The sequence below is a fragment of the Macaca nemestrina genome, chromosome 16 (assembly GCF_043159975.1).
Source record: "Macaca nemestrina isolate mMacNem1 chromosome 16, mMacNem.hap1, whole genome shotgun sequence".
NCBI classification, from domain to species: domain Eukaryota; kingdom Metazoa; phylum Chordata; class Mammalia; order Primates; family Cercopithecidae; genus Macaca; species Macaca nemestrina.
The window spans coordinates 8,056,253-8,200,431 of NC_092140.1; the positions used below are offsets into that span (position 1 = coordinate 8,056,253).

Below are 144,179 nucleotides of genomic sequence, written 5' to 3' on the forward strand. Positions count from 1 at the left end.
ATGCTGTGATAATAATTCTTGAAACTATTGCTCCAGGAGTGTTCCTTTGAGTGATCTCACTCATCAAGATGAAGACCATAAATTTTGAGGAATGTTAAACAATTAAATTCCTGACCTGTCTGTGACTATGGGAACTAAGTGCTGTTTACAGGTAGGGCCCTGAAGTTCAAAGAAAATCAGCCCTGCAGCTTTTGTTTTTCATCTGCATGAGTTAAAGCTGAGCCAACCTACTGTGCTTAGTGAGGTGCAAAATGAGGTCTGAAGAGTCTTTCCAATCTCAGGCTGCCTGCTTGCCCAGTGACACCTATTTATTTCAGCTTGGGTCAGTACCAGAAGCCAAATTGTCATAATCCATGAGGGAAGGTTTGCAGTTCTTGTGGAACTCAGAAGGACATAGGAAGTGGAGGGGACTCCAAAAGGGATCATGATCCAAGTAAGAAAAGAGAACAAGACAATTGAAAAAATAGTTGAGAGAGAAGGAAAGAGAGACACAGAGAGATGAACACCCTGATTTGACCTCCTCTCCAGCTATCTCACAGTCACACAAATTTACTTAATATCCAAGGAGCTGAGTGTGCTCTAGAATAAACACTAAGGGTCGAGTGGCATGTGTGTGATTTCACCTGTTTGTCTTTCTCTAATCCCCATATCAATTCCTAATTGCCTTAAATTCAGGAATCACGAGAAAATATATTCTCTATGTTAAAAAAATCCTTCAGACTTACCATGTGCCCTTGATGTAGAAGAGTTACTTTCTAACTAATTATTTGGGAAAGCTATATTTTGTGTCAGTGCATAAATGAAGAATAAAAAACATGGCGAAGAAGTGTAAGTTTAAATTCAATGTAATTGAATCATTTTACATAATTTTATTGTTACAAATGTACATTACAAATTCCATGATTCCACACTACAGTTTACTGAGCATATACTGTAAGTCACTGATTGCACCAGCGAATTGCTACAGGAATATTAAAACAAAAACAAAAATGGTAAAGATGCGGCGCTGGCATGAACAAGTTTACCAGCTCATCAAAAGGCATGATGAGAAAGGAGTTAACTGTCAATCAAGGCCAAGCATGATAATGTACCCGAGAAAGGCTTCAAGATCAGAGGGGGAAATACCTTTGTGTCCCACCAGTTGCAAAATCTGGGCTCCCCATGGTCAGTGTGTGGGTAGTGCTTACTGAGCTTCTGCTGTGGGCTGGTGCTTTATGTAGCTGTTTCATGTCTACCCTCATGTACAGGTGAGAACACTTAAGCCCAGGAAGATTTTATGAAATCTTGCAAAATCTCTAGAAGCTCACCAGTCTATGCAAGTCTAAAAACTCTCCGGTCCATGTCTCCCTGTAGACCTACACCCAGCTCGGGCCCTCTCCCCTCCCCTGACCATACCGTAAAATTGGCTTTTGTCCAGGTAACTGGGAAAACAGTAGCACAGAAGTTATGTATTTATCTCCTGGTGTTAATTATATCTTTAAATTGACTCTATTTCTTGAAAATCATTTAATTGCTTCAAATAACTTACCCAAAGATATATTCAGTCTTGATGATTTGCTGTCTCAATTCCACCCCATTTATCTGGCTCAGTGTAGGTTATCTAGAGTGCAATACTAAAATTTATTTATCTATTTTTCTCTATCCATTTTTTTCATTTTGTTTAATACAGAATTTTGAGAACTGAAGCAATTTTTCAATAACAATTCAAACCAAATAAATGTTATTAAATATTTATATAATTTAACTTTTGTTCAACTCTCTAGATAATTTGAATGTTACTAAAATATCTAGATAACCTGTTTTATTAAAATATTTAGATAATCAAGGCAACGTATTTCCACATGAAACTAAAGTATCTGTATATTACCTTACAGGTGAAGTACGTGTTATCTAAACAAGTTTAGAAAGTTTAAGATATCTGAATCATGGGATCTGGTACTAGTCTGAGTTCCAACCCTGACTAGCTGCGGTCACTATGAACACTTTGCTAATCCCGATGCAGTACATCTGAGACACTCTGAAGGGCATGATAGGGCAGATAAGATAATGTATAAGAAAGGGATTGGGGTACTGCCAACCACCATCGAGAATCAGTCCCCATCACTGGCCTCAACAACAGTCATCTCTGATGTACTATTTTACTGTCCCCCTCCTAAATCACAGCCCACTGGTTGACACATCCCTGATGAGTGCTGGACACACCTGCTGATGGCTCTGATCACCTTAGACATCTAATGAGCCAGATACTTGTCTGTGCCAGCCCTCTTGTACATGCTGCATTCAGCATCTGGATTTTTGGTGCCGTGCCAATCTTAATGAAGTTGTCTTGTTGTTTTCTAAATACCTTTGGACACCTAAGGGCATAATGACTGAGCCAGGGTGTGTGACAGTGATAAAATGTGGCACAGGCTGGATGAGCTGTAGCATGAGGCAGGTTTGACATGAAATGATGAGATTTGTTGCAGTCTAATCTACTTCTTTTGCTCCTTTAAGAAAGGATGGGGCAATGGGAGACTGCTGGCTGTTTGGCATCGACTCACAAGAATTGCACGTCTATGAGACAACATTAATTTGTATTGCATGACTCACATTGCATAAAAACAGGTTTGTATTCAAGAATCATGCATTCTCAGTTAATTAATCGCCCTTGTAAATGTTGGGGTGGATTATTGGTTAGTCACACACGTTTCTTTTTTGTTCCCAGAAAGAAGGCAGGTGTGCCTCTCTGGCTCACTGTATAATTTTTTATGCCTGAATCAGCCTTGTACGCTTCTGCCATTCTCTGCACCCCTTTCATTAAGCTCTGTCTAAATACTGAACTGTCCAAGTGTGTTATTGTAAATCAAGACTATCCACAAGTATTTCAAAACTGACATTTCATGGCTTGAAAAGAATCTAATCCAATTCCCTTTCTTTCAGAATACATGGAAGAAGAGACAGAGTGACTAAGGAAGTGGCCCCAGGTCACACAATTAATGACAGAGCCTGTGATATCTAATGAGATCAGCCCCTTCATGGGATGCGTGGGGTATTCGCGGCCAAAAGAAAATAACAGATTTTTGCCCCTTATCTACATAAGATAAACCCACATTTATGAGAAGAAAAGTTTCAACTCCTGAGAAAAATAGTTTTTGTGATATTTGTTGAATAATTAATAGGTGTGTAAATGAAAATTGTACAAAAGAATATTCAAATTCATGTCCAAAATGATTAAGAGATTTATTTCAAAATTTTAGCATTCATTCAAAGATACCCTTCTATTTATCTTTAAAAATAATTGGTATGTTAAAATTACTCAAGTTTATCTTGATGCTGCTTTGAAAAATAAAATAATTTATCATAATGCCATTTTCAGAGTGGGTAATTTTTCTGCCTCGCAGACATTATTAAAAGCATTTTTTAAGATAGACAACTGAAGCAAAAGGAAGAATAGATAATAGAGTTTATCAGAAGAAAAATATCTAAGACTTGGATCACTTAATTTCCAATATATATTCAAGTATTTATTTCTACAGAAAAATATTTTGGTACTAGTGATTCTCAACTGCAGTGTGGATCCTTTATAGTGTCTCTCATTATTTCAAAGAAAAGGCATTATCAATATAATTTATTAAATACAATTCAGCTTTTTTTTTTCTGTTTTACTTATAAAATGAATACACAGAACCTTCTAAGCTGATGTGAGAGAACCTCTAGAATTGGCATTTCTCCCAAGCCAGCAGATCCCAGAGAGAGTCTCAGTTCCAAATAGGTTATAGGCCCTTTTTTTTTTTTTTTTTTTTTGAGACAGACTCTGGCTCTGTCTCCCAGGCTGGAGTGCGGTGGCGCGAACCCGGCTCACTGCAAGCTCCGCCTCCCGGGTTCACGCCATTCTCCTATTCTCCTGCCTCAACCTCCCGAGTAGCTGGGACCACAGGCGCCGCCACCTCGCCCGGCTAATTTTTTTTGGTAGTTTTAGTAGAGACGGGGTTTCACCGTGTTAGCCAGGATGATCTCGATCTCCTGACCTTGTGATCTGCTCTCCTCGGCCTCCCAAAGTGCTGGGATTACAGGCGTGAGCCACCATGCCCTGCTGAGGCCATTTTTTTTTAAACCAAAAAGAAAAATGTCCTTAAATGCAATTTGAAACTCCTGACTGACTGCAAAGGCATCACTCAAAGCATCAAGGGATCAACTCAGAGGCAATCCACATGATTTTTTGTTTCAATTGCTTTACAATTTTTAATTTATTTTTATTTTTATTTTTATGTTAAGTTTCAGGGTATATGTGCAGAACGTGCAGGTTGGTTACATAAGTATATACATGCCATGGTGGTTTGCTGCACCTATCAACCCATCATCTAGGTTTTAAGCCACATTATTTTTATATTATTTTTACAAAGGAGATTACCTATGGAAACTGCCGTTCAGAGGACAGACTGCTAGGAGTTGAATTGTGTTACCCAAAAAGATACATTGAAGTCCTTATCCCCAGTATGTGGAAATGTGACTTCATTTGGCAATAGGATCTTTGCAGATGTAATCAAGTTAAGATTAAAGTGGGCCCTAATTCAATATGATTGATGTCTTTGTAGGAAGAGAAGAGCCATAGACACCCAGGGAGAAGGCCATGCAGTGATGGAGGCAGAGAGTAGAGTGATGCCGTTGCAAGCCAAGGAGCACCGAAGACTGCAGACCACAACCAGAAGCTAGGACGAGCCAAAGAATCTGCTAAGAGTCTCAGAAGAAGCCTGGCCCAGCCGACACCCTGATATTAAACTTCTAGACTTCAAACCTATGAGAGAACACATTTATGTTACTCTAAAGAACTCAAATTGTGGTAGACTATTACAGCCACCCTAGGCAACTTGTACAGATTTTGATGGATTTTTTAATACACCACATACAGTAGCCACCTCAGAATGCACAGAGCAATAAGTATGTATACTTTTAACAATTGCAACGTCATTGAGAGTTTACTGAAAACCCTTCTATTTCAGTAGAATTCTGTAGTATATTCAATATATTAAATGTTTCATTTTGAAATTATTAGTTTATTTTTACTTCTGTAAGCTTTAGATTAACATTACATTTTAAAGCTTCAAGTTTTCAGATTTGAAATAAATATCTGCCATTCACCAGAACACTCCTAAATTGGGACATCTGTCTCCATTGATTTTTTCAATGCATTAAACACCCAATATTGCCTGATGTACAGGACAGCTGTTTCTTCCGTAGCTATTTACTGCTTTGGATATTCGGTTTTATCACTCTGCAAATTTGAAGAGTACTGTGACATAACCACTGCATGATGTTATGGGTTGAATCGAATCTCCTGAAGAGGTCTGTTGAAGTAGTAACATGTAGTATCTCAGCACGTGACAATCAGAAGCTAAGAGAAGTGCATAGAACAGATTTTGTCTTAGAACCTTCCAGAAAACCCAACCAGGCCAACACGTTGATTTCAGACTTCTTGTCTGCAGAACTGTTGGAGAATAAATACATTTCTGCCATCTTAAGCCATTGAGTTTATGGTACATTGTATGCCAGCCTTAGTAAATAAATACATATGTGAAGTATGAGTAGTCTTTGACTGATGGTAAGTGCCTTATTTTTTAAAAATGAGAAGTAAATTATGAAAGTCATTGACCTCTCTCTTTCCAAAAGCATAATCCTAAATACTAATTTTCTAAAAGGTACAGAAAATGCCATTTTCAACTGGTTGGTTCATAGAAGGCTGAACAATAATCATTGACTTATCTGTGCAGTCAAACTGTGAAGAGTGTGAGGTTTTAGCATTTTATGGGCCAGAGATGAGAAACAAGGTTATTTGAGTGCTTGGTCTTGTATGTGCGTACAAACAAGTAATATTCACTAGTTTTATGCTCATTGTCTCAATAAGATACCTTGAACAGTTATAAACATGGAAAGAAAAATTATTGTTTCTCAAAACAACATTATTGTCAAAGAAAAACATTACATTGAAATGTCCTGTGCTAGTGATGGTGTTTCCATATTGCTGAAATATTTCCTACAGCCTGTATCTTACCAACAGCATTAACTCTTCCTCCTAGAAAGATCTGCCCTGTGGCATGCAGCCAGCGTCTCCTTGACAGGCCTACTTACCCTCTGGAGTTTGCCATCTTGGTTTAAGGCATGCGATGACTTGTGATTTGAGTAGTCCATCTAAATACCTCCAAAGGATTTCAAATTTAGATTTTTTTCTGAGTTTAGAATTTTCTCACCCACTAAAGCATTTGTTGACCATACCTGTTTCTCCTTTTAGGTTGTGAGTTCATTAAGGACAATGAATGGAGCATTTCTTTTTATCTCCAGCACTAAGGATAGTGCTGGGCACATGGTTCACAGGGAGATCAAAGTTAGATGAAAGGAAAGTATCCATTCTAATGGCTACAGTTACAGGAAGGGAAGCTGGGAGATTTTTAAAAGGTTACATTTTCTTTCCTTTCCTTTTACATTTTCTTCCTTTCCTTTCCTTTCTGTTTCTTCCTTTCCTTCCCTTCTTTTCCTTCTGCTTCTCTTCCTTGCTTCCCAGTAATTCTTTTCTTCCTTGCTTCCCAGTAATTCCCAGTAATTTCTTGCTTCCCAGTAATTCTGTACTTTCTTTTAAATCACAGTTGTTACAATATTTGCTAAACTTCGATGGTTACCATTATTAACTAAATTTTGTTTTATTAATATTAAACCAAAACCAATATTCATGTTAAATATTAATATTAAACTCATGCAAAACCAAACAAAAAACTTGCTTAAAGGTATTACCTCAATTCTGTACAGAAAAAAATGATCATGATTGTTGTATCAAAAAGTAGCAGAGGCTTGTGACAGCAAGTTTGGATGGGCTTGCAAGCCCTTCTTAAATTTGTCATTTGCACAGATTATAGCAATGTGAATGCGTAGGTGTCTATTGTCTAAAAGAAGTCAAGAAGATGCTAGGTAATACAAAACACTCAATAATGAGGTTTTATCATTTTTTTCTATACAAAATTACTTATTTTACTGTTAACGCATTTTTGTTGGAGTTTGTTTATTATTCTTGTATGCGAAATGGTACATTATAAAAAAAATCAAGTAAGAAAACATTCTTTGCCAAAATTGTAGGCTCAAATTGGTCATTCTTTTCAGATGAAGAGGTAATTAGAACTATTTCTAGTTTTTCAAAAGACATTAATTTCTTGGTTTTGCTACATCAAGTGTAAGGAGATTACCTTAAAAAGCTCTCGTCACAAGAACAAAACAACACATCTTTTTAAATACTTAAGAGAATGTAACCAAGATTCTAAAATGTGACAACAGGAAGATATTCACTGAAGAATGAAAATTACTCCATGGAAAAGACTAAAAATGGGGGTGGAAGAAAATTATTTTTCTGCTTTTCTTTTAAATGAGTTTCTTTTTAAAGGATAAGCATTTTGTGTAGTGATCTCTGTTTCTCTTTCTTTTTGTTTTCATTCTGTGGCTCTTTCTGGGCATGATTGGCTTTTAGTCCTCTGAAAATCTATAATTGAGAGATAAGAGGGATGAAAAATGATCTTCTATTTTTATAATTGTCTATTGTATATAATAGACAGATAGTTGGGGCGAGTTTGAGATCAAAGCCAGCAAGAAAGGCATGGATGATGGCACAGAAGCAGTTTTGAAAACTAGCCAATCAATAAGTCAAGCGGATGTCAGGATGGAGCTGAAAAGAGGCTTTCCCTGTTGGAAGGTCGGTGATACCTACTCATCAGGAGATGGGTTGAATTGCAGTGTATGGGCTCTGTGAGGTCAGCGATGGATCTGTGAGGTCTGCCATGGATGTGCATGTGCAAGAGTTTTGATCGGATTCTTGTACTTTTATAGCCCCATATTAGTGTAAAAATTGATAAAAAGTAGCTCAGAATATGCTGAGGTATATAAAAACAAAAAGTTCAAGGAGTTTCGACTCAGCTTGAGTGACTAAGTCTAGGGAGATCCTGTTCAAAGGAATACAACATAAGTTTAAGTAACTGCAATATTAGTTTAAGTAAACTTGAAGGCCAGATGAGAACATAAGAGTCATATTTTAAGAAGACTGGAGATGAGAAAAAAATCACCTTTACAAAATGACTTGTGTGTGTGGCAGACACTAGGTTAGACACCATAGATATGTGACTTATTCACTTTCTAAAACAAGGTTGATATTATTTTCTCTGCAGTGAACTCATTGTGCCTCCCAAAGGTTAAGTCACCTTTTCAACACTGTACGACAATCAGCACCTGGATCAATAAGACTCCCGAGCCATTCTATCTTCTAAACCATTCTTTGTTTTTATTTTCATTTCCTCTCACGTGATACCTGGCAGATGATACGGTTTGGATTTGTGTCCCCACCCAAATCTCATGTTGAATTGTAATCACCAGTGTTGGGGGAGGGTCCTGGTGGGAGGCAATTGGATCACAGGGTGGATGTCTTCCTTGCTGTTCTCAGGATAGAGAATGACTTCTTACAAGATCTGGTTGTTAAAAAGTGATAGTACCTCCTCCTTCATGCTCTTCCGCCTCCTCTGCCATGTGAAGAAGGTGCTTGCTTCCCCTTCACCCTTCCGCCATGATTGTAAGTTTCTTGAGGCCTCCTCAACCACACTTTTTGTACAGTCTGCAGAACTACGTGTCAATTAAACCTCTTTTCTTTAAAAATAACCCAATCTCAGGTGGTTATTTATAGCAGTGTGAAGTGTGAAAATGGGCTAATACAGCAGATAACCCTCTGTGTGTCTGTGTGTGACTCCTTCTCATAGGAGAACCTGGAACTTCGGGAAGTTTCTCCTTTTAACTTCACCTCTTTCTTGTCTCCTCCAGAAAGCATTTTTGAACACACATGAATAACACCATTTCAAAAAGGTAATCCTGAATCTGTCCTAAGAAAAACAGCAGCTACTATTTGTTGAGTTACTTACTTTGGGCCAGGCAATGAACTAAGTGTCTCACGAGTGTTATCTCTTTTAATCTCTCCAGCAGACCAATGAGGTAGTGAAACTAGCCTTAGAAATTAGGAAGAGCCAGCAGTGTTGTTTAAATCCACATTTCTAATTTCAAAGTCCTGTTCTTCACAACTGCTGAGGGTTGCTCCTCAGAAACACAGGGTGAGAGGGGTACCAAAGCGTTTCATATATTCTTACAAGAGATGTGCTACATATGTGAATAAGAAATAATTTACAAAAAGGTAAGTCACTCTCAACCTCTCATATTGTGACTGAATGCTAATAAAATATTTGCAATAGTTTTGACACCTGGCATCAATCCATGGGTGAGTAATAAAACTGTAGGCGAGAAATGCTCTCTTGGTCAGTTTCTCTTTGTGGCAGATGTCTGCAATTTTCTTGCAGAGAGAAAGAGTCAAAATCAGAGAAAGCAGGTGAGATGATGAAGACATTGGGCAGTATATGATCTCCCCATACCGATGATGTTTAAGAACTGGTCGGTGTTCTGGCTATGTTTCAAAATAATGGCACACATGCAATGCGGTCTTTGCCTGAGAGAACTCATTTCACAGTGTGAGAGCAAAGGACAGATAAGCAAAGTGGTACAAGGTGCTTTGTTTAGGGTTCCAACAGAGGCAACTGCTGAGTACCATGGCATCTGAGGAGGATCTAGTGCCACCTCAAGAGAAGAGAGGCAGTGATGAAATTTAGGTACTCAAATAGGAATCAAGTTGACAGCTTGGTTTATGGAAAGGATGGCCAGGTTTATCAAATAAAAATAAAAGCATCCCAATTAAATTGGGATGTCATATAAACGTTCTTTTTTTCTGATATAAATATGGCCCAAACATTGCATAAGATATACTTAACTAAAAAACAGTCCGGTGTTCTTTGTTTTTTTAAAGATGGTGTCTTGCTCTTTCACCCAGGTTGGAGTACATGAGCATAGCGCACTGCAGTCTCTAACTCCTGGGCTCAAGTGATCTTCCTGCCTCAGCCTCCTGAGTAGCTGGGACCACAGGCATGCCATCATGCCAGCTTAATTTTTGTATTTTTTTGTAGAAATGGGGTCTCACCATGTTTCCAACGATAATCTCGAATTCCTGGCTTCTAGTGATCCTCCCACATCAGCCTCCCAAGGTGCTGAGATTATAGCAGTGAGTCATTGCACCCAGCTGATCTCTTGCTTATCTGAAACTTAAATTTAACTGGGAATCCTGTATTTTACCTGGAAACCCTGTTTATTGGTAATCTAGAGCCCAGATAAGTTGACAAATAGGATTGATAGGGATTTTCATATCTAATTCATGCTCTCAGGTCCTCACTTTAATAATCTTTAAAAAAAATTACTTCTTGTACTCTTACAGAAAGTGTCTAAGTTTGTAGTACTATGGAGGGCTGTGTAAACTATATTCTCAATCGAGAGGGAAGGCTTACTTAAGATGTTTTTCTAAATACCAAAATTTTTTCTCAGCCCAAAGTAGATCTGATTTACCAAGATATTTTGATACATCATCACTTAAATGAACCACTAGCGGGGGAGATACAACTGAGCACGTTCCCAGTCCTTGTCCAACCCAGAGATTGACTCAGAAACTTAAAAAGCAGCAGGAGGTACAATTCCTTACTCACCTCAAAAATATCACCCAAATGCCTCTTAGAATGGACCTGGGTTCATAATTTTCTTTTTGAAGTTGGATATTACCTCATGTTTCCCTAAGCCCTCTATTACAAATACAACAATTAAGTAATTAATAGTGGTTAAGTGACATGCCTGAGACTACACCCTGGGTCACTGGCTGAGCAGGGAGCAGAGTTCTCAGCTTTGAGTTTTCAGTCCCCTGCTTCAGCCATGAGGCTGCTCCTGGCTTCTCCCTACTTTAAAATGCATGTCTCTGACAACTTCAGACATTAACATCATCAATGATTGAACAGACGCAAGAAAATTGGACCTTGAATGCTATATGTAAATCTGCCAGGATTTAAATAGTATTTGGTGCCAAAAACATACACTGGGGGCCTCGTTCAAAACTTAGTTGTAGAAAGATACAGATTCATTTCTCCATCAAATAACACACCAATACCTATAGCCAAAAAATCAGAGAAAAAGGAGCTGACATTTCTGTAATTCTACTGAAAGATAAATGTTTATGTGGAAAATGGACCTTTTAAATATCTATTTGCTTATGAACTCTACTTTAAAGAAAAACTCCAAGTTGGATGAGCTAATGTGAATGGACTTTAAAAAGTAAGCACATATTTTTGTGTAGTTTTCAGTTTTCCTAGTTGTATGTTTCTTTTGCCAAGTCAATTAGTCTCCCTCACTCCAGAGCTTGTGGGGAAAATATATGGGACAGTCATAAGTGAGCACAAATTCTTATCTTTTAAAAAATGCATAGACCCTCATTTTCTTCTCCAGTAAATAAATTGTACAATACTGCCAGTAATTATTTTTCAATAATTTTAAAAGAACAGTTTCTGGCATTTTATTCTATGCAAATATACAGTTTGCTTAACTTGCTAGTCTTTTATTCATGTTTCTATAAATAATTTGGCTCAGGCAATGGAGATAGATCACCCTATCTGTTTTTCAACTGTTTTTAACCCTGTCTGTTTACTCAACTCTTAGTAGCATCCCTGATATTGGAGAAACAGATTATTTCACAGGCTGTCCTCTGGCTTTGCCTCCTAAGGTCACTCACAGTCACATTAGGCCACTGACTGTTCAGTAGTCTAGCCCTGCAAAGGAGCATTATGTATGAGTGTTGATTACAAAAAGAAAAATAAATCAGTGCGATAAACTCCTTTCCCAAATGTGTTACAGGAATGTTTCTCTGCATTTGTTGACTTTTCTAACATGTGGTGATAAATGTATAAAATGTTTAATATCAAGAGAGAAAAAAATGTCGAATGGTTCTTTCTGAAATATGAAGGAATGTTTGGGAGATACATTGAGATGCAGAGGGAATCTGGATAGAGCAGAACGTGCAGCGACGGTGACAAGCATGACAAGGAAAACATGGCTCTAAGATCTTCAGTGACAGCAGGTAACAGAGACCCTGGCCATAGACATGACCTCAATTATCCATGCAGGACAGGTTCCCTTCATTCTTCTTCCCTTAATGGAGCCCTTAGATTGAGATTCTAGCCCAGTGCTGTCATCCTTCCCCCATCTAGAGGGACAGTTGGAAAGCCAAAGCCATCAGCCAACCTGAAGTCTACTATGTCTGGAAGCAGCCAGGAGATGCTGCTGCCATAGCGTCTGCTCATGGTAAGGGCAAGAGAAAGGAGCCTTAGCAAGGGAAACTCTTCTCCTGTCCAGTTTGTGCCCTGAATTCACAGAGAAACCAGTTGTGCTGGTAAGTGATACAAGCACAAGCCATCTGGGTCTTCCTCATCAACCTTGTCTTGTCTATTAATAAATTGTATTGCTTTTCTTCAGGACTGCATAGGAAAGCAAGGGAGATAAAAGACTTGGGTGTACTTTGATCTGAAAGATCAGGTGGACAAATATGTTGCAGATTCTTTCTTCATTTTTCTTGACTATGGAGATTGGATGTATCTTTCTAGGCTCTGAGAAGACCACTAGTGTGTGGCTCATTCTGCTGAATGTCTGGTACATTTCCAAGCTGTGCTCTCTCTGACTTATTTATGGAACTCATTCATGGAGCCTCAGCACTTTTCATAAGGGAAAAGAAAGGGAGCCTATTGATCCCTTAAAATAGACCTTTTCTCACGTTTATAATCCTTTATTTCTGCTCCTTTATACATTTTTAACCATTATATTGCGAAGAAAACATTAATAGAGATGTAGAGACATATAGTTGTAACTTGTTGGTAAACATCTCGCATGGAATGTTCCATTGGTGGTTCAAAGAGCTGTGCCTGAAATATATATATGTATATATGTATAGATGTGATATATATGGTATATATACATATATGTGTATGTATGATATATATACATATATGTATGCGTGTGTGTATATATATAATTTAGAGATATTTCATACATATTACCAGACTTTTCTATATCATGAACTATCTGACTCTTCTTTTTAAAACTGGGTCTCAATTCAGACAGAAGTTAGTCATAGAAAATATAATTTGTCCATAGTTAGGTAATTCTAACTTTAAAACTTTACTTTCAAGGTAAGTAAATTTGGGGTGGAAAAGAGAAAGATGTAGACCAAGTACACAATGTAATCTCAGTATTAGTTTTTTATATTTTAATATTTTCTAATTATAAAAGCAATGTCAAAATTATGGAAATGTTTTAAAATACAGAAAGGTATAAATAAGAAAACAAATACATTTATATATCTGTGTGCACCTACGTGAACATACACGGAAAATCAATGCTGCATGATTATCTATTCTCTACTCTCTTTCCCTCACCCATTGCTGGCTGAGGATTGTCGCCTAGATTAACTTGAAAAAGCTCCCTGTTGAAAATGGCAGCATTTCTGTCAGAATGAGTGCCTGAAAGACAGTCTCCTAACAATGAGATTTTATATGTTAAGAAATACATTTCTATTTGGGGAAGCCTTCTAGAATATTTATTTATTACAGCAGCTAATGCAATTTTAACTAATATAGGCCATACTTAATAATTTTTTTCTAGATTTCTTTTCCACAAAAATATGAGTATTTTTCCATGTCACCACTTTTTTCTTCCTTGCTAAAAGTATTCATTGTTTGCACTATATATATGCAGAACATTAAAGTAAACTCCTGCTATTGCACATTCATATTGTTTCAACTTTTCACTATTATATCTGTTTGTTGCAACATATTTTTACATATCTCTATTTCTGTAGGAAACATGTTTACATTTATAATTATGGCACCAAAGGGTTGACCTATTTTTGTAACATATGTATGTATATATAAATGCTACAAAATAAAAAATATATATATATATTGTTTCCTGTGACCTCAGAAGAGTTGCACCAATACTGCTGATTATACATATATACTATATAGAGTATATATACACATTATACATATACACACACATATATATACAATATACATATATATGCTACTATTTATTTATTTTTTCCTGTGACTTCAGAAGGTTTGCACCAATACTGCGGATTGCCCCAATACTACTGATGAGAGTGTAACCTCATCAGTAACCTCTCATCAGTAGTATTGATAATACTTCTATTTTGACTTCCAAGGGCTTTATTGGCTGAATTTTAAGGATTTTTGACATAAACACTGTTCTACAAGAGTATTATGAAAAAAGGGCCCTTGTTCATTTATTAGTAGGATTCATGCATAATTTTCTTAGTGTGCAAAGATCTTCCTCTGAAAGAAAATAGTATCCGTATTTAGCTTCTTTTTAAAATCACCATTCTTAAATTGAAGATGATTTGCTATGACAATATTTAATGCAACTCTTTCTTCTGCTTCCTTACTCTCCTCCCACTCACGTTACAACCATTCCACTTGTCCTCTGGATACATGGTAATAGAACATTATTCTATGGGAAAATACCTTCTTCTCCCTATATTTTCTAGTTATTTTAATTTTTTAAAATTAAATTACAGATAAATGGGAAAATAGTTTATGTCCTACAATTATCATTGCTCATATTAAGTTTAAAATATGTTGAGAGTAGCAATAGAATGCTTGAAGAGATATCTTCCAACCCATATGATATGTTTTCCCATCTAGGGATTCCACATCTTTCTCTTTCATCATAATAAAAAGGCTTAAATATTAGGATTTTAAAATTTCTATATTTCCAACTGAATTATTAGTATTTATGAAGAAAATACAAAGCTGTATTATTTTATTAAATGTATTACTTACCTTATTTTTATCAATGACATAAATAAGTAAACAAAAATAATAGATGCTTAATGAGATGTCTTTCTTTTCTTTCTTTCTTTTTAAATGCTCTCAGATTACATAACGGGATTAATTATACACTACAAGTAATTTTTCTTTCTCAGATTTTCACTAATTAAAGGCTCAACAAAACTGGGAGAAATATCTGTGGAATCTCTGAGAACCTAAAACACTTGCTGGTCATGTGTGTGGAGCTCTTCATTTGAGTATTTGGATGGGTATGTTAGATGCTCTGTTTGTTATATCATGAGCTAAATGAGTCAAGGGGTTCTGGGTTTGCAAATTAATAGAGCATCTTTTTATCTTGATGTTGTCTGTCAAATGATTCTCCATACTTTTTTTTTTAAAAAACAACTTTTTATTCAAAAAGCCTTTATAGTAGGACTTTGGGTCAATTTTACCCTGAGCTACTTGTCAAGGATCAACTATTTTAATAGCCTGATGTGAATAAAGATTATAATTATAGTCCAATGTGGTTATTTATATGTGAGCTTTAAAAATATTTTCATTAATGTATAGGAGACATTATCTCCTTGGATTGTATGTAATATATCAGTATAAATTTGCAATATAAGTTTGTGAAAAATAAAAGAGCAAATTAAATTTGTTTCTCAACCAAATCTGTACTTACGAGAATTCTAGAAAACAGTAAGTCTGTCCTGTACAATGAATAATGCAAATCATAAATGACAGCATTCCTTCAACCAGAGGAGTGGATAAAATTATCCACTAAAGTCCAGTTTGGTTGCTTGTCTAAAAGACCAGATTTTTTTTCAAATATGTTGAGATTAAAATACATAAGTAATAAGATGAAAATGTTTACATTAAAGCAATTGCATTTGTTTAGCTTGTATTATATTGAAAAGAAAATAACAGTTCAGTAAAGAAGAATAGGAGAGGGAAATAATCACAACAAAACTCTTAACACTGTAAACCTACCACAATTAACCCAGAGCTGCTTTCTGAGCTTTCTAGTAGCCAAAGTAAATACAGAAAACCAGAAGTGTCATGGCTCCTCTTTTCTAATAAAAGGAGGTAAATTATTCAGAAGAGACTATTTTTGCCTAATCTGAAAGCATTTTTTACACATCTTTTATGAGGAATATTGAATACCATGGTAAAGACGGTCTTCAGAAGAAGTTTTACCGCAGAAAATGCATTGGTGTTTCATCTATGGCTATATGATACAGCCATCTCCCATAAAATCTGTTAGCAGACATTGTTGGGCTTCATGAAGGCCCGAAGGAGCTTTATCTTGCCAAACTGTGGGCACCTACAGGAACGATTAGCATCCCCAAGTACCTGTGATGAGCAGATACAGTACACTGTGGTGAGTAAGGACACAAGTGCTGAGGCCAGACCACCTGCTTTGAAACTACAGCTCTACTCCTAGGTAGCTGTGCCACCTAGGGCAAGGTACTAACATTTTTGTAGGGGAGTACGTTACTTAGAAAATGTCTGACTCATGTTAATTACTCGAGATAAGTTAGCCATTATTATTTTTATTAGTATTGTTATCAATATGTACTTTGAAAACTAGAAATATTCTTCTTGTTCCAATATATTATAATAAAGATGAATTTGTGGCCAGTTAAACAGCCATTTCTCCTGTTTCTTGTCCACATTTGGCAACCGAGATGTATTGATTGCTTCAAAGGCATTGTGCAAAAGGGTCTCATGAGGAAAGCCACACTCCAGATGAGACACTCTGCTTATGACGTCTATGGTACTTTTCCATTGGAACGTAAAAAACAAAGGAGAAAGAAGCTGCATTCAGGTACACAATAGTGTGCTTTTATGTGCAAAAATAGAATATTCACAGTGTTAGGCAGTAATAAGGAATAAAGACCTCTTTATAGTATGAATCATTATGTGACAAGCTCAAGGGCCAAATGGCAGCTATAATGAGGTCTTGGAATACAATGTGTCACTTTTTAAAACTGTCTGCCCAGAGATGTCCATTGGGTCAGACTCATCACCTAGGTTGCAGAAATTACGGGGCCAGAACCAATTTCTTCTGTTCTTCCTCACTCACATCACTAAAATCAGCTTACAGACCATTTTTCCTAAAACATATATAATGATTTCAAGCAAAATGCTCAACCTCTTTGGACATTAGCTAACTCATCTGCATTTAGATTTAAATACCTGTTATTTCTGATTAATAGATGGGTTGTGTTGATCCAATGAAAACCAGATCCATGAAATTAAATTGCCCATTGTGATGGAACAACAGGATACAATGAGAAGATCTCAGCTTGCCCAGCAGATTGCTACTAGAGGGGTGAGATTGTTCACTTAACCCATTTGGAAATGAGCTTTATCCTTTGTGACATGATGGCACCACTGTCTATCCCACAGAGTTATGCTGTTATATTCCCTCATTCTTTCAACACATATTTATTGAGTGGTATCATGTGCCAAGAACTGAAATTGTTGAGTGCCTATGACATCATTATCAACACCACCACCATGGTCATCATCATTACCATTTCAGCAGCTAATGTTTTTTGTCATAACATAATATTCTTTTCTCTGTGCCACTATTCTCACATGAATTATTTCATTTTGTCCTCACAACATTACTATTTTATAGTACTGATGACACCATTTTACAGACAGAGAACTCCAGGTTCAGAGAGCTTATGTAACTTGCATATTTGTGTGCAGAATGAGTATGCCTTGGTTATTATGAAATATTACCTTGAAAATTACTAAATATTGTCCCCCATATATACAGTTTAGTATGAGGGTTTTGGAGACTGCTAGAGCAGTGACTACAGGCAGCAATATCCAGGCATGGGACATAGACTCAGTTCTGTTTTATATAATTATGTGAACAGATGGGAGAGATTAATGACTTAATCCCAGTTGCACTTAACAATATTAAAGATGCTGACAAAGTCTAAAGGTCTGTGCTGAAGACTTTTTATTGTACTACCCATATCCCAACTCATTTTGTCTCTGAGTGTTGGCATCATTCTTTTAGACTGTACTGAGGACTGTGTGTACTATGTGTGTAGGTGCATATGCACTACTACCTGGTTTTTCCCTATGACGTCACAGATCCTTAGTACCAGCTTCAGACCATTTTGGTTTCCTGTTTGTAGGAGGCTAGAAATGACTGCAGCCTTTGGGTACACAGCTTCGTAGCTATTTCAGGCTCTGCTACTTAATTAACTGTGGATGGACCATCTGGGGTTTTTCGAGTTTTGCGTGGCATTTTCTCCAACTCACCTTGGAATTTTATATTTAGACATATTAGTCAACTTATGAACAAGCTTCTTGGGTAAACGGCAAGATCTGTTCATGAGCCATTCACTATAGAAGTAAAGGGAAAAATGCAGACATTTGACATTTTTTTATTGCTTAGAATTGGGAAAGCTAAAAACATATAGGTTAGCATAACTTGGAATTATTCTGTTTGTCATATAATCTTTCTACACAAATTTTGAAACATAGTCCTGCATTCAGTTTCCCCCATCTCATATTGCTTTGTGATTCAGCCTTCTTTCGTTAATTTTGTTCAATTTCAACTTCTGGCAATCAAATAAAATAAGGTATGGGGACATGTTGTAAATATGTTAACTCCATTTCCAATATAAAAAAAAAGTTTATGAAAAACACATTGTACGTATATACTTTTCTAAAAGTTCAACGATATATTCTGTTTACACACCAAAGGTTCTTTGTAACATAAGCTGTAGCTAAAGACTGCCTGCTGTTGCAATCACTGTGTATTGGATATACGGAATGCATTTTCTTATGAATAAGTCTTCAGTCTGTTAATGCAGTAAGCCAATAATGGAGAATGAACTGTCTCAAACAGGCACACATATAACAAACTAAGATACTACATATATGTAGTAGATCATGTCTGTTTATATGCATGGTTTTGAGAAACGGTAACAAGAAACAATATAAATCTTTATTTCTTCATGCAAAGGATCTTAGATGTGCTACTATGTAAGTGATTTGTTTCATAATTGTTTAGAGCCAATAGGCTTAGGAAATTCTTTGTAATAAAAACAGACCATGCTATTTGCTTTCTACTTTTTGGAGAATGAATATATAAACTCAATATGTAAAATGCATATAGTTTAATTTAAAATCACTCACACACATTTAAAGAGTTTTTGAAAATATATGTTAAAGACTGAAGCAATGACACAAGAACATGATAATAAATTTTTATAAATTAATATTCAAAGTTATGTATTATGTTCATCACTTTCAGAAAACAATAGCCTTTTATTGTTTTTCTTATTTTCTCTAGTATTACACTGTATAAATCTGATAATCATTGAGAACATAAATACTGTTATTGCAACAACCCAAATTGTAACATACATAGAGCTACTTAACCATAATGCATTACTCTGAACAAGTTCCATATGAACTCAATAAAGACTAATTGAAATAAATAGTACAGGATGGCAAAGATAATGATAACAATGGCAGCAGTGGTACTAATAAAACCAACATAATCAATAACAAGATATTGTCATAAAACAACTTGGTGCTTAAAGAAATTGCTATGTTACTCTTAAGAAAGCTATTATCCAACAAGTTTAAAAAAACAAAGACAGCATTTTTTTCCTAAATCTATATAGCATGCTTCAACTTTGACCTTACAGAAATTCTATGTTTTTCAAAGTATTAGCCTGTCATTCAGAAGTCTAATTAGAGCAGAAATTTTGGATCAGCATTATTTAAAAGCAAGTTGGTGACCTTACTCCTTTCCAGAGCTTTTTGGCTCAGTAAAACTCTTTCTAACCATATATACCTGCCTGCATCCTGGTCCTTGTATTTATTATTGTTTTTGGTTTTGCCAAAAATATTCATTAATTTCCCCAGAACTGTCTCTAAAATTTTTGTAACTTTAAAAGTAAAATTAAAAATAATCTTGAAGTTCTGAACTTTACGTTTCAGAAACACTAATACTGTAATACTAAGACAGGAATAGACTTAAGCATCAGTGCAATATCGTTTTACAGTGAACAGGAAAATAAATTAATTTAAGTATTACTTCCCAAAGTTCAAAATTTTAGTGCTTTTATTTCTTACCAGACAGCTTCTAGAAAATAAATTTAAAATGGGAAATATTCAAATAGTATGGAGGCTTATTATTTTTTTTTATTTTTATGTTTTGAGACAGAGTCTCACTCTGCCGCCCAGGCTGGAGTGCGGTGGCGCCATCTCCGCTCACTGCAAGCTCCGCCTCCCGGGTTCCCGCCATTCTCCTGCCTCAGCCTCCCGAGCAGCTGGGACTACAGGCGGCCGCCATCGAGCCCAGATAATTTTTTGTATTTTTAGTAAAGACGGGGTTTCACCGTGTTAGCCAGGATGGTCGCGATCTCCTGACCTCGTAGTCCACCCGCCTTGGCTCTCAAAGTGCTGAGATTACCGGCGTGACCCACCACGCCTGGCCGATTTACGTTTTTTGATTTGCTTCTTACTTAACAGACCATTTCTTTTTCTTTTTTGGTTTGTTTGTTTGTTACTTAGACGCATTGTCTGGGAAAGAGTGATTCAGAGAACGTTGGATACATTGGAGAGGGAATTCCAAGATTGAAATTCTCAGAGATGGGCAGCTAGGGGACGGAAAGTCACGGGACAGTAAACATCACTGGAAACATCCCTTTTTTCCTCAGTTAGACCTGGGCTTGGAACCTGCACTTCGACTTCCTAGTTGGATGCCCCTGGGCAATTTAATGAAGTTTTGAATTTGCTGTTCTTTAAATGAAAGTAAACATAGTTACTTTGTGTGCGAACGTCCTGTGACATTCTCTTTTACTGGGAAAGGATATCTTTGAATATCTGCTGTATATTTCATAAACGGATGTACTTTTGCATAATGTCTAATTTACTTGGTGGTACAACGTAATGACTTGAGAAGACAAATACACAGAGGAAGATTTCCTGGGAGAGTTTACAACAGGGCCTTGTGACAAACATTATCAAAGCAATGACCTGATCCAATTCAGCAACTTCCAGATGTACCACAAAGGAGGCGGCAGAAGACATAGCAGAGTGGAGGTATTCATTGACCCCAAGCTGACTGATGGGAAAAGGGGCAAGGAGGAAGAATCAATTTCCCAAAATTCCAGGTAGGACTGCTTCCAAATTGTGTTCATTTCCCCATAGCAGAAAATAATATATTTCATAATTGTGATGCTCCCTATGTTAACAGAAAAACAATCAAAATGTAAGGAATGACAGTGGTCATAATGCAACCTCTAGAAAAAACGAGGGCTCAACTCAATCTTCCACGATAAACATTTTAAGGAGTCAAGACTCAAAACCCGAGTGTCTTTAAACTAAGAAGTGAGAATTGAAAACTAGGAATGGAGAGAAATCATATATTTGTATTTGCATACTAGGCCAACTCTTTGGTCTCCTTGGTGGGTCTTTTATTATCCTCCTGGTCCTTCCTTTTCTCCCTTGAAAGTCCCTTTGTATGGTAAGGTGAGAGGATGAGGGTCACTCCCCATTGATAGTTGCTTCCAATATTTTTCCCATTCACTATTAGAAGGATACATGGAAGCCTGTGTAACAGACAGAGAAGTGGAGGTTTGAGACTGGCAATGCTTTTTGTACCTACTTCATTTAGCTTGTGGGGTTTGGTCTTTCAATATTATAGAAGTGATTCTCTAGCTTGGCTGGCAAGATGTGACATAGCATGCCAGGTTTCCTCAAAGGCACGGGATCAACCCACTGCATCTTCCTGGAAGATTCAGAGGTGGAGAAAATAATTTATATAAAAAATATGGCAGAAAATTTGAAATTCACATAAATGTTGTAAAAGCAAAGCTTTGAAAAAAATTTATGTGTTTGGCGTGCTGCATTAGGCCCTGACTCTGGGTAGTTGTGCTATGGGCTTGGGCGTGGAGGAGAGGTGACAGAAATGCTTAGAGGCCATTGCCCCATATTAATAAATGGTGCATGTTTTCTAGAGTTGCCCTTGAAATTCTCTCTATTAGGAAATGGAGTCATTCTCATTGATAGCACGGAAACATCCATCCTGGCTGTCATCGTTATGACCAAAATTTATGTATGTTGTTGTATTTTGTAAAATGTAAAGCACAGAACACAAAAAAGGCTATATGATGCCAAATTTAAAGAAATGTTTTCATTCTGAACTTGTTAACTTTTCTCTATTAGAGAGAATACTCTTTAATCAAGTATATCTTTACAAAAATGATGAAGGTGTATAGGCAAGTATGTGTGTTTGTATACAAGTTATGGTGAACTAAATTCATTTTTCTACAGAAATTAGTTCTTTTTTCTTTATGGTACATTCTCAAATTGAGTTATGACACTTAATTGACTCTACTATAAATAAACAGAATTTTAGTGTCTAAAACAATTTATGGTTCACATGGTAGGTGATACACCATTGTTTTCTTTTAATTGACTGATACTCCTCCATGAAAAATTTTATGAAACCTGTGGAAATGGAAAATTAGGAAAACTCGATTTGACAAACAGCTGCCTAAATTGCATTTCTCCACTCTGACAATTTTTATAATGCCATTAATGTTTATACATGCACAAGATACAGGAAATTCTCAAAAAGTTAAGCATTTGTTTAGGTTGATCTAATTGGTTTATTGGCTTAGCTACAAGAACTTTTGAAAAAACACATGTGGAACATCTTAATGGTAGCTGTTTGTTTTAAGTTTCTTGAGTAAAATGCAGTCAGTAGTAAGCCAATTTTAAGGTTTTATAAAGTCTTTAAAAAACCTAAAAACATTTCCATGTTTTGATTTTATGTTTCTTTAACTTATATTGCAAATACTGTATTGACAACTTGAAAAACATCATACATTCTCTCAGAGGTCACATATTCTCACAAGTGTTTCCAATAAGACATTCTATATACATACCAATGAAATGGAGCATTACATGAACGCACAGAAAGCCAAAGACCACTCCTGTTACCAGGTAAGCATTTTTACCAAATCCGCAAGTGTACGAATGTTATCGTTTAAGAATATTGTGCATGTAAAGAATTGATATACCTATTTTAGGACTAACACCTTCATACGGGCTCTTCTCGCCTCTTTTATTACATTGATTGCCACCTGATATGGTTTGTCCCCACTCAAAGCTCATGTCGACTCATAATCCCTAATGTTGGCAACTGAGCGTGGTGAGAGGTGATTGCATCATGGGGGTGGATGCGTCGTGAGTGGTTTAGCACCATCACCTTGGTGCTGTTATTGTGGTAGTGAGTTCTGGCTGGGTGCAGTGGCTCACGCCTGTAATTCTATCACTTTGGGAGGCCAAGGCAGGTGGGTCACGAGGTCAGGAGATGGAGGCCATCCTGGCTAACATGGTGAAACCCCATCTCTACTAAAAATACCAAAAAAAAAAAAAAAAAAAAAAAAAGCCAGGAGTGGTGGCAGGCGCCTGTCCTCCCAGCTACTCGGGAGGCTAAGGCAGGAGAATGGCGTGAACCCGGGAGGCGGAGCTTGCAGTGAGCCGAGATTGTGTCACTGCACTCCAGCCTGGGCAACACAGCGAGACTCCGTCTCAGAAAACCAAAACCAAAACAACAAAAACAAATGAAAAAGATAGTGAGTTCTTACCAGACCTGGTTGTTTAAAACTGTGTGGCACCTCCCCACCCTTCCTCCTCCAGCCACATGAAGTGCCTCGTTCCCTTTTGCCTTCCGCCATGCCTGTGTGTTTCCTGTGGCCTCCCCAGAAGCCGATGCTGCCATGCTTCCTGTACAGCCTGCAGAGCCATGAGCCAATTAAACCTCTTTTCTTTATCAATTACCCGGTCTCAGGTATTTCTTTATAGCAATGTGAGAATGGCCTAATACACTACCTAATTCCTTTCTCCTCCGGTTGTTTTGCTATTTTCCGTTTGCTAGTCAGGCAAATATTTTCTAAAACATCTTTTTTACCGTGGCATGCCTTAGCCTTAGAGCCTCCATGAACCTCTGTCCCTACCACTTCAAGACCAAAAAACTCTGCTTGTATTTTCAACTTATAAAGTGTTTCTTGTCTTTACATATTTCTCAATTGTGTCCATATTTGTACTTCTCTGGTTAAAGACAATGCTTTAATTTTCATTTTACTTCATGTGAGACTTTAGTCTCACTTAAAATTCTTACTAATGCATGTAAAAATGACAGATTTGGGGCCTTTCCCCATTAATGCAAGATCTGTGATTGATTGACTGAGTTTTTGAGACGGAGTTTCACTCTTGTTGCCCAGGCTGGAGTGCAATGGTGCAATCTCGGATCACTGCAACTTCCGCTTCCCGGGTTCAAGTGATTCTCCTGTGTCAGCCTCGGGAATAGCTTGGATTACAGGCGTGAGCCACCGTGCTCGGCTAATTTTGTATTTTTAGTAGAGATGGGTTTTCTCCATGTTGGTCAGGCTGGTCTCAAACTCCTGGTCTCAGGTGATCCACCCGCCTCGGCCTCCCAAAATGCTGAGATTACAAGTTTTTTTTTTCTTCTAAATTAGAGTCTCACTCTGCCTCCCAGGCTGGAGTGCAATAGTGCGATCTTGGCTCATTGCAACCTCTGCCTATCGGGTTCAAGCGATTATCCTGCCTCAGCCTCCCAAGTAACTGAGATTACAGGCACCCACCACCACGCCTGGCTAAGTTTTATATTTTTAGCAGAGACAGGGTTTCACCATTTTGGCCAGGCTGATCTTGAACTTCTGGCCTCAAATGATCCACCTACCTTATCCTCCCAAAGTTCTAGGATTACAGGCATAAGTCACTGCACTTGGCAGACCTGTGAATTTATATAGAATTGTACATTACAATCATGGATTTGTTGTAACTGAAAAACTGTGATAAACTGAATATGACTTCAAAAAAGCCAATGATCATGATTGCTAATAGAAGCGTAATGCTGAGCCTAGCAAGTGGATTTGGTAAAAATGCTTACTTGATAACAGGTGTGGCCTTTTACTTTCCATGCATTCACTGTAATGCCCATTTATTAATATATATGTTCAGTGTATTATTGGAACAATTGTTAAAGTATTTGACGTCTGAGAGAGTGTATGATATTTTTCAAGTCAAGACAGCATTTGCAATATAAAGTAAAGAAGCATAAAATTAAAACATGAAAATCCTCTTGGTTTTCTAAAACAAAAACTTAAAAAATATTGCATATTGGTCTCCTAGAACTTGCATTATGTTCTAATCCTTTATTCCAGCAAAGTGTTAATGAAATAAACATGAGGGTTATTCACATAAGTCCTCCTAGAACTTATGCTATGTTCTAATCCTTTATTCCAGTGAAGTGTTAGTGAAACAAACATGAGAGTTATTCAGATAAGTAAAAACGTTAACTTAAACCCATTTATTTTCTATTCATATAGTACAGTCGCTTAACATGGATTTTATGTATTATACTCTTTCAAAAAACCTAAATACACTAAAAATTAGGAAACAAATTAGAGATGTAACTTTCATCTTTATAGCTTCTGTTGTTCAAGAACAATTATATTTAAGTTCAAAAACATAATATTTTGATGTATAAGATTATCACAATCATCACAGAGGTAGAAATATATTCATTCTTATATTCATTCATATGCAACTATGAGATGAAATGTTTTTTCAGTAACTTAAGACTTTAGAGGTCCATTGGTAACTTAGCTATTTACAAATGCACATAATTAAACAGTTTTTCAGTGTGTAGACGGCCAAGATATGTAGTTGGGCATTGCATTATTTGACATGTTTGAAAATTGACAGTTCGTGCTAAGTGCTGTAGGTTTTAATAGTTGAGTTGACATTTTTAGTTCATTTGGCCAATACACAACTTCTTCATGGATGTGGAAACAAGGGGAAAATACTTTAAACACAACTATATTTTAGTTGCTTTTACTATTTGTGGATTGTGTAGTTTTCCAAATATGTACACCAGAGAGTATACAATACAATATATTTTTGTCAATATTGGAAATATTTGCAGACAGAGCAGAAATCACAGGTAATAAAACTGCATCCACTCCCACTATTATAAAAATTTGATAAGAGCAAGACCTTTTCAATTTGTTCACAACTATGTCCTAGCAAGTAGAAAAGGGCCTTATGGTAGGTGCTTCATAGATACTTGTTAAAGAAAAAAAAAAAAAAGGATATAACATCCTACTCTTTATAAAATAGGAAGGACCCGATACACCTGATCAAACAAGCCAATGGTTGTGATTGATAATGATCACCTGATTATCCATATGAAGCTTAGCAAAAGAGTGTATTTCAGGCTCAAATATATCCAATTTGAATTCTGGCACTAATGTTTATACTAACTCTATGACTGTGGGCAAGATATTTAAGCTTTTTAAGCTCCACTGTGTTCACTTATAAAATTGGGATAATGCACTAACAACCTCTGAGTATACTGGAATATTATTGAATATGTAACATATATGAGTTGCCTAAAATAGCATCTGGCATGAAATAGACACTCAATAAATCTTATTATTTCTTCAATTGCGGAAGTACCATGGAAGTCATTATGACATCATGCCCAGGTCTGTTACCTTTGCTCCTATATGGACCTCTCCAAACCGTCTGCTATTGGGACATTTTATCTGCTTTGATCTGGTGACAACTCTGGGAAATGATCTGAAGAACTGACATCCAATGAAAGTATTAATAACAGACAACAGATTAAGACTTCAAGGGTGATTAATTATTTATAAAGGGAATTGTTGAAGACTTAAAAGTCTCACTACAATAGAACAAAGATGTAATGATACACTTTTAGGTACAGGATCAAGAAAATGAGCAAGAAAATTTTGACTATGAGCATAATCTTCCAAATGAGAATATCCCTTTATATGGCTACTGGTGCCCAGTATTAACCTAGTAATTAGAAGGAATGTTCTCAGATTTTCTGTGATTTCTTTTTCTGTTAAGCCTTAATAATAAAATTGAGGTGCTTAAGTGTCTGAGTGGGTAAAAGATGAATTCATGGATGAGTACTGGCAGGCTTCTCTTTCTCCGGAATCTCAGTACATCCTGAAGAAAAAAATAAAAGAAACAAACAAGTATGTGGCTGTGATCCCAGTTTTGGAATGTTCTAAGTATGGCTTTGAGTGTTCCTGGTATATCATGACCACTGTTCAGGAAAACCTGGTCATACCAGGATGTGACTTTTTAGTGTATCCACTCTCTTGTGTTGTCTGCTGTTTATTATAGTAATAGCAGATGTTCTGTGAAGCAGGTCAAGGATTTTTAAGGTTCTCTAGGAAAGATATGTGAGAATCCCACTGAAGAGACTAAAAATTGCCTTTCACATAGAACAACTACATCAGTTCATGGATTGTTCCTGTGCAGAGAATTTTGGAACCTGCATGCTGTAGATCTTTGTTAATGATGACCATGGCTACATAAATATACTTTAATAATGATACAATTAGAATCACAAGATCATCTACTTCACAGAGTGATTCTGAATATCAATTAGGCTAATGAAATTAAATAGTATTGATCACAGAGTCTCTATCCCAGTCTGTCTCAATCGTAAAAGCGTATGACTCAGTTCCAAGTTAACACGATAGGTGAAGATGTTTGTCAAGGATCTGAACCTGCTGCATGCAGTTAGAGGAGGCCTTTGCTGGTATTTTCATGCCCCAGGGAATCTCCTATTCCTGGGGAATGTGTGATCTCTAAAAGGAAAGATAAAAAGAAATGTCAGCATTGTGAAAATGATCAGTGGCTCACCAAAATCACCAACTGTCTGTTGCCAGGCAGTGATCAAACATATATTGACTGCCTACTTTGATTGAGATACTCCTGGAAGCCCTAAGTATAGGACGATGAACAAGAAAAATAGCACTTTTCCTCAAGAAGGATAGTTTTTGGAAATAATGAGTCATAAAAATGTTATAAGAGCTATAAAATGGGAATGTATATAATGCTCTTTGATAACGTAACAGACAATATTGGCTTCTGCCCAGAAAAGAAGGGTAGGGTCAAGAGAGGTTTCAGAGTTTCATAAAGGATGAGTGAGTGTTTTTACAAAGACAAAGAAATAACAAGTGTCCAGGGGTTTGGTCAGTTCAGGAAGATTCATAAAATACAATGAGGATATATGGACACAGGGAGGGGAACCACACGCATTGGGGCTTGTCGGGGGCAGGAGAAGGGAGAGCATCAAGATGAATAGCTAATACATACAGGGCTTAATACCTCAGTAATGGGTTGATAGGTGCAGCAAACCACCATGGCACACGTTTCCCTATGTAATAAGCCTGCATGTCCTGCACATGTATATCAGAACCTAAAATTAAATTAAATTAAATTTGAAAAAAGTACAATATTTTTGTGATATACGATATACTGGAAGACGATGGCAAAAGGATGGGGTCGGAAAGATGGCCGGGGCTCAGACATTTAAGGATTTTGTGTGTCAAGCTAAGGAGTTAAGCCTTCCTAGTCTAAATTGTAGAGTTCATTAAAGAATTTTTAGCAGAGAAAAAAAAAAAAAGCATGATTGGCTTTGAATTTCTTAAAGATTACCTTCAGCAGCGGGAAAAACAATACATACATAGGCAAGCCAGGGGCAGGAAAACAACGTTGGAAGTTTGCTGCATCAACTTGGTCCAGAAGTGATGGGGTTTGAATCAAAGCTGTGGGAGTTAAGGTGGAAGAGGATCACTAGGAAATAGAGACTGTTGCATGGAGAACAATGTGTCTGCCTAAAATTCAGGTTTTTGTTAAAGGAGAAAGGGGAGAAGGAATATTGGAATAGGCAGATGGTGTTCTCTGCCATTGTCAACAGGACCAGTCAATGACACCGAATGGTTTTCCATCTACTCCTCCCACAGTTCTGGCCTCTTCCAAGCAGATAGTCTGGCCTGATGTGACAACATTTACATTGGAGTGCTACACGACAGTAATTCCAATGTTTTTAAACTTTGGGTTTGAAAGTTTGTCTTGGCAGATTTCCCTCGTTTTGGGTTTGGTTTGTTTGGCTAGAAAGTGGCATATTCAGACAGGCTTAAATACCAACCCTAGCAAACACAATCTCAGGCTTTTCAGATTCTGTAGTTCAACATACCGGTGATCCTAGGTAGACAGCCCTGGATTATACGTGTGACATGCTGGCGAGATGTGGAAGTTAAGTAATGGATACGGCCTCTCTAGCTGCCTCACTGGCATAAAGGGAGGAAGAAAACTGCATCTGGAGTCTGGAAACTTGGTTCAGGACTGACTTTGCCACTAGCTCATTTTATTCCCTTGGGGAAAATATGTCAAGTTAAACTTTTGGATAAACAACAAAATAGCTAAATTTTAGACAAACTTCCTATAAATATTCACCTATCCATTTCTTTCTCATTTCAATTTTGTTACCTCGAAAACTTTTGTAGGCGAAACATATTTCTGCTTTGTGCTTACATCTGCTTATCTTCCTATTTTGAGTAAAACAGCCACGTTGATAATTTGAAATATACCTTTGGATATTTATATGACACTACTGCCTTAAACAAAACGATTACTGGCATTTGATAATTTAATGAATCTTTATTTTTCCTGGAACCAAGCACATCGATGTAATAAAGGAAATGATTATAAATGTTTTATTAAAAGAAAATCCGGTAATCAAATATAATCAAGAATTGAGACAGGTACATATGGCTTAGTGGACTGGAGGAACATAATGTCTTTTAGCAGAGAGCAATCTGTTATAAAAGAAATAACCAGCATTTATTACCTTGACAACTCTTTGGTCCAGGGATGCTTACATCTAACATATGGACACTAATAGCTAGACTACTGTTGTCTCTTAGCTTGTATAGCTCTTTCGTAAGTTGGGAAGGTCGTCCATTTCACTGGCTTGCGAGGAGTTAATAAAACAACATACTATATGTAAAATCATATTGAATATTTAAAGCAAAGTACAAATGTTTATTATTATTGTTATTCTCACAGGAGGCTAAGATTTTCCATTAGTTACAATGGCTCGAAAGAGGATTCAGAAAATTGTTCCATGAGACATAGTTTTCCATGGACACATAGAATTTGGGGTTTAACTCTTAGATGATACAAATGGGTAACCTTGCTTCAATTGCCCAAGGAAAGACGTCTGTCTCACTAAGGGAACTGGATAATGGCGCTAGAAAGCACATTTGCAGATGGGTCTAGTGAGAAATACTAAACTCAAAACAGAAATGGAAAATAACCCATTGCAGCATGAGATAGTTGTTTTAAAAATTGGCACAGAGGATATTGATCCAGCCAAGAATGGCAAGAAAAATAAATGAGAGATTTGTATATATATAAACATATATATATATATATATATATATATAAACATATATGTGTGGGTGGTTTTTTTCCTCTAGTGACAGAGAAAAGAGAAAAAAATTAGAATGTGACGTACAAAATAACCCTGGATTACAAATGTGAGTCTACCCATAGCACACTGTTTTTATTAGGATGATTTAGTTATGTATATAATTTTAGAAGATACAATATTCACTTGATAGATGATCTGATATCCATATAAAAACTAAATTGTTTGAGTATTATAATCAATCTTACGAAAATATACAAGGTTTGCTTTGTCTACTGTTTTCCAAAAGTTGTTATGTATGTGACAGGTGCAATTCAGGTACTGTTGACCCTTGAACAACATGGGTTTGAACTGGGCACATCCAATATGCAAAGATTTTATACACAGATTTTTAAAAATAAATATATTGGAAAATTTTTGGAGATTTGTGACAATTTGAAAAGCCTGCAGATGAACTGCCATCCCTGAGACAGCGAGACCCACCCCTCTTTTTCCTCCTCTTCAGTCAACTCAATGTAGACACCATGAGAATGACCTTCATGATGATCTACTTCCACTTAATAAATAGGAAATATATTTTCTATTCCTTATGATTTTCTTAATATCATATTATGTTTTCAAATATCATATTTCAAATTTTCTTTTCTCTACCTTAGTTTTATTGTAACAATGCAGTATATAATACATAACATACAAAATATGTTTTAACCAACTCTTTATGTCATCAGTAAGACTTCTGGTCAACAGTAGACTATCAGTAGTTAAATTTTTGGTGATTCAAATGTTGTTGGCAAATTTTCAGCTGTGCAGGAAGATCAGCACCTCTAACCCTTGCATTGTTCAAAAGGCAATTGCATAAATGTTGTATCTTTCTCTAGCAGTAACAAGGTTTAAAAAAAAATACCCCAGGCAATATGTTGATTTATTTGTAAACATTATCTCATTTTATTCCCCAAAAGGAACACTTAAAGTAGATACTATTTCCATCTTCAGTTATATGATCAACTGAGTCTCAGACAGTTAAACAATTATCCTTAGATCACACAGCCTGCACATGGCCAACCCAGAACTTAATCCAGATCTGTCTGATGCAAAACCCCTTGTTCTTAGTAAATTTACATACTGATGCTTAGCAAATTTACAATGGTTTGTTACAGTCTCAGAGGGACTCTCAAATTATCTGTGGTGAAGGGCCAAATTTTGTTTTTGCTTTTTAAATTTCCAGTTAATGGAGGACTCATGTTTTTATAAAATATGCTAAAAAGATACAGTGATGTCCAATTTCTGTAAAAGTTTTTAAATGCTTACTCTCACTTTCTACATTTACTATAATTCATTTTGTTCCTGCTTTATTGAGGTATAATTGGCAAATAGAAATTTTATATATTTAAGGTATACAGTTTGATATTTTGATACACATATAAATTGTTGTCTTAGTCCATTTTGCTTTGCTATAAAGGGATGCCTGATACTGAGTAATTTACAAAGAAAGTTTATTTAGCTCATTGTTCTGCAGGCTGTACAAGAAGTGTAGCACCAGCATCTGGGTGCTATGGAAGGGCTTCAGGCAGCTTCCACTCGTGGAGAAACGTGAAGTGGAGCAGATGTATAGAGATCACATGATGACAGAGAAGCAAGAGAAAGAAAAGAGGGAGAGAAAGAGTGGCGGTTCCAGGATCTTTTTAATGATCAGTTCGCATGGTAACTAATACGACAAGAATTCCCTCGTTATCTTGAGGGCAGCACCGAGACATTAGTGATGAACCCTCCTGTTGACCCAAAAACCTCGCACCAGGTCCTATCTCCAACACTGGGGATCAAATTTCAACATGAAATTTGGAAGGGGACAAATCTCCAAACCCTATCAGTTGTCAAATGATTACTACAATCAAGTTAACTAATTTAGCTATTATCTCACAGTTACCTTTTTGTGTGTATGTTAAGAATACTTAAATTCTATTACCTTAGCAAGTTTTAAGTATGCCGCACGTTATTATTAACCATAGTCATCATGCTGTACATTAAGTCTCCAGAACTTACTCATCTTAGATCTGCAAATTTGTACCTTTTAACCACCGTCTTCCCATTTCCAACCACGTCCTGATCCCAGATAACCATCATTCTACTCTTTGTTTTTATAAGTTTAATATTTTTTGCTTTCACATAAAAGAGAGATCATTCAGTATTTGTCTTATGTTTGGCATATTTCAGATAGCATTATATTCTCCAGATTCATCCATGTTGACATAATGACAGAATTTCTTTTTTTATTTAAAGATTGAGTAATATTCCATTCTACCATTGACCCTTGAGCAACACAAGGGTTAGGGAGATTGATACCTCACAGTTGAAAACCTACATTTAACTTTTAATTTTCCAAAAACTTAACTACTAATAGCTATTGTTGACTGCAAGATTTACCAATGACATAAACAGTTAATTAACACATAGACTAGCAACTATATATACTCTATGCATTCATGATATATCTTTTTTTCTCAATTTAAAAAATATTTCTAGGCTATATGGTTTATCTGTAAATTTTTTCAAATCATCACAAATCTCCAAAAATTTTTCCAGTATGTTTACTGAAAAGTATCTGTCTATAACTGTAGTCACACATTTCACATTTGTGTTGTTCACAGGTCAACTGTTTATATATACATACATAAATATATACCACATTTTCTTTATCCATTCAATAGTCAATGAACACTCACACTGTTTATCTTGGCTACGGGACTAATGCTACAGTGAACATGGGAATACAGATATCTCTTCAAGATACTGGTTTTCTTTCCTTTAAATATATACCCCAAAATGTAATTGCATAATTGTATAGTTTTATTTTTAATGTTTTGTGGAAACTTCCTAAATTTTTCTACAATGGCTGTACCAATTTACATTTCCACTCACATTTGATAAGTGTCTCCTTTTCTGCACATCTTTGACAACATTTATTATCTTTTCACTTTCTGATAGTAGCCATCCAAACAGTTTGAGGTGTTACCTCATTGTGGTTTTGTTTGCACTTCCCTATTAGTGATGTTGAACATTTTTTCATATACCTGGTGGCCAATTGTTTATATTATTTAGATAAATATCTATTTAAGTCTTTTTCTCATTTAAAAATTTTAAAATTAAAATTAAAATTTTAAAGTTTACTTTTATTTATTTGGCTATTTTTTTAGGTCCCACACGTAAGTGAAATCACTCAGTATTTGTCTTTCTGTGTCTGGCTTATTTCAAATAGCATTATATTCTTCAGAGTCATTCATGTAAAATGGCAGAATTTCTTTTTTTTAAGGCTGAATAATATTCCATTCAATAATTGACCCTTGAATGACACAGGGATTAGGGGAATAGACCTCTCACAGTTGAAAATTTACTTTTAACTTTTGACTTTCCAAAAATGTGACTACTAATAGCCTACTGTTGACCTCAAGTTTTACCAATAACATAAACCATTGATTAACCCATAAAATGGACTAGTGTCTACATATATTCTATGCATTCATGACATATGTGATATACCATATTAACACAATGAAAGATAAAAATCATTTGATCATCTCAATAGATGCAGAAAAAAGTATTTGACAAAATTCAACTTTTTTATGATAAAAACCTGTCAACAAAGTAGGAATAGCAGGAATGTCTCTTATTACTTTGACTAGGACTTTCAATATACCATGTTGAATAGAAGTGGTGAGAGTGGGCATCCTTGTCTTGTTCCTGATCTCAGAAGAAAAGCTTTCAATTTTTCACCACTGAGGATGATAGTAGCTGTGAATTTGTCATATATGGCCTATACTGTGTCTTGTTCAATTTATTTCATCAATGTTTTATAGTTTTAGTGTATAGATCTTTTAGTGTATGGTTATTTTTGCATATTAACCCCTTATCAGATATATAGTTTGCAAATATTTTCTTCCATCTTATAAATTTCCTTTTCATTTTGTTGATTGTTCTCTTTGCCATGCAGAAACTTTCTAGTTTGATGTAGTCTCACTTGTTTATTTTTGCTTTTGTTATGTTTGCTTTGGTGTTGTATCCAAAAATTGATTGGCAAGGCCAATATCATGGAGCCTTTCCTGTATGTTTTATCCTAGAAAATTTATGGTCTCAGGTCCCACATTACTAGTCTTTAATCCATTTTGAGTTGATTTGTATGCATGGTGTAAGATAAGGGTCCAGTCTTCCTTCCTTCCTTCCTTCCTTCCTTCCTTCCTTCCTTCCTTCCTTCCTTCCTTCCTTCCTTCCTTCCTTCCTTTCTTTCTTTCTTTTTCTTTTTTTTTGCATATGAATATCCAGTTTTCCCAACACCAATTATGGAAGACATCATCCTTTTCTCATTGTGTTTACTTGGCACTTTTATTTCTGGGCTCTCAATTCTGTATCCCTAGTCTATGTGCTTTTCTTTAAGCTAGAGCTAGTACTGTGCTGTTTTGATTACTATAGCTTCATAATATAATTTGAAATCAGAAACAAATCATGGCTTTGTTACTCTTGTACAAGACTGTTTTAGCTATCTCTTCTATTAAGATGATCACATGATTTTCATCCTTCATTCTGTTAATGTGGTGTATCACATTCATATATTTGTATATTTTGAACCATCCTTGTATCCCTGAAATAAATCTCACTTGATCATGGTGTGATCCTTTTAATGTGCTGTTAAATGTGGTTTGCTAGTGTTTTGTTGGGGATTTTTGCATCTATGTTCATAGGGGATACTGGTTCATAATTTTCTTTTTTTGTAATGTCTTTGTTTGGCTTTGTTATCACGATAATGCTGGCCTTGTAAAATCAGTTTAGAAGTATTCCCTACTCTTTAATATTCAAAGAAGGATTTGAGAAGGATTAGTATTTAATTTTTCTTTAAAAGTTTAGTAGAATTTATCAATGAAAGCATCATGTTCTGGGTTTTTCTTTGATAGGATGTTTTTGATTCCTGATATAATTTCCTTACTTGTTATTGGTCTGTTCAGATTTTCTATTTTTAATAATTTAGTCTTGTTAGGTTGTATGATTCTATGGTATGGGATATTCTGGGTATGTTTGGTAGGCCTATTTGGTCTAAAATGCCCTTATTTAAGCACTTATTCAAATAATCTTTATAAAGTCCAATGTTTTTGATTTTCTATCCAATGATCTATCCATTGTTGAAAGTGAGTGTATAGAAGTTCCCTACTAGCATTGAATTGCTGTCTATCTCTCCCATTAGATCTGTTAATACTTTCTTCATATACTTAGATGCTCTGAAATTGGGTGCATACATGTTTATAATTTTTATATCCTCTTGATAAATAGTGAAGATTATATTTATTATTATATTGTGACCTTCTTTGTCTCCTGTTACAGTTTTTGACTTAAACTCTATTTTGTCTGAAATATGTATTGCCACTCCATAAAGCTAAAATGAGTCTCTTTTAGGAAGCATATAATTGGGTCTTTTTTTAAAACCGTTTAATTACTCTATGTCCTTTGATTGAAAAACTTAATCAATTTGGGTTTAAGATAATTATTTATAGGTGAGGACTTACTACCAACATTTTGTTAACTGCCTTCTCATTGTTTTGCAGTTTCTTTGTTCCTCTTTTGCTGTCTTTCTTTGTGATTTGATTATTTTCTGTAGTGATATGTTTTGATTCCTTTCTCTTTATTTATTTTTGTATTTATTGCTATGTTTTGCTTTGTGGTTATCATGAGGATTACGTTAAAAACTTACTCTCACCCTCTACAGCATTCTCATTGTAATTCTATAATAAACTGTTCACAAACAGGTCCCAATCTCCATCCAGCAGCATGAACATAAATTTCAATTGAGGGGTTCCTAGACTTTATTTTCTAGAAGTTTATGATGTCATTGAATTCAAGTTGCAGAAATGTTTTTCTCTAGGAACATAATTATATTCATTATTTGCAATAAACAATATAAATGTCTAATATAATTTGAGAGCACCAGGAAGTTTTATTGTCTTGTCCCTAACGACAGCCATGCCCCAGAAATTCTCTTGGTTAGCTTTATAGATTGTAAACTATAAACATAATAGTGTATTTCAAAAATACCATTTTTATTTAATTGTGTTTTTCATCATTATGCAAGATAGTATGGGGTGGTTTTAGGGTTTTGTTATTATTGGTGATGGGAATAAGAACCAGTGTATTTTGCTGCAGTCTTTTTTGTATGTTTGTTTTTTTCTTTGCTTCTTAGTGTTTACTTGTCCTTCAGCTAGCTTGATAGGAGTCTAAACTTTCATAAGATTCCCTTTCACATGGCATGAATATTAAGAGTACTAGGCATTTTAGCCTAGTATTTATTTATTTATTTATTTTTTATCGGGGTCTTACTCTGTTTCCCAGGCTGGACTCTGACTTCTGTGCTCAAGAGATTTTCCCACCTCAGCCTCTTGAGTAGCTGGCACTACAGAGAAATTGTTCTGTTTTCAATCAAATACATTGCCTAGGAGAAGGTTATCATTTATTTAACTATGAGAGATGGCAACCTTATGTGGCCACAGGGAACATGTCCATAATTTAAATGTGTACAGACATCAAGCGAAAAAAAATATAGCTTGTTAGGGCTTTGGCAAAATGGAGAGTCTTTACCCCATATAAAGATATTCACCATATAAAGATATTCACATTCAGTATTGTAAATCACTTCACGAAGAAAACAAAAAGTGTCTGGGCAGATTTGGCTAATGACATTTCTATTTTCATCCTATGTATACATTAGCAGGATGAATTTTCAAAACCTGAATATACAATAAAATCAAATTCTAAACCATTACGTTTTATCTACTATAAAAGTGTGTTTACTTTTCTGACTTACAAGCTGCTTACACGAGTTTTCCCCACACAAAATCCTCCCAGTTCTAAGCATTATAATGATGAAAGGGGACAAAATGTACGATAAGCAGCAGAATTTGAGATGTATTTTAGACTAATTTGCTGATTCAGGGCCGGAGAACTCCTGGTCCCAAAAAGCTGGCATATTTGCTTTTACACAGGGGTAAGGTGGGGTGGAGCAGCTGGGGTGGGGGCAGACAAAGGAGGCTTGGATTCAACTAAGGAAGTGCTTCTACTGGCTGTTAACTTCTAGTGGATTCTTACTGTGTGCCCAGAACTGAGCTGGACAATCTCAGTGGCGTGCTTTCAATGACTTTATAAACTAATTACTTCCAATTTCTCATGATGTTTGCTGTGTTTTCACAAGGAATGTTCAAGCAAATGTGGATTATTTTGTTCATCTTTATTTACATGCATAATTCACAACTCTATAGCAAAAAAACACTGAGCATGAAAGAGATTATATCTATTTCAAATGATCATATTTGCCTAATGACTTATTTTTTGTTTGTGCCTCTAGCAGTTTTGAGACCCTCCAGGTCGGAAGACATGTAGTCCTTCTCCTTGGATCTCCTCTATGACCCACTAGAATGTAAGCTTCATGAGAGTGGGGAGCTTCCTGTCTAGTTCATTTCTGTATCTCTCAGATCTAGAGCGGCATCAGCCTCATAGCAGGATCTCAGTATATGTTTCCTAATAAGTAAAGTGAGTGATTTTTTTTTTTCATTTTACAGGTAAGGAACTAAAATATTTAGTAATCTGATTAGGGTTACAAGACTCTGACAGTCTGAATAAAAGTTATTCCTCTTAACAATTGCCTTAACTTCTGTTCAATGAAGAGCTACTAATTAGAATAATTACTTGTACAATTATAGGACTCAGGCAGATCATCCTGGTATCATTAAGAAGAGATGGTGATACCAGTGTGCAGGACATGGTAGGCACTGAGCCCATGGTGGATTTTTGGAATTAAAGAATTGGGGACAAGGATTAAAGAGACACTCTTCAGGACAAATTCATAGTGAGGAATAAGAGAAGGATAATCACGGATGGCTTTGAATTTCCTAAGATTGGAGACTGAATCTTCATAGGAGTGTCCAGCGGTTTCTTCCCGATAGCTGACCAATAGAACAATTTCGCTTATTTACTGTATTACCCCCTATAGCAGGAATCTATCAAGCTGAATCAAGCCTGGAAATTTCAGAACTTGCCAGAGCTAGATTCTCCTCATATCCAGTGTGAAATACTGCCAAGAAAAGAGAACACAAGTGACTAATTCATCCTAGGGTTGTGTAGAGCAGAGGGCTGACACACCTTCCTTATTCTGCTCATGACAGCAAGTACAACTCTGGCCCATAGAAGTTTATTCCATTTACTCACAGCCAATCCACTTCCGAGGCTATCTGTGTTCTTGAACTTGTCATTTCAGCTGATGCTATTCTAAAACATAATATCATATATTTTTTAGCAGCTTTTTCAGAGATATTCCCTTGTAATTCACATTGAATGCATGCTTTAACTTTCATTAGATTATAAGCAATTAAAAAGGAAGGACAATCTCTTTTATCTATTTAGATTGCCTACAATTAAAACTGTCATCATCATATGCCGTATATGCTCAAATAATGCTGATATATCAGTAAAAATTTCTCAATTGAATAAATTCCTCCACTGAAGTCAGTGATGATACCTAGCTAGCTAGCTAGATGATAGATTTGTGATAGATAGATGGATAGATAGGTAATAAATAGATAGATATGGTCTGACCTGACCCTTCCCAGTGAATAACTCATACCTGGTGGAAAATTACCTACCTTTGAGAAGACAAGTTTCCTGTTTTTAGGGTATCATTGCCAAAAAAAAAGGGTTATTGTATTCTCATTTCTTGAAAAACAATTCATCTTCTAATCATAGGCAATTTATTCCAGGAATTGGTTTACTCAGCTGGAATATTAGACATGCAGTAAGCATCCATCAATTGATGTAAGACCCTAAAAAAGATGTAGTTTCAAGATTTTAGAGCGTACTTTTTTTGTTTTATTTTATCTTTTTAGACAGAGTCTGGCTCTCTTGCCAGGCTGGCGTGCAGTGGTGTGATCTCTGCTCACTGCAACCTCTGCCTCCCAGGTTCAAGTGATTCTCCTGCCTCAGCCTTCCAAGTAGCTGGGACCATAGGTGCGTGCCACCATGCCCAGCTAATCTTTGTATTTTTAGTAGAGACGGGGTTTTACCATTTTAGCCAGGATGGTCTCGATCTCTTGACCTTGTGATCCACCCGCCTTGGCCTCCTAAAGTGCTGGGATTACAGGCATGAGCCACTGTACCCGGCCGAGCCTATATTTTAAAAAGAACTTTAGCCTACCTGAAATTCACTGGAGAATGTAATAAAGAAAATAATAAATAACCAAAAGTCAAATTAATAGTGTGACAGGACTCTCACAGGACTCTTGAAAATCTACCTGATTCTCTCAAACAATTTTCTTCTGCCGAAGTACTGATTTAATGTTACAGGTTTGGGGCTCTATATTACGTTGGAATACAATACATAATGAACCTTAATGCCAGATGTAGCTTTTATCACTAAAGCCTTATGGAGATTGAATTTAGGACAATTTATTGAAGAGATAATACAAGCTCAAAAGCATGACTGTTTGCTGAAAACAATATAATTCTAAGCTCCGTGACTCTTTATGCCAATTAACGATTTCAGGATTATTTACTAGGGCATTGCAAGTTCACAGAAAGTTTTAAAAGCACTGAAACTGTTTACCACACTATCATTTCAAAAGCAATAGAAATGAAAGCAAAAGGAAATGCTTCAACCACCTTCATTAAGAAGTTCATTGAGCTGCTCATTTCAACAGCAGGCTATAAACAGAGAAAACAGCCCTTAGAAGTAAATATTAAAAGCTCATCTCCATAGACCGATAGGAGAGAACAGAGAGCTAGCAACCTTTGATATCACAAGGGAGACCATTCCTCAGCTGGAAATGTACCAAAGAAAACCTTTCCAAGAAAGAAATCTTTTTCTGAGAAAGAAACGGGAAATTTCTAAAAACCTATTAAAACACTCAGTGTGAAATAATAGAAAAAAATTAAAGGATGCATCATAAAATAATATAGCCTAAGAAATCAGCAGGTTGTAACAGAAAAGAAAAAATACCACCTCAGTCATATTAATAAAATGAGAGGTGAAATTAAACACTATAAATAAGATTTCTTATAGTCTTTAAAAAGAAAATGGTTCAAACGGAATCATTTTCTGAGGCTTAACTGTTTCAAATAATTTCTTTTGAAATTCAACATGATTATTCTGAGTCTCAGATGGTTTGGGATCTTGACAATGGGGTGCTGAGGGAGTATGGTGGAAAGAACAAGGATTGGCAAGAAAATGGATCAGTTTCAAAGCTTGGTTTTGTTTCCTGTTGTAGACTTTAGGCTATTACCTAACTTCCATGGTCTTGCTTTGTTACTCAGAAGTTGGGGGCTGTCCATGTTCACTGGTGGTTGGGAGCATGGGTTTTAGATTAGGGCAGACCTGAGTTGGAATTTGCCATTTATGATGTATGAGCAAGCAAGTGGACAGGACTGAAAAAATTAATGAGAAGCACTTGGTTTAGCACCAGGCACAAAGTAAGTACTCAATGGATCAGGACCAACATGATATTGGTGATAATAGTAAGAAAGATTAAATAATGTGCCTTGTACAATGCCCCCCAAACCTGGCAAATACTGGATAAACAGGAATTTCACTTTTTCTCTTATACTATTTTTTCCACCAAAATGTAAGGATTTTAATGGCAAAGACCAGCAATTATTATAGTGTGTATTGCATATAAATACTTTCTTGATATTTGCTAAATGAATAACTGAATAAATACACACATGCACGAGCACACACACACACACACACACCAATCTTACAATTATATAGTGCTTGAGAATGTATCAGCCATTCTTGTGTATATCACCTCATTTGAAATGCACAGTAACCCTCTGAGGTAGATAGCACTGGCACAGATACCCTGATTTCAAAAATGGTTAGGATTCAGAAAAATAAACTAGGCTAATGACATTGCTGGTTAGTGGATTCAGTATTCCTGCCTCTCAACTCAGTGTACTTTCCATGATCATACAGCAGCTTTGGTATGTTAGAGAATTTTGTACAGAGACGTTGTTGCCCACACACAAGAAGTAAGAGTTTTACTAGGAATGCACCAACATTTCCCCAGAAAGATCCTTCTGGGTAATGCAGAAAACTCTGCATCCCTCTTTTGAGGCCACCCCAGGATCTCAGAGGCCTCAGACAGCCTCCAAGGATTATCTTCTCCAAAAATGCAGACTCAACCAAATGTAATTCTGCTCACTTTGCACACGACAACAAATCTTACGAAAAAAGTAGAGCACGGAAGCATAGTTGACCAGGCTGTGCCTTTAATTGGAAGTCAAGACCCAAGCTTTCCACCCAGCTTCCAAGTCAGCAAAAGTTATGAAGTCAAAAATAGACTGGTAAAGATGGAAAGACGATGCAGAACAGAGTTGCTTTTATTGACTGGGAAGGTATGACAGAAGCTTAATGGCAAAGAGCAGAGGGCTCTAGGACAAGAATGTTTCTCTCTTCTCCCTCCCTTTTCCTGCTCTAATTATTAACCTTGTTCTTTTCATGTTAAGTCAATTTGTAAAATTCCTGTCTCCTGACTCCCCCCTTTCCCTTCCTGTCTTAAGCTCTGTGGATTAATGCACTGGCGGTCAGATCTTGGCCACCAGCAACCACAGGTGGCTCTAGCTTGTAAACAGAAAGGCAAGGTGGTTTTATTGTTTATATGCAAGTCACTGAGTAGATCAGTGGATGGATTAACTTGAAACCTTTTCTTCCTGGGAAAGGTTGGACTGGTTCCTTGCAGGCTTGCTCCTACTGCCTGCAAAGCACCCCACCTGGCTGCCCTCGCACCCCCTAGGACATAGATCATGAGTCGATTTTATTAAAAATAGTTCTTAATCATGCTATGATGACGGCCACTCGGATGTTTTCAAGTGGAAACACTCAGGGGAGTCCACTGAAACCAAAAGATCTCAGGTTAGAGCCACACGTGAGAAGATCTTTAAATTAATTTAGAATGAGGCAATTACTGCCCTAAATAAACGATGCAGTCTGAAATACGGGAAGCACTTTGCAGTTGCCTCTGAGATCCATTCTTTGAATAGGAAGCATAATTATCCTGAAAGTGGAGATGACAGGAGTCTGATAAAGAAAGTGGAAAAACGGTGAATCCATTTCCTGACTCAGCAGCAATTCAGTTGCCTTTCGATTGCCTTGTAGCACAGCGTGCACAAGGTTGGCTTGACGGAGTCGCGGGCCTGGGTGAAAGCATGCTTTCTACTGAGAATGGACCTTGTGGCTTTGGAGAGCTTATTTAATCTCCACTACTTCTTTGTATGTTTCTCCATTTGCAGAAGTACCTATGCCATAGCTGACAGTAAGTATTCAACAAATGCAAGCTCTCCTTTTCATACAGACACTCTTCTCAGACCAGTCATTCCTCTAACAGAACCATTTTGCCACTGGAGAATAGAATGTGTTTTTTCTGGTTTTCCGTTTCCAACGTATGTGGCTGAGTGTTACACAAGAGCTGTGGATGTGCTAGATAGAGCCTTTTGTTATCCCTAGCAGATCAGTCACTAACTGAGATGAACTCCAGGAATCTTTGCTGTGCTTAGTTCTACTGCTGTCCTACAGAAACCACTTTATCCCAATCAGTATAGACAGTCAAAGATAACTCAGGCAACTTAATTAATCATTTTGTCTCTGTGTCTTGATCCAGTGAATTGGCTAATTGCCTAGTGTGAATGAGGTGGCGTGCAGATAATGATGACAATTATACTAATGAAAGCCTGAGATATTGAGTTAATAATGGCCATATTAGTAATGCAAAGAATAAATAGTTAAGCATTCGTGAGGAATGGTGAGCACAATTCACGTTGTAATACTGATAGAATAAAGTATATTATTGTGCCAATAGATCAATTAGGAAGAAAAAGAAAAATATACTTTTAAAGGAATGAATGGTACTTTTGACAAACAGAGAGAGTATGTGAAATTAGGAGCTGTTGACTCTCAGCCATGACCCTGAAACTTGGTAGAAAGCACAATTCCACAAGGAGACTGTGTGTTGGGCTACCCCAGACTGCCCGCCTGAGGACGGTGGCAAGACACTGGCAACCAAGCACACTGAGATCAAAGGACACCCAGTGATCAAATGAGGAGGCTTTTTGTTAGTGTCTGACTTCCTGAGGATGGAGAGTATAAACAAAGATAGTGGCCTTCACAAAAGCAGTACTATCCACCAGGACTTTGCAGATCTTGAGTAAAAAGACTCCTCAGGAATTGAAACTTCTCAGGGGTATTACATCAAAAGATGATCACTGAAATTCCTTCTCACTTCTCTTTCTGTCATAGCAAACTGTTCTGAAAAGTAAACTATGAATTTTCTGTGCAGAAATGCTATGTCATGGTGAATGCAGAAGAAAATCAAAATCCCAGGTGTGTTAGTAATTTATGTGAAAACCTTCTTCTCGGACTCTCCCTCCCTGCCTCTCTTTCTTTCATCCCAGACCCTCATATTGCCGAGGAATTCAATTAATTAAACAGGATGTCATTCAGGTATTCTAGCCCTGCCCTGTTTCAGAACAGGGCAGGGCTCGTCCATAGATCTCTAGGCATTTTAGGGTACCAATTAGTGCCTGACTGCCAACTCCTATCTCTACCTAAAAGGGAGCTGGCACAAGGAACATCTCTCGCCTTCCTTTTACGGCTGAACTTGCCCCTGGGCTCTGCTTATCAGCTTCATCTTCTTTCTCCAAGGCCATTGTTGCTAAATAACTAAATTTTTAGGTCTGTGGCACCAAATATGACATTTGTTAACTATTTAGATTTTCTGAAAAAGTGCTTTTGGACCATTATACCTTTATAGCCATAATTTTCAAACTTTACGACATTGTTTAAAATGTTAACTTCCTAAATTGAAGATTTCAAGAATTGTGAATTAGTGACTCAGTATACGGCCCAGAAATCTACATCTTAAATAAACTTTTCAGGTGTGTGTCAGCAGTGAAGGCTGTCTGCAGACCACATGTACAATAAAAAATGAAACTGCTTTATGGTACTGGCCATGGCTTACTTCTCTCTAGTCTCAAATTCTTACCTGTCTGTACCGAAAATATCTGATTTTTCCAGCCTGTGGTGTCTTCCAGAGCCCCACCCTCGATTACCTGCTTTCTGCCAGCCTTTCCAACTCTGCTGGACTTTTGTTTCTGGTCATGCCTGAGGAACAAAGTTGTCTTATACTTCAGAACAAACAAATATTGATACTTTCCTTCATGCTGTGTAGACAAGATAGCAAATAAGAAAAGGTGAAAAATGATCTAGTATTTTGTCCTCTTCCTGTCTTACATCCCAATTAGTAGAGGCAGAAGTATCTGAAAATATCTACCAAAATATTGAAGAGAAGTTCAGGAAGAGGAGAGACATCTAAAGATTATAGGTGAGCTGGGGAGATTGGGGTGAGGGGAGAAATTATACGTATTTTAAAGCACTGGATAGACATTATACTGAATTGATTCTTTCATAGATTTACAAATAGATCAATTAGCTGGATTTCCATTTTCCTGCTATAGCCAACTTTATTTGAGTACTTCTAACACTCCCTTAAGGTTTTCCTCGGTAGTTATCAAGAGAGTAATATTCATTGTAGTTATCTCTTTTTCATTTCCTCTCTCTTCCCCTCTGCACATGAAGGTGACTATAATACCTGTGTCCCATTGGCTGGCATGAGACAGTCAGGTAGACACCACCACCACCCCCGCTCCCCCTTCCCTCCTTCCATAGCCAGAATACCTGTAAACCTGCATGAGGCCTTAACATGTGCTTTTAATAAAATAAAGATTATTTAAATATTAAGTGTGCTTCTTTATATAGCCCAGATCTTTATATCTCATTTCCATTGTAAAGACTAATAAATAATTGTGGATAATAATTATATCACAAAGATAAGAAACAAATAATCGTCTCAATCATTGAACAATGTTTACGTAAAATAATTTGCTTAATTAACAAATTTTAAATTAATTATTCTTTCACTTATAATGATAGAACTTAGGGCATTTAAGCTATAAGATTCTTATTAAGAAATCATTTATATTTTTCCCCAAGTTTATACAACCCCAAATAATTTCCTAGTGACTTCATGCTCCCTTCTGGGTGCTAAAATGTAACATTGTATGAGATTATAAACCATTATTCTTAGTCTATCTGCTTACCTTTCTCACACTCCAAATTAACTCAGTTCTTTGCTATTTCTAGTCCTCTGTCCAACAACCAATTAACTTCCTGTGAAGTCAGAACATCATCATTCTGCTGAATGGTACTGGCTTGCTTTATACAAAAATTCCTGATACTCCTAGGTTTGTTTTTATTTTGACAGAGAGATCATAAAGATCGAGAATGTGCAACACCAAAGTGCAGTCTTTCAAACAGTGAGATTCCAGAAGTTATAAGTAAATAGATAGTAGAAAACTTCAAATTATACCTGAAGGACATCCACATTGCTTGTTTGTGTACAGAGCTTTCTGGATAACTGCAAATGTATTATCCTGTATATGAATAAATGTTGCACCAATGTTAATCACATATGTACTTGGAATAATCTTTGACTCAAGCATGATCTCTATATTTTTAGATACTTTAAAGATAATATTTTCTGTTCTTATTTTAAAATACTGGTATCAGTTTGAAGAGTTTAGATTTGTTTGTGTAGTAGTGCTTTTGAATTGAAGATATCAGTACAGACTTATTTGGTTTAATATAGGTCCAGATGGTTACATCCAGAAATATTTATACGTGTGTGTATATATCCAGGTTAGTATATAAACACATATTTCCTTGCTCTGTCAGCTGAGAGAACTAGAATAAATGACACCTCAGTAGTAATGAGCACACCTACCTCCTAGAGCTTGGCTTCTAACACCATTTTCTAACAAAAGGAACCAAGTCTCCTTGGTGAAATCGATGATTCTGGGACTTAGGTAGGAAAATACAAGATAATCCCAGAGCATCAGGAAATGTCAAAAAGTATGGAAATGCTCAAAAGGAAAAGTGAAAAATGCTACCAAATAGATGAGATATGTCAAAGGGCTACAAGAGCAAACTGGAAGAGCCAACTCTGGAAAAATCAGAGCAAGTGAATAACTGAATTAGCATTAGATTATGATCCAATAAAAAATAAATATCTATGCATCTATACTGATATAAATGTACTGATATAAATAAATGATGACAAAAATAAGCAAATGGGAAAGAAGGCACCAATATTCCATTCAGAATTTCAAATAATTTGTGTAGATCTTCCACTTTCAAGAAGTGAAGCAAAATTCCCCAATTCCTGGGTGCCAACTATATGCAGTGACCTCCTTCCATAATACAGTGGCAAGTGGTTAAGTAAAGAGCTCCTGTACAGTCAAGAAACTTGACACACTCTCTCTCAGCCAGGTAATCAAGGTCAATACCAAGAGTGTTTGTTGATATTATGTATCCTTGGTGTAATGTGATAGCCCAGTCCAATTATGAAAGAAAAACTGAGACAAATTCTAATTGATGGACAGTCTACAATGTATCTGACCAGTTCTCACCAAAACAGTCAAGGTCATTAAAAATGAAATGAATTAGAGAAATTGCCACAGGCAAGAGGAGTCCAAAGAGGCATGACAACTAAAGTGTCATGTGGTATCCTTGATGTGAAGCGAGAACAGAAAAGGACAATAAGTAAAAACTTAGGAAGTCTGCACCAAATATGAATTTTAGTTAAAAATAATGTTGAAATATTGATTTATCATTAGTAAGCAACATATCATCCCAATATAACATGCTAATATTAGAAGACATTGGGTGTGGGGAATATGACTGCTCTCTGTTCTATTTTCAAATTTCTCTGTAAATCTAAAATTGTTCTAAAAAATAAAGTTTATTTTAAAATGGTAAAAAAAAAAAAAGAGTCTTTAAAGTATGTTACAACAAAAATAGCATTTAGGTGTATTCTATCTAAATCATTTATAGGAAACTTGGTAAATTCTTATTCATCCATAGTTTATCACTTTAGAAATTTTGAATGTGATGGATTTTAATTTTTCCAGTAGAGAGGAATTCGACTGCAATCCCACTAGACAATTTTCTTCCACAGTCTCCTTTCTCCAAATACATGCTTTGAATTTTTTTTCTGTTTGACACTTCCCCTTATTTTTGCTGCCTTATTCTTTTGTTATAAACTTTTAAAGCCAAAATTTGAACCTCTCAGCAGTACACATAATAATTTAAGCTTCACCAAATAGATGTGGATTGAATTTTTATCTACTAGTTACACGAGATAATTTAAGTGACACAAATTACTTTAGCTCATTTAGGAGGCAAGTCATGATCATCTTCATAAACCAGAAGATTTGAGATATATCAGAATGATGTAAAAGTTTAATCTTGCTGTAATATGCTAGTTTACTAAAACTCACTCAGCATCAACAGTAGAGACACTGCTTTTTAAGAGAGACAAAAATGTTTTTAATAAACTTGTTATGTATACATTTAATGATTCTACTCTCTAGTGTACATTTTTATATCATAAAAGTTTTTCTATTAAAAGGTCCAAAACATGGTTGAATTGCTTTTAATGTAGAATTACAGGAACATGTAAGAATCTATTTTTAGAAAAAAATGTTTTATTTTGCTATAAATTGTTCGCATGATATATACAAAATTAAAGTGGTTTCTTCTTTCTTTTTTTTTTTTTTTTTTTTTTTTTTTCTTTTTTTTAATTTATTTATTATTATTATACTTTAAGTTGTAGGGTACATGTGCATAACGTGCTTCATACAGCCAACAGACACATGAAAAAATGCTCATCATCACTGGCCATCAGAGAAATGCAAATCAAAACCACAATGAGATACCATCTCACACCAGTTAGAATGGCAATCATTAAAAAGTCAGGAAACAACAGGTGCTGGAGAGGATGTGGAGAAATAGGAACACTTTTACACTGTTGGTGGGATTGTAAACTAGTTCAACCATTATGGAAAACAGTATGGCGATTCCTCAAGGATCTAGAACTAGATGTACCATATGACCCAGCCATCCCATTACTGGGTATATACCCAAAGGATTATAAATTATGCTGCTATAAAGACTCATGCACACGTATGTTTATTGCAGCACTATTCACAATAGCAAAGACTTGGAATCTTCTTTCTTTTTAAAAAATGTACCAAGTTAAAGCTAGAGAGGAGGTTGTGACTGTTTGCTGATTATTTCCAGATCCCAATATCCAGTCTCAAACTTTGATTCAATTGCCCAGAGGCACTTCTATTTAGGTATCTCATCATCACTTCTTTCTGACTCAGTGTTTTTTGAGAAGATTGCACCCAATATCTAACTTGCCTTCTCATTTCTATTGAGAGTTCCATTCTGCTCGTCTTCTTATTCATGATGCCTTTCTCCCACTTGGAAGGTCATGTTCATGGCCAATGTGGTGATATCTGACTTTGTGTTGCATGTTTTTTGAGATCCCTTCTATCCCCTAAGTTACATTAATCTTTCAAGTCTTAGACCACAATACCTTAGAATCTAAACTAATTTGGAGGAGGGATTCTAAAATGTGTTTTGGGTCTGGATAATTTATCAACTATGTACCAAATCCTAGTTCTCTGAATACTCTTCTGTGGATTTCTGCAATGTCCTCCCCATGGTCTTCTGTCTACATATTTTCTCTGATGCTGAGGGTCAAACCTTCCATTTGTCCTCTGGCTTCTACTATCTCCCCTGTTTAATGACTTTGCTCTTTCAATTACCCTCCCCATGTGCTAAATCATCCATCATTCCATCTGTGCTAGATTATTTCCTTCAGCATAATACATTGCTTTAATATCTCCATTTTACAAAATTGTGCTGATATACTATATCCTTCTTATATGACTGCCTCTTTTCTTTATTCACCATTCACCACACAGTTTCTCAAGAGATTTGTTAAATCTCACGGTCTCTTTTCCTTGCTTTCCATTCACAATTCAATTCACTTCACTCAAAGTTTTCATCACTACTTTAGTGAAATTGATCTTGTTAAAGTCACCATTGGCCTTTATGTTGCCAGGTTCAAATAGATACTTCTATAGATCATTCTTGAATTATTTAAAACACGTCTAACCAATTGGGTAATGCTTTCTGCTCATATTTTTGACTTGCATTTATTCTTCTTATTTCATTTGTACACACCAATTTGACATGAGAGAATCACCCAACCAAGACCACTCTAGAAGTCAGGAATGAAGTTTATTATCCTGATCTCTGTTGTTTAAAGAATTCATGATATTTAGTGTACCCTGTATGCCATGCTTAGCACTGGCCCAGGAGGTCCTGCAGCTTAACGTCTGTGCAGACCTCATGAAAACTCTTTTGTACATCTTTTACTACGCGTTCTTAAAGGAAAAGATGACTGTGTCTAAATGTTGTGACGGTGTGTGGGTCATGCCACTGCCCATACAGAGATAGGCATAGCTTCAGAATGTGGAGAAAAAGTTGTCATTTCTCAGCAGCGCTGGAACTGACTTTCTTGCTTCTTATTGTGCTGTTGTGCTCCAATTTATGATTCCAGAGGAACACACTAATTAGCATGATATTTGTGTGTGTGCCTGTGTGTGTGTGTGTGTCTCTTTGCATGGGGCAGTCGAGAAACATTTGCAATTTTCTACAATCCCTGTTACTCAAATTTGGATGTATGCAAGTCTATATTTACAAGGTATGACAATAAATTATCAGAGTGGCAAGTAGATATGCTTTGAATTCTTAATTGTAAGTTCATCAAAAAATATGATTAAATCATTTTTAAAAGGAAAACTTAGTTTTATTAAAATGATTTAATATATCATGGTATTAATTAATTATAATCTACTTTTTTCTTTTTGTTGTTTGAAAACAACTTCAAACTCCTTCAAAACATGACACATTTAAAAATATGAAAAAATTTATCTTAATTTTTCTAATTTTACATGTACTTCCATTTACAATTTTTATGAAAATATGCTTTGGGTTGGATATGCTTTGAGTAATTACATTTTAAAAAATAATGTTTTAGTGAAAATCAAATTATGTGAAATGCCTGATAATAACTATTTAATTAGTAATTTTATTGAAATAAAGAAAATTATTTGTATGAATAACTATATAATTAATTGTAAATTGCATGTATCTTAATATCATCATTTATTTAAACATGTTAATAGTGATTAGATTCAAACATCTTTCATGTCTTGCCAAATTTCTGTTAAAACCATATTTGTACACATATTTCTCAATATGAAGGTATATTTGTTCAGGTAGGAGAAAATATTTCAACGAAAAATTTGTTAGCTAAGTTTATAGTATTTAACTATTTAAACATTGTTTGTGGGATTTAACCAGGGCTAACCAATTCTTGGGTATATAACTTTTGAACCAAAAAAAACAATATCCAAAAATATTTAAACTTACTTACTTCCAGTAGTGACACACTGATATGAGTGTACTACTATTACTTAGATCAGCAATATTTTGAAATGTTTCTTTTATCTTTATTCAACTGTATGCACTTAAACATATTTTTCCCATCAACCTGTTTTCCTGAGGTTAGCTTAATCTGTATTCTGTTGCTTGCAATCAAAAATTTTTAAGTGATACACCTACTTTTGCCATCAGTAATATTAAATGGTCATAAATTTTTCTTTATATCTCAGTAGACTCTCTCTCTCTCTCTGCTAGCCCTTTCTCTAGAATAATTTGGAGTTTGGTCTTAGGCCCTTTTCTCGAATTACATTCTTTTTTTTTTTTTTTTTTGAGACAGAGTCTTGCTCAGTCACCCAGGCTGGAATGCAGTGGCGCGATCTTGGCTCACTGCAAGCTCTACCGCCTGGGTTCACACCATTCTCCTGCCTCAGCCTCCTGAGTAGCTGGGACTACAGACACCTGGCACCACGCTCAGCTAATTTTTTTTTTTTTTTTTTGTATTTTTAGTAGAGATGGGGTTTCACCATATTAGCCAGGATAGTCTTGAACTCCTGACCTCATGATCTGCCCACTTTGGCCTCCCAAAGTGCTGAGGTTACAGGCATGAGCCACAGCTTTCAGCCTTCTAATTACATTCTCTTACTTATAAGGTGTTTTCTAGTTTAATGATTTTCAATACCATCTAGTGCTGATGGTTCCTTGATCCATAAGTGCAGTTTCAACCACACTGCTGAGCTCCAAACCCATGGTAAATGTTCCGTAGTTCTTTGCTAAATAAAAGTGGCAGAGATTGCAGGGAATGAGGGCATTGTTAGTGGTGAAATAGTGGCTGATGGGATTGGCCCTAAGATCTAGATACTGATATCCAAATACTAGATCAATGTTGCGTCAAGACAAGGCTTATAGGCTAAGAGAATAAGCAGAGGCAGTAGAAATGGTGATACCACTTAGGTCAATGCAGACACGGTGCATGTGGGGAGTGAGTGAGGTAGTGAAGTAAATAGGAAGCTGTGGCCCAAAAAGCAAATTTCAGAATTTAAAACATCCTACCACTTTAGGTCAAGTCAAATAATTAAATGTGTGTATGAGAGTGGGTTGCATAAATGAAGTATGCATAGATAAAGTAACAGTAAAAGATGACAAGAATGTTTGAAGCTAGACATGTTGGTGGGCATCTCCCAGATAAAACATTTACAAAGAATGTGAGTTTTATGTGAACACATTGGTGCATAGAAGTCTATGGGCTGAAAGTTAGCAAGGTGACAAGAGTCAATATGGGAGTAACAATATCTGCCTGTACAAAGTAAGAACAATAGCCAATACCCTCATCTTTCCTGATTAGCATGGGAACTACTGGAGCAGGGAAGTGTGTGAATGTAGTAATTAAATGGAGAAAAGGAGAGAGGGAGAGGAGGGGAGGAAACAAAGAAAAAAGAAAAAGAAGGAGGAGGAGGAGAAGGAGATGGAAAAAGAAGGACAAAGAGAAGAGGAAGAAGAGGAGGAGGAAGACAGGAGGGCTAGAGAGGGGAGAGATGTGGGGAGGGGAGAGGGGGGAAGAAAGGGGAAGGGAGAGGAGGAGAAGGGAGGGGAGGGGAGGGGAGGGGAAAAATGCTCCCAAATGCTGCTAAAATAAATAGAGGATATATGAATTGCAGGTAGCACAAGCGCTTAACAAATCATCCTCAAGATATACAATGACTCAAACAAAATAGGAATTTAATCTTCACTATTCCCCAGAGTGAGTGGTTTAAGATCCACAACAGAGGTTCTGTTCCAAGCAAGTCTCTGAAGAATCAGGCTGATAGAAGATCTTTCATCTTTAACCTCTAACATGCCAATAGTCATTCCATCCACACAGCTAAGAGTACAGAACGTAGAAAATTATGACTCGAAAGTATTTACAGTTTAGGGAGTCAGGCTAGGAAATGTCACACATCCCTTCTTGCACATATTCCATTGGTCACAAGTCCAATGTCCTGGCCACAGCTAACTGCAACACATACCCTGCTTATGTGTCCAGGAGCAGAAGAAAACCTGGATTTGGATGAGCAGAGAGCAGTCTCTATCACAGTGAATGTGTCCTTATCCTCCAAAGTTTACTAAATTAAATAAAATTTTGGTCGACATACAGGTATTTTTTTTTTCTGTCTTAACATTTAAAAAAATCCAGATGCTTAATGGTTAATGTCTAAATGACTCAAAATGTTCTCTCTTCACTAACATTGCTGTACAGCTACATCCTGAATTTGCATGTCTCTGTTATTTTCTGTAACTGGAAACTTGATTCTCAACACTATTTGACGAAAATAACTTCCTATAAAAAGATCTTGGAGTTCCCACAAGTACAACTCAGTCAGAACCTTTATTTAGTCTCTTTAAAATGAAAAACCGTTTGGAAAATAAAAATTTCAGGGTGCAACAGGATGTATACAAATTGTAATTAAAACAAATTCAAGACAAGACAAAACCATTAGTCTTCATGGAAAATCCAGGAGGAACATTCACAGTTCAATGCCACTCTTATTGGTGACTAATTGATCTTAAGACACCAGCAAGTTTCTAAATTATTCCACATAAGTCTCAGATCCAACAGCCTAGCAGTGAGTCACATTAACTAGTTGACTTTACAACAATCACAAGAGACGATTTTCTTGGGTGGCTTGGCATCCGCACATTCTGCTGATCTTCCACTTCCTTACTTCACTGTCTTAATGTATTTTTCTCCCCTTTCTGTTTCCTACGCACAGACATATTTATCTTCTTATAGTCTTTAATTCAGCCATCCCACATTATTACTTTTAATGGATGTTTCTCCTACTGAGTTACTTCTGGCCTGCCATCTCAGGTGTCCTCCCATCTCCTAAAATAGAAAAATGTTTTACTATCCTGATAGTATTACCAGTCAACACATTTTTTAAAATTTAATTTATTTTATTATTATTATTATTTTTTGAGATGGAGTCTGGCTCTGTCACCCAGGCTGGAGTGCAGTGGTGTGATCTCAGCTCACTGCAACCTTTGCCTCCCAGGTTCAAGCAATTCTCCTGCCTCAGCCTCCCAAGTAGCTGGGATTACAGGCATGCATCATCATGCCTAGGTAATTTTTTTGTATTTTGAGTACGGACTGTTTTTCACCATATTGGCCAGGCTGGTCTCGAACTCCTGATCTTGTGATCCACCCACCTCAGCCTCCCAAAGTACTGGGATTATAGGCGTAAGCTGCTGCGCCTGGCCACCAACACCTCTCTTACATCACAGAAGATAGTTTACAAGTACCTTCAAGGGATATGCATGAACTCCTAGCTTTTGAAATCTGACTTGTTTTCCATAACTTTCTCTCCCTGAAACTGATCACCAGTCAAGTCCAGATACTATGAATTCAATCCTTATGATCGCTTCCATATTTTACTTTTGCTGCCTTGTTATTTTTCCTTATTGTCCTGTGCCTGGCAAGTGCTATAACCTTTCAACTAACATTCCAGTCTCTAAATCTCACTCATGTCCACTGTTCACATTTTTTTTTTTTTGCTAAATTAACCTGTATCATCACTATGATAATGTCTCCCCCATATTTAACCATCTACAGTGGCTTCTCATGATTCTAATAGCATAAAACCCCCAAAATATTAATATAGCATAAAATCTTTGTTGAAATTGTGCCCCAAATTTTACCTTACAGGGCAAGCTTTCATTTAATCTAATTCTTTGTCTTATGCTTTATTATTGAACTATCATTAACTTTGACGTTTACTTAAGGAATTTTATTATGTACATACATTATTGTTTAGAATGGATATATCTAGAACAAGTGTAATATTTCCAGGGCAAAATGTGGATATGCAACTTTTCTTTTTTTTTTTCTTTTTGAGACTGCAGTCTCAATCTCCTGAGTATATGAGTACTCATCATTCCTGGCTAATTTTAAAAAATTTTTTGTAGAGACAAGGTCTTACTATGTTGCTCAAACTTCTGGGCTCAAGCAGTCCTCCCACCCTAGCCTCCCAAAGTGCTAAAATTACAGGTGTAAGTCACCACACCTGATAGATATTCAGGTTTTCATATTTCAAGCTTATTATTATTTTCGTCATTGCCAAAACCTTTAGGTACTTAATTCAGGGTTATCTCAATCTAACCCTCCTTCTTCTCTAGGATTGATGCACAATTCTGGAGACTTATTAATAGCAACAATATAAGGTGGTGAATGTCTGGCCTTGATATCTGGTTCACACTGGTGTCCTCAGAGTTGATACTGCCCTGTCTGGTCTTGTGAGCACCCACTGTGATGACTTTGCATGTGAAATCTGGCCTACGACCCACACTGTCATCTGCAAACAGATTTCTTCATCCCAACCCCATGGCCTCTCTAAGTCTGCTGCCCTTCACTCATCTAAGTGCATGTCCTTCCTGGGGACATGGAAAATGTTGGCTGCTTTACAGGTGCTCTTTGGGACACCAGTGAATTTTGTGAGGCAATCTCAGCCCCCCACTGTCTTGACACCACACACAATGCCCTTGGCATTACATGGCTTTCAGAGAGTGCTGCAAGCTGCTGTTTTTGGTTTGTTTGTTTGTTTGGTTGGTTGGTTTTTTTTTCCTTCCATTTTTCCATTTCCAAATGGGAAGTAGGACATGGCTATTTTCTACTTTCACATTCATAAACTTATTTAGGTTTTGCATGATGTAATTTCAGGTGATGGAAAAAAGAGATGGGGAACAGGAAGAGCACTGGAGTGAAAGACAGAAAGATTTCTCTCATGGTCCGATGCTATTCCCTTTTCCAGCTCTCCTCAGCCCAGAAGGAGAAAACTTGGTTCGTTGGGCATTGTTTTTGTCAACTATAATAAAATACCATAGGCTGGGTGACTTAAACACCAGAAATTGATTTCTCACGGTTCTGGAGGCTGACAAGCCCCAGACTAGAGTTTTATTATGGGCAGGTTCCAGTGAGGACTTTCCTCCTGGCTTGCGGATGGTCACATTCTTACTGTGGCTTCACATGGCAGAGGAAGAATGAAAAGCTCTGGTGTGTTTTTATTACAAGGGCACGAATTGCACCATGAGGCCCCACCCTCATGACCACATCTAAGTCTAATTACCTCCCAAAGGCACCATTTCCACATAATCATCACATTGAGAGTTAGGCCTTCAACATATGAATTTTAGGAGTACATAAACATTTAGTCCATAATGGGCATTCTTCTTTATAGCAAATTGCACACACGTTATGATGAGAATCCTTTCAAAGTATCAACAGGTCATGGGTTTGAAACCTTTATTTCAAACCATGCTTGAATAAACTCTTTCTTGGCAGATTATTCCATCCCTGAATTAGTAGCCTCCTTGGGTCTAGACTTTAGCTCAGATGGGTGAAGGACTAGAAGAGGAAAAACAGAATTGTAAATGAAAAACACCAAGGTTAACATTTCCAAATAACCTTCTAGGAAGAAAGGTTATATTATAATAGATATGTGTCCAGATATATAGATATAAACATATACTCTCTATTATCTTCATAGACACTAACATAAGGACTAAGAGATTTGAGAAATATGTTGAATTAATGAAAAATATAAAATATGTCTTTCTCTATATAATAAATTTGTAAACAAGTTGGGTACAGGAATAATAAAAACTAAGTTAATTGAATAGTCTCATGGCATTCTATTTTTATTCAATAAATAAAGCAGCTACTAAAATATTATGTTTTAAACACTAGTAGGAGTTTGCCATCTAATTTGTTTCATTCACTTGTAAATGTTCACAATCTATCAGTAGGTGCTGAAATTTCTATAGCTTCAGTATAAAATGAAAGCTTTCAAAGTACTACTTTTCTCAGTGCCAGATATTAAAGTCTTAAATGGCCAATTCTAAAGATACTTGAACATTGCTTACTGTTTCACAAATACTTTATATAACATGTACAAAATGACATTTATTAGCTCCCTGGTTATTTTTCTTTATGATTGTGAACAATGCAGCTCAGAAAGGAAAGAAAGAGATTGCATTTGAAAACTGAAAAGGCTACACATAATTAACTGGGGAAAAAAACAACTAACAGGAAGGAGCATGAGCGAAACAAACAAAAAGTAATGTAAAATCTTGATAGAATAAGATGTATAGAGTATATTCAGAATATAAAAGATTTTATTCTCCTTTGATTGATTATTTTATCTTAGAGGTCTAAAAATATCATTTTAAAATTAGCTAAGAAAAAAATCCAAAGATTTGTGACTATAATATTAGAGGGGGTTAAAATTTGTAATAAAGACATTTAATCTTGTAATGGTCAGCAATAGGAATAAATTAAAATTTTTAAAAAGTGGCATGATAAAAGTTATGCATTTTATTCTCTTGTATCTATTCACTGGGCCTATAATTGCTGAGCATTTAGTATGATCATGACTCAATTACAAGGGCTGCACAATCTTAGAATTACATCGTGGAAAAAGCATAGCATTAGAAATATGAAGGCAGAGATTCAAGATCAAGTCTCTACTGCTTATAAACAATATGAGCCTGGTCAAACGGCTATACTCTTCAACTCTTCTGTTTTAACACTTATAAAAGGGAATGATTATGAGAATGATAAGAAAATCTCTTTCACTAAATGATGCATAAAACATTCAGTGTGTTAACACATATAAAAGTGCTTTATAAGCTGCTAATCAAAATAAAATTTAATATACTTCACATTTTAGTCTAAGATTTTTTCTTTTCCATTTCAAATTTTGCAAGCTTTAATTGAAAATACCTAGAATGAGAGAGAAATATGTAGTGTTTCCATGGGAATTATTATTGAACTAAGGTTTTTACTATTCCAAGCACCAAGTTCATTGAAGTCATTTTCATTTGCTTGACTTCTGAAGTCTCTGATGCCATATGATATCTATCTACATTGAGTTGAATTGCACTTAGGAAATTATTTCTCTGTACAACTCAAAGAGAACTTGATATCATGTGAGGCAGGTATTACTGTAAGGCATTGTGACTCAGAAGAGAAGAAAGCTACACATTATGTCAATTACATTTATGGGAAGCAGGGGAACCCAGTTTCCCATCCCTCTTGTGAATTCTTTCAGCAAATTAAATTATGAGCATGCAGACGTGTTTAATTAATGGAGTGCATTGCAACTTGGAATTGTATCATCTGTGCACAAAGAAATCATCACATCACAGTCTCGGAGATGTTTTCTACTTGGCCTTCCATCATGGACGGCTGTACATCACACTCAGTCTTTGAGAGAAGAGAGTCTCACTATTGTCATGTTTCTATAAACGTCAGTAATCTTTGAGTCTGGCATTGTGAATTGTACTTGGATAAGAAGAATACAGTCTATAAAAATTATAGGGCATGCTCATAGTAGAAATTATTTTCCCAGTAATTTTGACCAATAAATAACTGCTATGCATATAAAAATACGTCAGAAACACTGGAGTAGCTTGTACCTCCTTGGCATAGCTATGTTGGATGATTGAAGCTGATTGGATTAACAAGAATAATATGAACGACTCTGAAATATTTCTGTTGCTAAGTGCCCAAAAATTCAATTTAGCAAATGTTTGCTGAGTTTATGTTTTATGCAAAGCACTTTCTTAGACATCCTGGTTTGTAAAGCTGAGAAGACAACCTTGGCAACTCGCAGTTAACTAAGAGAGACTGAAATGTAAATATAAATTCCTGCAAATACGTGATTAGTACCTTGACAGGGACTTTTCCAATGTGTCATGGAAATATAGTTTCAAAAGCAACTCCATCTACTTGGGGAAGTGATGAGCTAGTGGAGACAGGGGCGGGGAAAAACCATACAGTGCAAATGTTCCAGCTAATGCTAAGCCACGGAAGCATGAAAAATGAGCCCCACTTCTGGGAACACTGAGCAGTCTAGTTTGGGTTATGATTAGAGATAAAGCCATAAAGGAACACTGAGCTATGCTTAGAAATTCAAATGTTTGTAAGTACATATACATTAATACGTTTTAAATAAGAGTGACAGCCGGGCATGGTAGCTCCCAGCACTTTGGGAGGCTGAGGCAGGTGCATTACATGAGGTCAGGAGTTTGAGACCAGCCTGGCCAACATGGCGAAACCCTGTCTCTACTAAAAATACAAAAATTAGCCGGGCGTGGTGGCATGCACCTGTAGTCCTAGCTACTTGGGAGACTGAGGCAGGAGAATCTCTTGAACGCGGGAGGCGGAGTTTTCAGTGAGCCGAGATCGCGCCACTGCACTCCAGTCTGGGTGACAGAGCGAGACTCCATCTCAAAAACAAAAGAGTGACAAGATTATACCTGTTTCTGTCAAATCAGTCATCACATCTGACTGGAGAATATTAGAGGGAGAAGACTTTTTTCACAGGATAGTGGATCAATAAGGGAACGGTTTGAAGTATTCCCATAGGGGATGAAGGATGCCTGGACAATGTCAGCAGGTATGGAGAAGACAGAGTGGGGGACACACTTTTTGTTTCCGGCATTTCTTTTTCCCCTGGTAACGGGACCTCAACTGTCTTTTGACAAACGATCTCTTTCTCCACGGCCAGCTATGTGGTTTGAGGAAGCTGATGCTATCCGTTCTCCAAGCGGGTCAATAGGCAATGAAGGAAAAGTTAATGTGCACATTTCCTCATCAAGACACTCCAGGGATTAGGAGCATGTATGTGCAGTCAGAGTGAATCTCAGGGCATATTAGGAACCGATACAAAGGTACTTTATAGTTTCGATGGGATCTGCATGAGTAGGAACGCAAGACTGAAAAGTTCTAGCTGATCTAATGGGGATCAGGACAGGGCTAGCTTCAGAACCAAGGTAGAGAAATGGAAAAAATTTTTCAGGTAAAGGGATAGAACAGACATTTGAAAGTAAGTGTCCTGAAATTAAGAAAGAGGATTGAATCATTTGCCTATTGGGAAGTGACTCTATTGGTAATAAATGATATTAACTGGGGAGACTTGTATATATTGAGAGAAAACGGGGGCCCAGGGAAGAAATCCTGGTGAACAATGGCATTTAGGAATCTGATTTGATGTAATGAGTGGGTTATAGAGGACTCTCATGTTCTAATTTGTACTTTTGAAAATTGTATACTCTTAAAATTTAGCACATATTATATTTATAGTGAATTTTTTTCCCCCCTTGGGCCAGTTGAACAATTATTCTAGGTGAAGAAATAGGGTCTTGGTTGAGGAACTCTTGAAGGTGAGAACACATGTGTGGAGTGACCACATTTTCTTTTTCTTTCTTTGTTTTTGTTTTTGTTTATGTTTATGAGGCGGAGTCTCACTCTGTTGCCCAGGATGGAGTGCAGCAGCACGATCTTGGCTCACTGCGAGCTCTGCCTCCCAGGTTTACAACATTCTCCTGCCTCAGCCACCCAAGTATCTGGGACTACAGACGCCTGTCACCACGCCCAGCTAATTTTTTGTAATTTTAGTAGAGATGGGGTTTCATCCTGTTAGCCAGGATGGTCTCGATCTTCTGACCTTGTGATCCGCCCACCTCGGCCTCCCAAAGTGCTGGTATTACAGGCATGAGCCACCGTGCCTGGCCCTGGAGTGACCACATTTTCAAAGCAAAATTTGCTGGGGATGGGGTGGTGGTGATAGAGAAAACACTGAGGAAGCAAGTTCCAAGGAGAGATCACTTCCAGAAAAAGAAAAAGTTGTTTGTGAGTGTCAATCTTTTAGTTGTCTTCGAAGAATAAATAAAATTTTGACATTAACAGAAGTGGATGGGGGTCGGGGTGAAGTTGATGAAAATTTTCTAGTCTTTAATATGTTTGCTAATGACTGGACTCCATTCTGAAAATCTCTTGACTGGTCATCTGTGCTTCATGGTTTTCTTGAGCCTTATCTTTATTAACAGTGTAGAGAGAAGAAGCTACTTCAGACTCTAGTCCTGTAAACATGTATTTATAGTTCATAAAAGCATGACTTGGATGAATCCAATTATAAATCAGCAGCTGTTAACTACAGGATGCTAGCTCTGTCACAGTTCAATATTCTGAAACTTTTGTTCTCCTATAAAAGGCAATTACATATTCTACTTTGATCCTGTAATAATTCAAGTCTAAAAATGTATCCTAAGAATGTAATTATACATTTTCTATAAGAACGTTCATTACAGGCTAATTTTTAACAGGAAAATATATGAATGAAAATCTCTGCATGACAACAATAGGGTGATAGATTAAGTGAATTATGATATGGCAATATAATGAAATTCATGCATGTAAATAGAAATCATGTAGAAAAATTGTAAAGATATGAAAAGTACTTAAGATACATTACTTTGTCTTCTCAACTTCCTCAACTGTGCATTTGTGTTTGTACATGTGTATGTTAACATATGTCTGCGTAGATACACATATATGTAATCACATTTTTAAAAGCGTAAAAAATCTTGAGTTGCACAACAAAATGTTTACATTTTATTAGTTCTGGGTGGATGAGTTCAGAGTGCTATTGTGTTTCTCTTTGCATATCTGTATTTTCTAATTATTCTATAATGGACACATTAAACCTTGATGGTAATAATATAAATCGTGTTTCATAAATCTGCATTTAACAAAACAATACAGCTTTAGTTATTGCTGCTTTTTCTTCTTTTGAATGCCCAGTATTTCAGCTCAGTTCTCTCTCTAAATCTACCTTAGTACAAAAAATAAAAAGAAATAATAAAAAAAGTAGATGCTTGCTTTCTAAGACCTTTATAGCCTCAGTAAGGCTACCAGACCTAAGCAAGTCCTCACTTGGGTCTTTGCATGGGTGACGACCACCATGGATTCTGTAGAATTCATTCCCCTGGAGCTGGCAGCATCAGTGGTCCAGAGATGGTGGTGGTCATCTAGGACTTGTGGCAACTGCATGCCCACCCCGGTTATTCCTGAGTGTGACGTTAAATTTTGTTATAGTAAGCCACTTGTCTAGACTTTAGTTGTTAAGTCTGGTTGTATAGGCTTCCTGTTGATTTTCCGAGTTACCTGCATGCCTGCAGTAAACTGTTTTCTATGTTAGTCAACGTTATTTCTTTTCTTTCAAACAAAATATCAGGTTCCAAATAAACCTGACTGACAAAGGGCTAGCCTTGCTTGACCAGCATATCAAGTCTGTATATTTAGATTTCTTAGGAACAATTAGACACAATTGCAGAGTCTAAGAACGGGAAACCACATAGGATTTTTTTGTGTCATGTCTCATAGACTGAAAATTAATAATAGCTAGATTTTTAGAAAAATAGAGCTATAGCATAACATATTTATTATCATTTTAGATGAGAATATGCCTAGGGAATCATGAGCTATAAGGAAATATTGTCATAATCATAAGTTTTAAAAGTATCTTATAAAAGAAAGTACAGTTGCAGGGTAAGTTTGGGCTCCATGTCACTTAAAATTATTTTATATACATTTTTAAGTCACACAATTTTTAAAGTGCTATTCCTTACTTGAACTTATTTTCCATGAATTTAAAGCATTTTATAAAAATTTAGTATCCTTTTCATATTTCTTTAGAAATTTTAACATTTCAGATTCTCAATTATTTACATGGACATCTGGATCAAGTCAATTATTATACCTTTCTCATTCAATACATGAGCAAGCACCCATAGAGAATGATATCTGCTGTTTGGTTAATTGCATTAATATCTGAGAGAATATGAAATAATTTTACATCTTTGTTACTAGTGTAACTCAAATAGAAATCTGCAATGAAAAATCTATTCTCATCATCCTTTTTCAGTTATCCATTTACTGCCTGCAGATATTGAAACAAAATCTTTGGTATGATTACTACTGATAATATTTTATATAAAAATAATTATCTCACTAGTTCACTTTGTTTACTTTTTCATTCAAGTACTGACTATCTCCATTTAGCAGACATAATGTTCTCACTTAGAGGATAAATTTTCTCAAAGTTCAACAGATTTTTCTGGAAAGGAAAGAATGATGAGTAGGAGTTTATAATAAAAATCATAACAAAGCATAAATATAAAGTGATTTTCTGAAGATCATGATTAAACGAATATCTGTCAATTGCTTAGCTTTAGCTATAGATGTGCAGGCTACAAATAAATGCTAAAAATTAAAATAATGATTTTTTGATTAAAAACCACTTTCTTCAAGCAGGAGGGTAAAGAAGAAATATCTTAGTAAATTTTGGTTTTATTCTCTGAGTCTTCTACACCAGGCGGTATCAGTGCTATTTCAAACACCATGTTAAACTCGTAAACAGTCTGCTATCCAAAAGCATTAAAATCACAGTTGCATTTTTCAGTTGCACTTGCAATTAAAGTTGCATTTCATGACTTTGCAAATGTATTTAAGGATACAGAAGTAAGTAAGGGGAGATGTAAGGATAAGATTCACCTTTAAACTGACATATACACAGTTGACCCTTGAACAATGCAGGGGCTAAGAGTGCCCACTCATGCATGGTTGGAAATCTGAATATAGATTTTGACTTCCCCAAAACTTATCTACTAGTCTACTGTTTACTGGAAACCTTAACGATAATAGAAACAGCCAATTAACACATATTTTTTATATTGCATGTACTATATACTGTACTCTTACAATGGAGAAAAGAAAATTGCATTAAGAAAATCATATGAAAGAGAAAATATATTTAATATATATCACATGGAAGTAGGTCATCATAAAGGTCTTTATCCTTGGGGTCTTCATGTTGGGTAGGATGAAAAGGGGGAAGAAGAGAAGGGGTTGGTTTTGCTGCCTCAGGGGTGGCAGTTCATCTGTGAGGTTTTTTCAGATTATTGCAAATCTCCAAAACTTTTCCAATACACATATTGAAAAAAATTTACATATAAGTAGACCCACACCGTTCAAATTCATGTTGTTCAAGGATCAACTGCTCTGTAGTTTAACAAAATATTTCATTTGTTTTCTTTTTTTTTTTAAATAAAGCTTGGAAACTATTGCTCTACAATTTCATGTAAAAGTCAAAGAAAATAATCTAATGAAAACTAAATTCAATTAAATTTAATTTTAAAGAAATAGAGTATTTGCTGTCAGATTTAAGGAGTAGAGTAGCTTAGAATTAAACTAGATGGTAGCAGGGTCTTAGGGCAGTAACACCAAATTACAAAACAAAGTTTCTGAAGGATAGTTTCTCGTGCAAATAAAACATTTGGACTGTTCAATTCCCTTTAAATAAGGCTCATTCATGATACATCTGATTGCTCTGAACATCTCAGTGAATGGAGCATGAGAGCAGCAAGGCTATTTCTTTATGGCCAGCAACCAAAGTTTCTTTGGGAATCCCTATGAGAGGCTTCACTCATCTACGAGGCCTTGGGGAAAGTCAGGAGTGTGCAGCTTTCAGAAGCTGTGACCTTGAAAAAGCCCAGAAAAGAGGGTGAGAGAAGCAACTTATTGGAAGCAAAACAAGCAGCAGAACAAAAACTAAACTAACAAAATTGCATGCCAGATCTATTCACTCTTTTGAAACTTTAGAACTTTAGCTGGTAAAATACATTTGGTTCAAATTCTCATTTTCCTTAGAGTTAGAATTTTCCTTTTGTGTGTGTTCACTGAACACAGGCCTCCTCCATCCCAGGGATCTGAATAATCAACTGCAAAGACACTTAATTATTTTCCGAATTGTAGGCCACTCTAGCCAGGTAGTTCTGCTGTAGATCACTTTCCATTGCCACAACCCAACAGTAACAGCAGAGAAATATGTGCTGAGGGTTTTGTAGAAGAAGCAGTAGACAAATTAAGACTAGATTTTGAACCATAATGTCAATTTGAAGACTTCAGTTTCGAACACAGACTAAGCAATTCTGATGCCTCCTAATGGCCTGAGCTCTTGACTTTAGAGTTCCTCAAAACTTGGCTGGTTTCTTCCATAAGGTTGGAATTGGAGGAACCCTCAGGTTTTCAGCAACCAGTAACGGGCTATGAAGAAAATACCTAGAAACTGCGAAAATTATAGATCTACAACCAAATATTCAAATCAAGTGTGTTTAGGTGGAATCAGAAACATATTTTTAAGACATCTTCAGGTGATTCTGATGTTTAATATAGAAATCTTCCCATGTTTAAGTGTCTTTGGAGATTATTATATTAGTCTGTTCTCACGCTGCTATGAAGAAATACCTGAGACTGGGCAGTCGTTAAAGAAAAGAGGTTTAATTGACTCACAGTTTTCCAGGGCTGGGGAGGCCTCAGGGAACTTACAATCATGGCAGAAGGGGAAGCAAACATGTCCTTCTTCATATGGCAGCAGGAAGGAGAAGTGCAGAGTGAAGGGGGAAAAAGCCCCTTATAAAACCATCAGATCTTGTGAGAACTCACTCACTATCATAATAACAGCATGGGGGGACCATCTCCTTACTCTAATCACCTCCCATGAGGTCCCTCCCACAACATGTGGATGTTATAATTCAAACTACAATTCAAGATGAGATTTGGGTGAGAACACAGAGCCAGATCATAACAATGATTATATATAATCTGTCTATATTTTGTATATAACCCATATATCTTTATGTCCAGTATATATATACATGTGTCATCAATATATAATCTGTTATGTGCTATATCTCTATCTATATTTCTATCTAATCAATGCCATATATTTTTTTTTAGCTTCTCTTTACAAAGGTGGCACTTCTCATCTCCTCAGGCTATCTATGATGAATTTAGCACAGAAGATATGCAAAGACAGAACTAATTTTTGTTCCTATGAGAAGGTTTGGAATAATAATTATATTCTCCTGCAGAAGTAATTACTACGCACTTACTATGGCCATAGGACAGGTTTGATGAAATTGCAAATCTGATGAAGTTACATTTTGTGATAGACTGCAGTAAGCCTTAAAAAGATATTCTCCACTTTTACTTTCTATTCTCACATATTCAACCTAAAGTTAACCCTCAAAACTGGGAAAAGCTTTATGGCAACAACAGAGGTTCCCATAGAAGTGGAATGTCACCCATCTGGGGACCAGCCTGCCTAGGTTGGCTGCAGGAAACACCTTTCATCATATCCACATAAATCACTGTCCCTTCTGGTGGTCCCAGGTGTCCCGCTGAGGAAATTTCTGCCTAGTCTTTTATTTGACTTCAGGAATATGGCCTTCCCTCATTTCCTTGGCTGAGAATCTAATGTCTAAACCGTACATTCTGAGATCCCTATTGGTCTTGTTTTTGAACTCTCTTGTTCTCAGTCTTTCATTAAAAGTTGACCTAGCACTACTGATTTTGCAACCAAGCTTTATATATTCTGCTTTCTTTCGGAGTCGACACATCCTTAAATATTCACTCAATTATTTACAATTCTGCCATCCAGCTACCTGAAACACACATGCCCTCGTCACTAATCATACGTCTTTCCTTTGGAGCACACATGCATTGTATTAGCACCTTGAACAACCCACTTCAAGCTGTCTTCTCCTAATTTAAGACTTATGATACCTGATTCCTTCTATGCCTTTGAGGATGTGCTATTCTTACCACCTTTTTCACTCAGGAAAATTTTTCTCTTGTTTACACCGGTCTTTTTGTTGTTGTTGTTCAAAATATTAACTCTTAGCTCAGGGCTGCAATAAAATTCCTGCCAGAGACTATTTGATTAGTGAAACAAGCACACTCTATACTGTTTTCTTAGTTTCTTTGTTTAGCCCTGTATTTCTCCATATTATTTGACCTTGAAGCTGCCATTCTGCCTGCAGATTATTTCTAAGTTGCTGACACCATTATATGCAATCAAAACAGACAAGGTGAAATAACTTAGCCCCAGTCATGACTCGTATTACGCCTGTTGTTCTTCACATAGCCATGAATAAGCCTACTTATATAGTAGATGCATGTTAATATCTATTTGACATTACTAGTAAATCAATCATGTCACATGTATTTATTAAAATATCTTTAATTGTACTCACTCTGTCCCACAATCTGCAGTCAAACAAAACACTTTTCCCTGCCCGGTACAATAGGGAGACAAGGATTAGCAAATCTAAAATAACAGAGTATTGTAATATTTAACAAATATAAATATTCATGAAATAATGGGCAATAAACTAAAATTGCAACCAAATTTAGTGGAAAAGACAATCTAGGAAGACTGAAGGATTCAGGAAAAGCTATACAGACAAGTGAGAAATAAAACCAGGGCTCTTCTGCAAGTTTTTTTGATATCTTGTAATTTGGTAGAGAGATTGCTCTGATAGGTGCAAATCTTTGTTTTGTGTTTTTCCTAGAGTTGCTGTACTCCTCTTGCACAGCCTTGCTACCATTATCCCAAGGCAGCTGTCCTTAGCATTTACACGATATCTGACCTTAGAAAAACTATGGGGGCATGGGAATATCATGGGCAAGTGGCCTTGGGAGTCTCTCCCTTGGGACATTTTTGATCTTCCTGATCCTTTTTAAATTTAATAATAAGGCATGTAAAAACTACCTGGGCATTTGTTAACATCAAGATCCCCATCACAACCACAAATATTCTAATATGTTTTGGGTGAAACTCCCAAATCAGTACTTTTAATTCCAATACTGAGGGTCTATGGCTCTTTGAATGAACACCACACATTGGACAAACTTCTAATCACCATGTTCATTCCTGGTTGTAACATGTTTTATTAGCATACTTGACCTTCAAGTCTGGCAAGAAATCTTGTCATCATTAACTTTAATTGTATGTGTCAACACTACTTGTGGCAGTTTCTCCCAGTTCTTTTAAATAGAAGAATAGGCTGTATTTTCTATGTGTGTTTCATAGACTCTGGCAACCATGACTCTGGAGTGTTCTGCTGAAAACTAGAGTTCCATCCTTGAAGATGACTGGAACGTAATGGAGTTAAACAAGTGAACCTGACTCTCAGCTTGTAGGTTGCCTCAGAGTAAGAATACGAATTTGCCTAAAGCTTATTAAGAATCTCCAGTAGGGGCCGGGCACAGTGGTTCATACCTGTAATCCCAGCACTTTGGAAGGCCAAGGTGGGTGGATCACAAGGTCAGGAGATCGAGACCATCTTGGCTAACACAGTGAAATCCCGTCTCTACTAAAAAAAAAAAAAAAAAAAAAAAAAAAAAAAAAAAAAAAGAAAAAATTAGCTGGGCAGGTGGCGGGCACCTGTAGTCCCAGCTACTTGGGAGGCAAGAGAATGGCATGAATCTGGGAGGCAGAGCTTGCAGTGAGCCGAGATCGTGCCACTGCACTCCAGCGTGGGTGACAGGGCGAGACCCTGTCTCTAAATAAATAAAAAATAATAAATAAATAAATAAATCTCCAGAAGGAGGTTAGTATGCATATGCATCACTTCCCCAGCTAAGCTTGGGAAAAAGAGTATAAGTTTGGAAAAGGACACAACTATAATGAAGAAACTCAGACATACAAGGAACTGCTGATGTTTTCTACTTTTACTGCTTTTATTTTGCATCCTTTTATCTAAAACACATCAGCAGTGCTATTGAAAAAAAATCACCATGGATGCTGCTGAAACATAGCTGGTGGCAGGGGTATGGGTGAAGAGCCAGATTGTAATAATTTAGGCTTTACAAGAAACTGTAGACAAAAGTAAATGAACAGGTAACTATTTGCTTATAAAACTTTATTACAGTACCACCCACCAGTCTTTAGACTGCAGTTTGCAGACCTCTTATCCAGAGTTGGACAACCAACATCCTGAGAACACTGTTATATTCTAACTTATTCCCCATATATTTTATTCCTCCATAGAATAAAAATAAGGAATAAACTCACTTTTAAAATCATATATTTATTAAAAACATGCTACAGAAAGTTCATTTACTCATTCATTCTTCAACACTTTATTGAACATCAACCGTATGCTGGGTACACAGATCTTTTCTCCCTCTCTGATTCTGGCTAGCTTCTTTTTTTTCCCCTTTTCTTATTATACTTTAAGTTCTTAGATACATGTGCAGAACATGCAGGTTTGTTACATAGGTATACACGTGCGACGGCGGTTTGCTGCACCCATCAACCCGTCATCTACATTAGGTATTTCTCCTAATGCCATCCCTCCCTTAGCCCCCCGACCCCTGGACAGGCCCCAGTGTGTGATATTCCTCTCCCTGTATCAACGTATTCTTATTGTTCAACTCGCACTTATGAGTGAGAACGTGTGGTATTTGGTTTTGTCTTCCTGTGTTAGTTTGCTGAGAATGACGGTTTCCAGCACTTCATCCATGTCCCTGCAAAGGACATCAACTCATCCCTCCCCTTTCTTTTTTTTTTCTTTTTGAGACAGAATCTCACTCTGTTGCCCAGGCTGGAGTGCAGTGGTGCCATCTAGGCTCACTACAGCCTCTGCCTCTTGGGTTCAAGAGATTCTCATGCCTCAGCCTCTTGAGTAGCTGAGACTACAGGGGTGTGCCACCATGCCTGGCTAATTTTTGTATTTTTAGTAGAGACAGGGTTTCACCATATTGGTCAGGATGGCCTCACTCTCCTGACCTCATGATCTGCCCACCTTGGCCTCCCAAAGTGCTGGGATTATAGGTATGAGCCACTGTGCCCCGCCAAGTTCATCCATTTCTATGGCTGCATAGTATTCCATGGTGTATATGTGCCACATTTTCTTTATCCAGTCTATCACTGATGGGCATTAGTGTTGGTTCCAAGTCTTTGCCATTGTGAACAGTGATGCAATAAATATACATGTCCATGTGTCTTTATAGTAGAATGATTTATAATCCTTTGGGTATAAACCCAGTAATGGGATTGCTGGGTCAAATGGTATTTCTGCTTCTAGATCCTTGAGGAATCACCACAATGTCTTCAACAATGGTTGAACTAATTTACACTTCCACCAACAGTGTAAAAGTGTTCCTATTTCTCTACATCCTCTCCAGCATCTGTTGTTTCCTGACTTTTTAATGATCGCCATCCTAACTGACATGAGATGGTACCTCATTGTGACTTTGATTTGCATTTCTCTAATGACTAGTGATGATGAGCTTTTTTGCATATGTTTGTTGGTCACTTAAATGTCTTCTTTTGAAGACAAATGTCTGTTCATATCCTTCGCCCACTTTCTGGCTAGCTTCTTACTAATTGTGAGAACATAGTTAACATCTCTGAGTGTTGGTTTGGAATGAAGACAGATACATTAAAAGATTTGTATGAGGGATTTTAGCAGTGGCTACACTATCATCTCATCTTCAGTTTGTAGCGAGTTCCCAGTTCTTTGTGAGCTTGAACATATGAAACAGATGACTTTTAAACTAAGTGAAGACCTTTATGTTTATCAATGGCCTTTCTGTTTTGTTCCATTTAAACCAGTAATTTCGGGGGCTTTTCCATGGTTACCTCCATAACCATATCACTAAGATTGTAAAGAAGAAACTGCCAGATTCTTCCTAATATCATTTATAACACCTTATAGAGGTCATAGCCCAAATTAGACCTTCAGAAAATATTTGAGGAAAGGATTAATATCTATTGTTTTCATCTATTTGGATGATCTCAAATTCAAGGTCTCTGAAGCAAAATGTGATCTATAGACTACTTTGATGAGCATAACACATGTTCTCATTTCTTAATTGATGTGTTTATTTCCATAGTTTTGGAAATCTTATTCATTTTGCAAAATATATGGTGAGAAAAATGGCTATGAAATACGATCTTGGCAGAGCAAGGATAGACCTAAATGATATATTGATTTTTTTCATTAACTTTCTAGTGAAGCTGACAAAAGACATTCGCTATCATTAACTACTCATAGAAAAATGAGAACTGAAAAGGTGAAAATGGGGCATATTAAGAAATTTAATGATTTGGAAGATATGTAATAGTTGATTCCATTTCAGTATAGAAAACTTCTATGCCTCTCTCTTATAATGCCTGTTGTGGAAATGTTCTTATATGATACAGAACAGATTGCATTTTGTTTTTTGTAGAGTTGATCACTTGGACAAGCAATTTATTTTCTGAAAATGAAGTAAAATCTATTTAAACCTTAATGAACGTAAGGCCCAATCTTTACATTTTACCTGAGGGAGATATACACGCATTTTTAAAAATGAATCATTAAACGGGAATGTATAAAATAGAAGTAATCTTTGTTGATATAGAAAAATAAGTAGATTGATGATCACATTCTGTTGAATGAGCACATTCATAAACACTCCGATACTCAGGTTCTCTCATTATTTTTCTTGCAGGAGATGGATGTCAAACCAATCTTCCACAAATCTCACCTGAGGTTAGGTTTAAGCAGGATTCATTCTTTGTAAAGTGAACAGTTTTTGATGGGTTGTAAAGAGCCTTAATTTCCTTTTAAGATTTCCAGCAGTAATTGGCAGAAATAACACATTCTTCTCATAATTATATTTATATCTCTGTAGTTCCTAAATGGTATTTATTATATTTCCTACCCAGGAGGGATTTTTTTTCTTCCCTAAATGTACTCAAACAATAGGTCAAAAGCTCGGAACAATTAAAAAGCCCCATTTGATATAATTTCCTGCAACAAGGCTTCCCTTTCCACATCTTTATCATCGTGTTTACCAATGATGATGGAAGAAAAGTGGAGTACCATTTCCTGTGACTTCTTCATTCACCGCCTCACATTAGAATTAAGAGCAATTGTACTGTTGTCTACACTGACCTCTTGAATAAAGTTCAAAGTGGACATAACTCTTTTAAAACCATTTTTTAAAGTTTACAGTACTTTCTTTCTTTCATTGTTCTAAAATATACACATTTCTCGAAGTATTTCCAGAATTTGACTGTCTGTCTCTTCATATGTGACTTGTCCTACCGAAGGGCTCCAGGGAGTAGGAGCTCTGATGAACTCTTACATGTAATATATGGAGGACAAACATCAGAGGGCAATCTGGCCAATTCATCAAAGTATACAATGTGAATACCTTTTTGCCCTGCAATTCTACCTATGGGAATTTATCTTGCTGAAACATAAACATAAGTGGCAGAGATATATCCGTAAGGATGGTCATTAAAGCATTTCAATGGCAAAAGTGGGAACCATGCCAACTCTATGGCAGTAGAAGGAGGGTTAAATAAATGATGGTGTATCCAAACAGTGGACTACTAGGCAGGCATTTTGGGAGTCCAGGAAAGATAGGGAAAGGCAGTCTTTATAGAACATTAAGTAGAGAAAGTAACTTAATGAGAAAACATACAGGTTACAAACTAAAAATTCTCCCAGGGCCCGGCCAGGTAACATCAGAACAGATGTGGCCCATGGCAATTATTGTCCTGTGTTCTTCTTGGCACAAGGAGAAGGCTAGGTGCACTGAGCAAAATGCCCTCCCAGCGCCCATTAATTGTTGCCATGCAGGTAGCAGTGCCCTATTTTGTCAGATATTTAGATTTTTCAAGAGAAGGGAACTAGATTCAGCTGTTAATGTATATTCTTGGGTGTGTGTTTAATGTTTTCATTTCATTTAAATACTTTCAGATACAGTGTTAGCCAAGCAAAACATGTGTGTAGGCAAATCTTGGCCAGGCCACGATTTGTTACCCCTGCTGTCTAGACATTAAAAAATGTAGAAAGTTATACATCTAACCATGACAGTGATAAGTTCTGCAGAGTAGGTTTGGAAATCAGATGACAAAATGACATTGTAATTAATACACTCCTGTATTGTTTGATCTTGTTTCACTGCACATACATACATGGTATATTTTCTGTGTTCATACTATTAAAAAATCCCATAAAGTCCCATGTTATAAGGAGAAAAAGTAATTTAGGGCGTGAGGCACCATCTCTATCTCTGTGACTTAGGCAATTTACTCCAACTTTCTATAACTCAATTTCTTCATTTGCATAGGGGGATTAAAAAGGTATGCCTTGTGTATTAGTAAGAATTATGTAGCATGATATTTACAAGTGCTTTGTATGTAGTTCTTGCTTTGTGAATGTTCAAACCAACCATTATTTGGTGATGCCAAGAAGCAAGTGAAGAATGAGAAGAGACTATTTTAAATTAAGATTGTTAAAATGTGTTTCTTCATTCAGCTGGCAATGAATACCAAAATATGTGTCTACACTCAAGAAGGATTTGTCTACATTAAAGATTAAGTAGTTCCATAATTGTTTTCTTAACATAACTACGGACTTGGGAAATATTACTAATCTTTTTATTGGCTTTTTTAGTAAATCATTTCAATCATCCTTTGCTCTTTAAGAAGTTACCCTAATTTAATAGTGGGTAAAAAGCAATGTAGTATATACCATTCAAAATGCTTACAACTGCAGCCATGGCCTTTGTCAGTTTTCTGGAGGTGTGAGAGAGTCTTTCTTTATTAAAGAATCTGGTCCCCTTAAACACTTTCACATTCAAGTGAGTTATCAAAAACAAAAAAAAACTAAGGTTGGAGGCTTCTTAATATAAGGGGAATAACCTAATTTTGAATATAGACTTTTTTTTCTCAGTGAAACTAAAATACAAATTAAGAAATTAATGTAATTATTTTTGTATGTAAAAATAACCCCTTAACACTACTTCCCACCTATTGCTTTAACCCAGAAAAGTCTTCCTGTGAATGTTGTTTTCCATAATAACACTAATATCCATCTGAAGGGGAAGAAAAACGACAACAACAAAAAAAACAATATGAGTATTGCTCTTTGCAAGAAATCCGGAACAAAGTTTGAAAAACAAAGGATAATTTACACACAAACACACACAGCCTCAAAAACAGAAACAAATGCACAAAACATAATGACTACCTGCAGTTAATCAATCAGATATTTTTAAAACATCCAGTGACATTCTAATGGTGGGAGCTTAAATATTATGTAAGAAGATCTATCACTTTACCTCAGCCACAAGAGAATACGGACTTTTCCACACGAGAAATATCACCTGTTCATTCACACTTACTACGTTTTTGTGGAAGTTGTGAAATTGCAAAAACTTGTGATACAGCGAAAAGTTTCCTTCAGTGTCCTTAGGAAACACCTCAGCTCTCCAGATAGGCCTCCAGCAAAAGATCTGCATTGGGGTGCTGTCTTGGGGGCCCACAGGGTTCCTGGCTTCAGAGCCAATGCCACCATTGCTAGGCAATTACTTATGCTGTGTCATGTCCCCTGATGGTACCCTCCGCCCTGTAGCCTTCAATCTTTCTGTCAGAAAATGAGCAAGGCTTTGAAATCAGAGCATCACGAGACTGCATTCTGAATCCACCTCTTACTGGGTACGCAGTCTGCAGAGGTGAGGAGTTTACACACTCTGACACCAAGTTTCCCGATCTAGGAAACTGGCTCATAATTCCCACCTTGTAAGGTTGTTCTAAGTGTTAAAAAACTACATATAAAGTCTCTGTTGTATTGTAGCTGCTCGATTGAACATATTATTGTATCATTGTTGCTATAATATGTAAGAGTACATGAAGCCACATTTAATTCTTCTATCGGACAAATACTGTCATTTTAAACATTATATTAATGCATTTAAAAAAGTCAGTTGCTAAGAACTTATGGCCAAGTATGGCTATTAATATACTCAGAGGCCAGGTGCGCTTGCTCACGCCTGTAATCCCAGTACTTTGGGAGGCCGAGGTCGAGAGTTCAAGACCATCCTGGCCAACATGGTGAAACCCTGTCTCTACTAAAAATACAAAAATTAGCTGGGTGTGGTGGCACATGCCTGTAGTCCCAGCTACTGAGGAGGCTGAGGTAGGAGAATCCCTTGAACCTGGGAGGCAGAGGTTTCCGTGAGCCGAGATCATGCCACTGCACTCCAGCATGGACCACGAGGCTCTGTCTCAAATATGTATATATGTACACACATAGAAGAGCAGAGGTTCATTAGGTTCAGACACTAGTTGGAAGGAGTCCAAAAGGACTAAACTGAAGGAGGTAAAGAAACTAGCTGAAAGGACTGTGAGCTCCTTCTATCATCTTAAGAATGATAAAATAATAACAACTAACAAATCTTTAATCATTTTACATGAGGCAGAATTCTAACTGCTTTGTGATATTAATTTATTTAATCATCCCAGCAATCTTATGTTGTGATTTATATTATTATACCTATTCTACAGCTGAAATAAAAATTGGGCACCAAGAAGTTCATTTATTCATGCATAATGGTGGAAATAACAGCAAGATTCCTATTCGCATGAAACTTACACCATATCTTGACATAAAGACAATAAACACAGAAGCAGCAACAAGAAAATACATATATATATAATGTCTGGAGGAGGTAAGTTTATGGAGGAGAAAGAAAGCAGAATGAGGACTCAGAGGGTGATGAGGCTGCCACAGCATCAAGGCTGGCCAATCAATGCTGCCCTACTACTAAGGCGAAACTTGAATAAAAGCCAGAATCATATGAGGGGACAAACTGGGCAGATGCCATAATGAAGAGCCTTGTGGGCAAAGAGAAGTGCACGTGCAGTGACCTCAAGGCGGCATCTGTCTGCAGAGGGCAAGAAGTTCATGTGGCTGGAGCAGAGTGAGTGAGAGTTTGTAGCAAAGACTGAGATCAGATGAGAAACAAAACAAAAGAAAACAAAACAAGAAGCCTCACCAGGCAGAGTCTTAAATTCGTTGAAGGACGGGGAATTTTATTTTGGATAAGATGATGAGCCATTGAAGGCTTTGGGGCAAAATAGAGACTGAAACCAACATTAAAATAATAACAGGTTGGGTATGACATTGTAATGGTGGGCACATGTTGTTATCCATTTGCTAAAACCTGTTGGATGTCCAGCACCAAGAGTGAACCTTAATCTAAACCTGGGCTCTGGGTGATAACGATGTATCAGTGACTGAAACCAATGGAGCACTTCGGCCTGAGATGTTGATTGTTGGGGAGGTTGTACACGTGGGGACAGGGAATATATGCGAACTCTCTGTTCTTTCTCTAGAAATTTTCTATAAACTTAAAACTACTTTAAATATAAAGTCTATTTAAAAGAATAATAACTGGAAGTCTTATAGACATTAAGCCATAGGGGGAAAAATAGAATCAGAAAGACAATTTAAGAGATTATGATAATTGTCTAGGTGAGAAATAATGTTGTCTTCTATAAGATAACAGGTATGAAGGTTTTATGTAGTGTTAGATTCTGGACCTATTTTGAAAATAGAACTGATGGTATATATTTTTTAATAGGTTGAATGAATTGTACAAGAGAAAGTAAGGTGTTGGGACTGGCTTCAAGGTTGTTGGTCTGAGAGTCTTAAAGACTTGAGATGCCATTTACCAACAGAGGAGAATTGAGGAGAAGATCAGTTTTAGGGAGGTAGATGAAGAGTTTGGTTTTGAGCAAAAGTTGGAGACATGGCACACTTGAGAAGCAAAGGAAATTCCTGCAAGGTCACCTAGGTTTGTAAATAGCAAAGCTAAGACTAGGACCAGAGAACGTAAACAGAGAAACTGACTCTTACTGCAAGGTTTATTATGCCTTAGCCACCTTTCAGCAGCACTGAATATAAGTTTATATATATAAACACAACAAATGTTCAGCGGCTGGAGAGAAAAGACTTCATGAGACCAAGAATTGTATGTTGGTCTCATTGACTGATCTTTTCCTAATACCTAACATACAGTCTGGCGTGTATTCACAAAAATAAAAATATATGTATTTTTAATTTTATTTTATTTTTATTTTTATTTGAGATGGAGTCTCCCTCTGTCGCCCAGCTTGAAGTGCAGTGGCGCAATCTCGGCTCACTGCAAGCTCTGCCTCCCGAGTTCAAAATAAAAATATATTTTAAAAATTCTTTAATTCATAGATTTTTTTAAAAACCTGAAATAGAACTCTGTCAGATGTGAAAAGTTGAGCAAGGTGCTAGAACAGATACAGTAAATTTTATTTTATATTGGAGAGTTCAGACAAGTAACTAATAGCCTTTTCGTGTGATTAACTCAGAAATCTGAGAATATACTTCTTATTCAAGATAATTAAGACTTTAGTCAAGAACAACACAAAGCAAATTGTACATTTTTTCAATAAGTTAAAATTCTGGGTGAGTTATGAAGGATTAATAATTTGTTAGAGGAAAAAACAACAAATTTATGAAAGAAGAAAAATGTCTCAGAAATAAGTTTATGCTGGTAACTATACAATAAATATTCAAACTGAGAAAAATTTTTTCCAACAAAGATAATTTTTTTTCAACAAAGATAATGAAAAGTTACTGTTTTGTTACGAATACAGCAAATACAGCTAGATAAACTGATAATGTACTAGGAAAGATATAGAATGCAAATCAATAAACTCAAAATAATAGTTGTCTAATGCCCTATCTGCTGGTGCTGGGCAGGTTGGCCTAGCTGGAAGGAGTTTCCCAGGTAAACTCCAGCTGTGTAGCATGTGAAACCCTAAAAAGACTTTGCAGATAACATACCACAGTCTGGCAAAAGTGCTTTCAGTCTCTGGAAAGGCATAACTCCCCAAGACTCAATTGCTGGATCATGAGCCATGAAATTGCTATCCAGAAAAATAACTGCAAGAAACCGTTCAGCTGGACATAGGAAGAAGACACTAGCAAAGACCATTTTCCACACCTAGGCTTCTACAACAGGGCATTGTGTTGTGTGAAGGGTCCAGATTCAATTAATGGCACAGAGGAGAAATAGGCATAATTCAGAAACAGGATGTAATTGACAAATCATTATGAATAAATGCTTAATGGCACTAATAACAAAAGGAAAACAAACTAGAATCTCATTCATCATCCATTCATTCATTCCAGACATGACTTTTGAATATCTTTTATGTGCACATACTGGGAATACAGCAATGAATAAAATCAACAGACACCTCTACCATCGTAAAGCCCATGTTATTATAGGATACAATAAAAATTACACAAGCAAATAATATATTATTTGATGTTAGATGGTATGAAATGCAAGAGAGGAAAAGGGAACAGGGCAGGTGTGCGGGGAAGGGCCGTTACACCTGTGAATGGCAGGTGTAGCAGTTCTAAGTAGGATGAAAGGAGAAGGCTTCCAGGAGAAGATGACATATGTTGAAAGACCTGAAACTGTTTTGTTGTATAATGTTGCTGAAAAACACAATGGACTCTGAGCTTAGAATCTGACTGTGTTGGGGTAGGCACCTCATTGCATACTGTGTTATAATTTCCTTATTTGCACCTCAGGGATAACCCCTTCAGTTGTTGAGAATTTAAGTAAGAATTCAATATCGTGTCACAGGCAACAAGCAAGAAAGTTTAGTTTTCTTGTTTTTTGTTAGAAAACGATTGCAGATTTTTTTTAAGGATAATATTTAATGCTAATAAGCACAGAGCAATATCTTGGTAAAGATAGGACACAATTAATACAATGAAGGGAAAATTTGTGCTAGGTAGGATGTTTTCAGATCCATGCAACTGAAATTCCAACTAATCAATGAAGAACTTTATACATTCATGACAGGAAACCTGGAGTTAGGGTGGCCATCAGGGCTGGTTTATATGGAGGTCAAGGTGCACGAAGGCCTGGAGTTCTCTCAATGGCTTCTCTTTTCTATCCTTAGTGTTGATCTTTCTGAAGACCTGGAGCAGAAGGGTGACCTTGTATGGAGGAAAGACACTATTTAGGGCTATGCTCATCAACACAATGGCCACTAGCTATGAGGCTATTTACATGCAAATTAAACAAAACCAAATAAAATTCAAAGTTCAATCTATATATTGCTGAGTGATAAAATTATAATTATTTTTTGTCTTACTTTTTTTTTACATAGATACATAAATTTATTTATTTATTATTATTATACTTTAAGTTCTAGGGTACATGTGCATAACGTGCAGCTTTGTTACATATGTATACTTGTGCCATGTTGGTGTGCTGCACCCATCAACTCATCAGCACTCATCAACTTGTCATTTACATCAGGTATAACTCCCAGTGCAATCCCTCCCCCCTCCCCCCTCCCCATGATAGGCCCCGGTGTGTGATGTTCCCCTTCCCGAGTCCAAGTGATCTCATTGTTCAGTTCCCACCTATGAGTGAGAACATGCGGTGTTTGGTTTTGTGTTCTTGTGATAGTTTGCTAAGAATGATGGTTTCCAGCTGCATCCATGTCCCTACAAAGGACACAAACTCATCCTTTTTATGGCTGCATAGTATTCCATGGTGTATATGTGCCACATTTTCTTAATCCAGTCTGTCACTGATGGACATCTGGGTTGATTCCAAGTCTTTGCTATTGTGAATAGTGCCACAATAAACATACGTGTGCGTGTGTCTTTATAGCAGCATGATTTATAATCCTTTGGGTATATACCCAGTAATGGGATGGCGGGGTCAAATGGTACATCTAGTTCTAGATCCTTGAGGAATCGCCATACTGTTTTCCATAATGGTTGAACTAGTTTACAATCCCACCAACAGTGTAAAAGTGTTCCTATTTCTCCACATCCTTTCCAGCACCTGTTGTTTCCTGACTTTTTAATGATCGCCATTCTAACTGGTGTGAGATGGTATCTCATTGTGGTTTTGATTTGCATTTCTCTGATGGCCAGTGATGATGAGCATTTTTTCATGTGTCTGTTGGCTGTATGAATGTCTTCTTTTGAGAAATGACTGTTCATATCCTTTGCCCACTTTTCGATGGGGTTGTTTGTTTTTTTCTTGTAAATTTGTTTGAGTTCTTTGTAGGTTCTGGATATTAGCCCTTTGTCAGAGGAGTAGATTGCAAAACTTTTCTCCCATTCTGTAGGTTGCCTGTTCACTCTGATGGTAGTTTCTTTTGCTGTGCAGAAGCTCTTTAGTTTAATGAGATCCCATTTGTCAATTTTGGCTTTTGCTGCCGTTGCTTTTGGTGTTTTAGACATGAAGTCTTTGCCCATGCCTATGTCCTGAATGGTACTACCTAGGTTTTCCTCTAGGGTTTTTATGGTATTAGGTCTAACATTTAAGTCTCTAAGCCTGCATCTCCAAGACAATCCTAAGTCAAAAGAACAAAGCTGGAGGCATCACACTACCTGACTTCAAGCTATACTACAAGGCTACAGTAACCAAAACAGCATGGTACTGGTACCAAAACAGAGATATAGACCAATGGAACAGAACAGAGTCCTCAGAAATAATACCACACATCTACAGCTATCTGATCTTTGACAAACCTGAGAGAAACAAGAAATGGGGAAAGGATTCCCTATTTAATAAATGGTGCTGGGAAAATTGGCTAGCCATAAGTAGAAAGCTGAAACTGGATCCTTTCCTTACTCCTTATACGAAAATTAATTCAAGATGAATTAGAGATTTTGTCTTACTTTTATTTTCTGTTTTTTTTTTTTTTCTGATTTAAACTGTATTCTCTGAAAAATAACCATTAAAAAATACACACCCACATAACACACACAATACACACAGACATCATTAAAATAAATATATTCTCAACTAGTATAATATGGAAGGATTCTTCTTAATTAATATGTGAAGAAAGAATATTACATGTTGAATATTATTACAACAGAGAAAAATATAGTCACAATAAGATTGGAAATAACTTTTAGATATTTTAACAATGAAACTTTGTTAGCAGTAAAATTATTAGTGATAATTCTTCCTACCTTTCCTCATTTTGTTAAATGTATATTATTGCTATGCTAGAACATTTTAAAAATATTTAAAAAGGAACAAGTGTGTAATTTAGGAATACTGCCTTTTACAATTCTGGGCTCATATGCAACTGTTTCACAATTAGCCTTGTCAATTCCTCTGGCATAAAAAATAACAAACAAGGCCCTTATTTCCTTCAATATTGAACCAACAATGTCAATTTTTTTGTATCTTGCATATTACAATGGTAGACTATTTGATAACTAAAGGCTTAATATCTTACAAAACTTACCCTTTTTGAATAGATTTGTGTTTTAGCAAGGAACAAAGTTACATATAAATTTGAGGTTTTGAAAGTGAGCTTCGTAGAAGCCTAGGGCTTGCTGGAAGGTCCCTGTGTGTCCTTACGAGGGGATCAGTCAGGCCAGCTGGAGAGGGGAGGAAAGGGCTTTGAGCCTCCAACCACCCACTTTCCACCGAGCAGCTGGACTTTCCTCTGCTATCTTCTACATTTGTTTGCTGTGTAATTTTCCATTTAGGAAAAAGCTGTATCTCAATATGTAGAAAGTCAGTGTTTTAAATGATGGAATGACTATCCAGCGATCAGATTTCTATCTTGTAGAGTAACTGCTCAGAGGAATTTGAGGGAATGCTGTGGTTCTTTACATCTGGACTGGTCTGCAGCCTGCTCCTCTGTTTGTTTGTGTACAAGTCAGACCTCCTCCCCTAGTTACTGGGTGCACTAGTGACTGTCACAAGGCAGTCTCCCTGGTGGCAGTCTGCCAGCTCCCTCCCAGAAGCAGGTGTAGACCATTTCCTCACATTTTGAGCTCTGCTCTGTATCCACAGCTCTAAGAAACTGAAAAAATGGAAGCCTGATGGCAGAGCTCAAAATGTGAGGAAACGGTCTACACCTGATTCTGGGCTCTTTTTAAATTAACACATGCAGTGTTCAGCATTGCAAGCATTAAGGGCTGCACAAAAAAAGACTAAGGCGGCTGGGAGTGGTGGCTCATGCCTGTAATCCCAACGCTTTGGGAGGCCTAGGTGGGCGGATCACTTGGGGTCAGGAGTTTGAGACCAGCCTGGCCAACATAGTGAAAAACCATCCCTACTAAAAATACAAAAATTAGCTGGGCATGGTGGCATACACCTGTAATCCCAGCTATTTGGGAGGCTTACACAAGAGAATTACTTGAACCTGAGAGGCAGAGGTTACACTGAGTGGAGATCACACCACTGCACTCCAGCCTGGGAGACACAGCGAGACTGTCTCAAAGAACAAAACAAACAAACAAACAAACAAAAAGGCTTAGGCATGCCTCTCACAATGTCAAAGCTTACATTTCACTCAGAGTAAAGGTGAAGCATGTAGGCAGCATAAAATAAAGGGCTAGTGTTAAGATGTTTTAAATAAATGAAACAGAAATCCAAACCTAACTAATAAGGAACTTTTTATAAACACTTAACAAGGTTAGAGTAACCATCTGGGCTGGTTTGTTTAGAGGTTCAATGATGCACCAAGGATGTGGGATTTTTCCATTGCTCCTATGCAGTCTTTATTTTTGGTTTCTTCTGCCTGCTTGTAACACAACAGTGACCTTATATCCAAGCATGATGCTATCTAGAAATATGCTCTTCAGAGTCATCATCACTAGCCACACATGGCTATTTACATTAAATTAATCAAAATTAACAAAATCAAAGTTCAGGTATCCAGTGGAATTAGTCACATTTTAAAGCTAAACAACCACATGTAGCTAGTGGCCATCATATTGGACTGCACAGATGTAGAGGATTTACATATTTTCAAGGAGCTCTGTTGAACAGCAGTGGATTTTGGCAAAAAAGGAAAATTACGTTCCTATGGTTCTTTCTTAAGAACCAGGACATTTCTCAGAAGCTTCTGAGAAGACCTATCTTTATGCTTCTTTTACCATTAATTCTCATGTCCATTCTGGAGCAAAACCTTAACAAGACAAGGGATTATAGCAGGACCTGCTAATTTACCACAGACATAGGGGTAGAGCTGATATCCCCCTAGTTACATAGCTGCAATGGTATGACTGTGTTTCAATAACACTTTATTTATATAACCAGGTAGTGGGCCAGATCTGACCCTCTGCGCATAGTTCATGGACCCCTGTTTTAATTCACGAGTCTAAAATCAATAGTCAGAGCCATTGGTTTATATTTTAAAAATCAATAAAAATTTTCTTCTCATGCTCCCATCTTGCTATGCGTATTCATTCAGAGTTCTAGGCTATGGTTTTCAATTTTAAAAGCTGAGTTGGGTATATTTGAAACTCAAAGCATAAACATTTGTCAAATCATTCACGGGGTCTGGAAAGGGTATTCTGAAAGTTAATTCTTAATGATGAAAAATAGCATAGATAAGCATGATTTGAAAAGATAAACAGAGAATATAAGTTATTTTAACCACTATACTTCTAAATAATATTAAGAAGAGCTACATAAAATTGCTATCCTTTAAAGAAATATTGGCAGTGTGCTACAATGCCACCTATTACAAATAGTTATATATCGACAATTTATATTATAGTTCCTGTATGTGAGTACCTAGACCAATGCTGACTTCTAAGATTGGTCAACTGATTTCTGACTATGCCCACACTCATGCGTAGGTGTGTCCATGATTTTACCGCATCCAAGAACTTCAGAGCTGGCCAATATCCCCAAATCCCTAAGAGAAATCAAGATTGTCTTATAGAAAAACAAGCACTCTCCACATGTTCAGCTTCTCTAGCTCTTTTTTTTTTTTTTTTGGTTTGTTTTTATAGGAATGTGTATTTGTGGAAGAACTTCACAGGTATGAGGCAAGCAAAAGCTTTCTTCATTTAGGGAGGGTGATGAAAGAACTATGCAGAGAGGCAGCCGCACAGTGGCAGGAGGTGGGAAGAGGGTGCATTCAGACATTCTCTGCAAATTTTGCAGGCAAAGGAACTATTCCTTTTTTTAGAATGTTCTAAATATATAAGCAAAAAAGAATTGTGAAGCATGTATGCATCACATATCATTGCAAATCATGACATAATATAATATAATGCAGTCATCTTTTTTTTGTGGAGCAGAATGTGTATGCCATGTTGCTTTTCCAGAATATTTATAGATTTCCTGAGAGTGACTAATTGTTCTCCAAAATTATATTTTTAGTTGCCTTCTCTGTATCCACAGCTCTAAGAAACTGAACAAATGGAAGCCTGTTGGCACAAGTATCAATGAACTCCCATCTGTTGTTAGTGGTTTCATTACAAAAACGTGTGTATCTCTAGAAGAAATTTTTTAGAAAGAAGCCATTTCAGCTCCATGTCAATCGATAGCTTTACAAGTAACCCGTCATAGTTGATTTTATATGAGCTCAGCCCTTTCAGGAAAAAGAAATCATTCCATGAAGTAATCTTACAAAAACTCTGCTAGGATATTATATGTATGAGAAGACTCTAAGAACACAAGCCCATGAACTGAAGCTAATGAATTATCTATGGATTTCAGTTCAGATTTCCTAGGTTTACTTGAGAAGATGAATATATTCAGAGAAATAAATGCCATTGCTATTTTTTTGTCTGCTAGCAAATGGCATTATCAATAGATTTGACTTTATAAGATGTACACATTGCTTTACCTAGGGTAGTTGAGGAAATATTAATCATCAGAAATAATGTAAATTCCAGTCATGTATTTATGAAATATATTGATGTTGCCAGTCTCTACTTATTATAATGTGCTATGAAGTCTAGACAGAGTAATCACACATTCTTTGTAAAGGCATGGATTGCAAAAATCATTGAATTTGCTGTAATGCTAATCCCTGGGTCTCATTCATTAATTTTTTACAGTTGATTTTACATTCCTATGAAGAAAAAATAATTAATAACACTTTTCCACCCTTCTAATTTAACTAGAATCTTGCATTTAGAAAACCAAGTAACATTTAATTTGACCATTGAGCTATGTTTTCATTTGCCCATTTCTCAATTCCAATTTTAAATGCAAATGTTAACAATTTCAAATATTTCCTCTCTAAGAACATCTCATAGTGATGCAGCTTGTGTCACTATAAAAACATCAATTTCCAAAATTCTCATTCATTGCAGATCTTCATCTAGTTGCTGACTAAAAACAGTATCTCTAACCCCGAAGTTTTATTGTCCATTAGCTTAAGTCCAACCTGATTTTTTAAAATGTAAAAGCCATTACTAAAAATATTAAACCTATAGAAAAACAGAGCTAACACGGGACAAATCTAAGAGGGCTGACTGACAGAGAATGAGGAATCTATTAAATCTTCAAAGATCTAGTGTTCTGCAGCCCCCAACCTCCTTTGCTCTAGGCAATCCCAAATATCCAGCATTAATCATGCATTCGTTCCTCTTGCCCCAGCTTCCTCTCCCATACCTCCTAAAATGCAGCGTAACATTTATCGCCATCCCTGGAACTGATTTGGTGCACACTACCACTCAACAGAAGAGTTTATATTTAAATTATGGATTCTCCAATAGTTTAAACATGTTTATTTTCCTCTTGCCTTGCTCTTGGTCTTGTCCACAGGAAATTTATTTTTGCCGGACAGCCATCCGTTTATAAAAAGGTGCTTTGTACCAACTTAACTTTATCTTCTTTGCTGATGGTCTCATTTTCTTTGCGGTCTATTTGTCAGTACTGATATTTTTCTGTGTGATAAGAAGGTTATCTACCAAATGGCAGTAGACTTACTGCCAGTAGTGGCAGCTGTTCAATTTTATACGATCTTCTGAATCATAACTTTCCTAGGGAAAAGACACAGTGTATGTGCATTAAATGTGATTATTTTAAAATTTGCTTATTCACATATACAATCAGAAATATAGCTTTCCATCTTTGGGGCAGAAGAATAACTCTCCATAAAAAGAGTCCTTGCATTTTTCTGATGACGTTCACTCCAGGCAGCCTAACAGCTTTCAATTCTGTCTCCACCACTTCTCTAGCATTTGACTTTGGGCAGGATACTCAATTTCTATGTCTTCACTTTGCTCATCCCCAAAGTGAAGATATAAATATTACCATCTTTGGTAGTATTGTTTGCAGGATTGAGTGAGTTAATATGTGTGAAGCTCTCAGTTGGTGCCTGGCAGGTAGAAGGCACTCCGTGAGCGTTGGCCATTCTTATTATTGCAGGAATAACTTTGTCTCAATGGCAATCAAAACATCATCTTGGGTTTTGTCTGGGTGACTGATGGACTGATGTTTTCATCACATCAACCATTATTTAGGATAGCATAATCTCAGTTGTTGAGAGATGTTATTAAGGAAGTTCAGTAACATTCAAGAAAGTCTCAGCAACACTATTCAATAATATTGCAGAACCATATCACCAAATAACCCGGAAACTGGAAACAACCACACTTTTTCCAGAGTTGCTTTCCTGATGGGGCATGCAGAACAGTACAATTGGTACAATATACGTTAGGTGTGGGCTCTTCTCAATGTTAAGTGTAAATATAAATATAGGAATGTGAAAACTGTAAAGGCTATTTTAACTGTATGTGTGTGTGTTATTAAGGTATTCTGGCAAAAATTGAAAACATTTCTCTTATTCCATCAGATGCAGAAACAAAGGAAGCAGTTCTAAAAGTAGTATGGGCTGCATCATGTTTTGAGATATAGAAGTCCGACAGGTACCTAGTAACATGTTAAGGCCAGGAACAGGGGAGCTGTTAATGACTCCTCTCTTTCCCTCCACCACGTCACCCAGCTGTGCTCCTACTTACTGCCCATTCAGCCCTGTTGGCTGCAGACTCTAAGTGTCTCTTAAATCTGTCCCCATTGGTTATTCTCAACCATCTTGAGCTTGGAGGACTGCAGTAGTCTCCTCAATGGTGTCCAAATTCGATCTTCTCACCTAAAACCATAACCAGAGAAATCTTTTAAAATCTGTATTTGGGGCATGGTCCTTAGAGACTTAAGCCTTAAACGGCTTCGTATTGCCTACCCAATGAAGTCTCCAATCTTCAGCTTGACTGTGGGGCCCTGAGTAACTGAGCCGTGCCTCCTGGACAGCGTGAGTCCCTCTTTGCTCTGCTCACTCAGTCGCGTTGGTCTTCCTGTCCTGGAGTGTGGCTCACTCTCCACACCATCAACTGTTCAATTGCTGCCTGCCCTTCAAATCTCAGCATCAACACCGTCCTTTGATACAGGCCTTTTCTTGCTGCACTGGCACCTCCTCCATAAACACCTGCCATTTCTAATCACACAAACCTGTGCTTCACTTTTTGAAGTGTTCACCCTATGTGGGATACTTGTTGACATTTTCTCCATTTGAATATGAGCTCCACAGGGGCAGGCGCCACATTTGTCTTGCGGCAGATGTTAGCCTCTGATTGGGCAGAATATCTGACATATAATTTTCAATGCTCTTTGAATATATCAATAAATTTAGGGAATGCCTAGATAATTTCTTAATACCCAATTACTATATTTTGAGATGGCTTGCTGAACTGGTTTAAATTTGGATCTGAATAATGCCAGACCTACTTAATTAAATGAAATTTTAAATAATTCAATGAAGGTATTTGACCATGAAATGGAAATATAATGGAGTTGTTAAAAATATCGTCACCATAGTTAGAATGCTGTGTTCAAATACTGCCTGTGCAACTTAGATGTGTCCCCAGGCTAATTATTGACCTCTAGTTCCTCTACTTCCTTAGCTGTCAAATTCTTGTGAGAATTAAATACACGAAAATATCTAAAGCATTTACAAGCATAATAAGCCTAATAGTTCAACACATTCATCTAAAAGGAAAAGTCTCTTCTCTTCTTCCATCAATTGGATGCCTGTCTTTCATATTTTCAAGCTAAAACATTAGATAATATAAAATTATGAAATTGCACAAAGGAAAAACTCTGAAAAATTTTTCCATGACCTTTCCTTTGACCAAATATCCAGATTGGTCTGGTCTGGACAATTTAGATGTTTGGAGTCTATGACAACATAGCACACATGCACTCCTCCTGGTCAGATGGATGGAACAAATCAACCTTGGTATCATCATCCAGAGTATTTGCTCATCCCAGGTTTTCTCCTTTCACTCACTGAGCTGAGTATAGACAGTCTTTCAGACACCTTCAGATTGTCCATGCCAGGAAATTTCCTACCCGCACAGCAGTGGGTGGCCCACTGAAGGGAGAAACCCAGCCTTCTGTCAGGATTCTTGATAAGCTGCCATTATGTGAGCACAGGGTTTTCCTTTTGTCCTGACAAAAATGTCTGTATACATCAAATAGGATAATTTCCTATTCTACCACCTTAAGAATTCAAAATAATCTTTCGTGGAAAAGCATCAGGAGCTTAACAAAAATCACACTGAGTTACTGTTTCTGGTTTTTCTAAATAACAAAGCCTTATTAGGTTCCTAAGTATGATTCAACAATTAAATCAAATGAAATTACTAATTTCCACCCCCGTCTTTCACTCACCCCAGACTGCTTTATAGAGGATGTAATCCATTGCGAGCTACTAAAGGAAGGACGCGTCTTCCAAAGTATATTCACTCTTAAAAAATGATCAGGTTGATTTGGATAAATATCTTTGAAGTCTTTATATTTTAAAGAAGTTTTATTTAAAGTACAAGATTATAATTGGTCCTATCTGTCAAACTGAAAAAAGATCTTTTTGCCATCAATAATCCACTTTAGATATATAGTGATGCAAAAATATTTCATTTTTTAAATTGATTGCATATTAGCACATTTTGGCCAATGAGTTATTTTTCTTTTTATTTCCAAAGATGCAATAAGGTAAGAGAAAAAAGCTTTTAAACAGGCTTTTAAACAGCCAGAAATGACATGATTTATTTGCATGAATTGCACATATGGCTGAAGTTCTTCCTGTGTCATATTTTCAATACATTAAAATACTTTCTACATTATGATGTTTTATAAAATTATTCTCAGCAACTCTGGGGAATATAGCTATTATATCCTTAGGAAGATGAAATGATCCTCATTCTTCTGGGAGTTTAGTGTTATTAAAGAGGTTTATAAGCAGTAGATATGGAAGTTAAATTTATTTTCCTTAGTTTTCTTTTGTGTTTGTAATTAAGCATCATAAAAATGCACAAAAGAGCAGACACAGAAAGTAATAAATGTAATAATATTGTATAACTTCACTGTACTTCAAATGTATATTGACCCATTTTGCCTTCAGAGTAAATGAACTTGGGAAATCATTTTATATATATATATTAGATCCATATATCTAATATATTATATATATATATATTAGATCCATATATCTAATATATTATATATATATATATTAGATCCATAAATATATATGTACTTTTAGGACTGCTATATCAGAGGCAAATGAAGGGTTTGCTATTTCCCTGAATTTCCACTACACACATTTTAAAAGCAAAGTGGGTTTACTAGTGGTGACATTTTAAAACAGGAACATTTGGATGATTTGAAGTGAACTAATTCTGAGACTCAGTCATTACCATGGCAACACCAGGGTTCAGAAGTCTTCACATGGAGGCAATCATTGGGTACTCTCACGTAAAACACAGATGATTTAGTCCTGCTTTTGTCAGAAAGGTTAAATGGATTCTTTTAATAAACTGGAAAAATGTGCCAATACGTCCAATATCCATGAAAGTAGATAGCACTAACGGTTCATCAAGCCTAAGTCTTCCCACCAAAAGGGTTCGACTTCCTTCAAAACGTGTGGGAGAGTCATTTCCCCCCATTTCTGAGATGGTATGTTGTTAGCCTTCCAAAAAGCGAAGGACACTAATTGATTCCTTTATTCAATTTTACAAATCATTCCTTGTGTATAACTTTTGCTAACAAAGCGAAATAAATTTCCTGCCTATCCATCCAAAATATTTCTGTATCACAAAGGTTAAGGAAGGGATAAGCATAAATGTTCCACTCTCCCCCTTGGTGGAGGAGGGTGAAGTGAGAAAAACAAAACAAAACAGAGCAGAGACTAAGATGCTTTGAGAAGGCTCTCACGACATTTTCTTGACTGAGGGTCATCACAGACAATGCCTTGTCCACTTATTTATTTGGACACTTAAGGAGAATAAAATAAACTCTTGGTATCTTTCCCTGTTTTTAGGGTTAATGAGATTTTCTGTAACAACATACAAATATATGCAAGTCACAGTCATCAAAGGTGACACCCGTTGGTGGTGGCGGGATGGAACAGACTTTAAGTATAAAGCTGTGTGTAGACTGCTCTTGACCATGTAGTATTTCCAGAAGACCTTATCAAGTAAGAGGCTTTGCATAATTCTGTAACTGTGTGTTTAGAGCTTCCCGAGGAACAGCCACAGATTGAGAGGCTCTGGGACATGAGCACAGCCATAGCTTCCAGTCTTTTGTATGTGTGTTATCTACAAGGTGATCTTTATTCCAAGTGAATCATTTCCATCCTGTATACCAGTACATGTGCTGAGCACACTTTCATAGACCAAAAATAGAAGTGATGATTAACAAAATTCCTCCATAGGATTTACAGAGGATTGGGAAGAGAATTAGAAAGGAGATTGAGTTCACCCCATGTGCATTTGAGAGGGTTCAAGACTTGCCTTCCTCCAATTTACAGACATCCACTGAGAAACCACTGAGCACAAGTACAAGGCAGTTGCAGAAAAATCAGATAATGTCTGAATCCCCATATACTAGGAAAGGTGGTCATGCCATTTATGTATAGGCAAATAGTTCATTTTCAATATAAGAAGTGTTTAAAACAAAGTCTTCTAGGACCAAACAATACTATGAGTTTTGGGAGTCAGGGAAGAAAAAATACTTTTTGTTTATTGACCTCTCTTAATGTAGTGAAACACAACTATCAAATCTTAACAAGAAACGGAACACGGCCTTGTTACTATTTTTTCCACATCATGATATGGTTTCTGTGAGCCGGGAGCCCACGGATTCCTTATGGGGGCTAATCAGGTGTCAGCTGGGCTGTGTTCTCAGCTCTGCAAGAATCCACTTTCAATCTCATTCAGGTTTGGGGCAGAATCAGCTTGCAGCTGCATGACTCAGAGCCTCAGCTGTTGCTGTTTGTTGACGAGATACGGGCCTTGGCGTGGGGATGCTCCCAACATGGCTGCTCACGTCATGAGGCCAGCGAGGAGGGTCTCTCTTCCGCCTACCAAGATGGAGCGGTACACAGTACAACGCAAAGCCTCATCACTGGAGCGACTTCCCTGAAGAAGGAAGAAGTCAGCGGTCACGCTTGCGTTCAAGAGGAAAGCACATAAGCACGAGGGCCCCCAGGCTTCTATTCACCACACGATCTACGATCCCATTTTACAGAAACAGTGTCTGAAATGATGGCTTGCCAGAATTCCCATGGTGGAAGACAAACCCATCTTTAAACACTGGCTCTGGGTCTCTCTCGACCACTGCTCCTCCAGTGCAGGGCGTAGAAGACAACCTTGAGTCATGACTCATGGAAAATGGTTAATGTCCTCCCAGATTCCTGAACAATTAATTCTTCACTTTCCAGAGTTCTTCCAAATATAGATTATTGGTGCTGCACTAGCAGTGTCCTGGAAACACTCAGCTTTTCAGTTCAGCTTTCTTTTTCCTGTAATGAACTTGGTTATATACGGCTAAGTTTTAGATAGAATTTTCAGTTCAGCTTTCTTTTTCTTGTACTGAACTTGTTTATATAGTGCTAAATTTTATATAGAATTAAAGGCAAAAAACTGGAACTCCTCATAGCTAAGACCAAAGGATATTAGTGTAAAGAGAGTGGAAATGGGATTGACCAAGTGGTATAAATTTTTTCAAATTTTGGCTTCCAACATCCTAATTTTATTTTAAATGGAATTGTTGGCATATTCCCAGTGTATCAAATAAGTAAAAGTGATTTCTGATTCATTCATTCACTTAACATATTCATTGAGGGACAGTTCTGACAGGCACATCTAGGAAGCTAAGCTTGGACGTGATAAGGTTGCTGGCCCTCAAGATGTTTCTGTTCTACTGGGGAGATAGGTAATAGCCAGCATATAATGTGATTGTGTGTGTATGTGTGTGTGTATGTGTGTATGTGTGTGTGACTTTAGGAAGTAGAAGTTGTCAGAAGAAAAATAAAACAAGATAAGTAGATAGAGAGTTCTCTGATGGAAGGTAACCCTCTAATTAAAAAGCCAACTAAAGACGTTCCTCTTAAAAAATAGCATTTGAGCAGAGAGCTGGATGAAGTAGTGACAGAATGAGCTGCGTGTTGTTCTGGGGCAGGTATGTTTCAATAGAGGCAAATGCAGGCATTATCACCATGAAAGAGCAGACTGAAGTGCAACAGTAGGTATAGACAACTCTTTTAAAGTGTGTTGTGAAATTGTAGGAGAGGGTTTATAATCAGGGAAGGTTTTGTTGATGTTATAGTTCTTATGATGAAAGGTATTACAACATATTTATGAGGATATAAAAATCATACCAAAGAGAAATAATACTTGATGAATTAGTGGAGTAAGTCAAAATGTCAAATGCAAAGGCCTTGAATAGGCACAAGAAGATGAAAGCCATTTCTCATACAGTATTGGATAGGAAGATAGGTTCAGACACAAGGAGCTTGGCAGCCTTGATGGAAGGTAATTCCCTAGATTTCTCCTGAATGCTTCCACTTTCTCAGTCAAATGAGAACCTAAGCCATCAGCTGAGAGTGAGAGAAAGAAAAGATGATAGAGACTGGAGAAGAGAGACAGAGTTGAGAAATTTATTGTTTGTTAGTGAGAGAAAGACCAAATTAAAGGTAAGATTGCTGGACAGAGCCAAAGGTGCACTTCTATTTGTCCAACCAGAAATCTCAAAGGTAATTTGTCAGAATGATTGAGTATTTTCTTGTAGCCATATTTACCTGCTCTGGTCTAGCCAAGGTGGTGTTTGGCCAAGCTCATCCACTAGAGAGAGAGAAGGGTCAAGGCAACTGTGAGTATAGCCATAGATGAGATTAGTGTGGGAAGGGGCCACTGGCAGAGGTGGGGGCACTACGAACGAGGGAAGGACAGGGAGTGAGAAATGCTGAAGGCCTTGAAGAATCGTGGAAGAGGCATCTAGGACGAGTTGCAGAGGCCAGTGGGGAGCCTTCTCAGCTGGTCTCTCCCCTTTCCTGGGCTGTCCACTCTGAATGGCCCTATGCACAACACCTGTGACTCTCGATAGGGAAGAGGCTATTGTCAGTATCTATTTTAACTGGGTGATAATAGTAGTAAAATAGTTGATAACAGGGTGTCTTGTCGCCAGTGAATTAAAAAAAATGATAGAACCATCAGAAATCTGTTTTAAAAACAACAGGTAGAAACAGAAAAAAATGTGCTTGTATCACAGGAATACCACACTCACCCTCAATGCCCGTTTTCTATCATACCAAACACATACTAGAGACCACCTGTCCAAGGCAGCATAGACCAGTTACACTTTAGCAGAAACCTGAGGTCATTTTACACATTGAATCAAACCCTGTTACCGTTGTGATGTACAAGACACACACGCAAATGCCAAACTACAGAGGCGAAAGAAGAGGTGAAATCTCAAAATCTGAGGATCTGACTGAAGAACTAGCTAGCCTTGAGAATAAACCTTTGAGTAAATGGAATGTTGATACATAACATATGAGTCTGAAATTCAAGCGAACAGGTGGGGATGGAAACATACATTTCAGAATGTAAATATGAAAGTCATTGAAAGCTACAAGACAGAATGGAATTAGCATTAGAATGAGTGCAGGCAGAAACAAGAAGAGGCTCAAGAACTGAGCCTTTGGTGGCCCCATGTTATAAGGATAAAGACAAAAAGAGGGAAATAAACTGAGAGGGATCAGCCAGAAAGTATGAGGACAATCCAGGAAAGCTGGTGTCTTGAGTAGCAGGTGAAAAATGTATTGGAAGGAGAAAGAAATGGGGTTGGTATTCTATTCTTCTTCCTCGTTGCTACCTCCAGACCATTCATCTTCCATAAAAACTTGCATCTATGTACAATACTTCTACAGCACAGAAAGATGAGACGTGGATGTGGATTTCGATTTTAGGTGTTAGAAATGTAGGGGTTGTTGAGTGCATTCATAGTAATAGATTTGATCCCAGAGTAGAGGTTGATTTTATTAGAATAAATCTAAAAGAAGAGTTGCAGGGAAAAAAACAAGTACAAGTAACTATTTCTTGGGAAGTATTCTGTTTGAGAATGCGGGAGGACATCAGCTGGAGAAGGATGTGGGTTAACATTATTTTTTCAAGATGAAAGAAACAAGAGCATGTTTATACACCGAAGGGAATGACTTATTAGTGAAGAAAAATGTGTGAATGCAGAGGAAAATGGGAAACTTAATTGAATGATATTCGTAAGTGGTTGAATAAGACAGTCTAATGCACTTTACGGGCTGGGCCCCAGGGAGGAGCATGGCCGAGCCACCCACAGCAAAAGAAGAGAAGACGGAATGCACAGAACCATATTCAGTCTGCTGAGGGAGCCTGTAGGAATTTTCTGACTGGCTTCTATTTTCTATCTAAATCAAAAATCAAGAAACCAGTTTGGTGTGAGAATGGAGGAGGAGGTGTTGGAAGTTTGAGGAGAGGAAAGGTGTGAAAGAGAAATGTAAAAGAGGAGAGTGAACAGGAAATATGTTATGAGTGTAGTTGCCAGGAGGTATTAGGAGCCCTTTTGGGGTTAGTGACCATGAACTTAAAGTTGGACCTGCCAGCATGGATGTGCGTATTTCTCCAGCCCTGATTAGTTCCATAAAAGGTTGTACAAATGTAGGTATGGAAGAGGCAGAAAGTTGGTTATACTCAGCCCGTAATGTATTTCTTTTCCAAGCAACCATGATGAAGCGAGGGGAGGATATACATTTGGGGTATACACCAGGTAGTAACTGTGCCTAGGGGCCATGGAAATTATTCTGCATGAAGGGAAAAGTGAATTGGCAAAAGAGAGAGTAAAGGTATGGTAGGATTAAAGGTCTGTGGGTTCCTGTAAGGTCAAAGGGTTCTAGAGGGAGTGAACTAGGAAGATGGTGTTTGGAGACAAGGATACCTGGTCCTTGGTCATGACCACAACTAGGAAATGACCGTGGGAGCCGTGGCTGAGTTGAGTGAGGACAAGCTTATGAAAGGAGGGGATTCCCAGGAACTGAGAGGCCCAGCTGTTGAAAGGATCACCTACGCAAGAATTCAGATTACTAAGAATAATAGCAACACAGAATGGGATCTGATAGCTGGTAAATGAACAGCAACAAGGAGCAGGAGGAAGAAGATGTGTGATATTCACAGCAGGATTTTCATGGAGGAGACAGTGTCAGAAAGCGGGAATGAGAAGTAGGGAATCATGCACCTTCTCTCTAGGTTTAGTAGAAACGTGTGAAACAGAAGCAGCCCCACCATGGAAGCAGACATCCAGCTTCCTTCCTTTGCCAAGTGCTCCATTTCCTCTACAACCCCCCGTCCAAGTTCCTAAGAAATGAAATGTGATTGTCCAAACATTTGTTTTGAATCTTGTCATGTCAGCTTGTAATGAATGACTCCCCTGTCATGCTGTCACCCACAGTTCCATGGTCTGGAGTTGGGAGTAGGAGCTAGGAGTGGCTGGAGGTTGTGATTTGGTTATGATTTGGTTTGGCCATCTATGACCCCGTAGAGACTGCTGGCTTGTTAATTAATGTGAAATTCTTTTCAGAAAAAAAAATCTTGCAGTTAGGAAGTTATGTTGCATGTAAAAACGTGAAAAATATTCTACATTTTTTTTTGATAAAATATATTACAATTCTGTTTTTCTACCCAATTAGTATCTGGCCAACATGAAAGTATCTTGCTCAGAAACAATCCAGTGAAAGGCAACGTGTGAAACAAGAGTTCTGCAGTCTTTCCTCCTTCCTTTGTCCTCCTGATGGGACTTTTTGCATGCACAATGTTTATTTTGGCTAATCTTTAGTGGTAGCCTATTAAGGCTGTGCCTCCAATGCTTCCAAACACTCAGATTGTTTATGGAGCATAAGAGCGATCACAATTAACTTGATTTGTATCTTTCTTAAATAGGGAACCGTACTTAGCTAGAGACCAAGTAACTAAAACCAAATGTGATTGGAGTAATGTGTTTACAGCACACTTTTAGCAAAAAGAGATATTTACTACTTTCTAACTCAACACGCACAGGCACACACACAAATGTTCACACTGTGTGCACATCCTACCACACATACACATAAAAGATTTAAGTGCTAAAAACAAAACAAATCAAAACAGTTATTTAATTACATAACTTTAAGTCTACTGTACGATACAATGAATCTTGAAGTCCAGAATGTAAGTTTAGGTACTTAATTCTCAAAAAAAGTATTACTAAATTTTAGTCGTTTAAGTAGGACAAAGAACAAATTGAAGCAAATAAATAAAGATGAAAACAGAATGCTGAGCTGTATTAAGTCATAGTACGTTAAACATTCTGTTTCTTTAACAATACTATGTTTCAATGCAAGATGTTGCACAAAGGCTGTCATAGGAGCTAAACTGTGATGCGTTTTAATGAAGATATTGCATGGAATGCTAGCTGACTTCCTCTTCATATATTTGAAATTCTTTGTGGAATTACAACTTGTAATCGGAAACAGAACACCTCTTCTGGTCTACACTTGTAGAAAAAACTGAATATTTATTCAGTATTTCTTTACAGACAAATGAAGTATATAATTGGAAAGTCAAGAGTTTGTATATATGGTGCGGATGGGAATGTAGAGCTGATACACAGAAGCCAAATAGGTGCGCAGCTCTCATCCTCACTTAATATATTCTTCTCTCCCTACAGGGTGCATTGACTGGGAGCCTCAGGCACTCCTCCAGCAGTAAGTGAACTAGGATGCCACGTCTGTTCTTTGTGCTCACCTAACATATCCTTTGCTTCTTTTAGTTGTAGTTCAGTAGTAAACCTAAGTAAATGCAACCTTGAACCAAGATCAAATTGTCATTTCCCCCAACCATCCAGCCTAGATAAGCCATGTGTTTGTTTCCTGACGTCACTTGTAAAGCAAATGAAATACATATGCAGAGCTTTTGCTTACTGTACTAGTGGAGTTTGAACATTGTACAAGCAAGTGCCTGCCAATTGCTTTAGGTGTTGCTGAAAAGTATAAAAGTGGCCTGAGAAGTGTGAAAAAGGGCACTTTCTGTAATGGCTTTGAACAGTAACATTCTGTGGAATAAGTTTGGGAAAATAAGCATCAAGGCTCTTTCTTTTTGTGGAAGACAACAATTCGATCTTACTTTTCTACTTATTCTCCTGCAAATGAAATTGGTGAAATAAACACGTGAATCACTTAGTACTATTCATTTACATTTGTCATGGTGGGTTTAGCTCATGGAATCTCATTAGCTTTTCTCCCCATCTGCCATTGGGCATTTTTCCTCTGCTGATATGTAACAACAATCTTTTAAATGTATTTGGTTTGTAAACATGGGATTTTTGTCTTGTGTTTATGCTGCTTTCATGTTAGACCATAAGAAATAATAACTAGAATTGTTATATAGAATAAGCAATAATAGGCCAGGCACGGTGGCTCACACCTGTAATCCCAGCACTTTGGGAGGCCGTGGTGGGTGGATCACGAGGTCAGGAGATCGAGACCATCCTGGCTAACATGATGAAACCCCGTCTCTACTAAAAATACAAAAAATTAGCTGGGCATGGTGGCAGGTACCTGTAGTCCCAGTTACTCAGGAGGCTGAGGCAGTAGAATGGCGTGAACCAGGGAGGCGGAGCTTGCGGCCCAAAACAATCATTATGATAACATTCTGTGTTTTATCAAATTAGATAGAGATATGGAAGGTGTATAAAATATCTAAATCAACTTCTAGAAATAAAAACAACGTTCATTCTGATGAGAAATTTACAGGATGGGATTAATAGAAAATTAGCCACTGCAGGAAAAAAAAAAAAAAAGTGAACTTGAAGACAAAGCAATAGAAACAATTCAAAATAAAACTAAGAAAAAACATTTAAAAAGTGAAAAACATCAATGAATTGTAAATCATCTTCAAGTGGTCTTATATGTACCACTGGAGCTCCTGAAGAAGATGAAAAATGGGGGTGCAGGAAAATAATTTGAAAAAAATAATGGTCAAACATTTTCCAAACTTGACAAAAGCAATAAACCTGCAGACTCAAGAAGTCAAGAACCTCAAACATAAAAAAGATACACTATAATCAGTTTGCTAAAAATACAATGAAGAGAAAATCTTAAATGAAACCAGAGAAGAGAGACCTATTACATTAAAAAAAGAGCGAAAAATAAGAATGACAGAGAGTAGATTTATCATTAGAATCAACGCAAGTCAAAAGAGACCTTTTTAGTGTACTGGGAGAAAAACTCCTGTCAAATGAGAATTCCATATCCTGCAATATGTGTCTTTCAAAACTAGAAGTGAAATAAAGCCTTCTTCAGCGATACAAAGCCCCAAACCTGATAGAATTTATCACCAGCAGACCCACACTGCCAGAAGTATTAGAATAATTCTTTCAGGTAGAAGAAAAATGAAATCATTGGAAGCCTGGATCTACACAAACATATTGAGAACACTAGAAATGATAAACACAATGAGATCAGCACAAAGTTTTGGAGGAGAGGAAAGGAAGCCCACTACTTTGAGTTTTAGTATTATAGTTAACATAATATTACTTGAAATTAGGCTGTTATAAGTTAAATATGCATATTATAAACTCTAAATCAACCAACTGAAATCATATAACAAAGTGTTATATTTATTAAGCCAAAAAATGAGAAAATATATAATTATAAAAATGTCTTTCTTCACCTTTTCCTCTTTTTTGCTTTTTTTTAAAGTTTTACAACTAATATTGGTAGTGTTTTACAACTAATCTAAAAGAAAGCAAAAAAAGGAGGAAAAGGTGAAAAAAGGAACACACATAAGACAAATAGAAACCAGAGTCAGGTAACAGAGCTAAACAGAAGCACATGAATAATGCCGCCATATGAAAATAGTCTAAAGAAAAGTCTCCAATCAAAAGGAAAAGATTATAATACTAAATTTAAAAAAAACAAACCCAAATACACCTTGTTTACAAGATATGCCCTTTTACATTTTTAATTGATATATCCTAGTTGTAAATATTTGGGGGTAACTGGGATATTCTGATATATGTATGCAATGTGTAATGATCAAATCAGGATAATTGATATCTATCACCTCAAATATTTATATTTGTTCTATGTTGGGAACATTACAATTTTTCTCTTCTAGCTATTTTGAAATATACAATAAATTATTTTTAACTATAATTTTTCTACTGTACTATCAAATACTAACATTTATTCTTTTTATCTAAATGTCATTTTGTACAAGCCAACTTCTTTTTATTCCTTTTCCTCACTTCCCATTCTATTAATACCTTCTGATTACCACCATTCTAGTCTCTACCTCCATGAGATCCACTTTTTTTTGCTCTCACATATGAGTAAGAGCATGTAATATTTGTCTTTCTGTGCCTGGCTTATTTGACTCAACATAATAACCTCTAGATATAAAAAAAGAATCAAATTCCACCACTTGCAGCAACATGGAAGGAACTGGATTTATATTTGTATGTGTGTGTATATATATGAGTAATAAAAATAAAGATGTGGAAAATATACCAAATTTTACATTAACGTTAATAAAAATAAATCTGAATTGGCACATTAATTTAAAAACAGCAGATTTCAGAGGAAAAAATATGATCATCTTTTTTTTTTTTGAGGCGGAGTCTGGCTCTGTCGCCCAGGCTGGAGTGTGGTGGCGCCATCTCAGCTCACTGCAAGCTCCGCCTCCCGGGTTCCCGCCATTCTCCTGCCTCAGCCTCCCAGGTAGCTGGGACTACAGGCGCCACCACCAAGCCTGGCTAATTTTTTTGTATTTTTAGTAGAGACGGGGTTTCACCGTGTTAGCCACGATGGTCTTGATCTCCTGACCTCGTGATCCACCTGCCTCGGCCTCCCAAAGTGCTGGCATTACAGGGGTGAGCCACTGCGCCCGGCTTGATCACCTATTTTTAAAAGTTTGTTTCATAATGATAAAATGACTGAATTCATCAAAAGGACATAACATTTAAAATTCTTACGCACCTAACAGAGCGTCAAAATACTTTAAGTTGTGAATGACATCAGCATTATGACAGACTAAGAAGCTACAGGTCCTTTTTCCCCCAAAATGACACTGAGTTAGCAGCATTATGTGGACTGGAATACCTCTGTGAGAACTCTAGAGACCATTTGACAGGCTATAAAATCCAGGCCATTGTAAAATGCAGAGAAGATTCCAGTAAAAAGAAGTAGAAAATAATGTGATGTTTGACACTGTTCACGTCCCTTCCCTCCCACAGCATAGCATACAACTAGGAGACATCCTCTCACACTGGCGTTTCTCTGTCAGAGACTAAACAAATGAATGTTTCATATATCCAACATTCTGGCTTGTCTACAACGGCTTGAGGACTTCATTTCTATCGAGCTTGAATTGGAGCATTGATGGAATGGTTGGCAGAATTTAGAAACTCTTGAAAGTAGGCAAGCAGTAAATTGGAGCTTCCATTCTGCTGCCAGACATTGGGGAATGGGGGTGCAAATGATCAGGAAAGATTTGAGAAGTCCTAGACCTCCATCCAGTCTTAGGGAGGAGGTCTTTCCCTGAATGAAACCAGTGTGCAAAGACTAAAAGAGAGTTTTTTTTCCCCCAAATGTCCAAATTCCAAAAAAAATTACACAGCATACATAAAAACAGGAAACGTATCCCATAAATATATACACCTACTTGGAAACTATAAATTTAAATTTTAAAAAAATTAACAAAGAAACAGGAAAACATGGTTTGATGAAAGAAATTAATAATACTCCAGAAACCATTTAGGAAAAGCCCACAGTTAAAAATCATTCTCAGTGGTAAAATTCTGAAATATTTTTCTTTGCAACCAGAAATAAGATAAGGATACTGCTCTTGCCACTTCCATTCAACATAATATTAGAAATCCTATCCAGAGCAATTAAGCAAAATCAAGAAATAAAGGGAACCTAAATTAGAAAGGAAGAAAGAACATTATCTTTGTTCACTAATATCATGATCTTATAATATAGAAACTTATTAAAGTTTTACACCCACATACAAACCTGTTAGAATTAATAAGAGAATTCAACATAGCTGCAGTATACAAAAATTAACAAACAAAAATTAGTTATGTTTCTTTACAGTAACAATGAACATTCTAAAAGAGAAATTAAGAGAAAAATTACATTTATGTTAGCATCAAAAAGAATAAAAAACATAGAAATAAATCTACCCATGGAGGTGAAAGACTATACAGTGAAAACTACAAAGCAGTTCTGAAATACAGTGACAAAGGTACAAATAAATGGAAAGACATTCCGTGTTCATGAATTAGAAGACTTAATAATATTGGTAAGATGTCCATATCACCCAAAGAACTTTATGAACTCAATGCAATCCCTATAGAAATCTCAGTGGGTTTTATTTCCTTGCAGAAAAAGAAAAATGCATCCAGAAATTCATATGGAAGCTCAGGGACCCTGAATAGTCAAACAATTTTGAGTATGGAGGAATTCAAAAGAATCACATCTCCTTATTTCAATGCCTATTACTTAGCTACAGTAATTAGTGTGTTACTGGCACAAAGACAAACAAATAAAGCAGTGGAAAAGATGAGAGAGCCTAGGAATATACCTTCACTTATATAATTAAATTATATTTGATAAAATTGCCAAGACTACTGCATGTGGAAAGGGTAGTGTCTTCAACAAGTGATGTTGGAAAACTAGATATTCACATGGAAAAGAGTGAAGTTGGAACTTTATCTTTCACCATACACCAAAATAAGCTCAAAGTGGATTAAAGGCCTAAGTATAAGACCTAAATCTATAAAATTTCTAGATGAAAATATAAGGGAAAACCTTCATGATGTTGGACTTGGCAATAATTTCATGTCTATGACACTAAAGTACATATGACAAAAATTAAAAATAAACAAATGGGATGACATCAAACTGAAAGCTTTTGTAATTAAAGGACTCAATAAACAGAATGAAAAGACAGTCTACGGAATGGGGGAAAATATTTGCAAGTCATATATTTGATGAAAAGTTAATGTCTGGAATATATAAATAAATACAATGCAACAACAGAAAATAATAAAAACTAGTTACAAATTGCCAAAGAACTTGAATAGACATTGCTACAAAGATGATATATTAATAGCCAGCAAACATATAAAAAGTACTCAACATCACTAATCACTGAGAAGAGTAAATCAACAAGATATCAACAAGATATCACGACATGCCCATTAGGATGGCTACTATGTAAAACAACATCAAGAACAAAACAACCAACCAACCACAACAAAAATCACAGAAAATGAATCTTGGTGAGGATGTGGAGAAATTGGAATTCTCTTGCACTCCTGGCAGAATTGTGTAATGATGCAATCATCATGAAAAAACAGCATGGAGTTTCCTTAAATAATTAAAAAGAGAACTAGCATATGATCCAGCAATCTCATCTTTGGGTACTTATCCAAAATGATTGAGAACAGGGACCTGAAGAGATATTTTTACATTCATGTTCTTAGCAGCACTATTTGAAATAGCCAAGATGTGTAATAACCACAAAGTCTGTGATGGATACATAAAGCAGAATATCATTCAGCCTTAAAAAGGACAAAAATCCTTTGCTACAACATTGAGAAACCATCGAGACATTATGTAAAGTGAAATATGCTAGTCACAAGATGACAAATATTGTATGATCCAATGTACATAGTATTAAAAAAGTCCAAGTTATAGAAACAGAATGTGGAATGGTGGTTACCAGAGGCTGTAGGCAGAGTAGGAAGAGGAGCTGCTTAATAGGTATACACTGAAATTTGCAAGATGAAAATGTATGGAGATGTGTCTCACCACAATGAGAATATACTTAACATTACTTAACTGTACACTTGGAAAATGGTTAAGATGGTAAATTTTATGTGTTTTATGCCACAATAAAGAAATAGAAATATATTAAATAAAAACTGATAGAACTGAAAAAAAGAACTAGACAATTCTTCAAATATGTGCTGATATTTTAACATTCAGCCTTATTAACTGATGAAAGAAATAGAAAGTTACTAAGAATATAGAAGACTTGAACAACTGTATCAATCAAGTTAATCTACTTGACACCAAGAATATTCCTTGTAACAACATAAGATTTCACATTATTCTCAAGTTCACATGTAACATTTACCAAAATAGACCATATTATGGACAATAAAACAGGTCTTAATTTATTTAACATGATTCATACCATATAAGATATGTTCTGTGGTGAAAGTAAAATTAAATAAGAAATAAATAACAGAAAGATATATGGAGATTCCTGAATTATTTGGGTATTACATAACATACTTAAAAACAGTCCATGTGTCAAATAACAAAGCAAAATATGGAAATATTAAAATATATGAACTGAATGAAAATAAAAATGCATCATGTCAAAATAAGTAGGATACCACTGAAGCAGTGCTTAGCTGAATGTATAGTACTAAACATCTATATTAGAAAAAGGGCTCCAAATTATTCACTTCACTTTCCAACTTAAGAAACTAGAAAAGAATCACCAAATTAATCACAAAATATATAGAATAAATAAAACAGTAAAAATCCGATAGTAATCAACAACATAAAAATACAAACAATAGAGAAATTCAAAAAAGTAAAGATAAATCTTTGAGTCAATCAATAATTAATAAATCTCTAGCCAGAATTATGTGAAAAAAGGCACCAAATTTCCAAAGAATGGAAATGGCATTACTAAAGATCCATAGATACTAGGTAATAAAAAAGAAGGTTGCAAACAACTGTATGCCACGAAATATGACAACTTCAAAAAATGAACACATTTACTGAGAAAATACAATAGTCACTCAAGAAGAGTTAGATTACTTGAAGTACTCTACACTGTAATTAAAAACCTGCCCCCACCAAAATTTCAGACCCAGATGGTTTCGCTGATGAATTATATCAAATATTTACGGAAAAATGCCAACTCTACCCAAGTTTTCCCAGAAAATTTAAAAGGGGGAATCACGTCCCAACACATTTTGTGGCCTGGATTTACTCTGATATCATTACCAGACAATTATATTCATAGAAAACAAAACGTAGACTAATATTCATCATGAGCAAAAATGCAGAAGTTCTAACAGAATTATAACAAATCAAATTCAACAATATACAAAAATAATGACATATAAAAAGTAGGAGATATTCTAAGAATTAAGGTTTGGTTTTATGTTTGAAAATTAATCTGAAATTACACACATTTATAAACTGAATTTCCTGATAAGTGTTCTTAGAAGAGTTAAGATAGACACATCTCAATCTGAAAAATGGCATGAGAAATGCCTAGAGCTAACATCAAACTTAATAGCGAAAGATTGAAACTTTTTTCACTAAGGTGAGGAGCAAAACAGATTCAACTCTCACCAGTTTTATTTAACATTTTACTGGAATTTTTAGTCAATGAAATCAGGAAAGAAAAAGAAAAAAAATCACCAAGATTGGACAGGAAGAAATACTACTGTATGTACTCATTAAAACTCTAGGCTGTCTTTTTTGGAAATTAGTGAACTGTTTCCAAAATAAATACAGAAATGCAAAGCATCTAAAGTAGAATATGTTCAATAAAAAAGACAAAGTTGTAGACCTAACATTATTAGATTTGAAGACTTATCATATGATGACAAATATGAGACCAAGAGAATAAATAGATATTCCAGAAGTAGATCTATACACTTATGGACAATTAATTTTTGACAAAGTTTTACAGAAGATTAAATGGAAAAAGGATAGCCTTTAAATAAATGGTGCTCGACTAATTGGATGTCCATATGTAAATAATGCATCTCTAATTCATACCATGCCTTATATAAAACATGAACTCAAATAAGATTTAAGAGTTAAGTCTAAAATTACAAAAATTCTAGAAAAAAGAAACAAATTATTTGTGACTTTAGATAAGACTCAGATAAATAATAGAATAAATTGATATGTTGTAATTCATCTAATTCATCAAAATTGAACTGCCCTTCCAAAGGTACCATTAATGTAAAGACAAGCCACAGACTGGGAAAAACTATTCATCAAGCTATATGTGTAACGTCTAATAAAGAACTTGCATTCAAAATATTTTTTAAAATATTCTCAAAACTTAAAATAACAAACAACTCTATTAAAAGATGGGTAACTGATTTGAATAGACACTTCATCAAAGAAGACGTGGATAGCAATAGGCACATTAAAAGATGTTCAATGTACTTAGTTTTTAGAAAAAGTCCAAATGAAGTGCACAATATGACAGCACTATACACCTATTTGAATCAATTTCAAGACACTGTCCACACTAAATTTGGTCAAGAATCCTGAGAGAACTGAAATTTTCACACTACCGGTGAGAAGATAAAGCCATGGAGTTACTTCAGAAAATAGTTTGATGGTTGCTTAACATTTTAAATACATACCTACTGTAGGATTTATTGATTCCCATTCTAGGTGTTTCCCCACCGGAAATGAAAGCATATGTCCATGCAAATATTTGTACATACAAATTCATACCAGTTTTATTTGTAACACTGCAAATTAGGAAACAATGCAAATGTTCATTAACAGATGATTGAATATAAAAACTGTAGCACACCCATGCGATGAAATACTACCAAGCAGCAAAAATGAAGGAAGTATTGATACACTCAACAATGTGAATGAATCTCAAAAAAAAATCATTCTGAATGAAATAAGTCAAACAACAACAACAACAAAAGGTACACTGTATAGTTCCTTTTACACAAAATTCTAGGAAATATAAGGTAATAGATAAGGCCAGAAAGTAGGTCAGTGGTTGCTTTGGGAAGGGGTAGCCAGTATCAGTTTTAAGGGGTGACCATATGCCAAAACCTATTCAGTGGTACATTTTATACATGTAAAATTTATTTTGTATCCATTTTTTCTTAATATAGCAGTTAACAAAATGATAATTTTAACTACATTTATAACAATATTTTGGTCTGGGCTTCATGAACGATTACCTGAATGATGGCTCAAAAATCTCCTTTTGACATGTGATCAGATGAAAGAAGACAGTAAATGCTGCAACATGTGTGCCAGTGGAGAATTTGTAATTCTTTCCACATAATGTAACTTAAAGTTTACCAAGAGACTATCTGGTTTAATGTAATAACCAAATGATCTTTTAAAGACATTCATACTCTCACTCATTCTTTTGCACTCATCAAATATTTAATTAGAGGCATGCTCTCTGAAAAGTGTATGTATATCATGTTCTAAAAAATCAGATGCAAATTTTGTCTTTATGCTCTCATAGAAAAGATGTTACACAAAGTATGTACAAACAACGAAGTCATTTTAAATCCTTAAAATACATAACAGAGAGCTTGATACACAGGATATACTCAACAACAATACCACTTGGTAAACAAGAGTGATCAAAGGATAGATCCAGTATCATGGGGCGTTTAGAGAAGGAAGATCTGTGTGTGTGTGTGTGTGTGTGTGTGTGTGCGCGTGTGGGCAGAAAGGGTATGTTTGAGGGGAAGTACTGAGTGTCTAGAAAGCTTCCTGAATTGGATGACTTTGAGAACCAATTAAATACTGCCCTACAGCACAGGAATACAGGTAATATGAAGATGAAGCTGGGTAAATGGATCAGAAGAAGAAAAACAGATTTAGGTCTGAATTTTATATTTTTCCTTTTTTTAAAAAAAATTGATTTCACCTTCCTCTTCATTGTAATCTTCATTAGTAGAACAGAAAATAAATTGAAAATAAATAATTAAAATGACAGTTCTATGGCATACATCAAAAAATGGAGGTTTGTATATTAATTGTATATGAGAAGATAGCTACCTGCTCTTAAAAAATAAGAAAAAAGTATACAGCCATCACATAAAAAGTTTCCCATACCAGGTTTTTTCATAGCTTGCACAGCTTCTTCCTTTCATCACTGGACTCATTTTTCCACCGTCCTGACCCCAGTTTAGGATACAGTGCATTCAGTGCGGTTTCTAGCCATAAACTCTAGAGTATAGAAAAAGATTCACATTACTCTGGGTATTTGGTTCAGGAGTTTACCTTGGGTTTTAGGTTGGATTTTTTTACTCGCAAATGTTTATAAACCTGCTACTCCATGCAACGCATTGTTCTAGCACTAGATGAGAAATGCCAAAGACTGAAAACACTTTCACCATCAATGGAGACTGCAATAGACAAATACAGATGATGGAGATAACACACCTACAATGTCGAAGAGGAAAAAAGTACTGAGTAAAGAGCAGGCTTACTTCAAGGTTTTGCTTGCACCTTGTGGAGGTTCTAATTCCTTTTGCATCTCCTAGAGGTGTTTACTAGCTTCCATATGCATATATTACCACACCATGAAGTAGTGTCTATATACTTGAGAGATGATTCTTCATGCTTCTATTTCTTAGGACTCTTTTTTAAAGGTTTAATGTTTGAAAATGTTAGTAGGTGTTATATGACTGCATATGTTAAGTGAATCTCCCTTGCGTAGTTGAATGGTGTGGGAGTGCACTGTTAAACCATCTGGTTGGTCCAGTTGAAAAATCCCTCGTACTTGATGAGATGGGGATGTAGGCTGAGGAGCTGGCCTGGTTGAAGAGCTGTGGGAACACCCTCCTCCTTCCTTCCTTATTTCTTCTGAGGTGGAAATGTGATGCTCCAAAACACATTTCCTCTCTTTTCAGTTCCTTCTGTCCTTTTCTTAAGCTTAATAGTTTTGTGTTCTGGAAACTATTTCATTGGTTTTTGATTTTATAGTCCTCTCTTTAGTCAAATGTACACAGCCAAGGGTACTGAGGAGTAAACCAAAGTAGAACAATGTTACACTCCTTTCAAATTCATTCACACTTTCACCAGAGTGATGTTTCACAGGTTTTAATATTATCAGGTGACTTTCCTATGTAAAAGCACCTAGTCACTCTCCATGACAAAGTCCAGCTCTTTGGCATAGCTTGTCCGTATCCTTACCTCGCTACCTTTCCAGGCGTCTTTCCCATAGCCTTCTTTGTAGAATTCACTGCAGCCATACTGCTTTCCTAACGGCCTAACTGCCTTCCTTCTGCCTGCCCAAAAGTGTACCAGGCTCACTCGTGCCTTTGCTCCCTCGGATGCCTCCCTAGATCACGTTTTTACCTCCCTTGTTAATCTGGTTCCCCCACCCTCCTACTTCAAGACTTGTCCTTCTAGGTCAGCAAATCTGGAGAGCTTCTGCTCTTGCTCTAGGGTGAGCCAAGTGCCTCTTTGCTCCCTTTGCCCAGTGTACACACTCCTAAAGCAATGCATGATATTATGTTACTCTGTTAAATCACAGGTTATATCTTGGCATCTGTGCCTGGCACATAACAGGCACTCAGTAAGTATTTATAGGACTGAAGTGAAATAAATAGTGTTTTAGGTAATCAAGTACAAAGCAGAGGTTTAAGAGACTAAATAGCTCATTGTGATCATCTTTGTCATAGATTGTAGTAAAAATAACCTGTGAAAAGTGACTGATTATTGACAGGTAGCCTTGGGTATGCAGCTCAAGTAGGCATTATAAAATAAAAAACATAATATTCCACATATTTTCAAAAAAAACTTCTGGCTTACTCAAAAGGTAAGTGTTCTTTAAACAACTTCAGTGGAAAAGGAGTTACTTCCAAATCCTTGGAGAACTCCTTCTCAAGCCCGGAATAAAGCAAGGTCTACAGAGACAAAGTATAAATGAAACTATGATCCTGAGCTGGTACCACTATTGGGCTGCTAAGCAGTGCTAAGCATTGCCTTCAGATGAGTTACCTAGACAGATTCCACAACTATAAAGTGAGACGAATAATAATACATAAAACACTAAGCATTTGAGTAAATTAAATTATTTATGTAGAGCAATTAGAACAGTACTGTACTTTATAATATTTAAAACAGAAATGTAAATTCTGCTTTGTTACCAAGGGTCAACTCCACACAGTTTTGCAATGGACCCTTCCCCAGCCCTCCAAAAGCTGAATATTGTTGTGTATCATATCCAAATTCAGTATCACCAGAGCATAGAGTAAGTGCCAACTCTAAGGCCATAGCTATGCGTCCACTCCGCTGAAATACATTGTGTACCTTCATTCTTAGAGTTGGATCATTGCATTTCATCCTCTAGAGTGAGAATAGACTGCACGTTGGAGAGGTCAGGGAAATTATGTCTTTCTATGTCTAGCCCTTTATAGGTCTGATCATTTGAGTGCTTGACATCATCTATCCACTTATCTATCCCTACAATAATAAAATACGGGAGTAAAGTAGCTCTTATCTCTAGTGGGAGAGTGCATATATTTTATATGTCAGTTCTTTAAAAGGGGAAATTCTTTCGGAGCTTCAGAAAATATCACGGAAGACTTAAAGGAATGTTTGGGAAGAACATGCCTGAGTATTACCTACTAGAATTACAATTTTACTGCTTTAAAGTAATTATAATTTTCATTGCAGGATCTATTAAAAAGGCTTTTACCTGACAGTAATTCTTCTTGTACTTACAGGTCATTATTACAATGAAGGGAAGAAAGGAAGACATGAAGGGGAAATGGGACTATTTACCAAGTGTATCTGCATAGACTAAAGGAGACAAGAGGAAGTACTGAGCACCTTGATTCCTGCAGAAAATTAATTATTTGAGAAGCATAAGAATTCTTCCCTAGCTTCTTATAAGCCTGCTTATTCAAAGGGTGAGTAGTTGACATGATTTTACATCCCATTCATATTTCTTTATTAGATAATTTTATTTCAAATCTAGTCTTAATTTTTTCTGAACCTTCTGGAATATGTAACATTTTATATGATCATTTATGTCATCAAGAATGGAGATTTATATTCTTTTCTATTCACATGTTTATATAAATAATTGAGCACCTCTAAATGCCAGATTCTGTAATTTTATATATTGTTAATAAGTATCTTCACGGCTGGGCATAGTGGCTCACGCCTGTAATCCAAGCACTTTGGGAGGTTGAGGTGGGCAGATCATCTGAGATCAGGAGTTTGAGATCAGCCTGGTCAACATGGTAAAACCCCATCTCTACTAAAAATACAATAATTAGCTGGGCGTGGTAGGGTGCACCCATAGTCCCAGTTACTAGGGAGGCCAAGGCAGGAGAATCGCTCAAACCTGGGAGGCAGAGGTTGCAGTGAGCCAATGTCGTGCCACTTCACTCTGGCCTGGGTACCAGAGTGAGATCCTGTTTCAATAAATAAATAAATTTAAATAAAGTATCTTAATGACAGACATTTAAATATATATAAATATTTCCACTTATATGTGGGAAGAGAGATCTGAAATTTTAAGCAACTTTTAAAATTGTTCCTCCAACATCTGTGAAAGAAGTAAAGTCACTTATAGATCTATCTTACTTCAGAGCCTATATCTTCCTCTACCATACAACACTGCATGTTCACAGACACAGAAACCTTTTACATTTCTAAAATAAATAAAACATCCAAACTTCAGTTTTTAAAAAATGCATTCTACAGATCCACCAGAGACTAAATGACCAAACATAGTCAGAGGTGTTTACTTCAGTCTTAAGGGAATCTTCAAACTGCCCTAGAGCCTCGTGTATCCAATGAGTGCAGTTTGGACATTGAATGAATGGTGATATCATTAAATGACCTATGGAGCAAGATGTAGGAACACGTTCAAGAGTAAATAACATATTTGGCTTCCGAGGTATAAAAAAGGAGGGAGACTTTCTCTGGACATTTGGGTACCCAGTGTTCATACTCAGGAGGTTTTCTATCTTCAAGTTATGGAATAAACTATGCTTTAAAGAATGCTGCATCAGCAGAAAGTGTTTCAAATATAAGGAAATTGTCGTAGCTTTGAAATTATGTCAAATATCATTTTAACTAAGAAAGCCATTTTCTTTCCATATGTTTATCCAGAAGAAAATTTACTGGACAAAATAAATATAGAACAACTTCATGTGTAGTCATTACTGTTTTGATAGGCAGTTACTATGAAATATGAATAATCTAAAAATCATTTCAACCATTTGTTTTTAATAAATCTCATTTGTGATTGATTTATTAAAAACAGGGCCTCCAGAAGAAAGAAATTTAATACCTTTCCTCCATCATTATGAAGGCACTAATACTGACGTAACTAAAATTAGATGGCAGCTTGTGGGAGGAAGAGATGATGTAGAGATGGTGTGTAACCTGGGTAAACAGTCTCTCGACTATCTAGAGTTGGCTGTATGAATCTGTTGTTGGCTCCAGTTATAAGAACTAAGGTTTGTATGTAAGGACAAACATCCTTAATTTGCTTAGCAAGTCGTATGTATTTGATGGACCGCTGATTTTTTGTTTGTTTGTTTGTTTTCAGATGGAGTCTCACTCTGTTGCCCAGGCTGGAGTGGAGTGGTGCGATCTCAGTTCACTGCAACCTCCACCTCACAGGTTCAAGTGATTCTCCCACCTCAGCCTCCCAGGTAGCTGGGATTACAGGCGCCCACCATCACACCTGGCTAATGGCTAATTTTTTTTTTTTTTCAGTAGAGACTGGGTTTCACTATGTTGGCCAGGCTGGTCTCGAACTCCTGACCTCATGATCTGCCCACCTCGGTCTCCCAAAGTGCTGGAATTATAAGCATGAGCCACTGCACCCAACCCCGATTTTTAAAAGGGATTCTAGAATTTCAGTTGAACATGTGTTTTTGAAGCAACTCCATATCGAACAGGGAAATCAGAGTAAGTAAACCACTGCAGGAAAATCAGGAAGGCAGGCTCCAATGTATGTTTTCTGTGTATAACCTACTTTAATAAGGAAATAGAAATCGTAAGAGTAGCCTTTATCTAGTGGCCTAGAACTTGATTATGAAAAGTGTTACTGAAGACAAAGGAAACATGACCTCATGCCAGTGTCCGGGAGACTTACAGGAACGGAAAGGACCCAAGTGGAACAGCTGGTAACTGAAACTCATCTCGTCAATTTCAAGTGTAGTCCCGCTTCCCAATTCACCAGAGAAAACACAGTCAGCTTTGCATACAGTGTCTGGTGTCAGAATGACCAAACGATTGGCTTCCATCCCTTCAGGATTGTGGACAGAGAGTCAAGCCATACAACCAGCATGCCCGCCTGGTCAGCTGCGAGTCAGACGAGATGAAGAATGCCGTACATTATGGGTCACTGCTTTGAAGTGTTCAGAGGCCAGAATAGTTCAAAATAATTGTGTTAATTATTAAAAGTAGAAGAAGTAGAAGCCAAAATTCTGCCTGCCCGCATTTTAGTTTTGAATGTGTGGAGATCAGAAATTTAAAAAAAAAAAATTATGAGTTTCACCTTTTAAACTTTGAGAAAAGACTGTAAGAACCAGTGTTTTAGTAAATCATCTTCAAGAGTAATTTACTCATAAAAAGAAAATAACTCATGATACCGTGTAAACAAAAGGCTAATAAATGCTGGTGTAAATAAGATTAAAGGAGGACAAAGATTAAGGAAAGTAGGACATATCAAAAAACAAATAAATGAGAAATTTTCAGAGCTTGAATATACAAACAGGCACATCAAAAGAGGTTCAGTGGAAACCTAATGCAATGAATGGGACAATTCATGTTTTTAAACATCCCTTGGAACCACAGAAAATACCAACAGAAAAATCTGGTCACGTACAAGAGATAAGAGTCAGGGGTCCATGGATGTTCTTCTTAGATGACAAGGACACTTCACTTTTATGGCATTGCTCCCACACATACATAACCCAAGTTTCATCATGAGCAAGCCTCAGCCTACCTGTTCAGGCTCTTTAAAAATGTCAAAGTTGGCTGGGCACCATGGCTCCCACCTTTAATTCCAGCACTTTGGGAGGCCGAGATGGGGGGTTCATTTGAGGTCAGGAGTTTGAGACCAGCCTGGCCAACATGGAGAAAACCCAACTGTACTAAAAAAATACCAAAATTAGCCAGGTGTGGTGGTGTGGGCCTGTAATCCCAGCTACTTGGAGGCTGAGGCAGAATAATTGCTTGAACCCAGGAGGTGGAGTTTGCAGTGAGCAAAGGTCTTGCCACTGTACTCCAGCCTGGGAGACAGAGCAAAACTCAATCTCAAAAAACAAAAACAAAAACAAAAAAGCCAAAGTCATGAGAAACAAAGTAAGACTAAGGAACTGTCACAGATTAGAAGGGTCTGAGGAAACATGAAAGTTAGATGAAATAGGGTATGCTACTCAAAGTTCTAGAACAGAAAGCAAGACATTAGTTGAACAACTAAAGAAATACAAATAAAGTCTATTTTATTATTGTTGTACCAATGTTAATTTCTTAGTTGTAGCAAATAAAACATCATTATGTAAGATGGAAACTTTAGGAAAAGTGGTGGGAAAGATATACAGGAATACTTTGTATTATCTTAGAAACTATTGTAAGTCAGTATTTTAATATAAAATTATTAGAAATTGTGTCAGAAACACTGGATGTTAGAAGACAATGGAGGAATGCCTCAAAAATTCTACAGAGAACTTATTTTCAATCTATCATCATAACATCAATCAAGTATGAGCTTCAAATTATGATATTTTATAATACAAAAATAATTCTGAAAATTTACCTTATGCCAATTTTTTTTAGAAAATTACTTCAGGATGTGCTATAGTCAAACAGAGGGATAAACTAAGAAAAGGTATAGTATGAGATATAGAAAAATATATAGACAAAATTTAGAGAAACAATAAAAAGAAGTCCTATGATACTAAAAATTTCAATGAGAAATTCCAAGAAAATACAAAAGCTGTGTATAAATGAAAATGCTATATAACCATTATTTCCTTCTTGACTTTTACAAGAACAACATTTACTTAGCTACCACACTGAAATCACTATTCATTAATTTTAAGTAAACTGGCATTGAGAGTTTTTAAAAAACATATGAAGATATACAATGTAATCAAGAAACTACTGTGTTTATTTCAGATTCAAACATTTTAACCACAAAGAACAAAACAACCTCAACTGAGAGCAGGCTTGATTTAGGTAAGTAAAGATTTGGATTTGAGGCAGTGAATATAGGAGGCACTGGCAAAGTTTGGGAAAAGACTGGTGGGCTTTGTGAGGCGAAATGACCACTCTGTGAGAATTGTGAAAATAATATAGATGTGGAATCCTGTAACAATGGCAATTAGTGATGAAGTGGTGACATGGAAATAAAGAGAAATGGCTCAACATGATCATTTTTAGAAGGAAAAGCATTGAAACTTTAGAATGAGATTATGAAAAAAAGAGGATGAGAAATTGTGTTTCCAAGGTTTATTGCAAAATCTGTGATGATGGCATACCTCAGATAGAAATGAATTATTTTAAAGGAAACCAGCTTTTAGAGAAAGATAATGAATCCAATTTTGAACACGTTGAATTCAAAGTGACAATCCGTCATCCATGCAGACTATCATGTAGACAGATAACCAAATAGGATAGAAACACCCACCATATAATAAAACCACAGGTGCACTCATTGAGTGAACCAGCACAGATAAACTATACTCTACTCTAGGGGCTCTCATATCTGGAAATAGTAAGACTCAATGAAGGCAGTAAAGGGAAGTTAAAACGAATAAGATTAACTTGGGAATTCAAGAAGATCTTCTTTGGCTTCCATAGGATCCTAGACTGTTTCTATGAAGAAGTCAGTGTTCAGCCATGGCCCAGAACGGTGATGGCTGAGAGCAGGGCCATGGTTTGGTGCTCAGAGACCATTCACCCTCTAGGAACAATTGATGGAGAGAATAAATTGGGGAAAGAATAAATATAGGGCAGTTGAAGGAGAGAATAAATTGGAAACCAAGAATGCCACGGCTAAAAGGGAAGGAGCAGGCAAGTTTGCACTTTTGAGGAGAAATTCCAGGAAGGGATTTCTCCACATTTCCATGTTAGGTCAGAAGCATGTGACATGCTATAGAGAAAGATGGATTTTTTAAAATGAATAAGTGAGATAGTTGGCATTTTTGGCATTTTTGGCAAAGAAAGATTTCATTTTCAAGACCAAAACTTAAACAGCAATATTTAGGAGAAAAAATGTTTGTCAAATTCCTGCTGAATTTGAAAGCAACAACGTATTAAAGCTTTCTCTTCTTTCCTGCAATAGTTGATGTTCACAACACAGTATCCTCCTTGCCCTGGTGGGAATATGCTCCCCCTTGCCCTCATGGGAATATGTTCCCCCTTATCCTAGTGGGATGCATTCTAAGGCTCCCAGTAGATGCCTGAAACCATGAATAGTACCAAGCCCTACACATACTATGTTTTCATCATATACATACACATGTGTGATAAAGTTTAATTTATAAATTAGGCGTAGTTAGAGATAAACTATAATAGCTAACAATAAAATAGAATAATTATAACTATATACTGTAATAAAAGTTGTCTGATGGGGTCTTTCTTTCAAAATATCTTATTGTACTGTACTCACCCTTTTTTGATGATGTGAGAAGATACTATGCCTATGTAATGTGATGCAGTGAGGTGAATGAGAAAGACATCATGATGCAGGGTGGCCTACTATTGACCTAATAAGCAGGTTGTGTCTGCAGCATGGAGACGCTGGAAAAGGGATGATTCACGTCAAGGGAAGAATTGAATGGGACAGCAGAGATTTCATCATGTTACTCAGAGCAGCACACAATTTAAAACTTAGGAATTGTTTATTTATAGAATTTTTCATTTAATATTTTGAAAAGACAGTGGGCCACAGGTAATTGAAACTACAGAAAGTGAAAGTGCAGATAAGGGAGGACTACTGTATTCTTAGAGCTAAATTGTGTGTCATTGGAATATTATTGATAGTTTTAATCAAAGCACAAATTAGATCAACATGGGTGGTACTATTAGGAAGGATATTAGATTTTCAATTCAAACTCACATCTTTCAAAGAAAAATATTTTGAGTCTCTGCTATGAGATAGATACTGAGGAATGGTGTAGATATGTATTAGTCTGTTTTCATGGTGCTAATAAAGCCACACCCAAGACTGGGCAATTTACAAAAAGAAAGAGGTTTAAGAGACTCACAGTTCCACGTGACTGGGGAGGCCTCACAATCATGGTGGAAGGCAAGGATGAGTAAGTCACGTCTTACATGGATGGCAGCAGGCAAAGAGAGAGAACTTGTGCAGGGAAACTCCTGTTTGTTAAAACCATCAGATCTCATGAGACATAGTCACTATCATAAGAACAGCACAGGAAAGACCCACCCCATGATTCAGTTACCTCTTACCAGGTTCCTTCCACAAACGTGGGAACTGGGGGAGTTAGAGTTCAAGATGAGATTTGGGTGGGGACACAGCCAAACCATATCAAGATAGCAGCAGAAATAAGCAGAAAATGAGTGATTTTAAAATTACTCAGTTTATTACTGATATTCTGATGTACATTCCATAAGAGATAATTACATTCTACACCTAATGCCAAAGTTTTTACAGTTCAAATTCTAGGAATGAGAGCTGCCCAAGAACCATTGCCAAAAAGTTACAGGGAGAGCCTCAGCGTTTCTTTGGACTCTCCAGTTCCTTCCTTCTCCTTTCTCTTTCCTTGCTCTTCTCTCTCCATCATTCTTCCCAGGTTTCCCCAGTGCTGAGGACTCAGCCTCCATGATGTTGCCTCAGAGACTTTCTATCCATAAGGTGTTATTGCACTGTGTCTCAGAGGAGAGGAGGGAAGTCATCTGGAGAAGGTTCAGTGCACCTCAGCTGTGTCTGTTGCCTGTCCATTGCTCCTGCTTCCTAATCCCTGCCAGGGGCACACCTGGAGAAACTTAGGAAACCCTTCAGAAAACAATGCAGAGAAGACCCACCAAATATAAGCCATTCAGTGTGCCCTGTCATAGGTTCAACCCAAATCTTGTTTCAAGTTACAGATAGAGAATTGCAGTGCTTCTTATTAACTTTGCGAGTTTTATTCATGCTTCAGAAAGTTGCTAAACAGTGTAAATGACTATTTGGGAGAAGAATAAAAGAACTACTCAGAAAATCTGAAAAGGGTTCAAATAAATTCCAGTGCACTTTGATTCTTCCTTTACAAATACAAAGGATTTATGGTCTTTTGCATCAGCCAGGGTGGCCACTGGGAAGTCAGAGTTTATCTATATCCACCTGCACATTTATTACAACCATTTCTTTATATTTATATTTATATATATATTATATATTATATTATATATTATATATTTATTATATTATATATTATATATTTATTATATTATATATTATATATTTATTTATATTTATTTATAAATAAAGAATAAACCATATTCTTTATTTATAAAGAAATTCATATAAATGAATATATTATATATTATGTATAGTTGTATAAAATTATATTATAAATTATATATTACATATAATTAATATATATTTATAATTATATTGTATATAATTATATAAAAACTTTATATATTATAACATATATAATATATAATTTATAACATATAATTTATATATACTATGTAATATATTATATATAATGTATATATACATACATATTCCCACATTAGTGGAAACACTAATGTTATTTTAAAAGACTATCATAAACTCACTGAAAAGAAAAAGTTAACAGTTTGTTTCCAAGACTTGAGGACATCAGTTGGAATAACGTTTCTTCCATAGACTTAAATGCATCTCTGGTGTCTTGGAAAGGCAATTTCCTCTCAAATGGGTAAAGTGGTTATACTAACTCTGTATAAAAATGAATACAATAAAATAGGCACAAAGAATCTAACCACTTGAAACATCCCATCTTTATTCTATAGCTGCAAGCTCAGAGAGAAAATGATCCCACTATTTTATGGGAGTAGACAAACACTTTATTGAGGGTTTTCTATGTGTCAGACACTGTGTACATTTTGCCATGTTGTCCAGATTTTATTAAATGCAGTCCTTTTCCTTTTTAATGTCACCATTCGGAGGTTTTTCTCAAGTCACTCTGGTGCACCATGAGATCTAATCCCCATTAGTGTGACATACATGCTGATATTATGTAAGTGTGTGTGCATATGTACACTGACACACATCGTTTGCATCTGTAATTTTTTTTTACCCAGTTGCCTCATGAAAGATTAAAAAGGAAGATTATACTCCATTCAGAGTTTTGACAATGCCTCAATAATAAATCAGTTCTCATCATTTGAAGAACTATGAGGTGGAACAAAAACTGATTTGAGATTCATACCGTTGTATACCTACTCTTTAAAAAAAAGATGCAATTTACACATCTGCAAATCTTAGGAAATGGCTTAGAGAATTTGCATGATTTGGGCACATGAAGCCATTTTAGCACATCAGTTCCTTCCTTTCATCTCTGATGGGGGTAGAAAGGATACAAACATATTTTTTGCAGATGATGTGAATTATTGACGGGCATAAATAGCAACTCACACTAAATGCTTCAGAAATGTGCTTTTTAATTGAGTGAAGATGGAATAAAAAATATGCAGGAAAAATCCTGTTTTATGAGAGCTGAAGATACAGAATTAGATACACTGTTTGTGAGTGTGTGTATATGTGTATGCCATAGCTAATATTATAATTTTTGGTTGGTCTTCCTTGTTCATTTAATGTTTATAGCATTTGTTGAGGGATTTTTACTAAATGATGACAAAATAATGAAGCAGATTAGTAAGAAAACCTAGAAAATGGTTCACTAGACCTTTACTGTCTATATTAAATAGATGAACGAAAAGGTAAATACAGATTTTTACCCACTAAAGAAAACGACTAGAATTTATTGCACTTTAAATATATCATGCAGCGTATTGTAAAATAAACCCAATTGCATGTTCTCTTAAAGGACTACATTAGGGTATTGTAAATAGTTTTCCTAAAAGTGGATTTTTTTGCACCACAATTCAAATAATGCCAGAACTGCCAGCTATAAACCAAAATGTGAAGTACATGAGCTTGAAAAGCTCTTAGTGTTCATGTGGATCAGTCCCTTTTTACACTGGAAACAGCTACAGAAAGTTCCAGCCGATAATGAAAGACGGTGCACAATGGCTGTGACCAGAACCGTGATCAAATCCGGTCATTGTGAGTCTTCTGGCCAGCATCGGTTTTCTACCACATATGTTTTGCGGCCTCCATAGATATTAAAGGAAAACTGAATCATTGGCAATCTGCAATACTCAGATTCTTGGTTTTGGGAGATTATTTACCCCTGGGAGCCTTTCTGACATGAACACTAACCTTGGGTGTAGTAACAAGGAGTAAATAGAATAAACAGTCCAACTTATATGAATGCAAGGCATTATAATGTGACCAATTTTGTTGGTTATTTCACTTCATTGACGCTAGTTCAGTTGGCTCTGTGAATGTACATAGGAAATTTAGAAATATTAATCTGTTTTTATTTTTTTCCTCTAGGTTAACTGCAGTGAATGAAACTATTGGATTATAATTCCATGAAGATAAGAAAAAGCTCCAGATGGTTTTCATCCTATCACCAGGACCTGCACAGTGTGAGTGCCTGGTGCATAACAAACTGTATTATTTATCTCTTCTCTCTTTCTTCCCCCAACCATGTGTATACATACACTTGCACACACATACATGTATGTACATACACATATATATATGTGTATGGACACATACATGTATACACATGTATATATACACATGTACATTCATATATATACACATACACATATATACAATAAATAAATGGTTGAATGGCAAAATGACTAAATGGATTTAGTAAAACATAATGATATGCTACAGAATTGTCAAAGAGCCCTGAAATTGAGTAAAAATGAATGAACTAAATTCCAAGATCTCTTACGACCTATGATTTCATTCTAGCAGAAATTTGTAAATATGTGTACCCTAGATTTGTACAAAATGTTAATGGTGGCATTATTTGGAATAGCTCCAAACGGGAAAAGCCCAAATGTCAATCAACAGTAGAATTGATGAATATTGTTATACCCATAGAATGGAATTCTAGACCACAATTGAAATGAGTAGATTATTGCTACACCCAGCAACATGGATGAAGCTCCAAACTCCTTGAGTGGATAAAGCCAGACTGTATATGATTACATTCTCTATAAGAACTTTTATTCAAATTTCAAATACAAGCAAAACTATTCTACAGTGAGAAAAGACAGTGGTTACCTTTAGTGGTTAGTGTACCCAGGCTGGTGCAGGAGGGAAGTTTCTAGGTAATGAAGATGTTTTAATTCCTGATCTAATTCTAGCTATACTGATGGGTTTACTTTGAAAAATTCATCAAGGTGACTATGCACTTTCTGTATGTTTACATGAAAATTTCAAGGACACACTTGATTGTATGACTTTGGACGTTACTTTTCTTTTCTGTGCCTACATTTCCTCAATTGAAAAGTGAGGAAGAGAATGCTTACCTCTAAGAATTGACACAAAGATTAGCGGCCGAGCATGGTGGCTCACACCTTTAATACCAGCACTTTGGGAAGCAATTGCAGGTGGATCACAAGATCAGGAGTTTGAAACCAGCCTGGGCAAGATGGTAAAATCCCGTCTCTACCAAAAAAAATACAAAAAAAATTAGCCAGGCATGGTGGCGTGCGCCTGTAATCCCAGCTACTTGGGAGGCTGAGGTAGGAGAACGACTTGAACCTGGGAGGCTGAGGTTGCAGTGAGCCAAGATCATGCTACTGCACTCCAGCCTGAGTGACAGAGCGAGACTCCATCTAAAAAAAAGAAAAAAAAGAAAAAAAAAAAAAGAAAAAAATAGATTAGCGATTAGCAAGTAGAGTATGTGTAAAATCACCTGGAATAATGCCTGGAATGTGTGTTCAGTATTTAATTGTAGAAACAGTTACCTTCATAAACAACAGGACATTGTGGGAACATCTGTTAATTACCGAACAGTCTTTTTAGGCCCACCTGGGGTTTGTGGATAGTAATTTTTATTAATAACACCTTTATAATGGCTGAAATCACAATGATACTGTGTCAAATTAACCAACAGTTAAGAGCTATGCTTCTTCTTTTTGCCAACTTATTTGTTTTATTTGTTTTTAATTGACAAATAAAATTGCATGTATTTATCTTGCACAACATGATGTTTTAAAAGGTACATACATTGTGGAATGGCTAAATTGAGTTAATTAACATATGCATTACCTCACATAGTTATTTTAGGAACTGTGTTTCTAGAAGTCTGTAAGGTAGATTGATTGATATTTTTAACTAGATTCATTCATTCATTTCTTCATTTAATCCAGGAATTTTTTGAGGGTCAGTTTCATAGCATGCTCTGCACTAAGTGTTGGGATTACTAAAATCAAGAAACAGTTACTGACACAACAAATCGATGTGAGGTCCTAAAAGAGAGAACACAGAGAGACACATAAAAACATAGTATAACAGAATATATTAGAATATACACAACAAAACATATAAGATAAACACAGAAATGCTTGGAGCAATGAATTTGATAATTAACAGGTTTAGAAATGTTTTGAAAAAATGTATGCTAATATGTCTTGTGTTCAAAATTTATTAATTAGATAATTAATTTTTAATTATGATAAAATACATAATATAAAATTTATTATCTTAAGTACTTTTAAGTATACAGTTCAGTCGTGTTCACTATATTTATATTGCTGTGGAACACATCTCTAGAACATTTTTATCTTGCAAAACTGAGACTCTACACCCACTGAACAACCTTCCATTAATATTGTTTACATGTCAACGTATTTAATTATATTATAATGCATTATTGATAACATTATATATAAATATATTTATAAATATAACATTATATATAAATATATTTATAAATATACATGAAATTTGTGTCTTTGAAGTATTAGTTTCAAAAAATGCTACATATATGTAAGGCTTCTAGTCCTATATTGGAGATCTGGGAAACTGGCCAGGATTTCAGTGTGAAAGAGGAAGGATGCCATGCTCTCTCCCACCTGTTTCAGAAAACCAGTGTGTAGAACATGCATAAGGGGCTTGATACGTTTTTTTATAATGGTGTTTATATTTTCATTTTCTTTTTCATAGTGGCAATGAAAGCAAAGGAAAGAGCTAATGTCCCACAGGCCAATGCGTAATTGCGAACTGTGAAGGGTGTGGGGTGGACTCACTGGGAGACGGGGAGCCCATGGACCCTTCCCCAGCTCCTTTGCTCCCACAGCAACCTTTTCCCTTCTCTTTCCTTGTCTCACAGTGTAGAAGAGTGACATTTCAAAAAGTATAGCAGCAGAAGTGTTTTTACCTACAACAAAAGATGTATGTATAATCACATTATGACATACTACAAAGTAGGTAAAAGTAGTAGTTTTTAGTACTTTTATAAATTCAAACTTAGCAATTTTCCTTATTTCAACATTAATATCAATAGGCATTAATGTCAGTTTTTTAAATGCCAGTGATTTTTAACCTGCTGAAATTTGTTTTGTAACTTACTGTGGGGTAAATGAGATATTTAGTTACACTTTTAAAAGTATTGCTTGTGTATGAAATACCTTGAAATAAAAGTTTGAAGATGTCCTATGAGTCATTATGAAAAGAGTAGTTGTGAAAGTTTCAAAATGACAGAGTAGGAGTTCATTTATCCAAAAAAGAGGGAAATACAGCTGAAAGAGTTAAGAAAGAATTTAGTGGATGCGGAGAACAGCAAACAATGGTTAGAGCATTGTGAATCTTCGGCTTTGATCTTGAGAACCTAGCTGGATAGGACTGTCACTGGCTAAGATTAAAATGTAAGAATATCAGGGGAAATGCATTTGAGAAAAGTAAAACATTTATTTTGTACATATATAGCTTGAAATGCATATGGGAAATGTAGGTGGAGATTTTTAGTAGGCAATAGCATATGCGAGTTTGAAATGTAATGCAGATATGTGATCTAAAACTGGTTCTCAATTCTGACTGCACATTAGGAAACTTACTGTTTAAAATGACTAAATATCAGGTCCAACTGCAGATTGATTAAGTTCAAATTTATGGCGATGTGCACCTGATTTTTTTTTTTTTCATATAAAAAGACTCCCCAGGCAATTATAAGAAACTCCCAGCTTTGGAAACTGCTGGCCTACAATTAGTGTCAATATCATCATTGCGTGGGTTGTCGTTGGGTGGATGAGAATAAGGATGAATGAGAACATCTAGTGAGTACAGGTTGTTCCTCTTCTCGTCTTCTATTTGCCCTTCAGATCTGCGCTTTCATGTAGACTGGGCACCAGGGCACTCTGAGCCCGGTGGACTGCACCAGTAGACTCTTCCATCCTCAGGTTTTTGGTAAGCACCATCTAGAGGAGGCATAGAGAGAAAATCAGAGACCTAGGAAGGTGAAAACAGATTTTTGGGTTTTTTTTTTCCCAGCTTCCTTTCTGCTGGGTCAAGAGGTGACCGCAGGTTGAGGGCCATTCTCAGTCAAAGGCCACAGCTGCAGCAGGTGCACCTCTTCACACAGCTGCTTCTAGAGTCTGCTTAGCTGCTACAGGTCAAGGGATGATGAGGCTAGCTCTATAGTTCTGAGCCATCCTCAGTTGATTCCCCTAAACCCTGTCAGTCCCTTTGTAGACAGTACCTTCATTAAATATTCCTCATTGGTTAAAAAGCAGTGGCGTTGTGCTGAATATTCTATGCCAAGCCCCAGCCTGCCGCAGTAACATAAGAAGAGTTGTGGTCTGAAGATGGAACCAAGGGAGAAAATGACTTTTAGAAGATGTAACGAGGGACCCAGGGAAAGTTGTGGCAATGGAATCTGAACATGTAGAGTTTAAACGTAAGAACAGAAAAATAGCTGTTGTATTTGAAAGGTCATGAAAGGCTTTTTCCCGAGAGAAATTTTAGTGGTGCGCTAACAAAAATCAGATGGCAGGGGCTGGGGCATCAATGCAAGTGAAGAAATGAAGGATGGTTATTTGACAAGTTTGATGATAGGAGGAATAAAGAGTTTGGATTTATTAAAAAGAAGATGTGGAGCTAATCAATTGAGATTGCCAAACTCTTTTAATGAAAATTAGCTGTGCTCTATCTCCAGCAGTTACGACAGAGAACTAATAATATCACCAAGAGACTGTTGATGTGAGGGCAATATATATACGCACTGTTATAAAGCCTTAGATTTTTGATAGGTACTCAAGGAATAACACAGACTTAAGTCTTGATTTTTAAAATGAACAAAGATATGAAGAGAAAATACAGAATATGTACAAATAATCAAAACATACGAAATTATGGCCATCCCTGGTAACCAAATGAAGGCTACGATGAGCAATGATACATGTTTCACCTTACAACTTCATAATGATTCAGAAAATGGGCTATAGCCAGTATTGGCAAGAAGGTAAATAAAGTCCATTTTTGGTCAGAATGTCAATTTATATATCTTTTCTGAAGTCTGGTCTTTGCACTCTAACACTTTTTTTTTTTTTTTTTTTTTTTTTTTTTTTTTTTTTTTTGAGACAGAGTCTCACACTGTCGCCCAGGCTGGAGTGCAGTGGCACGATCTCGGCTCACTGCAAGCTCTGTCTCCCGGGTTCAGGGCATTCTCCTGCCTCAGCCTCCCGAGTAGCTGGGACTACAGGCGCCTGCCATAACACCAGGCTAATTTTTTGTATTTTTAATAGAGACGGGGTTTCACCATGTTAGCCAGGATGGTCTTGATCTCCTGACTTCGTGATCCACCCGTCTCAGTCTCCCAAAGTGCTGGGATTACAGGCGTGAGCCACCGTGTCCGACCGTGCACTCTAACACCTTTAAAGAAAACATTAATTGTTTCACTGAAGCTCTGAGTTCATATGTCCATGCTCTCCGGCCCAGGTGTACTCTCCCTTAAGCCTTCTCTTGAGCACTTATGTGCCACTAATCATGGTGACTTCAGTCCTTAAAATTTCTTTAATGCCACTGACTATAAAATAGGATTGACAAAAAGGCCCATTCAACATTCCATTGAAGCATTGAGTGCTATGTTTTAAGATATAAGTTTATAACATACATCTGTCATGAAATCCGTTGACTCTTCACAACTAGATGCTCTTACATAGAAAACATAGTTACTTACAAAGTGATGGTTGAAATGAATTTCTGCTGTAATGCCATTACATATCCCTAAAACATATTTAAGAATTATGAAGAGAAGCATTATTGAAAACAAAATGTATTGATACTAAAGAGTAACTATTTTAAAAAGGTAATATCATGATGCTCATATGAATTTCAAATGAATGCATGTCAAATATTTTATTTAACTCTTTAATGAAGAAATGAGTATGATGCTACACCCAACTCAAGGTAGAATTCAAAATTCAAAATAAACACATACGTAGGTAAATCAGGAATGTTGAAATGAATTTACAAAATGATGAAAAACTGGCTTTTTCCATGGAGGTTGGGGTCGTTGTCCAGGAATTAGTAGTTATTTTCGGGGACAGAATTCATTTGCATTTCTATGAGCAAGTGCCATTTAAACTGCAATCAGTTATCTACAATTTATGGAATTGTAACCACTTTAAAAAAGATGAAAACAGTTAACCTGAAAGGTTCTCCTGCACTGAATGAGACGCTCAGTTATTTTTGAATTTGCTTATTTTTGTCTTTTTAAAAAAATTTTACAATATTTGACAGTAACCTTCTTGATAGTGATAAATCAATTTGTGCCACATCTCATGGCATATCAGCTTTCTGTGTCTTTGTCTGTCTCAAACAACCCCACATGCCTACCTCAACACGCGTTTTACCTCCCTTCAAACTGGATTAATGGTATCCATGTTATATGACTTTATACGTGTTCTTCACTTTAGAGCAAATAGTTGTGAACAGTTAATGGAACACACACAGAGATGGGAATGGGACCCTCTGAGTTTTGTTCCCAGAGTCTATACTCTTTTCTACTGTGCCATATTATGGTGACAATTCAACTAGGTGGCCTGTGTCCACAATCCGTAGCAAAAATGCCAGTAAACTTACAGATTCTCTGCATCCTATTTGCCAAGTGCTTCAGTGATATCTGTAGCCTAAAGAGAAAAGCTAAGTTTTTCCTCTCTATCTCTCTGTTCTTTCCTTCTCTTTTCTTTTGAATTTCCTAAAACAAAGGAAGAAAAAGGAGGGGATGAATTTGGCAATGTGTCAGTTAATTTCATCAATGTAGACGAAGTTAAATTAGGAGGCTGAATTATCAAGATTGACTGTTTCCATTGATGCAATTAAATCAGGTAAATCGCCAGTGCTTCACAAATGCAGTCTTAGGTGTGACTGAAGTTGTGATTGATTGGAAAGTACTAACAGAGAAAACAAGCACAGGAAAAACAGCACTATTCCAAAATGCAGAACAAAACCACACATATTTAGGCTTTACAATTTTCGTCCTCCTTCATATTCTTACTTTGATGTATTTCTGCCTTTTAATTTAGCCTTTTCCTAAAAAAAACAGTTTGCGTTACAGTTTACAAAGTAAGATAAAATATGCTTTAAGAAGTACAAAAATGAGGCAAGTGAAAATGAATTAAAAACAACAAAAAAAAGAATCCAGGAGCAAATTCAATCCACAAAGTTTGTCTGTGACATCACTGTCCTTCCAAACAAGGAGCTTCCAGTTCAACTCCAAACATTTAGCAGTGCAGACTGGAAAATGCAGTGACCAAAATCAGAGTCCCTGGGTGGAAAGCAAGCCATTTAATAGGAGGTGAAAGAGTCCTGCTATAAATACTACAGAAAATAATTTTCAAATCTACTCTCCTAAGGAGAACACTGTGCGACATAATGAATATCATCTTTAGAAACATCTTCTTGTACCTATTTCTTAAAATATCCTTCCAGACAAAGCAATGACATCATTACAAACTCAAACTTAGCAAAATGCTTTTTGGAAAAAGGAAAGTGGAAGGACATTGAATGATGTCCGGGTATGTAGCTCTCTGATGATCTGATTTCATCCAAGAATCATGTGGAAACAGCTAGGACTGGGTAAATTTTATATCTCCCAAACAGTTTTTCATAAATATCATTTTATTTGGCTAAGCTTTCAAGTGTGACTCAATGATAGTAAAGGGGAGAGCCTAACTCCTGACAATTGCATGAAATGTTGGTCTTCAATGTTGCCAGTGAACTGAGAAACTATGTTAATAATCAGTCAGGTTAGCCCTTTTCTCTTAGATAATTTTGTTATTCACAATTCTCTTTGACAGGTATTAGCTTTAGACAATTGACTAGCAAAGTATTTTTTTTTTAAATGACCATAAACATGTTAAAAATGGATAAACCCTGAGTGGTGACAGGAAAACAGCACATAAAAATAATAGAAGGATGTGATTTCTCTGCCATTATCGACTTAACTTTTAGTAATAAACATGTAGTTGGTTCATTTTTTTAGTATCAACACTAATTAAGTACTTCGTAATTTTTTACAAATTTGATTTTATTATTTTCATACCTACTGATCTCTAATTTCTTGAGAAAGGTTGTCTTACTACACAGTGCATTTTAAACTTAAATACTGTATATTCATATTTAAATCTGAGATTATTGGGACACAATGATAAAAGAATTTATATAATGCCATTTTCTGAATCCATATTCAGTTTGAACTGTTTATTAATCAAATAATATACTTGCAGCTACATCGAAATGTTTAAAAACATGTTGGCAATGATGAGTCTATAAAGCAATTTAGTGGGTATAACTCTTATTATTTTCTGATATGGGCCCTGCCTGGTTTCTGGGGCCTTGAATCTGCAATCCCTGGTGGAAGACAACACCCCTATTTCTCTGTACCTGAAAGTTTTTTCTTTTAGTTTAATTTCATTCGCATTTTAATCAATCATTAGCTTATCTTCAAACTTTTTAAAGTATGATTTTAAAAAATTGAAATCACTTTACAAAGTATTGCATTGGCAATGTTTGAATAAAGCATTATCTTGCCACTATCCCAGAGGACTATTATATTTTTCTATTTTAGTAAGTTTATTGAAGTCAAACAGGCCTTGGGCCGCTGCCTCTGTCTCTCCTGCCTTCCCCACTGAAACTCCAGCTCACACTCACAAACAAAGCCAAACCTGTGCAAACTGAAGCACCACAAAACTACCTGTGCGAAAGCAGAGCAAAAGGTGTCATAATCTGTTCCACCTTGTATTGTAGCACAAACCATCAAACTCACTGCAGCAAGTACCTTTGTCATTCACCAAGAAATGGAAATTGTTTAGCGTAACTGTGCCTTACCTTCCTGAGGTATATTTCTGGATTTGATTTACTGAATTCAAAGTTGAATGATTCACCAAACTTCTTAGTTTTCAATGCTTAAAGTCCCAAATAACTTTTTTAAAAATCAGAGCTGCCAAAGTTAGGAATGATTTTAATATCCATTCCCGAGAGATGCAGAAGTAGCTGCTGTGATATTTCTTGTACTTTATCAACTAAAGTCACCTTGACAGGCGTCCTCAGGATGAAGACCTCGGTAACTCCTAGGTAGTCCATTTCTCTAATGCACATCTGTGCTTGTCAGAAAATATTTTTTGATATTGATTTGAATCAATTGATCCATGTTTTGCCCACTAGAACAACAGAAACCAAATATACTCTTTTTCAAGTCCTTTTCATTTTTAAATACAATTACTAGAATCCCCTGAGCTTTCTTTTATTCTGTGGTCCTTCCCCCGGGCCAGTGTGTCCAGGTGACCTGCCCTTCCAACCCTCTCCTCTCTTTCAGACAACTTTGTCCATGTCCCTTTGCAGAGGCCCTGGGCAGAGATCCCCCTGGGAGGTCTGCTGAGACCAGTGCACGCTGGAGCTAATGAGTCATTTTCTATGGACTTGGTGATGATCTCAGTGTCATAAAAAGGAGATTCCACTATTTCTCTTTCAAACACAGCCCTAGCTGCTGAGGCGGATCTCTCTGATTCTATATTTTAAATTGATTTTTGAATTTAAATTGAGAGCTTTCAGGTCTTATGCTTTTAGAGCCAAAAGAGAACATTCAAATCAACTGGAGATTAGGGTTAATGTTCCCGATCGAATGCCAAATAGTTATGTGGGCTTGAACAACTCTATTGGCTTCCTGGGACAGCTCTCTGCTGGAATATGGGAATAGGAATGCCATCTCCCCCTGCCTTACAGGACTCTTGTGAGGATCTAGTAAAGAATACCCATAAAAGTCTTTTAAAAACGATAGAAAACACAAGATGTCATTGGTTTATATGTGTATCCTGATTCCACTCTTTCCATATCATTGTCTCTTTGTGAAAACCAGACTTCTCAAAAAGCTCTTGTATTTTTTTCTTTTTTTTTTTTTTTCCGAACACCAACCAATACTCTGACACTATCTGTGTGGACAACAGTTCAATTCGATTCTAACTAACCAGAGTTAGAGAAAACCCCACGGGATCAGGGCCCAGTGCCACAAGATTGCCCCCATATTACATGCCAGCCACAAAAAGAGTACCAGTCTTCCTGGTCTCCTGCCAGGCCCACTACAAACACAGGATTCCCACCATTCCCACCCCTCCAAATGTGACAACTTTTTAGAACAACTCATAGAACTCAGGAGAACACTACACTTACTGATTTTTGGTTTATGATAAAGGACAATTCAGTACCAGTGAAATGGAAGTGATGCACAGGACGGGCTGGGTATGGGGTGAGGTAATGACTGAGAGCGTCCACACCCTCTCTGGGTGCACCACCCTCCTGGCACATCTGTGTGTTTGCCAGCTTGGAAGCTCCTTGAATCTCTTTGCTCATGAGTTTTTATAACCCAATCTCTAACACTCTCCTTTCCCTGGGGGTTGGGGGTTATAGCTGAAGATTTCCAACCCCTAATCATCATTTTGTCTTTGGGGTGACCAGCCCTATCGTGAAGCTGTGTAAGGGCCCCACCTTAGGTTACCTCACTGGCATAAACACAGGTGTAGTAGAAAGGGGCTTGTTATGAATTATGGAAGGCACTTCCGTTTCTGCCAGTCCCAAGGGTTTTGGTAGCTCTGTGCCAAGAACAGGGGAAAAAGATGAAGTACAATTTTTATTACTCCACTGCTGTCCATACTGGTTGTTAGCATTTTCTTTGGTCTCTCCTCAAATGACACTACTCTCCGCTGCCCCGTCACTTCCCTGAACAGTTCTCTTGGTGATTTTCTCTCCTCATCCTACTTTCCTTTTCATGAGCACAAGAACTAGTTAAGCAGTGAATCCTGTATCGTTCTTGAAGCACCCTTCACTTTGGAGACTTTAATACCACAACCTGCTTGTTTTCCTTCCACGCTTCTGACTCTTCCTGCTTTGTCTCCTTGGAGGTGTATTAACGAGAGAAGTAAAATGTTGCAACTGGTTTAAATGAGAATTTGATATACAGATATGTGCATTCTCCAGGGCACAGGCTGCATTTATATTGCTATGAAATGTGCTAAAAAGAGGAGACCAGGCCTGAAGAACCCCTGAGCAGACAACACTAGTCAGGCCTCATAAGTGACCTCGACTTTATTTGATTTGCAAACATAGGTGAAGCTCAGCTTGAGCTATTTCTTGTAAATGCCTGTATTCAAAACACAACTTAAGCTTAACCAGTCAGAAGCAGTCTACTCACTTATAATCCTATAACTGGGGACTTTCCAATGGGATAGATCAAATAAGGCAGCTGTATAATTGAAACCAACCAAATGCTTTCTCTGATTTACTTCTGTGTTGTTCTATAAAAGCCTCCTCTTTCTCTTTCCTCAGTGAAGCTCCTGAACCAGTTCTACTTTGGAGGTGCCCAATTCATGAATCACTTGCTCAAATAAACACTTTTTTTTTTTAAAATTGTGCCTCCATTTACTTTCAAATAACAGTAATTATTTGCATGCCTGTGGAAGGAAACATTGGTATTACTGTGTTTTTTTTAAAATTTATTTTATTTTATTTTTTACAATTTAAGCTCTAACTCTACAGAATTGTAAAATAACATAAGAAATAACCCAAAATGTACATTCCTATCAAATCAGATAATCACCCAGAGCTCCTGCTAAAATAATTTCCAGCATTTCACTGAAAGGACACCTAGTAATTTCTTTTGCCCATTTCCTGACAGTTTCTCCACTAGAAATAAAAGTAATCTTGAAAGAAAATTCTTAATCTCAAACAGGCCAAGGGATGCCCATAAGGTTTGACCTGATATTTACATAGGTGCAGAAGAATTTAAATTAACCATATGGGCATCTTTGAGTTTATTCTGTAGTTCTAAATCAATGAATTATTAAGCAACTACTACGGCTGGAGAGTAAACTTATGACTAGGAGTTTTCACAAGGAATCTTAGATTGGTCTTCTAAAAATCCTTATTATTTGCTATTCTGTATTAGTTCGTTTTCACACTGCTATAAAGAACTACCTGAGACTGGGTAATTTATGAAGAATAGAGGTTTAATTGACTCACAGTTCTTCGGGCTTAACAGGAAGCATGACTTGGGGGGTCTCAGGAAACTTACAATCATGTGGGAAGGCCAAGGGGAAGCAAGCACATCTTACCATGGTGGAGCAGGAGACAGAGCGAGTGAACAAAGGGGCAAGTGCCACACATTTTCAAACAACCGGATCTCTTGAGAACTCACTATCACAAGAATAACAAGGGAGAAGTCTGCCTCCATGATTCAATCACCTCCCACCAGGCCCCTTTCCTGACACATGGGGATTACAATTCGAGATGAGATTTGAGTGGGGACACAGAGCCAAACCATAACATGTTCTAAGACCAGGACACTGACCACAAGAAACTTTCTCCAAGGGATTTCACCTGCATTTCCTACATTCAGGTGAATCCTTTAAATTGGCTGAGGCACATCAGGTACCAAGAAGAGACCTTTGTCACTGCCTTTGATCCTGAGACCTTCTGAGCCAGGTGCTTGGGGGCTTTACCTGGGGAGGCTTTGAGTTTTACTCCACACAGAATGTCAAACTTGTTTTTTAAAAGTGGGCTTGTCAGACCTGATTAAATGACAATTATTTTCAAATATGATACCAAGTAAGGTCTTGAGTGTAGAATCAAATTGCCCAATTATATCCTAATAAAAAGCAAGACAGATACCCAGTGTACCTATTCAACTATCTATACAGCAGTTTCATAAAACATTAGGAAATTTAGTAAACCTATTGACTTCTGGGGAGTCAGTGAGAATCAGATACATTTCTTAAATGTTTCATTTCACCATGAAAAGCGGAGTTTATGAAATTGAGGTTAAGATTTGCTTCAAATCTTAAGAAGAAAGCACTTTGATATTTATCTGTTCAAACTAAAAACTATGTTTATGGTATTCTACAATACTTGCATTTTCCTCTTACCTATGTAATTAGTTCCTGTTCTCAGGAACCCTGCTTTTAAGAGGAACGTCTAGGCTGGGTACAGTGGCTCACGCCTGTAATCCCAGCACTCTGAGAGGCTGAGGCAGGCAGATCACCTAAGTTCGGGAGTTCAAAACTAGCCTGACCAATATGGTGAAAGCCCGTCTCTACTAAAAATACAAACATTAGCCAGGCATGGTGGTAGGTGCTTATAGTCCCAGCTACTGGGGAGGCTGAAACAGGAGAATTGCTTGAACCCAGGAGGCAGAGGCTTCAGTGAGCCAAGATCACACCACTGTACTCCAGCCTGAGCAATAGAGTGACTCCATCTCAAAAAAAAAAGAAAAAAGAAAAAAGAAAAAGATGAAAAGGAGGAAGGTCTCTTTCTGGATCATAAAGTGTCCTGGAAAGCCTGACTAAGTGGATGGTTGCCATCTGAATGTTGGTTAAGTAACATCAGCTCAGTAGCTTGTACACAAGAGACAATTCTGGAAGTATAAAAAGTTAAAGTTGCTGGTACAAACATTTCCACAAGGCTCTAAGAGCCCACTTTTACTGAAGACACACAAATCTTACATCAGTATCCAACAAGAGAGTAAAGAGAAACTACCTGTAGATGACGAAGACGGAATGGCTTTGGCCAATTTATTGTAATAACCAATGATATCAGAATGGAGAAGAGAGGAATTATCTATCTCATTCAAACTTCATTACCTCCACAAAGCCCTTGTCTCCAAATAGAGCCCTATTCATGGTTAGGAATTCAATGCATGAACTTCAAGGACACAATTTCGTTTATTAAACAAGAAAAGGCAATGTGATATACACCATGGAATACTATGCAGCCATAAAAAAGGATGAGTTCATGTCCTTTGTAGGGACATGGATGAAGTTGGAAACCATCATTCTGAGCAAACGATCGCAAGAACAGAAAACCAAACACTGCATATTCTCACTCATAGGTGGGAACTGAACAATGAGAACACTTGGACACATGGTGAGGAACATCACACATCGGGGCCTGTCATGGGGTGGGGGGAGGGGGGAGGGATAGCATTAGGAGATATACCTAATGTAAATGACGAGTTAATGGGTGCAGCACACCAACATGTCACATGTATACATATGTAACAAACCTGCACATTGTGCACATGTACCCTAGAACTTCAAGTATAAAATAAATAAATAAATAAATAAATAAATAAAATAAAAAAGAAGGAAATAAAAATATTTTACACCCCTTCCCCCCCTACAAAAAAAGAAAAGGCAATGTGAGGACACAGTGAGAAGGCGGCCGTCTGAAAATCAAGGAGAGAGACCTCAACAGAAACCCACCTTGCCAGCACCATGGTCTTGGATTTCCAGCCCCTAGAACTGTAAGAAAATAGGTTTCTGTTCTTCAAGCCTCCCAGACAGTACTATTCTATTATGGCAGCCAAAGAGACTAATACAATTATATTTTTCTATTTAAATTTTATCTAGCAATGCCTGAGGATCTTTCCGAATTGAATAATGCTTGCTATGCAGCTCTCACCATAGTGTTGAGGTAATTTAAGAAATATAGGCCACCTCACAAAACATAATTATTTGTAGCATTGCTTTTTTCATAACGTGACAGAATACATTTTTATGAAATCTCAAGAGATGTAGACACTTTATTTGTTTTTATTAATTTAGGATATACTCTTAGACAGCCAAAATCTAAATAATTGTTAGTGGAGATTTGGGCATTTGTTTAGGATAAGATCATGAATACCTAAAAAACAATGGTTGGTTAATTCATCAAAATAACATCAAAATATTTTAAAGTAAACTTAGAAGTTTTCACAGTTATATTCTTAGCTCTTTCCAAAGCAAGAAAATGTTTTATTTTTAGTAATCAAAGATATATTAAAGTAAACACAGAAAATTATTCAAGTGGGATACAGAATCTCTATTACCTATTATCAGAATTTTGATTACACAAAAGATTAAAAAATGACTTTTTACATTGTAGGCAAGTCACACATCAATAATCCAAGGTAACAAGCACATCAGAAACCGAGTGAAATTTGTCAAAATACAAAACATTTTAGTTTTGTTTTAGATTCATATGTTATTAACAAAGACAAAATTCAATTTCTAAGTTTTGTTTTCCACTATGCTCTTTCATATTCTGGAAAGATCTGTCACTTTCCTAAAAGACAAAACTAATTCTTTTCCTTGAAAGACAAAAATATATGCACTTGTGTTTCCCTGACTCTATTATCCTTAGTAGAGTCTCAATCGCCCATTTGATTAAGCTTATTTCACAGAAAAAACTGGGTTAATGGGGGAATAATTAAGAACTGATGTTATATGGTGTTTGCTGTATTACCAAAGGTCTCAGGAAACATACCTGGTGGCCATGTCATCCATCCTCTACATCTGCTTGCCATGGCAAAAATAAATATACTTATTGATATGGATGTAGCCCAACAGATAGTCTTCTGGACAGCATATAAAAATAAGAAGCACAAGTATGTAAACTTAAATTTATATTTAGCAGTCAAGGACTCAACTGTTATACATTCATTAGAAATTATTTTGTTTTCTAAGAATCCTCCAATTTTAAGGGTATTTAACATTAGTCAAGATCTTAAGTAACCTAAAGAAGTTAGAAACTAAGTTAAAGCTGTCACGCTACAACACATAATTACTATTGATAGAAAAGGTTTATCATAATAATAATTTAATGCAATTTTTCATATTTTAAGCATTGTTCAGAAATAATGTTCGTTTTTATGATCGATAGACCAGTATAAACCCAGAAATTGCAGTTTGACTCTTATCATCATGAGAAAAGCAACCAAAATAAAGTGAATTGTAGGTCAAATTATATTTAGTGTGGCTATAGCAGAAAAAACATAGACTTTTTAATAAATGAAATTATTTATATAATTTGCCTAATAATGGAATTAGATACACTTGGAATTTAAACATGCTTCTGAACTAAAAATTTTATAAAAACATTTTAATGTTTTCTAACTTTATTGGTTTATAATTAACATGCAAAAAATGTGTGTATTGGGTTGATGCAAAACAGCAATTACTTTTACACAAACCAAATATTTAATGTACAACTTGATGTTGAGACAAGCATGCATTGTGATGTGATAAACACAAACAACTTAGTGAATGTATCTGTCACATATCATGGTTATCTTTGTGTGTTTGTGGTGAAAACTCTTAATATCTATCCTCTTAGCAAATTTTAAGTATACAATACACTATTAAAGATGATAAATTTTAATCTAGTGTATTTAAAATGTTAGTTTATTTTTCTATTTTTTTGAATTTGGAAAAATTGGATTTATATGTGTATTTATCTTTAAAAAGCCAATCAGAATAGTGCCTCTTTAATTTAAAGAGATAGGAACATTTATATCCACTAACTGAGGTCAAGATCTTTCACAATTACAGAGCCACAAACGTGTTAGAGAGCTCACAGTATGACACCTACCACTTCACCACAAGTCAATAATACACACAAAGATGCAAAAGTTTGATGGCTGAGATCTCAAAGAGAAGTTCAGTTTCCCAAGTGCATAAAATTCTTAATTGATTTGAGCTCACAAGTAAAACAAAATAGGCAATGAGAATAATAAGCCAGATTATGTCTTCTTTTATTCAACAGACAGTAGACCTACAGCGATCATCGAACTGGCAGATCATAAAGGCAAATTCTTAATTGCTTCCTCCAGTGGAAAATAAGCCATCAGCTATGTCTTACCCAGCAACAAAACAAAACATAAAGTTAGTAGGAAACACAGTTAAAGAAACAGAGTGAACAAGGTTAAATATCTATTGCCATTTGATACCCTCTCTGGGAGACAGGAAAATTGTTCATGGGCTTAAGCAATTCAGGAGGTCCATTTCTTCAGCCCCACAGTTTACCTGGCTCTAAGTTGATGAACTGGACATTTTGGCAGATTATATACCTCTAAACCCATTAACATGTAACATTCAAACAGGTAAAATCACAGTTCTCATGGAAATATCAAATAAACATATGTCAAATGTCATTTAACTCATCAGTTTAACGAGAGAACCAGTAAGATGTTGAAATCAGTTCTCGGAAATCTGGTGTTTTTCAACCGAGAACTCCCCACTGACACTAACCCTATCAAAAATTGCTATTTGACATTTCATCTGGATGTCTTAAAGGCCTCTCAATTCACTGTGTCCAAAAAGGAATTCATGATTTTTTCTTTTCCAAACCTCTTTCCTTCTCTTGGGGTGTTCACTACTTCTGGCAATGATCCCACTTTCTGTTGAATTATTTACACCAGAAATCTAAGACTAATACATGATACTTTATCTCCCTACACTTTCACCTGCCATTACATGTTTATTACCAATCTCTGTTGATTTTAGTTTCTAAATATCTCTTACCTATATCTGCTTCTAAGTTAACCATGTCCATCCATACCATGACACCACCATCACCATTTCATCTGGACCGTATCACCTAGACTAAACCAATACCATGTGTTTTTCTCATCGTTTTCACCACATCAAGCATCTTCTTATCCCTCCAATTTTGTCCATATATCACCCAGAGTGACAGATAGGATAATGTATTCTACTAATAGAAATCCTTAATGATTTCCTATTGCTCTTGAGATAAAGACCAAAACCCTATGAAGCCCCATTGCTCTTAGGATAGGGACTTAAACTTTATTATTCTCTACTGTTTTTATGGTACAGACCCCAATACTATGGTCCTCCCTCCTGTTATAATAAAGACCCAAACCTTATAACACGTCATCTCTCTTAGGATAAAGACCAAAATCTATGATACCCGGCTGCTTTCAGGATAGAGACCCAAGCCCTCTATCTGGAGTACAAGGCTCTCTTACAATGCTGCTACTTACCCTACCTTCCTCTCTTCAATATTGTCATGAACCAGATTCCCCTCACTTCCTGGTTCAAGCTTCCTTAATTTCTTCGTAGGTTTCTCAACTTCTCATTACTGCATCTTAGAAGTGTTTATTTATTTATTTTTATTTTTTACTTTCAATATTTTTCTCTTAAATCTCCTACTTTGCTGCCTGGTTCAAACCTACGATTATCCAAGTTAATCTCATTTTTATTTTGTCAGAGCCTTTTCCTTGACTGTTCAGGAAGACCAAATTATACCCCTCCCCTGACAGCACTTAAAAAAACATTGTAATCTCGGCCGGATGTGGTGGCTCACACCTGTAATCCCAGCACTTTGGGAGGCCAAGGTGGGCCGATCACGAGGTCAGGAGTTCCAGACCAGCCTGGCCTATATGGTGAAACTCCATCTCTACTAAAAATATAAAAATTAGCCGGGCATGGTGGCACATGCCTGTAATCCCAGCTATTCAGGAGGTTGAGACAGGAGAATTGCTTGAACCTGGGAGGCAGAGGTTGCAGTGAGCTGAGCTGAGATCGCATCACTGCACTCCAGCCTGGGCAACAGAGAGAGACTCTGTCTCAAAAAAAGAAAAAAGTGTAATCTTATATCGAATTTTGTGATTCATTTTTTTTCTCTACCATTGCACAGTTAATTTCAAGAGGGCAGGACCATGTCTAATTCTACTTATTATATTCCTACTGAATATTATGTAGTTGGCTTATATTAAATAATTTTAATTTAATTTAAATAAAATGTATTTATTGAGTGAATGTATGACTTGCTGTCATATAACATATTTCTAAGTCTGATTCTATCTTCTATACTAGATAATTCATTAGTTTGCAATTTTATGTATATATGTTATAATGTGATTAGACTTCCATAAAAATTTATTAAATAATAAAGAGGGTTAATATGTCATATCACAAGAAGGCCAGAAGTAGGAAAGTGGTAGTAGTTTAGCCTTTGAATCAGATGAGGTTATAAATTAAGGTCCTTTACTTACCAGCTGTGTGAGCATAGTTATATATTTACAGATCACTGAAACATTTGTTAAATTCAGTCTGCTCAAGAAAAAAGTGGGACTGAGAATATTACCTTTCACACAGGGATTCTTTCAGAATTACTGAATTAATACATTCAAACAATTCCTTCAATACTGTTCAAGCACTTCAGTATTATCAATGACAGTTTCCTGCGGTATCTTGGATATTATTCCTGTGGACCTATAGAGTGTTAGCCATTTAAAAGACATCAGCGGCTTTTGCTGTCTCCATATTTATTACAGCATTTAGGACTAGGTTCAACTACTCAGAACAGAAAATGTTACTGGTTCAAGCTTCCTTAATTTCTTCGTAGGTTTCTCAACTTCTCATTACTGCATCTTAGAAGTGTTTATTTATTTATTTTTATTTTTTACTTTCAATATTTTTCTCTTAAATCTCCTTAAGAGAGGAGGCTTAAACAGAGATAATGTGTCTTGTGCAAAACATCCACATTTGGAGAGAATAACACCAAGAATCCAGACCCTTTGTAACTTCCTGCAGTGGGTTTAGCACCTTCAGGAGGGAAAGTCAAGGAGAGGGGAGTGACATTGGGAGATTTCGACATACATATCACTGCCCAGAAGCAATCATTTCCAGCAGTAAAAAAGAAGGGAAACTGAAGTTTTTGCCTCAACAATCTCTATAGTAGAAGCAGACAAGGCAGTAGGAGAAGGGAAGAAATGTTTGGTCCATCATATATCCTAGGTGTAGGTATTTGAGGGTATGACCATACCAGTTAATTAGGGGAGATGAGTAGAAACTCATCTCTTCCACGTATAGGAAGCTAACTTTGCCATAACTGTTACTAATACACCCTTCAAAATCACCATCTTGAAAGGTTTTGTGAAATGAGCATGATTTTCTTTTGATACAAGGTCAGACCTTCAGAATGATCAAGAAACTCATTTGAGGACAAGTACCAATTCAAAGCTGATGTAAAGTAGGCATTTTCAAGAGGAAGAAATACTTCTCATATCTGAACTGTGTAAGCAAGTATTTATTTATTTTTTGAATCCTGAAAAAGCAATTAGAAGAGAGAGAGGAAAATATTTCCTTTTCTGAAGGCTGCCAAGAATAAAGCCTATTCTCATCTGTTAAAATAAAAAGAGGTAATAAGCTAAAATAAGAATATACTAACCTTATTCTTGAACCCAGCCGCCTCTAGAAAAAAAACACTATAAAAGTGAAGCTAAGTTCAGTAATTTTTGCAGTGATTGCCTTTTTGTTAGCTCTAGTTATCTTTCAAGTTTTATTGATAATAAAACATTAATTGCAAGGACAACTTTTGAAATCTATTATTGAACACCTACGACACTCATGTCTCTCCACATTCTTGCAAAGGAATTGCTTTATGAATTAAACCACTTGGGGAAGTAGATCCTTTCATTCTTTCAATTAAACATACATATAAGGATAGCCATATACTACTTTACATGCAAAATTTTAGGCCATAGCAATTTAGTAACTGACACGTTATGGGGACTGCAATTTTTCAGTCCCCCACTTCTTCTACCTCACCACTCTGCTATTTGAAGCTATGATTCTCCATTCAGAATATAACCACATTAGTTTATGAAACAGGAAAATATGAAGGGCAGACTCTAGAAATATCAGAATCACTTGGACAGCAAAGTCCAAAATACGTATTATGAAAGGGAATTATCATATTTGACTCAATATGTTGCTGCAAATAAATAAAAATTATTTGCTCAGTATAGATACTCCTTATATACTTCAATATTTTATATACCCTGACTGAATACTTATGACTATCTATGAGCAGAATAATGAGAAAAAACTTACTAAAAAAATCTAATTATTTTGTTCCTTTTCTTAATAAATGTCCTGTTTCACAGTTATACCATTTTCTGGATTTTTATTTTTATTCTGACTTTATAAAATAAACATTATTGTTAGAATAGTTTTAAATTAACAAAAAAAAATCACACAGATTACAGAATGCTCCATATATCTCCATATATGTTATATACACATACACACACATTTTTAAATACGTATATTATATATATATTTTTTTATATGTCCCTTCCCCTCCTGTAGAAATCACTGAATTGTTTACTGGCTCTAAAGTTTTGCTCTCATTATTAAATTTGTAACAAATATATGTAATATATATTTATATACAGTATACATAAAAATATATATATAATAAATGTAATATATATTTAGCCTGCTTATATATTTTTGCCTGCTCCAGAATTCCATTCCATCCAGGATGCCACAGAACTTTCACTAATCTTGTCTCTTTGAGCTCTTCTTGGCTATGACAGTTTCTTAGCCTTTTCTTATTTTTAATGACCTTCACAGTTTTGAGGAGTGCTGGTCAGATCTTTTGTAAAATGTTCCTTTGTTAGAATTTTTCTGACTTTTTACCATGATTAGACTGGACTTAGAGGTTGGGGGGGTGGACTGTCACAAAGGTAAAATACATTCTCATCACAGCATATCAAGGGTTTATACTATCGACATGACTTACAACTTACTATTGATGTTAACATTGATCACCTGGTTGAGGTAGTATTTGTCAGGATCCTCCACTGTAAAGTTAATTTTTCCCTGTTTCTACACAGTACTTCAGCTCTATCAGTAAGAACTCATGGATATTTCTCTTGTACTTTGGGTTATAATCCAATTTTTTTTAAATTTTTGCTCAAATTGTTCCAGCTTTGGTCATGTGACACTTTAAGTAGCTGCTGTGTGCTTTTGACATTATTGCAACTTCGTTTAGCACTTTCTTACTTTCTAAAATGTCAAAATGTTCCAGGCTTATGTTCTATATTACCTTATGTAGCTCCAGGATTAACCATTTCTCCAAGGTTTTGACAAACTCGTAGTGTCATATATCCACCATTACAGTATCATACAGAATAATTTTACAGCCCTAAAACAAGCCCTTGTGATTCACCCAGTCAACCTTCCCCTCCCCTAGAAATTACTGATGGCTTACTGGCTCTGAAGTTTTGCTCTTCACAGAATATCATGTAAATGGACTCAAGGGCATGTAGGTTTCACAGACTGACTTCCTTCATTTAGTAATATGCATTTAGGATTCATCCATGTCTTTGTGTATGTTGATAGCCCATTTTTAAATCACTGAATAATATTTCATCACAAGGATATACCATAGTTTATTTTTTCATTCACCTATTGAAAGGCATCTTGATTGTTTCCAGTTTGGAACAATTATAAATGAAGTTGTCACATGTATAAATACGCATGCCACTCTTTGTGTGGATATAAATGTTCAAATAAGTTAGTTAAACACCTGGTAACCTGATGGCTGGATTATATGATAATATATATAATATATTTTTCCTTGTTAAGAAACTGGCAAATTATCTTCTAAAGAAGTTGTGCCATTTTGAGTTCTGATCAGCAGTGGATCAAAGTTCCCATTACTCCATATCGTTGTCAACAATTATTTTAATGATGATGTTTTCTTTTTGGTGAGTTTTAAAATGTCTTTGCATATTTTATATATAAATCATTTATTTGATATGTGTTTTGCAAATATCTCCTTTTAGTCTGTGGATTGTCTTTTTATTCTTTTAACAATTTATTTTATAAAACATAAGTTTTTAATTTTAACTAAAGTCCAACACATCTATTCTTTTTAATTGATTGTGCTATTGGTGTTATATTTAAAAACTCATCACCAAATCCTAGGTCAGACAGATTTTTCTATTATGTTTTTGTCTAGAAATGTCATAGTTTGTATTTTACATACATTTGTGATCCATTTTGATTTAATTTTGTGTAAGGTATAAGGTCTTTTTCTAAGTTTGTTTGTTTGTTTATTTTTGTATATGGATGTTCAATTAATCCAGAATCATTTGATGAAAAAAGTGTTCTCTTTTTCTTTCAATCTTTTTGGCCCTTTCGTCAAAGAGTAAATGAATGTGTTTCTGTACAATAATAATATGATTTGTCTGTGTCCCCACCCAAATCTCATCTTGAATTGCAGTCCCCATGATTCCCACGTGTTGTGGGAGGGACCCGGGAAAGATAATTGAATCGTGGGTGAGGTTTCCCCTATAGTGTTCTTGTGGTGGTGAATAAGTCTCATGAGGTTTGATGGTTTTATAAGGGGACACCTCTTTCACTTGGTTCCCATTTTCTCTTTTATCTGCCTCCATGTGGGACGTGCCTTTTGCCTTCCACTAGGGTTGTGGGTCTCCCAAGCCATGTGGAACTGCGAGGCTATTGAACCTCTTTTTCTTTATGGATTGCCCAGTCTTTGTCAGCAGCATGAAAATGAACTCATACCAGTGATATCTGTATTCTCTATTCTGTTCCATTGATCTAAGTGTTTATTGACTGGCTAATATCATGCTATCTTGATTACTGTAGCTTTATAGTAAATCATGAATGCTAATAGGGCACATCTTTTGACTTTCTACTTATTCTTCTTTACTACTGTATTTGCTTTTCCAGGTCTTGTGCCATTTGTATGGAATTTAGAATCAGTTTGTTTCCATCTACAAAATAGCTTCCCATGATTTTCTTCTTGAGGTTTCATTGAATCTATAGAGTAGGTTGAAAGAAATTGAGATCTCAACAATGTTATGTCTTCTAATGCATGAACATGAAATACTGCCCATTTATTGAGATCTTTGATTTTTATCAATGTTTTATAGTTTTCAACATACAAATCCTGTGCATACATTGTTAGATTTATATTTAAGTATATCATTTATTGGATGTTATTGTAAATTATAAATTTTATTTAATTTTAATTATGAATCTTTGTCTGTCATGTATGAGAAAGCCATGGACTTTTTATATTGCCCTGGTATCCTGTAACCTTGCTGTATTCACTTATTACTCCAGCTAAGCAGATCTCAGCTGCGTCTGCTGGATGAGGTGGTGCTTTATCCTATAACTTCTATTCTCTAATGCATCCAATAAAATTCATTGATTTTCACTTTGTCCTGCTTTTCCTCATAAGAACAGGAATAATGAAGTCCAAGCTTTCACACATAGGAGATAAAACTGAAAGTCCACACATTCTGATTTTTAAAAATTTTCTATTCTTTTGTTTTGCTATTCTTATGTGTTTTTTAAATGTTTATCTTTGAGGTTTGAATTGTTTATGTAATGTAGAATCATCCACAGATAAATACAATTAGCAAATGTAAACCATAATTCATATAGTTTTAAAGGTACCTTTGTATGTACTCCAGAAGAAATAGACATCAACAATTTAGAGGCTACTTTTTATTTAAATAAATTTACACCTGCTTCCTTTTTTTTTTTTTTTTTTTGTAGTGAAACCCAGTTTCAGTTCTTTGAACACCAGAAAAAACTTTCTAGCAACCTCTGATGTATTCCTGCATCTAGAGTGGAAACACAGCACAGCAGAGAATTGAAAAATTTGAGAAAAAGAGTCAGTTGTTGGCCACATTGACTAAGATTCAGGCATGCACATACACATACCAAAGTGATTAGCACCCTAGCTGAGCTCAAATAAGGAGGAAAGAAAACCAGCATTACAAGAATGGGACAGTGGCAGGTTACTGCTAGCCCTGCCTGTGGTATTTCCCTTCCATTTGACCAGAAATGTCAAATTCTGTTGAAAAGAATGGCCCATTTTCATGCGAAGCTTTAGGAAGCACATGATTTCCACATGGAATCTGGCCTTTGTCAGACATTGTATGGGACTGTAAAAATGACTTATTCCAAGATGAGAACATGTGGGGTAGAGCTTTAAAACCTGCAAGCCATGCACTGTTCTCTTATTGAAGTTTCATTAAAGCTGTTCCAAACATTTGCTGCCTTTGCTTCCATTTTTGGACTTGAGAGAGAAGAGGCTTCAAGACGTCTGCAGGGGGGATATGAATGAGTGTGTGTGCACATGCGCACCTGTGTGATGTCAAAATAGTAAAATTTAATAATTGATTGCTACAATTATTAAATATAGCTATAATAATTGATAGCTATAATTATTAAACATAGTTATAATTATTAAATATTAAATACATTATTTTATACATATAGAAAAAATCCTATACCCTTGATAATATTCATGTGTGCAAAATGTATTCTTCTGTCCTGATAGCTACTCTGTTCATAATTATCTTTTTTTGTACACAGAAAGAAAACATATAGACAAAGTTAATATAAAATTTCATAATTATACAGCAATACAGTGGCTAACTATAGCTACTCTATTTAATTACCTATTCTAACGTGATTGGACTATTTCAATTATAAATCCTAGGAGAGATAAAATCTTTTTACTTATACACTGTATAAATAAAGTATGTTCTAAGATATTTCCATGATTTATTCCATGAATACTGCATGGATTTCATTGCATGTGAGAATTTCTCTGCTTCTTCTTCCTATTAACCATTAAATGTTATGTCATACTGGGGATGTGAGCCCTGAAGCAGTGGCAGGAAATACCCGCAAAATGGCAAATGCCTCCTATTACCAAGAGTGCTGATTACAAAGCTACCTTTACACGTGGATTATTCGTGTTTACAGCAACATAATGCACTGTTTTATAGTTTTTCAAGAAGAAAGCATCTGTGGTATAGTAAAAATTACTCTGAATCCTGGATCGAAGAATCTGAGTTCCAATCCAGCCTTTGTTACCAGTAGCTGGTAACAAAGTTACCAGTTAGTTAACTACTGCTGTGTAACAAATTATCCTAAGACTTAGTGGCTTATAACAGTATTTGTTACCTCTTAAGGATTTGATGGGTCAAGCATTTGGGAATGGCTAAACTGGATGGTTCTGGCTTGGGGTCTTTCATGGGGTTACAGTGATGATGCCGGTCAGGGCA

General features: G+C 36.3%; 1 long non-coding RNA gene across 1 annotated transcript; it reads left to right on the top strand.

Annotated features, from left to right (window-relative positions):
• The first annotated feature begins 20,368 nt into the window (after positions 1–20,368).
• Positions 20,369–108,689, top strand: LOC105485338 (uncharacterized). Its single transcript, XR_989500.2, has 3 exons — positions 20,369–20,914; positions 95,838–95,874; positions 108,672–108,689. It is a non-coding gene; the product is annotated as an uncharacterized lncRNA (long non-coding RNA).
• Positions 108,690–144,179: the final 35,490 nt, after the last annotated feature.